Genomic DNA, 144,179 nt, shown 5'->3' with positions numbered 1-144,179 from the left:
CACCTGCGGAAGTGAAGAAACAGATTGATAGAGCCAGAAGAGTTCCCAGAAGTCACCTACTACAGGACAGGCCTAACAAAGAAAATAACAGAACGCCACTAGCCATCACCTTCAGCCCCCAACTAAAACCCCTCTAACGCATTATCAAGGATCTACAACCTATCCTGAAGGATGACCCAACACTCTCACAAATCTTGGGAGACAGGCCAGTCCTTACCTACAGACAGTCCCCCAACCTGAAACAAATACTCACCAGCAACCACATACCACACAACAGAACCACTAACCCAGGAACCTATCCTTGCAACAAAGCCTGTTGCCAACTGTGCCCACATATGTATTCAGTGGACACCATCACAGGGCCTAATCACATCAGCCACACTATCAGAGGCTCGTTCACCTACACATCTACCAATGTGATATATGCCATCATGTGCCAGCAATGCCCCTCTGCCATGTACATTGGTCAAACTGCACAGTCTCTACGTAAAAGAATAAATGGACACAAATCAGATGTCAAGAATGATAACATTCATAAACCAGTCAGAGAACACTTCAATCTCTCTGCTCACTCGATTTCTGATCTCAAAGTGACTATCCTTCAACAAAAAAACTTCGAAAACAGACTCCAACGAGAGACTGCTGAATTGGAATTAATTTGCAAATTGGATACAATTAATTTAGGCTTGAATAGAGACTGGGAATAGTTGATTCATTATAAAAAGTAACCTATTTCCCCTTGTTTATTCCTCTCCCCCCACCCCCCGTTCCTCAGATGTTCTTGTTAAGCCCTGGATTTGTGCTGGAAATGGCCCACCTTGATTATCATACACATTGTAAGGAGAGTGATCACTGTAGATAAGCTATTACCAGCAGGCGAGTGGGGTGGGGGGGAGAGAAAACCTTTTGTAGTGATAAACACCCATTTTTTCATGGTCTGTGTGTATAAAAACATCTTCTGTATTTTCCACAGTATGCATCCGATGAAGTGAGCTGTAGCTCACGAAAGCTTATGCTCAAATAAATTGGTTAGTCTCTACGGTGTCACAAGTACTCCTTTTCTTTTTGTGAACCTACCTTTAATGGCTCTGTATTGATGTCATGCAGTAATCACAATGGACATTTTAGTGTTCGCAGTCCCAGAGTAAATTAAACTGACTTTTACAGAACATTTTCCTCTCACATCACCACAGCACAAAGGAAAGTTTGTTTAGGTACTTTAATCATGCATTTTCTTACTTCAATATGTTTGCATCTGAGTGCCTTCGGCTGCCACTAGGTGCACTTGCCCTTGTCTTCTCTAGCCCCTCTCCTTGTCCACACAGTGCCTGAGGTACAGGCATATACCTAGGATCTGGGGCCTTAAGTAGTTAAACGATCTTCCAATTGTCATGCACTGCTGCCTATACCCAAAGGTAGCAGGCTGGTGCCAGCCCTAGGAGTCACATTCCAGCACTATTGGGGAAGGGTATTAAGGGGGGCACACAGGGGAGAAAAAAAAGTAAGAAGGCATTTTCAGCAGAAAGGGGAATAAGTAGGGGCCTTCAGCTTGTAGCAGGAACAGTGAGAGTTCAAGCTTCTGGAATGTGTTGGAGATACAGAGCATTGCAGGACAGAGGGGAAGAAAGAAAGAGTACTCCTAAGAAAGAAAAGGGAAGTGAGCCAAAGACTAAAATGGAGGAGAGAGGAAAACCGGCAGAGGACTCAAGAGTAGTGAGTCTAGGAACAGAAAGGAGAAGACCAGACAGCAAGCAAACAGGCAACTTGATGGGAGAAAATATAAAAATACATTGGGGGAGGGGAGGGAAGATGTCACTGTTCTCTCACCTTTCCCCTTCCCTGTGTCTGTTTCTTCCCCCTTTCCTCCAATGAATGTGAGTGTGATAGAGAAGGAAGTGCTAGTGACTCAAAACTCTCCCATGCACACCTCCCAGTCAACCCACAACCCTTAAAGGTCATTTTATTTAAGAGTTCTATCAGTCAAAAGTTTGGAACTGCCAGATTAAGGTTGCATGGGCAATATTAATTTGCAACCCCTTTTGTGTACGCATTAAGATGCTTTCTTTAATTACATGACCACATATTCTCAAGAGGATCCTTGCCTCATTCAGTAGTACAGGTTGAATTTTGAAGGGGGAGAGGGGAAATTATGTGGCCCTGGAAACCTTAACTCTGGTACATTTTAAACTTTGTAACCTAAGCAAAAAAAGCTTTCAATTTTTTGTAAATACTATTTATAGGAATCCTCTGAAAGTGCTGTTGCCTACTGAACACTTGCACTGCAAGCACCTGTTGCCTATTGAACACTTTAGGCCAGGAAGCAAACAATGCTGTCTGTATTGCCTACCTGCAAATTTGTTGGCTCAGTTGATTTTGGCCAGAATAATGGAGATAACACTCCTACTCTTGGGAAAAAAACTAGTTTTAGTAACCACAAGGGTTCAGGATCTCTATTTTATCTCTCAACTTGTCTTTAGCATTATATGAAGAGTACCACCTGAATTTCCACCCCTTCACTCAGCATCTAAACAGTCATGGTCAACAGTTAAGATAAATAAGCTTCATTAAGTATTTAGTTTATTGAATTACACTATAGCATGCCCACCACTGAAGTGTATTACACATTTTACAGTTGACTGAAGAAACAAGTTTAAGCTGTCAAGTCTCCTTGAAGATGATCTGCAAAATAAGAAAAACACGAGTTAATATATTTGGACAATATAGCTCTCAGAAGTAAAAGCATTAGGATGTATGAATTCAAACAGAGAGGAAAAGTGTTTATGCCAGTAGTTTAGTCTAGAGGAATTTCCCACTACTATTTCCTCATGGCTTATTAAGACACTGCATGTGGTAAATAAAACTGAAACATGGAACAAATCAAGAGCTATATAATAAGATCTGGAACAGCCTTCAAGATTCATTATGTACACAGCATTGATAAATGCACAAGTGTATGATGGAAAAAAGAAGACATCTTACTAAGTACTGTAGCAAGAAGCCTAAAAAAGAAAGGAATGCAACAGAGGAAACAAATGAATGCAGGTGGATTACCTGGAAAGGAAGAAATCCAAGTTTGTTAAATTACTTCTCTGTATTAAACTGAACACCCTCAATCTCAATCCTTCACAGCTGTGCTCCATGACAAGAGTCATGCAAGACCGTAGCACCAGAACATCTGTATTGTATGTCCCCATTACCACAGTATCTGAGCACCTCACAGTCTTTGTGTGTTTATCCTCAACACGCCTGTGAGGAAGGACTATTATCCCCGTTTTACAGATGGAGAACTGAAGTGCTATGGGCTAGATCCACAAAACAACTTGGTGGTGCCTAAATGTTGGACTGAGGCATTTAAATTCCTCAATATCCCCGCTCAGTTACCACCTAACTCTGTAGGTCCCCTAGGCACCTAAAAATCTGCCAGTGAGCATTCACACAGCTGCCTAGGTCTAGATGCCTAGCATATGCCTAAACCCCAGCAGAATCCTCAAACTAGCTCTCTTACATGCAGGGCCCTATCCAACAGGCACTCAGACTAAACCCACCCAAAATAGCTGGAGGAGCCACCGTTCCCCCTTATAACTTTTAGTCTTTCGATTAGGGCACTCACACAAGCTGTAGGACACCCAGGCTCATTTGCCACCCTAGCCCCAGGGGGGAAAGGGATTTGAACTCTGGTATCCCCAGGAGAGTGCCCTAAGCACGGGGTTGGGGTATTCAGCAGCAGGTCTCAATCTCTCTTCTAGAAGCTGTTCCACTGTGTATAAATACTTAAATATGAGCTGAGCAAAGGCAGAGATTCAGAGACCTGCCCCAGAATACCCCACGGCACGGTGGTTAGGGCACTCTCCAGAGATGACAAAGACCAGAATTCAAACCTCCCTTCTCCAAATCAGGCAGACAGGGGAATTGAACCCAGATCTGCAACAGCCTGGGTAAGAGTGGCTCCACTGCTGACACTATTTTTGGGGGGAGGAGGGGGCATGGGGGGAAAGGAGGACACACAGGAGGAGGCAAGAAAGAGATTACACACCTAACTTCCAGGGAGGGTTCATTCATGGCTGTGAATGCAAATGGAGAGAAGAGCCTCTCTCCAAACCAGACCTAGTCACCTGTCTTTGAGGAATGGGGTTTAGGTCTCCTCAGCATTTTCTTTTGGGTACCTTCGGCAGCTCCCCACACAGCATGCTGGTTTTTCTAGGTCTCATTCTTAGGCATCTAACTCTTTTCATGCATTATAAAACATCCTGGGTGCCTACCCTGGGGCTGTGGATTCCACCTGGTAGCAACACACCCAAAAGTCAAGCATTGCAAGACTCAGCACTGCAGTGCCGAAAGCTCTTTGAAGTGCTAGTCCTACCTCTTTGCCCTATGTCACGCATAAGTTTATAGCGGAGCAGGGATTTGAACCTCAGTCTCTCAAGTCCCATGCTAATATGCTAATCACTGATCTACTTCCTCTTCGGTAACTGCAAGAAACATTCCAAAAACAGCAGGTTAAAAGAAGTAGTATTAGCCCTAAAATTGGGGAGAAGGGATGGGGGGAAAGAAGAGGATTTTCAGAGTCTATTTTTAAGTTAGTCAGTCCAAACCACTGGATTTGCTGCAGTATTAGATATAGTCTAACACATCTTCAGCGTGGATCAGGAAAGCCTATGACAAATTTTCTATTTACTTATCCAGACCTTCAACAGGTTGGTATTAGTACAGTTCCTACAAGACAGGTGTCCATAGCAAAAATAGCATCAAAACTGAACCTCCATCCAGTTTCATATATATATTTGGAGGGGCCGGGAGATCTCCCCATTCACTATATAGGCAGAAAGTGCAGGTGCAATCTTCCACAGATGTCGGAAGCAGCAATGTTAAATTATATCTCCTCTTTCCCCCTCCTTCTGATTTACCTAGATCAGTGGTTCTCAAACTTTTGTATTGGTGACCCCCCTTATAAATTAAAAATACTTTATATATTTAACACTATTATAAATGCTGGAGGCCAAAGCAGGGTTTGTGGTGGAGGCTCACAGCTTGTGACCCTCCCCCCGCCCCCATGTAATAACCTTGTGACCCCTGAGCGGTCCCAACCACCAGTTTGAGAACCCCTGACCTAGCTAGTCATATGCACCCTACAATCACTGTAGGTCCCAACCAGCTTCTCTCCTACTGCAGAAGTTGAGGATATTTTTGCATTACACCTCCACATCTGTTGATAATTCTTCTAATGCTCTACCTAAGCAGAGTTACAGATTAAGATTATACTATTTGTGCCACTTTCTCTCAACTAATGCCACTGCGTAAATGATGAAGAAAGGATAATCCCAAAATCCCTTTAAAGCCTTGAGCTAGTTAATGTTTCACAGTTCTAACAAACAGGTGCACTCAACCTGGTCAGAGAAAGACTTTTGTACATTGGTTGCAAACTGGAATGCATATAGCGTCTTGGTGTAATCAAGTGTTTCTTTTAGCTCTGTTTGCACAGCAAAGCTCTGTTCTTAGTTTCAATTAAAGAGTTTTAAACTTGTAAGTTTGTTGGCAGTAGTGTTTCAGTTGATTTTCCTCCCATACTTAGATCTGACATTCTTGCCAGATAGCCTTTCAAAACACCCTGAAGAAGGCCACCTGACCAAAGCATTGGTGATGTAATTGCCTGAAAAAGTTAGTTTACATAAACATACATTAGCAGTATTCTTTATTATGATCTTAAACTGGAGGTAGGAGTACAAAGGTAAAGTGATCCCTATGTTATTTACCTCTTACATGTTCCTAAAAACATGTAGAATTTCCATTGGGAGGAAAAAAAGGATGGTCAATAATCCCATTATTAGTTTACACTACTCTGTTTTGCATTTTTACTTTACAACTATATGAAAAGCATCCATCATCCATAGTTTGTTATACCAGAACCAGCTGCTATCTGATGTTATGTTTGTGTGTGGAAGCAAGACAAACATTAACACCATTAAGTCCAGTACTTGACCTGTTCACTTAACAAGTAACAAACTGAATGAGACTAAAAGTCAAACCATAGTTGGCCAGGATAATTTAGAAAGACAAATCATCATGTGATGATCACAGTGAACATTCCTGAGCACCGGAAGAATGGAGAAGCCATTGCCCTTGGTCAGTCTTTGAAGAAGTAGTTTTAAGAGAAATGGAAGAAAGTTGTCAATGAAGAAATCAATCTCAGTTTCATATCCCATATCCCAATTCTTCATATGAGTGTCTTCCTTTTTGAGATAGGGTAATCATAACTGCACACTATTGCAAGTTAGGGTGAACCACTGATTTATATAATATTTTCTACTCCCTATGCATCTTAACACTTTGCTTTTTTGACAACTGCACATCATGCAGAGATGAGAATGTTGCCAAGTCCGTTCCTTAAGTTAATACTGTTAATTTATTACCCCTAAAGGGTGTATAAGTAGTTCAATTTTTCCCCTCAATATGCAATACTTTGCATTTATCATCACTGGCTCTAATGATATAGTAACAAAAGGAACGTTATCTGTAGTTCCCACCGAGACCCTTTTTCCCTTTCTAAACTTCAGGAACTCTCACCTCCATTTAACTGGAAGTCAATTTAAGGGCAGAACTTGATCAAAAACATCAAAATGGGAAGTTTCCAGTGTATCAATATAAACAGAAGTTAGTGAGATCAGTTTGATGTAAGGCATTTTGCTATTACCTACATATGCTGCTTATGAGTTTTTGGGTTGTACACTTTCAAACACACCAGCTTCCCTCATGGCCTCAAAGTCCTTCATGGAATCATAGTTTTTATAGAAGTCTGCGTATGCTTGTTTTCTGGGTTCAGACACGCCGTACTGAAATGCAAAAAGGTAGAGAATTAAGTTTTAAGGAGTAGAAAAATTTGTGTAACAGATGCAGAAAGCTTGTAATTCACTTGGTGGTGCCGTATCACCTGATACAAGACTACTGCAATCTCAAAAAAGCTGTCTTTAGTTCAACACAGAACAGTTAGATATTAGCAGGTTACAGCAATACTTTTACTCAGATTTAGATTCTGAACTATTTAACGGATGGGAAAACAAATGTTTAGTGTTGTTTCATCTAAAAATTGGAACCAGATTTACAAACAGCATTACTAAATTTTCAGGACACCAGTAAGTTTATTCTTCCTTGTCAGATAACGTGCAGAAGTCCAAGTGATCATCTTCTCCCAAAAAACTGTCACCAACTGGTCATGGTTCTATTCTTCAAGGATTTAGAAATAAACTGTTAATATGCCCATGGACAATCACACAGTTAAGTGAATTAGGGATGCCCTTTTATCTATCGTTCCTACTAAAACTGAGTTACAGTTAGAACAATTCTGTAAGGTTATAAAAGGCGGAAAGGGGGCTGCCAAAGCACATAGCCAAAGTGATGCACCCACTTTGGCCACATCTACACTAAGAAAAAGGTGGGTTCACACTCATTAATTAACACACGATTAAATCCTAGGGAAGACAAGGCAGTTTAATATTAACATGGTACTTAACTTCACACATGTGAACGCTACAAATTGCTTTGTCTTCACTAAGATTTTACCTTGTGCTAGTTACCATGTGTTCACATATAAGGTAAGAACATCCTCCACCTTTTTCCTAGTATGAACACACCCTTGTGCTCCATGCTGTGGTTCATTTGTTTTGACAGAATCTTTTAGTCAACTGAATGGCCATATAAATCTGGGAGCTCCTTGAGGAATCATCTGATTGGGCACAGCAGTGGCAATGGGCAAGATACCATGCATGAATTTCTTTACCCATCCCCACCTTCCTCAAATTCTATACCAGCTGTGAGCATAGCTGGCTAGGAAAGAAGAGAAGACAATTGACAATATTCACAGACCAGGGGCATATTCTGCACGTATTTTAAACTGATGTAAATCTAGATGAATGCCAGAGGTCAGTGGAGTTATACACCTGTACAGTTGCAGGATTTGGCCATGTGTGCGCATAATTAAGGGACCAGTGGATGAAGACTAGTCCTCCCACACATATCCCTTCAACACCCCAGTTCAACAGAGGGTGCCCAAGCAAGGAACAAGAGTGTAGGAAACTAACTGCTCTTACGTGAGGAGCTTGGCTCTTCAAACAGAAGCCCCAGGTGGAAAAAGCACAAAACTGAGATTTATACCCTACCTGCATTCCCAGTTTTTGTGGTGTGCTCTTTGTACATAAAAAAAAATACAGGGTCAGATTTTTGGGTAAAGAGTTGCCCCACCACATATGTTCCAGGTTTGTTTAAAAAAAAGAGAAGCATTGCAGTGATTAATGATACATCAAGTGTCAGTTTAGCTATGTCCTGGTAAGTTGCTACTTTACTTTAATGGACTCTTTTTCAGCTCTCCAAGGGGAGCTGAAGCCTTTGACTGTGCTGGTAACAGAGCTAGGCTTTACTGATGAATAATAGTAATTAAACCTTAATATTTACAGCTGTCTTCAGCTAGGGCTTTCTGAAAATTTAAATGTTGCAAGTGACAAGAATGAAGTTTAGTAAGGGACTGGAGGGTCAGTTATTCTATGTACTTAGAAATGAGTTGCTGAATGCGTGTGTTTAGACTGCCTAGGTAATCAGTTTTGAGTGAAACTTTTTTTTGCAAGATATCACACCTCAGAAATCTAGCAAACATTTAGTAATAAAGGCAATCAAGCCATCCTAAGACATAAAAAGTGATAGTTGTGCATTCAGTGTATTAAACACTTTAAATACCTTTAACTACCGCTATTCTGTCTGCACGACTCTTTAGGGTCCCAGAAAGCAAAGCTTCACTCATGTGGCATTGCCCCTAATCCTTAAAGAAAAAGGTCTTCAACCTCACACTTAAGCCAGAGTTCTATTTTTTCACCATGTTGTCCTTATCCCTCCAGAGATATCTTGTATCCACCTTGCCCACTGTACCTTTTCAGACAGATTGTCAACAATAATGATAGATGCTCCACTGAGCACACAGGTAGTCTTCTGATCAAAGCATGATATCAAGGCTATTAACAATTCTCTGGCTTTCAATGGTGGCTAAAGATAGTGGAAAAAGGTGGCTCTCAACCTTTATGAGCATCCAGCAGATAGTATTTTTATTGTATTAATTATTACTTCTACTGCAGCGGCATCCGAAGTCCCTTAAGCACTTTGCAAACACAGAGGAAGACCTCATCTTAAAAGAGATCAGTCTAGATGTTTATTTTACACTCTACAACAACTTTACAAAATACTCAGATGCCAGTGCATATGCCAAGAAGGGTTAACTCACTCTAAGAAAGCAGAAATGGCTGAGAGATGTTTGACTCTCCTAAATGAGGGGGATGAGGGATAGCTCAGCAGTTTGAGCATTGGCCTGCTAAACCCAGGGTTGTGAGTTCAATCCTTGAGGGGGCCATTTAGGAAACTGGGGCAAAAACTGGGGATTGGTCCTGCTTTGAGCAGGGGGTTGGACTAGATGACCTCCTGAGGTCCCTTCCAACCCTGATATTCTATGAAATCAAATTAAGTTACACAAGGCAGAGAGTTTGCCCATCTTGCTTAGCTAAGAGTTTCAAAGACCATCATTCTGTGGATAACTTCATAAGTGGGACCCTCCTCAGGGAGCGTATCTCTCCCCTCTTCCCCCTCAATAAATATCCTACATTGAACAGAGGCAAGTCCATGAACCAGTTTGAGCACCACCAATTTTAAATTTTTTAGGTCGAACCAGCATGAGTTGCACAAAGCACTAGGGCTATGTCTGAACTGCACAAGTAACCTGGGTGATTGGCATCCATGTTAGCCTACCCTGGGTGTGGGCATCCCAACAGCAAACCCCTACCAGTATTTGTGTCCTCATTCACCCATGTGTGTATGCAGACATATCTCATTGTTCTCAGTTGTGAGATGCCCTAGGATTCTTTCCCGCTCAACTGCAGGAAAACTTGACTGTCCTTCAGGAAAAATTGTGGGAAGGCATTGGAGGACTATCTCCTCACTGAAAAGCAGTCTGGATTAAAGTGGAGCCTGTATTCTAACCCCCACCTCCACCAGATAAAATAACCCAGGCTTAAAGCACTTCCAAATCTGGGTCAGATTTTTTTTTTCTTGTATGAACCAAGTGGGCTAAAAGCCAGGTAAGAGTTCATGTTAACTGGGCAGTGTAGACATGAATTGTGCAATGCTTGGCTCCTAGGGTTAGTCCAAGGTTTGCCAACAACTGCGTGGCCTCGGTCAAGTCACTCAGAAACTATCGGAGGTTATCTGTAAAATAGGAACAACTCCTCTCAAAGAAGCACCAAAAAGGTTTTTTCATAGCACTCTGGAGACATGCTCATGAGAAATCCACCACAGCAGTTTTCTCATAAACAGATAAATCAAGTCAAAGTCCTGAACCAGAAGGCTATATAGATTGGTCGAGATGAACTGGGTTCACAGATGTTATCAGACCTCACCTTGTACAAAACTGCACTTCCCAGGGATACAATCACTGCCCCTACAATATGGAATCTCAGCCGTTTGGCCAGGAGGCCCCTCATCTGTGGTTTGGGCAACAGAGTAGATGACATGGTGATGATTTCTCCTAGGAAAGTAATACATTGGAAATTTATTAAGAGATGTACACAGGAAGGTTCTGTCCTAATTGATGCATTTTGTTTTCTATGTATATAACAGACTTGTGAAATGTTTAGTCTAACAAGAGGATACTAGAGTAGCTTCACAACATACCCAAATCATCCCCTCCATTAAAATACCTCTTTACAACATCTGAAATGCCTTTTGAGGACAATCTATTTGTGAGAGGAAACTATCAAAACACAATAGACCTTAAATACTTTACATATAATAGACTAGTTGATAAGAGTTTTTCTTTCTACTGTTTATTGTGTCTTATCCACACAATACCCTTCTGTCTCCTATGAAGTCTACTGTCATTTTATATTCCTGAGACAAGTCATACTCAAATTTTTTAGGCCAGGAACCGTATTTTATTAATCTAGATGGCATCATGTATGACTAATGCACTAGATTAAAAAAATAAAGGTGACAGACAACCCTACTGTAAAGTAATACATCTCTTCAACAGGGATTTATTGTGCCATGTACACAGTAGTGCAGCAGACTGTGCACACAGTCGTATGAGACATAGGACTGAATGTAAGGAATCGTCTATACAAGAGTTTTGCCAGTTCAGCTATGCCAGCAAAGCCCTCCAAATGCAGATGCAGTCATGCTCAGATAAAAGTGCTGTTGCTGAAAAAGCCCCGTTTGCACCTCACGGTCTGCCATGTCCTGGCAGGGAACGCAAGGCAGTGGTAGTCTATAGATCAGACCCCTCTGGTAACAGAGACCCTACACCCCTGTCCAACTTTATACACATCCCCGGGGATCATACGCAGAGAACTAGGCCAGGGCCCGCCCCTGGCCTGCGGCAGGTGCCTAGGCCACAAACACCAACCGAGTGACAAAATGGGGACAAGATTCACACGGCCCAGGCACGCCCGGGTCAGCACCGGACCCAGAAGTGACCGAGCCTCCGGGCAACTCTTTCGCACGCGCCCCCCTCGCAGCCTCGCCCTGCTTCCCAGGTCCTTCGCTCGGCCCCTCACTCGCACGATGCGCGGAGGCTGGTAACGGCCGCGCGGCGCCGCAGGCCTCAGGGACACGGAGGTCAGAGGCGGCCGCGGGGCTCCCGGAGCGCCGGGGCGGGGAAAGGGAGGGGGGAGAGAAAGGCGGGGGCGCCTGGCTAGCGGACCAGCTCCGGGGGAGCGGGGCGATCGCCACTCACCTCAGCAAAGTACCAAGGTCCTTCCGCACTGACAAGAGCCGGACACCGACTACGGAACTGCAGCCGCGCATGCGCAACACACTGACTAGGCTACGGCAGCCGCCCGGCTCAAACCGCGAGCCACTAAACTCAGATTCGTATGGGGGTGGGGCTAAGCAACACAGCAGGGGACCACCATGGAGGGGGAGGAAGGAGGGAGTGAGGGAGGGCAAAGGAAAAGCTGTGGGGAAGGAGAGGACAAGCTCTCTTGCTGTGGCTCTGGCTACCCCACCATCTCTCCAGGCAAGGGCATGACAGGAGCCCCACCCCCACCCCGTACTGCTCCTTCTGCAGGAGCCTTCAGTGTGACAGTATCATCCTTGCATGCACACTGCAGTGTGCAACAGTGTCCTGTCCCACTCTGACCAATGATAGCCCCGCCCCGACTGACCAAGGGCACCCCCCCAACCTGCTCAGACCCACCATCAGCGGCGTCACCCTGACCAGCTCCGACTGACCGCCCTACTCCAACTAACCGACAACAGCCCTGCCCCAGCTTGCTCCAATCAACCGACAACAGCCCTGCCATGACCAACCAAGGCCAGCCCTTCCCCGGCCCGCTCCAACTGAAAGACGACAGCCCCGCCCCTTCCAACTGATGACAGCCCCACCCTGACTGATGACAGCCCCTTTCAGACCAACAACAGTCTCATCCCAGCTGGTCCATGATAGCCTCACCCCACCCTGACCAACAATAGCCCCTCTCCGACCCACGACACCCCATCCCAACTGACTGACAGCCCCACCCCGAGTGACCGATGATACCTCACTCCAACCAATGACAGCCCTACCCTACCCAAACCAACAACAGCCCCACCCTGACTGACCGACTACAGCCCCATCATGACCGATGACAGGCCCATCCCAATCGATGACAGCCCTGTCCCAACCGACCGACCGATGACAGCCCTGCCCCAACTGACTGATGACAGCCCATGTTGCTACCAACCGATGATGGCCCTGCCCTGTCCCGACCAATGACAGCCCTGTCCCATCTGACTGACAACAGCCCTGGCCTCCCCACTTAGGCTGAGGGAGGGGCCTTCAGATGTGGGTGAGCTTGGACCTATCCGCCTCCCGGACTTCGATAGATGCCCTCACCATCGATAGCCCCACCCTACTCCACCCCAACAGACAGCAGCCCTGCCTTGACCAACCGACAACAGCCCCTCCCTGACCAGTGACAGCCCTGCTCCAATTGATGACCTCCCTATCCTGCCTTAACTGATGACGGCCCCGCCCTGACTGCCCTGACCAATGACAGACCTGCTGCAACCTATGACAGCCCCACCTTGCCCCAACTGATGATAGCTCTGCCCCACCCCAGCTGACAACAGCCCCATTCCGCCTTGGCCGATGGCAGCCCCGCCATGCCCGAACTGATCAACAATCTCCCCAACCGATCAACGACAGCCCCATCTCTGCCTGCTCCGATTAACCAATGACAACTTCATCCTGACCAATGACAGCCCCATCACAATGAACTGATGACAGCTAGCCTGCCCCAACCAACAACAGCTCTGCCTCACCTCAATTGATGACAACCCCGCTGAGACCAACTGATTACAGCCCTGCCCCAGCCTATGACAGCTCCATCCCACCCCAATCAACCAACAACAGCCCTGTCCTGCCCTGAATAACAGTGGCCCCACCCTGCCCCAACCAATGACATCCCCACTACATTCAATGACAGCCCCAACCAACAACAGCCCCATTCCACCCCAACCAACCAATGACAGCCCAGCCCTGCCCCAAACAACGGAAGCCCCATCTTGCCCCAATTGACGACAGCCCCCCCACACTTGACAATAGCCCCGTCCCACCTCAACTGACCGACAACAGTCCCTGCCTGTCCAACTGACAACAGCCCCATCTTGACTGACCAACAACAGCCCCTGCTTGTCTGACTGACCACAGACCCGTACCACCCCTCCCAACTGACGACAGCCCGCCCACCCCGCATGACTGACAGATCCATCCCGACCTCCAGACCAACAACAGCCCCCTTCATAAGTAAAAGGCCATCATGTCCAACCCAAAAAAGGCATAGAATCACACCTAGGAGGCAAGCAACATTGTTGTGACACTGCAACAAAGTCCAAATTAGACCCCTGTGCCACCTGGTTGAGGCCTGCACTTCAGGATTGCTGGCGTTTTTCTTCCACTTTGAGCAGTGATCTTAGTAGGCCTGTGTACATATGCAGTTGCACAGGGCCCCTTCCATTTAGTCATCCTTGTCAGAAATAAATACTTTCCTCACTGTTTAGCCAACAAACCGATGCCCCCTGCTCCACTTCCTATCCTACACCAAATGGTGATTCTCACACATCTTCAGAATTGGTGCAAGAGCAGATGGTAGATAAAATGACATGATTTAGTTCACTGATAAGCATGATTGGTGCAGTCTGTAAATAAAACAAGCACTTTGTTGACGGTTAGCAACTAATAGGAAGATTTTTAAAATAAAGTGATGATTTGCCCATGTTTCCCTTCTAACTACTACCTTAGTTTTCTTTTATGGTCACCCTAAGTAAAGGGGATTTCTTGTCATTACAGGTTTGTGTATTTTTTACCTAAAATCTTCCAGCACAACATGTTACCTTGGTCCTGTCAGCAATAACATCACTTTTAAGCAAATCAGCGATTCTATTTAAAAGGAGAATTAGTTAAATGACACTCATGTTGGCCTAAATGTTACCTCATCTAAATTCATGCACTATCCATAATTGTAAATTAAAGTGTAACTAACAAAGCTCTTAATCTTAACCATTTAGCAATTCTTTATATTTCAATATCACAATTCAGTTTGTGTGTATTATCATACCCCCTTAATCCATTTGGGGGCAGAGGATTAAAGAGCACTTTGACTCCAAAATATTGTCAATAGTTTCTTTATCTTCTTTTAGTATGGCTGTTCAGGAACTCTTTTTCACACGAAGTCCAGCCTTATGGTTGCATATCATTACAAAAAGCTTCGTTAGTAATTTTCCCTGTGTTGCATTTTGAGGGGAGCCTATATTTTAGGGCCTTAATAATTGTTTGTGCTGCCCTTCACCTAGCGTTGGTGGCAGCTGCTGCTGCAGTCTAACATATCAGGTGTTAGGCATACTCAGATCATGCATAAGGACTGGGCCGCTCTGGCAAGATACTTGTTCCCCTACTTAGTTTAAAAATCCCACTTCAGGGCCTTGGCTTGAGCTAAAGCTCTAAGCAGCTTGTTATCTGTGGGGCAGCATCAGAGCTAAGGGTTTTGACAATGCTGACTGGTGAAAACTTAGGTGCCCAGGGGACTTAGGCACCTAGGAGGGTTAGGTACTGCCTGAACTGTGGCTGTGAAAATGGCAGTGGCACTTCCTGATGGTCTTAGGTGCCTATCTGCCTGTTTAGGGTCTAAATCCCTTTAAAAATCTGGCCCTAAATATCTAGTTTGTTTGCTTGAGTTTTTTATTTGTTTTGTAAAGAAAAGTTGCCAGATTTACAACCCTGGAGACAAGTCCTCTGTTTATCCCCAGGATGGCATAGCAGTGGCAGGAACTGAAGCACCCTAGTACCTTTTGGCATAAAAAGATCACTTCCAGAGGCAGGAAGGAGGTAGTTAAAGCTCATTTATTGCCTGCTCCTGCTCCTACAGAAGTCAATGGGTACAGGATAGGGCCCTGAATCCTTGGCTTTGCTACTGAGACTTCCCGAAAAGGTACCCATTATCATAGGGGTTTTTGTGACATGGACAATGATCCACTAGGAACAACGCTGTAATAATCAATTATTTTCACACAGGCCACGAAACAGTCATTTGATGGCAATGATTGTCAGCCAACCTGGATCAAATTAGAACGAATACTCTCGTGGAACAAGGCTGTGTGTCACAATAGCAATCCTCCGAGCTGCCACATTCCTAATTTGTTTGTTATAAAGTCTAGTACTCTATCACCAGGAAAGGCTTTTCTTTTTTTTTTTAATAAAAACAACACTAGCTGCTAGCTTTGTGCCACAAACAAAAACATTTGTGCTCCTCATGCTGTTTCTGAGCCAGAAATTAACTAATTAAAGACTTCTTTTCTCAGAAATGTGTTGGCATCAATCAGAGGTGCTGGGGCACAAACATAGATGCTATGGTATGATAAGGCATTTTATAAAATTGAAGTGGCAGTTAAACAAAACAGCTGTATTAATCTCAGCTGTATTCAGAGCATCAGGGACGAGGCAAATCAATGATTCCCAAATGGAAAGAATACAAAATTGGTAGGGGAAAATAATCATTTTCAAACTTCTAAAAGGGTATCCCGAACAATGGAGGAAAAAAAAGCAAACATTAAAATCCAAATAAACTCAGTGGATGGGGATTTCATGAGCCTTTTGTTGATTTCATAAACTGTTTATATCATTTTAAAATCTCATTTTACAATTTTTTAAACTTTGTTGAACTTTTTAAAGGGCCAGATTCTGATGCCTGTGCTCATGTGGTACAGTACCTTATTCCATGAATGACACCCATTGATTGTCCAGTACATGGTGCCATGATTTATCATATTATCAAACAGGAGACTCAACTATGTCTCAGAATAGACAAATGTCATAGCTACAGGGCTAACTGCACCTGTGGCCCCTTTCTGGTACCTCTGAGGGCATGCCTTCAGGTGTTAGGCCTCATGCTTTTATTTGTCTGAGGCTGGAATTTCACAATTCTCCCACTCCTAGACTGAGACCTGTATATTAGCCATTCTCACCCTTGTAGTCCAACTGAGTTCAGGCACCTCCGGTTCTTCCCTTCAAGAGTCTGTGACCATGGAATACAGTGACTAGACTGCCTTCTTAAAACAAAAGTATTGTTTACTTTAGCAGTAAGAACAAAGCTTTTAGATAAATAGGATTTTAAATCAACATCATACATACGTCTATCTTACCTAAAGGTTTACCATCCCCTGATGCTAACTTAGGCAGGGCTAGCTTCTTCAGACACCCCCAGTGGGGTCCTGTTTCTCAGTCTATCTCTCCTGAATGATCACTGCCTCTCTTGAGAAAACACAACGAGGAGTCTTTGTGGCACCTTAGAGACTAACAAATTTATTTGGGCATAAGCTTTTGTGGGCTAGAACCCACTTCATCAGATGCAGGGAGTGGAAAATACAGGAACAGGTATAAATACAGGAAAGAATTGAGTTGCCTTACCAAGTGTGAGGTCTAACGAGACAATTCAATTGACAGCAGGATACCAAGGGAGGAAAAATAACTTTTGAAGTGGTAATGAGAGTGGCCCATTTCAGACAGCTGACAAGAAGGTGTGAGTAACAGTAGGGGGAAATTAGTATTGGAGAAATTAGGTTTAGGTTTTGTAATGACCCAACCACTCCCAGTCTTTGTTGAGGCCTAATCTGATGGTGTCCAGTTTGCAAATTAATTCCAATTCTGCAGTTTCATGTTGGAGTCTGTTTTTGAAGTTTTTTTGTTGAAGAATTGCCACTTTTAGGTCTGTTATTGTGACCAGGGAGATTGAAGTGTTTTCCTACTGGTTTTTGAATGTTATGATTCCTGATGTCAGATTTGTGTCCATTTATTCTTTTGCGTAGAGACTGTCCAGTTTGGCCAATGTACATGGCAGAGGGGCATTGCTGGCACATGATGGCATGTATCACATTGGTAGATGTGCATGTGAACGAGCCCCTGATGGTGTGGCTGATGTGATTAGGTCCTATGATGGTGTCCCTTCGATAGATATGTGGACAGAGTTGGCACCAGGGTTTGTTGCAGGGTTTGATTCCTGGGTTGGTGTTTTTGTTGTGTGGTGTGTAGATGCTGGTGAATATTTGCTTCAGGTTGGGGGGCTGTCTGTAAGAGAGGACTGGTCTGTCCCCCAAGGTCTGTGAGAGTGATGGATCATCCTTCAGGATAGGTTGTAGATTCTTGATGATACACTGGAGAGGTTTTAGTTGGGGGCTGTAGGTGACAGTCTTTTTAACCCTGTCAAAGTTCTTTTGTCCTTCTGTGTTCGGGTGCCTTTTCCTGTTCGGGTCCAAACCAGTTTCGTAGGTTTACTGGAGAATAGGCAAAATCATCAAAGCTAATAGTTCTGGCCTTGTTCCTTATCAACTCATAAATGTTTGCCAAGAGCTCGCTTATCTAGAACCATTTTTTCCTTGTTATCTGTTTTTCTAGTCAGACTCCTGCTGAGTTAAATCAATATAGTCATACAGGAAAAACCCCAATAACTAGGCCAACATATAGTATTCATAAATCCTGATTTCACCTGAAAATCAGGAAGTTTCTAACTGCCAACATTTCTTCAATTAATTAATTCTGCCTGCAAAATTGCATCTGCAATTAATTGTAGGCACAAAATTCTGAGTGCAAATTTGGAAGCTGGCTTTAAATATCAGCTTCCTGGTGTCAGGTAATACCTATTTTCCACACAGGAAAGCCTCACTTTCCCCTTCTGTGGCATATATTTGAGATGGACATTAAGACGGTTGCTGGTTCACAGTATGTTCTTGAGGCTCCCCTGCACTTCTTTTTAATAAAGAAGTCTTAGTATGCAAAGCTTGTTCACGTATAAAAACTTTGCATAAATCTAAGCTGCCAGGCATCAAAATTATTCTGAAGTTACTTGCAAAGGCAGCCTTTTACACAAAACTTTCTTAGCCCTCCTGTTTTAGCCGATTTGAATTCCTATTGAGATGCTGATATGACAAGTCTTATAAGATCATTGCAAGTAACTTCAGAATAATTTTGATGCCTGGCAGCTTAGACATGCGCAAAGTGCATTTTTAAGGGAGAAGGTGCATTTTTGATGGAGTTAAATGTCCCACATTACTTTATTGTAGTGACATGTCAGATTAATGATGTCCACCATTTGTGAAATGAGAGTTCATGAACAGTCATGACTACTGCTTTCCAGTACAATGTAGAACGAGACCCATAATGGATATAACACACTATGTCTCCAGGAGCAAATTGACAGGCAGCAGGTGAGTCATTTTCTTTTTTGATGGCTATCCAGCAACAGCCATCTTTGGAAGAGGAGGTGAACAGGACCATCGCAGACTTGAGAAACAAGTCCACTGGAACAAATTCTCCCTCAGCTAGCACAATGTTTGAGCCAGAACCATTCCTCCCTGATTTTGAGCCACTGTCAAAATCTCTACCATCCTCTGTAATTTTTTTGGATGGGTTATGACAGGCACTTACCATCTAACAAATCATAATGTATCCACCTCTACAATCTCAGTTCTGACACTGACTCCCTCATGGCTATGGGAAAGATGCTTAATCTCTCTGTGTCAGTTTCTCTACCAACAAAATGGGGATAATAACAACCTAACTACCTTATAGCTCTGTGGTGAGGCTTAATTAGCTAATGTCAATAAAGCTGTTTGAAGATGAAAAATTATAGGTGTTTATTATGATCTATGTATGTATTAGGCAGACCAGACAGATTATATGAAAGGGACACAATTAGGAAAACATTTTGCCATTCAGCAAACAAATTACCTGCATTCTAAACTAATCATCCTCTCACAATCAGACAGCACCGTGGATACCCCCATATTTTTAAGCAGTCTGATTTTGCTGTTAGTATCGTCTCATGGATCTGAAAGAACACTGGGGAAACTTTGTAGTTTAAGGCTTTGTTTTTTCTCCTGCAGCAGGCATGGTTTCTCATCAAACCAAAAAAATAATAATAATAATTTAAAAACCTTAGGCAGAAACAAAACACTACAGATTACTAACTGTAAAAATAATATCAAATAATACTTAGCATTTCCATAACCATTTCCCAGTGAGGATCTCAAAGGGAAGGATAAGTATTATCCCAATTTTAAAGGTGGGGAAACTGAGGCACCAGGACTGGCATTGATTTATCCAAAGTCACACACACACAGCAAGATTGTGAACCCTCTTTGTCAATAGATACGTCTTTGCTGCAGAGTTAATGCAGATGATCGGCATCCAGGTCTGAGCACCCAGGTTAACCTAGGTATGAGCAGCCACACTGCAAAGCCACACTCGAGTTACTCTGTCCTCACTGGTGCTGCTCTCACCCGTGCGTATGTGTCGTTAGGATTTCTGGAGGTCTATTCCATAGTTCTTTGTGAAGCATTAAGCTGAGCTGATTCTTTCCCAGGAAATTGTGGGCAAACTTGTCTCTCCTTCTGGGCACACAGGGAGAAGTGTGGGAAGGCACTGGAGGGCGATCAGCATGCAGGTAGTTCAGCCTGCAGCTTTACTACAAAGTGGGCAGGTTACCAGCCTAAGTGAAAGCTTTACTCAGGCTTTAGCCTCTAGTCCCAGACAAGCTAGCTAGCCTGAGGCCAAAGCACCAATGAACTCTGGTCAGAGGTTTTTCTGTGTGGGCAGGAGGGGGCGTAGGGGAAACACCCAAGTAAAAGCCTGGGTTAACTAAGCAGTGCTGACATACCCAGTGGGACTACTCCTGGGAGAAGCTGCTCACAACGGGAACAAGGAGGTCACAATCTGGTCCATATACAGCCAGTGGCAATCTGAAACAGAATCCAACTTTCCTGTCTCACAGCCTCTGCGCTCTCCACTAGAGTACACCACACAGCACATATCAGACTAATTAAAATATTCTGTCTGGGATATTGTTTGTAGTATAAGCATGACAGCACAGTTAAAGTATTATTATCTCATTTGAACCACTTTGCATTTCTTCATGGGTCTGTAATCCTTGCTGCCTGCAAGGCAACACTTTTCTAACAAAAGCATTCTTCCGTGGTCCTGGTCTCAAACTGAGCTGGAAGGCCATTTCTCTCTCCCCAAGACCTGCTTTTTCCAGGATACCTACAAAAAGGTATAGGTTGAGGAACAGATGGGTATAGCTGAAGTGTTTGTGTTCATTATTTAAAAAATATTAAAGTACATAATTTGCATATAAATGTTGCATAATTTGATTGTATCCCTCTCCCTTACACTGTGTACACTGCTTGTCATCTTAGAATGTCAGTTCTTTGAGACAGGGACCATTTCTGCCTCTTCCTGGTACAGCACCTAGCACAATCAGGTACCCAATGGAGGGACCTCTGGCACTACTGCAATACACATCATAACAAAAAGAAGGACTCTGGATGATATGGATTCATTTATAACGTATGAGGGACCATCAACTTAAAAGAGTGCCATGCTCGACTGCTAAGCTGTATGCCTCTGCCTGTGATGTCATTTGATGTTCAGGATTTTATAAATAAAACTGATTTTATTTATGATCATGACGTTAACAAGGTTTGTCATCCTACCAGTTAGTGATTCAAGTTTCTTGCTCCCATCATTCTGCACACAAGATTCCTAATTAAGCTAAAATCAATGTCAGGATATGGTCCCAAGTTTGAAAGATAAGACAAGATAATAAGACGGGACTTTCAGAAAATCACAGAATTATCTATTTTTATTTTTTAGCTAATCTACTGATGGCATTCAACCGTTTTTAAAGAAATCATAAAATGGCCTGGTTTTACTTTATTGTTGTGTTTGAAAAGAATCGAATGAGGAAATTGTAGATCTCATGTTTCGACCGCATTGAAACGTCTGAGCTTTGTGATTAACAGAGCTGGCAATAGATAACAGTGTAATCCTGGCTAAATGTATTTTGATTAAATGAGTTTAGAGTACATTTTCTTAAGACACATTTGGCCATGTTCAGTCTGGGGCTAGATGTATGTGAGTGGAAAAATTGCAGCATTTTTCCAGGCAGGAGGCATGAGATTGCTACAAGCCATAGCCTCCACCATGGTATTAATTAGCGTGTCTCACCAACCAGAGCTGTAATATTTGTAAATGAAATTCTAGAAAGGCATCAGCAGAAAACAGCGTGATGAAGCCAAATGGAAAACATAAACCAGTAAAAGGCTTAGCTAGCTAGAAGTGCAAGCTCAGCCTTTGAAGTCAGTTCAAGTATTGCATGCTTTAATTTTGGTGTAATCTGTGATGAAGGGTACAAACGAACTCAGAACCAGCTTTTGTAACTTTTGGCCCACTTGTAGATGAATCAGTTTGTTGATGGTTACCAGTGATTGCACAGCCAACAAAGCTGTGGTCTTCATTAAGTTAGGTTTGAATAATTGGCTTCAGTGGAAGTTTTGGGCGCAGAGGGAGTGCAGTGTCATGCCCCAAATCATACTTTAATAGAGGGTGAGCATTTGAATTCAGAGGAAGCTGTATATCTCAGTGACTTGGAAACGTGGATACTTCTTTATATCTCTGTACTGGCGGTTTTCCTTTGCTTTTTTTCTGTTGGCCTCAGCTGTAGAGCTGAGGTGGCACAGGATCTAGTGCTGTCCTGCCATTTCAATACCTGGATGGTGGATAAACAATGGAAGGACCAGCTGGATTACATTGCTCTGGCCCTATGGATAGCTTTCTTCGGACCTACTGCTGCCAGATGCTGACCATCAACTAAGATATCAATGAAGTCAGTGGGAACTGAGATTGCTCTGCACTTGCCAGATCAGGCAGCCAGGCATTAAGAGGGCCCAGGAATGGCCTAAACACAAATACTATTACTGGGAGATATACACACACACACACACACACTTATTTTTTATGTCAAACATTAGTTATTATTTCTCCAGCTTGAAAACAGTAACACACTAGTCTGAGGCCAGCAGTTAGCCATCTGCTGTTAATTGCTACTCAGTAAAACCTATGTACCTATTTTGGGAGGAAAGAATAAAGTAGAGAGTTACTCTTCTCTTGTAGCTGTTTCACAAGGCAAACACACTTAAAGCAGGGGTGCATTTTCTTTCCCCAGATGGTGATACATGAGTACAGAGCAGTAAAAGAGGAATAACTCTGGACCAAGGCAGTATTATATCTGATCCTCTGAGATGCAAATGGGTAAAGAACCAAACACTTGAACCCAGTGGTCCCCAAACTTTTCACGGTCATGTCCCCCTTACCCCTGTCCATGCCCACCCCCCTGGAAGCTGGGGCCAGGAGTGGGGCCACGGCTGGGAGGGAAGCATGGACAGGAGTAAGAGGACCAAGACTGAGGCCACAGTATGGGGCGGATCTGGGGCCGGGTTGGGGAACAGAGCAGCAGCCAGAGGCCGAGGCTGGGGGCGGGAGTGGAGCTGCAGCTGGGGGCCAAGGCTGAGGGTGGGGCTGAGGTTTAAAGGGGAGAGCAAGGTTGGGAGCCATGTCCGTGGCTGGGGCCAGGGCCAGAACAGGGCTGGGTAGCACTCCCTCCCTGCCCCCTATAGGGCCTGGCCCAGATCCCACCATGCCCCCCTCAACGTTCCTCTGTGCCCCCCAAGAGGGGCTCATCCCACAGTTTGGGGAGCTCTGCATTAACCAGATACTATAGTTTAAACAATGATTTGGAAGAAAATGGCTGGAAAATTATTAGGGAAGGTGATGTATACTGAACTTAAACCCCTATTGATTGCAACATTGAAATAGTTCACAGAACAAGACAATTTAATGTTTCATAGGTTTTAAATTGGAATATATTTCCCAAGCGGCAAAGTTCTAAATTCTCATAGAAATGTGCCAGGTTTGTTTCACAATCTACTTGGTTCATGCATGAATGGTATTCAAGCCCACCAGTATCTTTTGTTTCCAAGACGGATGCCTTAATACTTGACCACCATATCGGGGGGGGGGGGGGGGGGGAATGCATATGGGTAAAGAGTACTAATGAAGACTGAACAATGGTTAGAAAGCGAATTGTTTAATAGATGCACTTACTTAGCTTTGTGTATTTCAGACTAGAGTTGTTTATATATCTACAATTAAATCTCTTTATTTGTTTGCCTTGAAAGCTACTGTGTCACGTATAAGCCCTTGTGTGTTGCTGCATTCCTGAATTCTGACAAAGGTGAGGTTTTTTATTTGTTTGTGCTATTGTTTCTTTCATTGAACTTCCTTGCTGAGGACAAGAGCACTTTTCTTTGTTCAAGAATCCTCTTCTGAGAAGTGATAATTCCTTTAAAAAAAAATCTTGTTAACAAAAGACCTTCAAACACATACTGCACAAAGGGATCTGGTTCAAAATAGTTTTAAGAGAGTAAAGAAAAATCCCAAATTAAAAAAGTAACACTGTTAGTGCATTTCTGTTTTCTTTTGACGTTTCAGAAATGCAAAGTTAAAATGAGTACACATAGTTCATCAGAATACTAAATAACTACATGTTCTAAACAAATATTTTATTAACATATGGAACAAGCAACCGCTTCAACATTTTTAGTTTCTTTAAAAAAATAAACATTTAAAATTCAATAGAAGAAAAATAGTAGCAAATCCAACATAAAAGAGTGTGCATTAGAGAGGTTACAAACCTTGGCTAACTGATTATTTAAACTAGAAACAAGACCTCATATTTATACCTAGAATATCCATATCATGTTCCGGCAAGCCCAATAGACCTCTGCATATCCCTATCCTTTTCTAGTATTTGGGCAGTGTGGAAAATTATTATTTGGCACTAAAGCAATGCAGTGTATTGTGTATTTGTTTTCTAGCTACATTATTATATTGCCAGTGCAAATTGCAAAGTATGAGTACATTTGTTTGGAGGTGGAAAATTGTATATTTTTAATGTTTCATATCAGTCCAATTCAGTGATGGAATTTTGTTGCAAGATTTGTCTTCATATTAAAGGAAAAATCAATTCTGTCTGGTTTCTAGTTTGGGGACTACAAACTTAAAATATTAGATATGGGTCTGTTCCAATACTGCACATTCAAACAGCCTGGTACATAGGGGTTCAAAATACAGATCTGAATAGTGAATTTCCCTGATCCTGGGAGTGTTCTGAATCAGGTCATTAGAGATAGGTGTGAATGGTGAGCTTAGATCCAAACCCAGACATAGATCTGGAATTTTGGTGCAGCCCCATCTCTAAATATATTTACAGAACCAGCAATAGTCTGCAGACACTTTGATCACAAAGTTTAAAAGCTCTAACTAACCATTCTTAGCTATATTCTGAAATGATTTACAATTGTTAACTGAGAGCACTGTAATCAAAAAGTGAAACCAATATTGACCAACCAGCTATATAGCACTTTTAAACCCCTCGGTCAAGTTCATCTTGGTGTAACTCCACTGGCTTCTATATATTTACAGCAGGGCTGAATTATGTCACATTATTTAAAATTGGATACAAACATTATTTCAGGAAAAAAGAAAAGGAGTACTTGTGGCACCTTAGAGACTAACCAATTTACAAAGCTCATGCTCAAATAAATTGGTTAGTCTCTAAGGTGCCACAAGTACTCCTTTTCTTTTTGCGAATACAGACTAACACGGCTGTTACTCTGAAACCTGTCATTATTTCAGGAGTTTTATTAATTATGGGGTGAAATCTTGAAGCACTTACCCTGGTTTCAATCAATTTTTACCCAAGCAAAACATCCATTGCAATCAATAGTTTGAATAAAAACAAAGGGCTAGATTGTGTCTGTCCTTCTAAAGTTTCCAATGGGGAGGGCACCAAGAGCCTTTCTCTTGCCTTGCACCCCTGTGTGCACTAGCTGTTATGGCTGTAGAACGATGAGGGTTTGTGGCTGACAGCCTCCATTTTGGCAGGCAGGGTTCTGGACTGCAGGAAGCTGAGGGCTGCAGTTAACACTAGCTTCTGGTTTCAAAATTTGATAGTTAAATACAAGTTTTCCATGACTTAATAAGAACAACACAACTCTCAGCACAGGGACAAGACTACTCCCAGCTAGTAGCCTCTCAAGCATGCTCGCCAGAGGTGATGCGAGGCAGGGGGCATGTGGGGTCCCATGCCCCCCCAGACTGGTTGGTCATTGGTGCAGCTGAGCCCCCTCCCTGCTCCGAGCAGGGAGAGGAACAGCTGGGAGCAGCTTAGAGTGCAGCTGCTTTAACTGTGCTGGGAGAGGCAGAGGAACAGGGGGCGCTGCAGAAAGGGGTGGCTGCTTTCCGGGGGGGCTGCTTTCTGGAAGGGAGAGGACTGCTGAGAGGGTGGGGTGTGTAACTCTAGTTCAGAGGTTGGCAAACTTTTTGGCCCGAGGGCCACAACTGGGTATGGAAATTGTATGGTGGGCCATGAATGCTCACAAAATTGGGGGTTGGGGTGTGGGAGGGGATGAGGGCTATGGCTGGGGGTGTGGGCTCTGGGGTGGGGCCAGAAATGAGGATTTCAGGGTGTGGGAGAGGGATCTGGGCTGGGGCAGGGGGTTGGGGAGGGGAGAGGGCTCTGGGGGTGGGGCTGGGGGTGAGTGATTAGGGGTGCAGTAGGTTGCTCCGTGCTGGAACAGAGGAGTTTGGAGGGTGGGACGGGGATCAGGGCTGGGGAAGGGGGTCGGGGTACCGGAGGGGGTCGGGGTGCATGCTCCAGACGGCGTTTACCTCAAGCATCTCCCAGAAGCAGCGGCATGTCCCCGCTCCAGCTCCTACGCGGAGGGGCAGTTCCCGGCCAATGGGAGCTGTGGGGGCAGTGTTTGGGGCGGAGGTAGTGTGTGGAGCCCCCTGGCTGTCCCTAAATGTACAATCCAGAGGGGGATATGCTGCTGCTTCCGTGAGCTGCACGGAGTGGGGCAAGCCCCCGACCCCACTCCCCGGCTGGAGTGCCAGAGTGGGGTAAGCCCTGGATTGTGCTGCCCGGCGGGAGCTCGAGAGCCAGATTAAAATGTCTGGAGGGCCGGATGCGGCTCCAGGGCCAAAGTTTGCCCACCCCTGCTCTAGTTGTCCAGGGGTTGTGCCCCCCACTTGTCAGCAGGCATGTATCGTCTATGAATGACAGCCACCCTCAAAGGGATCAGGATGTAGAAAAGGCAATGGCCAGCAGCACTGGCTGGATACACTAGGAAGATCATTCTGCTCCCTTTTAAAGGGTGGTGCAGCAGCCAAGCCTGCCTGCATTTCAGGGAGCTAATATGGATCTATGCCTTAATGTCACAATCGAGGCCTATGTATTTCAGCTGTAGCAACTTGCATGGAACTTGTGAGGAGCATGGGTTGCTGGAGGCAAAAGTTTAGATAAATAATAGATAAAGTTTAGGTAAATAATCTTTTTAATAAAGAGTCAGTTTAGCTTTAGAAACAGAGTCCTCTCCTGTTATTAATCAGTATATGGCATATGAAACATTGGCCATTCATCACACAGTTTGATGGCTTGTGTCATACATTGGCAGGTTTGCAGGCTTGAGAGATATGTATAGGGCCTGATCCTGAAGCAGGGGCGATGGATTCGTCCTAAAAGTGTGAGGGGGGTGAGGCCCCCCCCCCGTGGCCTGCCCCCACCTCCTCTTCCCTCCGAGACCCCTCCCGGCCAAGCTGGAAGCCGGAGCCAGGTCCGGGATCCCAGGGGCCAAAGAGACACAGCCAAACCATGTTAAGAGCCGCCCAGGCAGCTGTGGGGAGCTGTGGGCCCTCTATCTGCCCTGGATTGGAGGCCCAGGAGACGGGGATGTGGGCCGGGGCTGCTCTTGGGCTCACCCCACCCCGGACAGGTGGAGGGTCCACAGCTCCCCACAGCAGCCCAGGCTCCCCGGTCCAGGCTTCAGCTTCTGGCCCGGCCAGGGAGCTGGAGGGTCTCAAAGGGAAGAGGAGGGGCAGGGGCCAGGCCCATGGCAAAGAGTGGACAGGACAGACCCATCCACTTTCAAAAGCGGGAGGGCCTTGCCCCCACTCCATTCCAGTGCCGCTGTTCTGAAGTCCTTATTCAGTCAAAACTTCTTTTGAAATCAAGGGGAGTTTTGACTGAATAACTTCATGGCTGGGCTTTTAAAAATAAACTGTCCACTCTAGGCAAAGAATACAAATGATTTTCATAAAAAATGCCAGATTTGATGGGAGAAATGTGAAGTAATATGGTAAAGATACTTAGTATAAATACCTATATAGTCAAAACATCAGTTAAGAAAATTCCAAACAGTTTCAATATATTTGGGCTTGGAAGGATTAATTTTTTATTGGTAAATGTCAGTGAACATCGATACATATTTCCATCAATAATAATTGAAATTTACAGAGAGACACAGAAAAGTGCTGCTTGAGAGCTTATTAGAGTTTGATTTAAGGATATTTACTTTGAATATTTTGACCTGTGATGTTTACAATTTGTGTTTTAACAGCTCTGAAGCTTGAAGTTTTTGAATCTGTGTCTACTGCCATTAAATAATAATTGCCTGACCCACCCACCCCAAAATTTGCCACAGCTGTGAAAATTTCAGTTGATAAACATTGGAAAAAAGGCTTAATGATATTATCCTTCAAAATGATAAAAAAATAAAAAACAAATTCTGCTAAGCCTAAATATATTGTATCCCATGGCACTAAACGAGAAAAGTATATGTTCAAATAAGTGTAATTAGACTCTGTGTTTTCACCACCGCTAGAGCAGATAAATCACCAATCAGATTGGAATGGTTTCTGATATTGCATATTGCCAAATAACAGGAGTTTTTCCCTCAAGCTGTAGCAACAAACTCCATACAAAACTGTTGTTCTGCTAGAACCCTACAGTTTTCTAAAAGGCACATTTGATAAAAGCCAAGGTACCCATTGAAGCTAATGGAAATGAAGTGTGGTTTGACAAAAGGGAGAGATCTTAGACATACACAATGTAACTTTTTTACTTCTTAAAAAAAATATTTACTGCATTGAGTGCTGAAGAAAAGTGCTGGATCAACAGCCCTAGCGCTGATTTATCCATAGAACAGGGAAAGCCAAAGGCGGTGCTGACATTCCCGTTTGTAGTGATCTAGAGTAATCCCATTTCTTGGGTCAGAAAATAATTTAATCTCCATACCTATTTAATCCTCAGCCTCTCTGCTGAGACTGGTAATTGCCATTACCTGACACTAGGTGATCGACTAAAGCTATCAGTGCTTTTCAGATACATCACCAAACAGCCATTAGGTGGTAAATTTCAGTCACTATTGGATAAGATTAGAGCCAGTAACCTGGAGCTGAAAGGAGCTCTATCACTTAGCTCTGTCCACTCAGACACTCATTCCCCCAAATTTACACCCAACCCAGCCACCTTCTGTCTAAAACAGATGTATAAAAATGATGATATATTCCTTATATTTGGTGGTTTTAATAACACATGACCCTCATCAGATGCATACTCAACGGGAAACTGGCCACATGTGATTTTTTTATATAACATAGAAATTCAAATGTGAAATGGACTAAAGAACATCAGAGAGACAAGGTGGGCGAGGTAATATCTTTTATAGGACCAACTTCTGTTGGTGAGAGAGACACACTTTTGAGCCACACAAAGCTCTTCTTCAGGTCTGGGAAAGGTACTCCAAGTGTCCCAGCTAAATGCAAAGTGGAACAGATTATTTAGCATAAATAGTTACTGCATATTGTAAGCGACCATTAAAGGTAGAGTGACCCATTAACTCCTCTGAGTCATAGGACAAAAAGAGCGGGTTAGTGGTTACAGATTGTTGTAATAAGCCATAAATCCAGTGTCTCTGTTCCGGCCATGATTTTAGTGTCTAGCAGAATTATGAATTTAAACTCCCAGGCTCATCATTTGAAAGTGTCATGCAAGTTTCTTTTGAGGATGACTGATAGGTTAGATATAGAGTGATTGCTGTGTGATGCTCTCTGGGGGACCTTTGGGTTCATAAAGCAATGAATGGATTGTACCAGCCTTGCAAAATTCTAATCCCTGACTGAGAGAAGTATTTTTTTTAAATAGGCAAGTAAGGTAATTTTTTCATCATCATTGTCATGGTAATGGGTGGGAGAGTAGTTTTTGTGCGTGGGCTGGTAAATGTTCGTGACAATATTGCAAGGCTGAAATACATTCATGTGGAGTGTTATCATCTGTGACATATATCTGGATAATAGGCTTCATTTAATAAGTAATCCAAGTATGACTCAAGTAAAAAGCTACTAATGAAAGATAAACATTGTCTTCATGCTATTTAACTGTTTCAAAATACCATGCAGGCGAGAATACAACAAATCAGAAACAGACCATCAGTCTGCAGCATTTCATACCATGCCACACACTTCCCAGAATACAGGTAGAGTCACTCACTGACTTTTAGACTAAGACATGCCACTGCCTTGGTGGCATGGCACAACTCTCTTTTGCCTTTCCCTTTAATGAGAGGCCGGCCACATGCCACTGCATATGCTCTGCTAGCTGCAAACTATTGCAATGTGTGCTGTTCAGGCATACAGTGCAGAAATAATAGAACCAAAAGTCTATCTGAACTTTAGGAAGTTCTGTGTATATGTGACGGGTGGGCCTGAACCCACGAAAGTGAGGTTGTTCCATCTTTGCCCTCAACTCCGCAGAAACCCTTCCATAAGAGCTCCATATGGTTCCAGCTCCCTGAGCTTACGAAAAAGGGGCTGGCTGGACTCTTCCAAATTCCCCCCGCAGCCCACATGCTGCATTAATTTCCCACAGCCTACCACTCTGTGGAATGAATCCTTTATGGGGAGGGGCTCTAGGAACAGCAGAGGGCAAGGATGTTCTTGGTAGGGGGCTACAGTGGAGTTACAGTGGATAGCCTGCTCTCTGGCAGGTCCCTCAGATTCACATGTATCCTTGCCTTCTTCTACTGGGTGTGGAGAGAGAAAAACCCCACCCTATAATTGGTATAATTCCTAGGAACCGCCACAAACTGAAACTCAGTGAATTTCTGTTCCCATACCTGGGTTATGCCCATTTACAGCAGAAGCCACTAACCTTGTGGCTTGGAATCATATTGACTGAACAACAGGGCTAGGGTTTGGTTTTGACAGCTCTACAATCTCATGAATCATTGTCAGTAATGGAAGTTGCATGCGAGTATGTAAAGGCAGAATCAGGGTCATAGTGCACGAAGCCACCCTGCTTGACAATTATAGAATCAAAGGCAAAGGGATCCTTTAGCAAATGCATTGTGCTGTATTTAAGATGGTGTAGCACTTATTCACTAGCTCAGGCACTGAAGAAGCTGAATCCAGTTGTAAGATCTTTGGGGCAGGAACCACATCTACCTGTGTGTTTATATGTGTGATTGGACCTAATCCTGATTGCAGCTTCTAGGCACCACCCAGCGTAAATAAGAACAATATATTGCCACGGAGTATGTTGGAGGGCTTTCCTTTGTTATATTGATTCTAGCGTCTGTTGGCTCTTATAGTATCCAAACTGATTATCTGTGCTCTGAAAAGATGAGTGCAAACCAAACCACACATTATTTATTTTGACTGCTAGCTCGTCCCAAGGCCGCCATAATTCATTATTTCTGCATTCTGTTCTTCACTTAGGTTTTAAATCCTCCTGCAAAGGGTAACAGAATACCATTAGCAAGGCGGCAGCCATGGGGAAGGGATGGAACTTGTAATCACCAAGATATCAAGAGGCTTTAGTTCATATCTAGGCAGTAATGAGATGTGCTGCTCTTTGGTAATACAAGAAGGAGAGGAGCAGTGCTAAGAGTGAGCTGCATTCCTGTGTCACAGGCACAGTCACAAGAGCAGACAATCACATCACAGTCAGAGTCTCAGGGCCATCCTAAGGCAGCCAAAACCCTGGGTTGTTTGTGGGGAAAAGGAAGGGACAAGAAAAGAGATGGAGTACTAAGGAAGTTAGTGGGGCAACGGAAGGTAGCAAGGAAATGGGATGAGAGGAAGAGAGAAAAGGGAACTGATAATGAGGAACCAAAGGTGTGGGAGTGATTTAGAGAGCATAAAGGAGGACAGAGTCATGAGGGGAGGAGTTGAACAGGCTGAAAAACCATGGGAAAGAAAGAAAGAATTTGAAACAGTGATGAAGAAAACCTAGCCTGTTGCATATTGCTCCTTCTGCTGGTCACAGACAAAAGGTGTTACCTCAAGAAGGGCCCATCCAGGCACTGCGAAGTGCACTAGCAATAGGGAAGGGTCGAGTCCACCTTGCCTAAAGCAGGAAAATTGAAAGAAAGCAATAAAAGATGAAGGGGAAACTGAGGGCTTGTTTACACTTACCAGGATATTGACGTGCAGCGATCAATGCACAGGCGGTCAATTTAGCGGGTCTAGTGAAGACCCGCTAAATCGACCGCAGATCGCTCTCCCATCAACTCCTGTACTTCACCTGAACGAGGTGGGAGAAGTGTCTGCTGTTGACATAGCGTAGGGTGGACCCCGTGGTAAGTAGATCTAAGTATGTCGACTTCAGCTACGTTATTCACATAGCTGAAGTTGTGTAACTTAGATCGATCTCCCCCCATAGTGTAGACAAGGCCTGAGAGGGAATGGAGGCATGTTTCCATAGACATTACAGTAATTCTAGACTGCATCAATTTAAAAAAAAATTCAAGAGAGGCACCATAGGTTCAGCCTAGCCTGAAGGAACCCAGGAGACTCTTAACCTGGGGATTCAAATTGTAGCAAAATCTGTTTTTTCCTTTGACATCTCTTTCATTTTCTCTCCTCTACCCTTTTTTATTCTGTTTCAGCTGCAGTGGCAGAGTTAGTCTCTAGCTAGCTCTGAGTCATAATCTGAGAATTTCAGAATCCAAGGATGTAATTCAACAATTAATAACAAACAGAAGCAAATTATTAACTATTTGGGACTCACTTCCCACGTCTTTGGGAAGATTGGATTGTTTCTCCCAAATCAGACTAGTGTTTGATGAAGTGATGGATTTCTCTGGATTTGCAGTGAAGTCAGGCTTCAAATAGGTCATGGATGAGATACCTGTATAAAGAAAGCAATTTGAAATTGAGGGAAACTGTGCTTTTGCTTAGGAGAAGTGCCTATTTTATATACAATCATACACAATCTCCAAAAAATTAATGGAACACCACAGTTGACTGTATAGTTTTGGGGCATGGACTATGAGGACATTAAATTCAATGCAGATATGAGCTGCTGCAACTCCCAATACCTTCAGGGAGAGAACACTGACAGTGTAATAGAATGTTTAAACTTATTTTGTCCACATAAAGTTCAAGTGGCTGTAGTGCAAGGAACTGGGGAGGTAAAATGCAGCCTAGAGCACAGAGCTGAAATGCACGGCTGCAGAGTCAGTGCACGGGCTGAAATAGAGTGCATTCTCCTCTGTGCTACATGTGCATTGCAGTGGTAACATTGGATCCCATGGCCCTTCCCCTGGCTGCTCTGAACACCACCCTTATCACTGAGCTATATGGGGCTGGTGTGAAGAGCCAATCCACAGCAGACAGGGTAGTTTGCTAGTGGAGGCGAGGACCACCCACACAGCTCTAAAGCAGAGCAAATGAGGAGGGCCTCATGCTGTGTGACTTTCACCATATAATGTTTAGTAGTCAGAACACTGTCCTCCTAAACCACAGAACATGATTAATAACCTGTAGAAAATAATGATGTCCTTTTCTCCAGATCTTCTTGTATTTTAAGGAGTACTCTTTCCTGCTCGAGGGCTTCTATGTACTTGGAATAAGACCAGGAAACCTGAAAGAACCATTTTCAAACATCAGCCTCTGTACCATGTGACTGGTAGTTGATGGTCTATTTCAGCAGCAGGAGGGCTTGTTTATGTTAATACAATACCAGCTTTCTCGCAGCTGAAGAAGTTATTGAAAGGGGAGTTATGCCATTAAATACTGAAATTATGAAACAATTCACTAGCAAGAAGTGAATCACAAAGCATTGGGAGGTGCAATTCAAAAAAGTCTGACAGATTGGATGCTTATCCTAATTTATTTTGGTCTCCATTTTCTTTTACTCTTCCCTTCTCCATGTCACATTTTTCTTCCTTTCCTCTTCCTAAAACATTACAGAATCTTACCCCTGCCAAAATTTCATTCTTTCTGTTCCTTTGAGCACTCAAAAGTGCCCACTCCCCTGTCACCCCCCCCCCACACCGCCGTGAGCCTCTCTATGTTCTAGCTACCCCTCCCAGATCCCAGCAGGTGATATGAAATCTCCCGATTCTTTCTGTCCACACTTGGCAGCACCTTTCTACCTACTGAGATGGTTGGTCTACGACATGGTACCTTCTCTCCTGCAGTAAGGAAAAAATGCTGCTCTTTAAATTTTAATGTACCCAGTCAGGTTCAAAGTAAGCTTTAGGGCACTCACCCAAACGTTATGAGACTGTACCTCTGTTTGGTTTAAGGCAGGAATGTTCTGTATCAGCCTTTTTTTCCCCAAAACATTGAAAGTCTGAGGCTAATTTTAGATTTGGTGGCTCAGTTGGAGGAACTTTAATTCCACTTCCTACATTAGCACAGGATTTGAAGACAGAAGCTGGTTCAGCAGAGGTTACCAGACTCCTAGAAATTCTGAAGCCTCTCCACCCTGGCCTGTCCATGTAGGATAGCATCCTAGCTTCAGAATCAGCCAATCAAGCCTTTTCCAGAGATGGAGGTCAGCAAAGGTAAAAGGCCTGTTTGAGGGAGAGGACTGTGTGGGGGACAGTGTGCTTATCCAAACTTCACTGAACCCAAAAACATGGATTTTGGTTGGTTTGAGATTTTGGATGACATTCAAGCTGGTCTATATTCCAAACTATATTCCATCCATCCATTTTACACTATAAACCATCACTTGGTGTTCAGAAGCTCTGTGCTCATTCCTTTTGTTATTTGAAAGAAAAAAAATTACTATTCCCCTGGCATTATAGATCCCCAGTCTTTGGGAAAGTTCCGATATGAATCTGAAACTCCATTGCCTTGGTCTTATCTCAAGTGTAAATCAGTGCTACCCTCACTTATAAACTCAAAAGGCCTCAAGTTGTTAGAAATACTCCCCAGCATCTAAAAGTGAAAGAACATTAGAAGAGGCAGGGAAGGCTTTTAACCTGAAAAGTTAATGTACCAGAAATGACCAGTTCTTTAAGAACCCTGCAACAGCAGCATTAGTAGCCAATCCTCCACCTTCCCTTTACATCAGCACCCTGCCTTACTTCTCTTAATTGATGCAGGTGGGGGGTGTGGATATCTGTAGCAAATTATTTTATTACTCACCTGTCGTCCATATCCAGTTACAGATGAAGGTCTTCTTCTACCCACACTGGTCTGATCTGCAGAAATACTGTCTGATAAGCTGACAACTTTTTTCACTTGCTGTTACCAATAGAAACAATTCTTTGATTAGTTGCAAATAATTGCAGCTGAGCTGGGGTGAAGAATTAAAGTCAGAGAAGATGGTATTGTTGCATTTCAGCTGACACATGCAATATCACATAGCACTCCAAGCATATTTTGTACATCTTTTGTATTTCTCATGCCCAGTTTTGTAGTTTATCATTCTTGCATGCTAATAAGATTTTGGTTTTTATAGGCGTTGGGATGTGAATCTACCTGCTGTGGACTAACTGTCTGTGTGGACCCCGCTAATGCACATTAACAACTTGTTAATGCACTTTGATCTAGTCCTCTTTGAAATAGGAGTAGATCAAAGCTCATTAACAAATGGTTAATGTATGTCAGCAGAGTTCAGTGGACAGTTAGTTCACAGCAGGCTAAAGCAGAGTAGATTTGCATCCCAATTTGCCGCAAACTAAATGTTTGTGTAGACAAACTCACATAATCTAGATTTTTAAAGCCAGAAGGGACTGTTGTGATTATCTAGTCTGACCACCTGCATAAACAGGTCACAGGACTTCCCTGAATAATTCCTGCTTTAAGTCCAATAGGTCTGGGTGAACTAGAGCAGATTATTTAGAAAATCATCCAATCTCAATTTAAACATTTTCAGTGATGGAGAATCTACCACAACCCTTGTTAAATTCTTCTAGTGGTTAATTGCCCTCACTGTGAATGTTTTTCTGATGTCATAATAATGCTTTGCATTTGAACCTTCCATCTGAGGAACTCAAAGTCCTTTACAAACATTGATTAATTAACTCTCACGATAACCCTGTGAGGCAAGCGTTACCCCTATTTTGCAGATGGCACAACTGAGCAAGAGGGGTTAAATGGCTTGCCCACGGTCGAGCAGCAGAGATGACAGAGCCGGCAAAAGGACCAATATCTTCCAATTACCTGCCACAGAAGAGCATCTTTCCTCTATACTTCCCTCATTCTCCTCACCATCCAACTGACCAGAGCTCCTGAAACACTGCCCAACAGGGTCCTGAACTGCCCCTCCAGCAGGAATTTTATCTTCCATCCCAAAGCAGGACCTCTGACCCTCAAACTCTCCGTTGATTGGACAGAGACACAATATAATCTTGAGTACAAATTTTATACTTCCTATTCTTTAAACTGGGAATGGGGGATTTGTGAGAGTTTTTGGATGATGACAGGTTTCAGAGTAACAGCCGTGTTAGTCTATATTCGCAAAAAGAAAAGGAGTACTTGTGGCACCTTAGAGACTAACCAATTTATTTGAGCATAAGCTTTCGTGAGCTACAGCTCACTTCATCGGATGCATACTGTGGAAAGTACAGAAGATCTTTTTATACACACAAAGCATGAAAAAATGGGTGTTTATCACTACAAAAGGTTTTCTCTCCCCTCACCCCACTCTCCTGCTGGTAATAGCTTATCTAAAGTGATCACTCTCCTTACAATGTGTATGATAATCAAGGTGGGCCATTTCCAGCACAAATCCAGGGTTTAACAAGAACGTCGGGGGGGGGGGTAGGAAAAAACAAGGGGAAATAGGTTACCTTGCATAATGACTTAGCCACTCCCAGTCTCTATTCAAGCCTAAGTTAATTGTATCCAATTTGCAAATGAGACTGGGAGTGGCTAAGTCATTATGCAAGGTAATCTATTTCCCCATGTTTTTTCCTACCCCCCCCCCAAACGTTCTTCTTAAACCCTGGATTTGTGCTGGAAATGGCCCACCTTGATTATCATACACATTGTAAGGAGAGTGATCACTTTAGATAAGCTATTACCAGCAGGAGAATAGGGTGGGGCGAGAGAAAACCTTTTGTAGTGGCAAACACCCATTTTTTCATGCTTTGTGTGTATAAAAAGATCTTCTATACTTTCCACAGTATGCATCCGATGAAGTGAGCTGTAGCTCACGAAAGCTTATGCTCAAATAAATTGGTTAGTCTCTAAGGTGCCACAAGTACTCCTTTTCTTATTGTAAGGAGAGTGATCACTTTAGATAAGCTATTACCAGCAGGAGAGTGGGGTGGGGGGAGAGAAAACCTTTTGTAGTGGTAAACACCCATTTTTTCATGCTTTGTGTGTATAAAAAGATCTTCTGTACTTTCCACAGTATGCATCCGATGAAGTGAGCTTGTAGCTCACGAAAGCTTATGCTCAAATAAATTGGTTAGTCTCTAAGGTGCCACAAGTACTCCTTTTCTTTTTGCGAATATAGACTAACACGGCTGTTACTCTGAAACCTGTCATGCTAATCTAACACACTAATGACCGTATGTTGCACTGGCACAAAGTAGTACCACTTGGTCAACAAGTCAACCCACTGTAGGATTTTAAAGCAGAAATCGGTTAAACATCAGCAATCCATTCATGTAATAGATCTTCTCTGCCTCTAACCTTGGATTTTCTGTTTCCTACATTTCTTGGAATTTTCATAACATTTTATTTATCTTCCTCCCCTAATTGTCCTAACATACCATAAAATCCTGGAAATTAAAGTTAAGTAATTTTCCTATCCACCAAAGAACTGAAAGGTTTTATAAAATAGTGACTGACTAACTTATCTCTTCCAAGAAACTGCTTTAAAAAAATAGTTAAAGCTTTATGGTCTAAAATTTAAAGATCCTGTTTCTGCTAGACACTGAGCACCCTCAACTTCCTTGGATAAGAGAAGCTTAGCACTTAGCAGGATCTGTTTAGTAACCTACATTTGTGCCAAGCGGCTAAAGAGAAGAAGGAAAAGTCAAACCCAGGCACGGGGGATTGTCCTCTCTTGGTGGAGGGCAAGGGAAGGATGAGCACAGATTTAAACTAAAACTAATTGCAACTTTTCAGTCAGGCTTTGGGTGCTTTTCCGGTTAAGACTGCAAAAACTCTTTCTGTAAGTGAAGTGCAACTGCTTATGCAGAAATATTGTCATAAGAGCAATTTATAGAGTGACTAATGCAAATAGGAATAAGGAATGGAGCATGTATAGCCTAATGCCTTACCCACGAGCAAATCCATAGCTCAAAGCCCAGGATGAATTGCTGGGTTTGGCCATGGGTAGATGTGCAGAAAGGGAGGGGGAAAGCAGCCTCCCTCAAGCTTGCGACCTTCACAACAGCTACTTCAGCCCAATAGCTGAAATATTGGCATGTGAGTGAATCCTCTGGCCCTGCTATGGGCTACCTTCACCTCACGCCCACACAACCCAGCACATTGCCACCCAGGGACTGTGCATAGAGCTGGACTCTGCACTGGACAGAGATGATGCAACCCGTGCATAGCTCCCCTGTGCCCCTCTACATTGGATTCACTGCCACAGGGCCATCAACAGCCACAGATGAAGGAGCTGGATTTTCCCCTAACGCTGAGTGGCACATACACAGAATATTAAAATATTCAAATAATGTAAAGAAAAGATTTTGCACAGGCATCAACTTTTCCTTGCTCCATAACAATCTCCTCTTCTACACGGGACTTTCTTTGTGCTATATAAGGGCTAGGGAGTTTCAGCTTTGTTGCTCCAAACTCCATTCAAACAATAGTCTTCAAAAAAAAGAAAGAAACTAGAAAGAAGGAAAAGTCTGTTTTTACCGAGGTGAAGACACAAACATGCACTACCCATAAATGTTGCACTCTTTATCCATGCCCATGCAGGCATTTCAGTAGGGAGGCGATGTGCTCTGGAGCAATGAGCACGAGCTGGGGGTTTCGGTCTTGGCTTGACACTGACAGCTGTGTGGCCTTGGGAAAGCCACAGCATTTCTGTGTCTCTGTTTCCCTTTCTAAAAGGGGATAATAATAGTTACATGATCTCCCAGGCTGTTGTGAGGATTTATGAGTTAATGTCTCTACCTATCTAGCTACTCATATAGTTCACATCACTACAGTATCTGAGCACCTGTTTGTACGGTATTTTGAATATGTACAGTGCTATATAAGTGCTAATTAGAAGGCTTGCAGGTGTAATAATTTATTTGCTCTTAAAGGGACACACACGTATCACAGTTGGCCCAACATTTAGATTTTGTAAACGCAACCTTTCATCACACAAAATATCAACAGAATTTTTTCCATATTTTAAAAACAAAATTTCAAGATAAACAGCTTCACAAACATTCCCCTGTAGTAGCTGCATCCCAAACACAGCCTACTTCTACTAGTGCATGAGAAACTACCAACTCAGACAAATTAGAAACTGCCCACTAACAAAAGTGAAAGTGAGTAGACTGATAATGTCATTGTCAGCGCTGAGGGAAATGCAAAAAATAAACAAAGAGGATAAAGAGTGAATCCTGTATTGGCATTTCAAAATATTTGTTTGAATATCTAAAAGTGCTTTTTATTACATATGCAAAGAAACATGTTGATTTTAAATATAATTTGTGGCCTGATAGTAAACAGCTAAGCATGGTCTACTGACAATGACAGCGTGTTCTAATACAATTCCATGTGCAACTGTCAGTTTTACGTATGCAGCATATGCAGGTCTGTTTGAAAATTTAGCCTTTCATGTTTTTACTTTTTCCTTCACCACAAGAGATGAACAGAAATATATTTCCACCCTATTTAAAATGAGAGGGAGAACAAATGCCCCAATCCTGCAAACACTTACCCATAGACTTATCTTTCAGCATACAATTTAAGCATATGCGTGAGTGTTTGCAGGACTGGAGCCTAATTCTCCAAGGACTGAATTGTATCTGAAGCCTGTATTCTAACAAAAGACATTTAGGGCCTGATCCAAAGCCAATTGAAGTCATGGCCCATAGGGGGAATATTTGAATGTTTTACTCTTGTTTGCTGAAAAATGTGTTTATGGTATTTCAGCTTCTCACCTTTACGAGTGCGATTCTTTCCTCTGTTGTTTTTCTTTTCACTTTTTGTCTCTTCTTTTCCTTTTTTCGCTCCAAAGTAGGCAAAATTTTCTCATCTGCCAAATTGCTTCTAAATTCACAAAATTTTGGCCAAAATTTAAACAGAAGAGCAAAAATAGTCATCTGAGCAGAAAGAAAAGGAAGCATAACATGACTATGTTAAGAAAACAGAGTGTACTGTAAAAAGTAAATGTAGTTTACCATAACAATGCAATAACTATTTCCTTTTTAGTACACAGCACGTTTCCTCCCACGTATTGTCTCTTGACATTTCAGTCCAGCTTTGCTCTGCACATGCTTCTCATCAGTATGTTTGTTACTGGTGAGAAATATTCCTAAAACACAGTTAAAAGGCACTCTTTTTTATATTTCCGTAAACAATTGTTTACATTAATGAAAACATCCATCATTTTTTACAAGTATTCTTTATAAAATATTCACCACTTGGATTGCTTTTTACACCATTCTTCTGCTTAAGTATTCCAAATATTCTGTTCATCAGGGAGACAGCTTTGTTTTTTTGCCCTCCTTAAGAGAAAGGAATTTTTTTTTTTTTTTTTTTTTTGCCTCTGGAAAAGCTCTTAAACCACATTAGAGATCTATGAGCAAATCTTGGATAATTTTTAAATGATATAATCTCTCATGGGGTCTTTTTTGAACTGGAATAAGAAAAACAATAAAAAAAAGCAATCAGAGAGCAATACATTCTACTAACACATTGTACTAAGGCATGATATTGCTGAAAGTCCTGTATTGTCACTTGACTTCAGTGGGAGTTGAGGGCGCTCACCACTTTACAAAATTGAGGCCAATGTGCTTAATAGTGATATTTGATAAGAATGTCAGTCATATCGTTGTGCCAAATTCTTCCATTAGTCCCACGCTGTATTTCTGGACTTTGCTGCATTCTATACAAGTTGGGCCCTTAAATCAGCATCTTCCCTTATCTTATGATCTGTATGAATCCTCCTGTCTTCCAAATCATTCACCTCATGACCTGAATGTTTTGTGGATTTGCATTAATAGGTCTTTTAAAAAGGGGTAGGAATTTGGTGGGAAAAGGCACAGCTACATGGCTTTGAGGAATAGAAGTATAAAAGGTAATGACCATAGAAGGTAAAAAGTGTGGGTTTACAAATGACCTTATTTGGTCTGTGCAGCAGAATGAGCAGAGAGAGAAAAAACCTGTTCACAGCCTGTTCCTATTACACAGACCTTCTGAAGAAAAGGAAAAAGAAAAGGCAGCATTTTCAGTAAGTTATAAGCTGCCTTTGTGTTTTGCTAATGTCCGTAACATTTTTTATATCTACTTAAGTGGTTCCTCAAACCACAAAATTTGGTCCCTACAGTTTAACTGTTCACATCAAGCAATTCAGTAAAATGGAGTAGTAGGTCTAAAGCAAGAACTCCTAATGCAGGGCTGATCACCCCTTCCCATGGTAAAACCAGCTGAAAAAGATTATACAGTGTATTGGTGATTAACAATATTCAGAGGTCTTTCCCACATCTTGACCCCTTATTTTTCAGGATAATAATTCATATAATGAGAGCAACTTTGTGCCCACAATGATTTCTGGGCCCAAAATTGTGCCCATAATAACAGAGACCATCTCTAAAGATCAGGCACAACATCTCTAACCAAATCTGATACTTTTCTCCCCACCCATCCCCATCTTCTTACCTGTGCCTCTCTAAATACATATGGCCCTAGTTCTCTCCTGTGCTCTATAATCTTCTGAGCTTGCTCCGGTGGGATGTCAATTTGCAGAGCTGGTGGGATGGTGGAATTAATAAAGCAGTTGATGATAGCTGTGATCTTATTCTGGATAGTGGCATCATCACAGTGAGAATGGCACAAATCCTGAACAGTGGAAAATGCAGCATACAGTGAATGTATTATTCATCAGTAACTAGCCATTCAGTCCTTTACAAAAGCTAAATGATCTGAATAAGATCAGTTATATGCAAATAATTATGACACACAGTGGTGCAAGTAGATTTTAACTCTTACCGGTATGGCGACTCATGGGAAGGACACAAAGTGGGACACCAGCTAAAGGGGGGCACGCGACCTCCTCACGTGACCCCCACACACGACCTCCCATGTGACCTCCTCCCTGCCCTGTTCCCAGCCTGGGGCCACTGCACTCTCCCCATCCCCCATTACCTGGGAGGAGGGCTCTGTCCTCCCGCTGCACCAACTCCTCCTGTCATTCGGCTGCTCTTCCTGGCAGCTAGGCCCCAGAGCCACTCCCGGATGCTGCCCGGTGCAGCGCAGCAGCTGCCTGGAAGAGTGCCTGGCTCTCCCAGGCAGCTGCTGCGCTGCACTGGGCAGTGTCCCAGGCAGCATGGCTGGAAGAGGAGAGGCGCTGGCCTTCTAGCCCCTTCCTCTCCCCACCACAGGCCTAGGGAGGGTCACTTGACCCTTTGTGCCCCTCCCACCAGTCACCCGTGCCTCACAAAAAATGTTCTATGACTAGAGCCCTGCATGAATACAAATTTATACTTGTGGATGCGGATATCCATGGACAGAAATCGGTATCCACTGAACTGCAAGGCTTTCCCGGGAACCACAGTGGCAAAAGGAGCAGAATGTGGGGCTGCCAGGTGGCGCCACGCCCGCAGCTCCTACAGCGCAGCTGTACCGCCCCCATCCCCGCCCGCAGCCCTGTTCTCTGGCAGGGCTATACAGACCCCAGAAAGGAGATGCAGCTGTGTGGAAGAGCTGGGGGGCGGGACTGGGGAGGGGTACAGCCGTGCCAGTGGAGCTGCTGGCCTGGGGCCACCCAGCAGCACCACGTTCTGCTCCTTTCACCGCTGTGGTTCCTGAGAGAGCCCTGGGTGTTCAGCGGATACCGAATGTGTCTTTCTGGTATGGTTTACCAGCAATAAATATCTTAATGGTACAGTGTACCTGACCGTACCGGCTTACTTGCACCACTGATCACACACACACACACACCCTTAACTAAGATGCAACAGAATTCTTGCATTGACTTTCTTAACAACAAATGACACCATAAAAGGCCAATGACATCCTGGGTTGTATTCATAGTCATTGAGCAGACGTGATAGTCCCTGTATGTGCTTCTGGTGAAGCTGTGCACTTGATATTCTAGATTCAATGTCAGCATGTTATTGACAAAAGTAAGGTAGTTCCAAACACGAAGGCGTGAGAAGGACTGATTTCCAAAAAAGTCTATGGATAGCATGGTGACTCATAACTAAAGGGGACAAGGAGACTCCCTACAAACAGTGAGATAAGAATGATTTAGGATGGTATAAGAAGCTCTAACCAGGAGAAATGGCATGAAATTAAGAAAGGGAACAATTTAGGCTACCAGTGAAACCTTCCTGACACTGAGATCTTCAGGATTGTTTTATAGTTTCCCAAAGTCCCATGGCTTGGGATTATTAAAAGTAGAGTGGACACAGCACTAAAACATGGAGAACAGGAATTCACTTGCAAGGGTCTCATTCCTATGATCTTATAATTCTGATAAAACCTGTGACTGAAACCAAGTGCTGTGTAGTCAAGCTCTGACGAAGTGCAGTGGCAGCATTAACCTATGAGAAAATGTTATGAAGAACTGCCTTCAAATCCTTTGATATGCATTTTCCTTCTATGCAGAAATCCTAACTTTCCATAGTATTATGAGTTTATCACAGTTCCTTAAATATCTCTATTAAGATGCAGTGAGCTCTCTAGAGAACCTGTGGGAGCAGATCTGATTGAGCTCAAGAATTTGGGTTAACTTTTGATAGAAGAATTTGTTTTGCAACTTGATCTTTAATCTGAAAGGAAATTAAACCCCATTGTTTTTAAAAGATATTTCATAATTCAGAGAACTGTTTTGTTTTTATTATTAATACTTTTTAATGGTGTGAAGGGAAATAGACAATAGAAAACCATATTCAGCATATGCTACAATAATATTATGCCTTTTCTTATTAATTTAGGATGTAAAAAATATCAAATAAATCATAGAGGAAAGAGAAACAAGCCATAGGATATAAAAGGAAAGATAAGAGGCAGAACATAGTGTAGCAGACAGAAAAAAAATCCTACTATCTAATATTTATTTTAAAAGTCATTTCTTCTTATTTATTATCTTTTAGTTGCCCAAAAATATCCTACCAATCTGCCAGGTGGTAAGGAGCACTGCAGATGTCAACTCCCACAGGGAGTTCTGTTTGAAAACCAATGGCACAATATAATCCAGGCACTGCAGGCAGGCACTATGCAAAGTTCTGCACACAGCTTTTTGGCAATGGTCCTATGGTACATCCTGACCTGCAACGCGCCTGCTCGTCTAGTCCTTGGCATCTATGAAGAGCAGCAGCTGCCAACTCTGCCAAATTGTGTGCATGTATAATTATGGTCAGATTGTACTTTTCTTTGTTAGATAGGAAAACAAATAAAATTAACATAAATGGAGGGTAAAACAATGGCTTTCTTCATAGAATATGTCCACAAAGAAAACACTTCAAATTGGAGCCCACTTTTCTCCATAATGTAGCTCGGGAGAACCACAAACCAACATAAACCTCAGTCATTTGTGTGTGGGTTTTGGCCTCTCAGCTACTCCCAGTTCTGGAGTAACAAGTGAATCACCATCTCATAGCCTTAGCTAGAGTCTCAGTTCTGCTGTGCCTTCTGAACCAGTGGCCTTGGGAAGCACTTAGGGTTCAGTAATTTCAAAGCCTGATGAGCCAGCTCTGCTTTTCTGTGGTGGCAGCATTATTCATGTGTTAACTTGTATTTATGATGGCTAAGCAGGTGGCCAGCAGTGATTACTGGTATCATTAGTATCTCATTTATTTATAGCTATTATTTATTTTTTAAATAAACCTTGAAACATGCAAATTAAGCTCATAGCTTGCCCAAGCAACCACATATTCTTACACTATTATCCTCATCCTCCCTCCTGCCAGCCCTTCCATTTGTTTGTTACTCCTACTTGGGACTGTCTTTAGTGTTTGTGTTCATACAGTGCCTGGAACCACTGGGCCCCAATCCTGACTGAGGTCTCCATCTCTTACTGCAATATGGGATGAATGATAAATAATAATAATCATTGATCATATTAACTTATCACAGCAGCCTTCCCCACTCTCTGCAGCCTGTGTGTAGGGGCCAGGCATTGTCGTAGTCATAAGAACAGCCATACTGGGTCAGACCAAAGGTCCATCTAGCCCAGTATCCTGTCTTCTGACCAGTGGCTAATGCCAGGTGCCCCAGAGGGAATGAACAAAACAGGTACTTACCAAGTGATCCATCCCCTGTCGCCCATTCCCAGCTTCTGGTAAACAGGGGCTAGGGATACCATCCCTGCTCATCCTGGCTAACAGCCATTGATGGACCTATCCTCCATGAACTTATCTAGTTCTTTTTTGAACCCTGTTATAGTCTTGGCCTTCACAACATCCTCTAGCAAAGAGTTCCATAGGTTGACTGTGCTTTGTGTGAAGAAATACTTCCTTTTGTTTGTTTTAAACCCGCTACCTATTAATTTTATTTGATGACCCCTAGTTCTTGTGTTATGAGGAGTAAATAACACTTCCCTATTTTCTCTCGCCACACCATTCATGATTTTACAGACCTCTATCATATCCCCCTTTAGTCATCTCTTTTCCAAGTTGAAAAATCCCAGTCTTATTAATCTCTCCTCATACAGAAGCTGTTGTATACCCCTAATAATTTTTGTTGCCCTTTTCTGAACCTTTTCCAATTCCAAAATAACCTTTTTGAGATGGGGTGACCACATCTGCATGCAAGATGTGGGCGAATCATGGATTTATATAGCGGCAATATGATATTTTCTGTCTTATCATCTATCCCTGTCTTAATGATTCCCAACATTCTGTTTTCTTGTTTGACTGCCGCTGCACATTTAGTGGATGTTTGCAGAGAACTATCCACAATGACTCCAAGGTCTCTTTCTTGAATGGGAACAGCTAATTTAGCCCCCATCATTTTATATGTATAGTTGGGATGATGTTTTCCAATGTGCATTACTTTGCATTTATCAACACTGAATTTCATCTGCCATTTTGTTGCCCAGTCACCCAGTTTTGTGAGATCATAGAATATCAGGATTGGAAGGGACCTCAGGAGGTCATCTAGTCCAACCCCCTGCTCAAAGCAGGACCAAACCCCAATTTTTGCCCCAGATCCCTAAATGGGCCCCTCAAGGATTGAACTCACAACCCTGGGTTTAGCAGGCCAATGCTCAAACCACTGAGTTATCCCACCCCCCTGTAGCTCTCCACAGTCTGCTTTGGACTTCACTATCTTGAGTAGTTTTGTATCATCTGCAAATTTTGCTGCCTCACTGTTCAACCCTTTTTCCAGATCACTTATGAATATGTTGAATAGCACTGGTCCCAGTACAGACCTCTGGGGGACACCACTATTTACCTCTCTCTATTCTGAAAACTGTCCATTTATTCCTGCCCTTTGTTTCCTATCTTTTAACCAGTTAGTGATCCATGAGAGGACCTTCCCTCTTATCCCATGACAGCTCACTTTACCTAAGAGCCTTTGGCGAGGGTCAAAGGCTTACCAAAGGCCTTCTGAAAATCTAAGTACATTATATCCATTGGATCCCCCTTGTCCACATGCTTGTTGACCCCCTCAAAGAATTCTAGTATATTGGTGAGGCATGATTTCCCTTACAAAAACCATGTTGACTCTTCCCGAACAAACTAGTCCTTGTGCTCTCCTGAACACAGGCATGACTTACTTCCTGCTAATGCTCTGGTGCAGCTCCATTAAAGTCAATAGAGCTACGCTGATCTACTACAGCGGAGGATCTGGGCCAAAGGAGACATGACTAGTTTGGGAGAACGAGAGGATAATGACAACTCAGACTGCATCTTTCCTGAACACTTACCCTTTGTAAAATTGTGTACATATTGTGTATAAAATTAGTATTCCCTTTACTTACAATGGATAATACTAGTGGAATTTATCTATAACCTGAATAAACATTTTAAGAATGCCCACTGTGTTTTGTACAGCACAGAGCACATCAATGCTCAACATATAAATAATAATAAAATTTTGGGCATGAGTTAATTGACAATATCCCTGTAAAGGTCAATAAGATTCTATAGTGTATATAAGCACAAAGGAATATGGGTATGAAATTCTCAATTAATTTAAAATGAACCAGGTGGCATTGATGTTGACAGTAAATTGCATCAAGGCACTATAGTTAAAAGTCTCCTGAAGTATGTTAATGGATATATACTTTTAAATCTGCATGATATTCCCCTGCTCACATTATAGCACCATACCTTATATTTCTGAACCTCTTGCCAGAAGAGCACTCCATTCTCCAGTAAATCTCCTTTCAAAGACACAAAGCGCTGAAACTGTAATGCTGTTACTGGATTCAGCAGCGCTTTACGGAACATGATTATTTCTCTAGATGAAGAAACCCACTTATTGTCCACATGCTGTCAAAAGGAAAAAAATGCACTGAATAAACTGTTTCAAAAAGCAATAACAAAAGCATTAGTTAGGGTAAACTGTCTGATTCTTATCTTTGCACTGACCCTAACTTTCAGTAGTTTATGACAAGGATACAATAGAACTTGGCAATCTTTCTTTTCTTTTCTTTCTTTCTTTGTGTGGTTGGTTGGTTGGGACAAAATTTTTTGGAAAGGAGGGACAAGAGAGGAAATGGAAACAGCCATTGCTATTAATTATGGCAACAAGCTATGTTTCAGGGAACAGTTTGAGTTTTCTACAAACAAACAACAGCAACTAAGAGAAAAGAACAGACAAACCAGATTGCTAAAAACTCCAAAATGCTTTTGACATGGACCTCACTAACAAAACCAGTTTTGAAAACTGTTGCCATGATCACCAACAGAAGCTGGAGAGTTTGCTGTTTCTGGAATGAATTCCACAAATAGTAAAATGTGATTTAAAGTCATCAAGACATTTTGGGAATCTTCATGCTTCAAAATAGACAGTGAAACAGAACGCATGAAAGGGTGAGCGAAAAGAAAAGCCAGAGGGGATAGAGAAAGAAAGACAATTTATGCAGAAGTTCATTTGACATGAAGTTTAGAATGGAAATCAACCCTCAGTCCTTCTTTACTGAGCTCACAATTCTCATGCTTTACTATTATTCTTGTACAATAAGCCAAGCAATTCCTCGCTGTTATCAGATGGATGACTGAAAACTACCCTATAATATCAGTATACAATCCATGAGGATCTAAAGGGAGGGAGTAATGTCCCATGGCTAGCAAGCAAGGGGTAGAGGAATATTTTTTGTTGCAAATAGCCTTGGAAATGTAACATGAAAGCTGGAGCTGAAAGTCTGTCAATGGTTTCTCCTAACAGTAAAATAAAATCACAGGTTATACACAGTCCCCTGCTACAGTCACCCAGCCTAACTTTTGGGCACTGTGGGAACTATAACAAGTCCCTTAATGTTTCGGAAAGCCACAGACAGAATCAGGGCTGGAAATGCTGCCGAGGCTGCTACTGGTGATGCTAGTGCCCTTACAAGCTCCCTCCTGGCTGCCAGCCATCTGGGTGCCATCGAGTGGGTTCCCCTGCTGAGCAGCCAGCGTGGCTTCGGGCCACCAAGGGGGCAGTTCAATAGAATCAAAGGCAGCACAGCTTAGTGAACTAAGGACAGGACTGAGAGCACTCTTGCTTGCTAATACTGTCCCTGATACAGACTCTGACTGTCTTTGGTCAAGTCCCTTAGCCTTTCTGCCTAAGTTTCCCCATCTGTAGACTGTTGATGTTACTATTCTGGGCTGTGCTTGATTCTCTAGTTAAATAACTGTATAAAAACCCCAGAGCAAACAGGAGAAAATAACCCCAACTCGTCAAGATGATGAGTAGCTTCAACTCTTTTGACACCTCTGCTCATGAGCTTTTGTTAGCTCAACTGCAGCCATAACAAGGATGGTTGGGGATGCTCCGGGGACTGGCTTTATTGTAACACTGATGAGCACTCTTAGAGTTGGTGGGGCAACTGCTCCTCGATCCTGAAGTTCTGCAAGATTCCAGCTTGTCACCCCTCTTGTTTAACCTGTGTATGAGCTTCTAGGAGGGTTAGTAAGGAAGCAAGGACTGTGGTGCCTTAAGTGCACTGATGATACCCCGTTGTATTTCTCCATGCCTTCTGACTGTCCAAAACTGCTACATGCATTACTTAGGGTTTGTCTACACTACCAGGGTTGTCTACCTATGTTACTCTACTCTAGCTACGTGAATAATGTCGCTGGAGTCGACATAGCTTAGGTCAACTTACCGCTGTGTCTTCACTACGCTGCATTGACAGGAGACACTCTCCGGTCGACTTATCTTACTCTTCTCGGGGAGCTGGAGTACCGGAGTCAACTGGAGAGCACTGTGCCATCGATTTATTGGGTTTTCACTAGACCTGCTAAATCAACACCCACTGCATTGACTGCAGCAGCATTGATCTTCCCCGTAGTGAAGACAAGCCCTTAGTGTTTGGCTGAGGGCAAGCTGGGCGAGTCATAATCCAGATAAGACTGAGGGGATTCATAGATTTTAAGGCCAAAGACGACTATTATGATCATTTAGCCTGATCTCCTGCATAACACAGACCAAATGATATTGGTTGGGGGAAGGAACTGGAAGATATGGCAGGAGTAATATCAGCCCCTAAGACTGAGATGATGTGCTCATCACTGCCTGACTGGATTCACAGTCTGGACTTCTGGTTTGCCCCTCAACTGCTACTAGAATATTCAGGACAGCAGCAGCTAGACTGGCTTTTTCTCATCCTCAGCTCGGAAGGAGGTTGCAACCATCTCTTCTGAATGCCGACTTTGTGACCACCATGCATTCTGTTGTCACCTAAGGGCTGAGATACCATATTGCTTTCATCATGCAGTAGCTATATACAATCTGCAGCACAAGCAGCTGGGCTGTACTTCTCTTCCAGTGGAGATGGGTAGTGGCGACCCAAAAATCAGCTTGGTTTAAGAGAAAATTAGTTAAATTTGACTCAAAAGAATCATTTTACTATAGTCCTCCCTCAAATGCTAAAGCTGCTTCCATTCAGAGTGGTGTGATCACTGTGATCAGGAATTGGTTAAGTGCCAGGAGATGGGAGTGAAAAAATAATCAAATGCATCCTGCTTATATGATGAGATGTGAGAAAAGCACAGCCCTAAGTGAGATGCTGCAAATAACTATTTCCCTAAACACAGGTACCAGGTGAAAACCCAGTTAACAGAACCCACCTGCACTTTGGATTTCTTTCTGTCTAGTGGTTTGCAGCGGTAATGGTGACCTGGTCTCTAGTTTGAATTCAACAGACAATAAAATGTAGACTGAATAAATGTATACAACTTGCACGTTGGCAACCACAAAGAGTTCACTGCTCTTCAAGGGGAAAAAAACTGGCAAAAGTCTCCTGAAATGTCAGATGACTGAGGTTTAAGATGTTTAAAATCGATATTATCTTAGCGCTGTAAGGTTAAAATACAATTCTAAATGAAACAGATACTGTGTGATATGATTAAACTTGCCCATTCTGCTGCATACTTCACATTCTCTTTTGTGTCTGCATGTAATCCACTCTCAATAATAAATAAACTACCAGATGCTGGAATGAACAGCTTGTCCCAATAAGTCCACTGCATGGAAAATACAGATGAACGTGCATTAAAAATCCAGTACCAATTATGAGTCTCAGGGGAGTTCAGACTGCTGCCCAATCCCTGGGGAGAGACTTGAATTGCTCCAGAGCGACCCCTCTGGCCAGTACAAGTATTGCTGGAAGTCCCATCCAGTTGGCGGCCAAATTAATCACTAATGTCAGCAAGTACAACTCCACTGAAGTCAATGTAATTACACCCACAAATGTCAGCAGTGAACTTGGGCCTAGATATGTAAAGCAGGGAAACAATGAAGAAGTCTCCAGGCTTCAACAGGGAAACAAAGGAATACCAGGGAAAAGAGACATAACATACTTTACTTGCCTTCCAAGACCCAATCTTCTTCTCATTTCTCTGGATTAGGAGATCTTCAGCTATGTCCCTTATCTGTGGCTGAACACAAGATTATCAGTATGTTCATATGCCAAGTATTAAATTCTTCTTGTTTAATGTGCAGGCTATAATGGGTTTGGATATAAAATGCTCCCAGTTTTTAAGTCATCTGCTTCAGAAAAGGTAGATTTGATCAGGCAGCCCCCTTGCAGCCAAAACACCCACCTAAATCAAGGGAAGATTCTCTGAATAAGAGCTGCATGGTCAAACGCAGCATGTTTGGTCACCCTGAATTATGAAGATGGATGGAGAATGTCATCTGGTTTCAATTCCACTAAATAAACACTAAAGCAGCTGTTCTCAACCAAATTCTAAAGCCCCGAGCCCAGCATCTCCTATGGGGCTGAAGCTGGGCACCCCAAGCCCCGGTGCCCCCTATGGGGCTGAAACTGGGAGTGGAGCCCGGGGCTAAAGCCATAAGCCCTGGCGCCCTCCGCAGGCCTGGAGTCAGGATCAGAGTTGCGGGACTGAAGGCAAGCCCTGGCACCTCCATGGGGCTGAAGCCAGGAGCAGAGCCACGGGGCTGAAGCCCCGAGCCTCAGCACCCCCTGAGGGGCTGAAACAGGATGCAGAGCTGTGGGGCAAAAGCCACAAGCCGTTCCTCCCTCCCACAGCTGAAACCCCAGCCCCCCCAACCCAGGGGCTGAAATCCAGAGCCCAGAGTCCCCGCCCATGACTGAACCCCTGAGCCTCTCAGGGCTAAAGCTCTGAGGCCTCCCACCTCCCCACACCCAGTGGCTGAAACCAGGAGACCTGAAACCCCCACCCACCGCTGGGCCCTGGAGTTTTTATAGTATGTTGACGGGTGGGGGGGCTAGGAAAGAAAAAGGTTGAGAATCCCAGCTTTAAAGGACCTTTTTATCCTTTCACTTTGTGATAAGATAGGGAACATAGTAAGGAAACATAAATGGAGGTAGAAAAAGACCAAAGCTACTATGATTGTTACAAATCATAGTCTTGCAAATAAAATAATTTGGCTTACTTAAAAACCTACAAAATACAGATTCGTGAAAAGTGTCCAGTGCTCTAAATCAACAAATAGAGAGATGGACAATCCAATCTGCCCAAATTTTTGTAAGCCCTTTGAAACCTCTTTATGTTAAAAAAGAATTAAAACTAAGTTACATGTCTGATTTGAATGAATTCAGTGCCTGGTTGGAAACGGCAGGTTTTGCCTCAATCAGTACAACACAAACTCTCCATTCAGTTTGTGTGTGTCTGCTAAAAACAGGATTTTTTGCTATTCTCAGCAGCAGTGTAATTCCCCCTACCACTCATAGATTCCATCCTAGCTACACTGCCATAAAAGTCAGTGAGGTGGAAGCTATGCGATAGCAAAAAAGCTAGAGGACGATGTGCCAGCAGGAGAAAAGCTCTCCCTACTCTGAACACTCATGTGTAATTTAATTGATCATTCTTTAATGTAACCAGTCAGAAGCCAGGCCTGTAGCCAGCCAGTCTTCCCACTTGGCAGCTCTGCAGGAGGCCTGGAGTAACTCCTGTAGGCGATACAGCTTCAGGTGGGAGGACATGGGCAGCGTGAGAAACAGGAGTAGCAAAGTGTGGGAAACCAGCTCACTTGCTTGTGCTCTTGTCTCCCTGAGCATCTCTCCAACTCTTTTCTGTGGAGCTGGATTTCTTCTGGGTGTGACTATGTGTGGTGGGGGGGTAGAGAGGGTGAACTCTGATGCAAAGAAACAACTTTTCCCTACATTGGCTGGCTGTGAAGGCAGCATCAACTGCCTTCTTCAGCTTCAGTGGCTAACGAGGCCATCAGCAGGATTGGGCTATTAGAGGGGAAAAAACCTCATTCGCAGGCATCAACTTAACACTGCAAGCTATATGCACAAGTCACTTCCCTTCAGTTTAATTCAATATGAGCTATGATTGACTGTCATTTTTCTGCACCATCTTACCCTAGCAATAAGCTACATCTCAGCATGAAAACAGTACTGGGATGGGCCATATCTGAAACATTACCTTTGTTTTTCTACGTGCCCCAGATTGTTCTTTTGCCAGGAACAATGGCAGCCACTTTTTTTCTAGCCTCATCTGGACATATTTTTGAATTTCTAGCAGAACTGCTGCGGAAAGTCGATCATGAAGTATGCGTCCCCAGCCTCCACCTGACTGCATTAGCTAAACAATCCAAATACAATAACAGGTTAGAGAAGCTCTTTTGCGTATGGGCAAATGTTACTTATCCCTTGTGATAGATGCAATGCTATGGAAACATGGAACATTCAAAGACTATTGTGTTAGCTTCATAAATATTAAGTGTATCTATATGGGCTGGCTAGTGACTGCATTCCTGGCTAAATGGGTCAGATAAGGAATGGCTCCTGCAGGAACTAAAGTCAATGGGAGAAATTAACAAAAATTCCCAATAATGAAACAATGCAGGTAGCAAGTCTTTTTCAAGTTTCGACCCCTGAGGAATAGCCTGACCTAGTTCAAAGGCCTTGGGGCACAAACGATTTGAAACTGTATAAAATACCTTCCCTGAGTTGAGGAGGGTCTCACACACATCACCCAAAAACCCGGGAGGAGGTGGTCAGGGGACAGGGAGCAGGGGGGGTTGGACAGGGGGTGGTGTCCCAGGAGGTCCCAGGAGGGGGGCAGGGGAGGTTGGATAGGGAGTGGGGTCCTGGGGGGGACAGTTAGGGATGGGGGTCCCAGGAGGGGGCAGTCAGGGGACAAGGAGCAGGGGGGTTGGATGAGTGGGGGATTCTGAGGGGAGCAGTCAGGGGGCAGAAAATGAGAGGGGGTGGAGGCCAGGCTGTTTGTGGAGGCACAGCCTTCCCTACCTGGCCCTCCATACTGTTTTGCAAAGCTGATGTGGCCCTTGGGCCAAAAAGTTTGCCCACCCCTGTGCTAGGAATACCAAAAATACAAAAATAAATCGCAATTAAATAATCTGTTAGAAAAATAAACTGGGTATGCATCAAGTGGCGGCTAATTAAAATGGACGCCTCTCAGTCAACACAAAGTTCTGCTGGAGTAAAGACGTATTTGTATAATTGTTATTGTGATGATTTCAGGAATCTGCAGACAGCTGATGAATTCTATTTGAAGCTGGAGTCTCTCTATGTGAATCTGGGTCAGACTGCAAACTCTATTTCTAATGTGGGGCTTATTGGTCTTATCTTCTGTCTTTTGCCTCATATTGAGTTAACACCCACAGGAGGTAACAAGAGACATTCTTGCACCTGGCACTGGGCTAACAATAGACGGTTGTTGAACTCTGGTGATCATCCATTTAAATGGTGTACGCATGGACAAAGATGGCTACTGCTCCTGGTGGGGGGAGGGAGTAAACAGTCAACAGCTCACCTGGTGAGGGACTTTGATTACCTGACAAAGGGAACTGGAAACTATAAGATAAAAGGTCTTTCAACAGCCACTGTAGAGAGCAAAAAGGCATTGTCTGAAGGGGTCAGAGAGAGACTCAGTGATTCAGAGGAGAAGCCATATGCAGAAGAAGAATCCTGGACACCCAAGATGACTATGACCTAAGCCCAAAGAACAGTCAAGATTGGCGAGTAAACTGAGGCAGGGAAATGTGTAAAGGCATTTTATTGATTTGTCTAAAAATGTATAATTCTTTAGCTATCTACAGGAAAGAGTGATTACTTTTGGAACCTTTCAAGGTCTGTGTGTCTGTCTGCTTCCACCATCATGAGTCCCAAAGGAGGTGAACTGTAAGTTTGAGTGCCCACAAAGTGGATCTCTGGGAAAGGGTGTGTTTAAGCAACTGGGGTGTCTATGTGGGCTCAGCACTGGTCCTGGGGGACTCGGGCAGCTGGACCCTGAAGTCCCATTTATGCAAAGGGGTAACAGACAGAGATCTTGCCCAGAAAATGTGCCAGAGATGCACAAAGAGATGGTGGAGGAGCCTATTCTGACTCAGGAAGCTTAAAGCCTTTATGGCCAGTATGTGGGACCCAACCACAGCAGCCTGGAGCGTGTCCATCAGCGGGAGATCTGCCAGAACTGTGACAGCTGTGTATAAATATTGTTTTATATACTGATACCTGGTCTTGTTGTTCTTTTGTAGCTGGACTATTGGGTCCAAAGAAGTATTTTTTATTTAGGTACTTGTTCTTAATATCTTTAGATTTTTCCTCTCTTTTTTCTTTTTCCTTATGGAGCATCCTTCTGAATTGTTCAATATCTATCCAGCACATGAGATCCATGCTACAAAGAAATCAATGAGAATATTCTTCATTATTCCATGTTGATATCATTTTCATTAGAATTCTAACAAGTTATTATTTTAATTACAATTAACAGAAGTGGAATCAAGTGTCCAGATCTTGCATGCTCTATCAGGGATAGACTTTTTGCCTCGGTTGTTCCCTACTAGATGAGAAATAAGCTAACATGAGAACGACTATGCCACTTGTTCAACAATCAGATGTAGAAAGGGAATGCCTTGAAGTCTCAGTCTACAGTGGACCAGACCATATAATTTCTTTGATGAATTTGCCTCTTGTGCTCTTTTTGAATCATCTATTAATAAATTCCTATTTCCTCAACTATTTTATTATCCATATTAAAAGATGAATAATTTCTACATAAAATTCCTGGTCTGTAAATTGCTCATAATCAGTTCAATATGAGTATTTGATATTAAAAATTCCAGCTTTTTAATGGGATAATCTTGATTGGACACACAGGTTACATGATACTGGTTTTGTTCCTTCATTGGAGAAGAGAAATATTTACAATACTCACACTTCCAAGTTCACTTTCTATGATTATTCTCTTTTAAAATTTGGTGTTTCTGTGAACGTTCCTGACAGTAAACTTGTTTGCTAGAATATTTCTGCAGAAAGTGAAACATGCAGAGGGAGATCCAGCCAAACCATTTAAATTTCTTGTTCTAATAAATATTTGCTGACTTTTGTTTCATTTTTTGAGGTATTAGCTCATGGGTAAAATTTACAAAAGTATTTAATTGACTTAAAAACTGAAGTCTCATTGTCAAAAGTCTCTTGGGTACTTTGGAGTTTAAGTCCTATTAGGACTTAGTCTCCTTAGTAGAGCTGGTTGGAAAAATTCTAACAACAACGTTTCACTGGAATTTGCCGATTTGTCCAAATTGGAATGTATAACGGAGACAGTTCAGTTTCAAAAAACGTTCAGCTGGAACACTGCCTCGTTTCCTAGCAGTTCACCCACCCAGTTCCTTGGCAGCCCACTATGCAGACTGCCTCAGAGTTGGGGACCACAGGGCTTCCCGGGTCTGCAGCTATGGGGCAGCTTGCTAGGTAGACTTCCTCAGAGCCAGGGGCCCTAAAGCTTCCAAATCAGAACAAAACCATAGTTTAAAATCTCAAAATCCTCCATGAAACAGAATGCCTTTTCTCCACAAAGCTCTGCACCTGTCACTCAGGCATTTTTGACTCTTTTGCTCTATGCTAGTCTATAATTATATTACCGTTTACCCTGGACGAGTAGACAACACCCTCAGCATTAGTTTAGGGGAACCTAATTTAAAGAAACGGATGGGTGTAAAAAGGGATTGGAAGGTTGAAAAAGGAAATATTTTAACTATTTTCAGCAGTTACTTAAGAACTGAGTACTTTTGCAATTTTCTGGAATGTTAAAAATATGGGGACTAATGTGGGAAGATATAGGGAAGTTAGGCGCAAACCCCGCATTTACTTCTGTTGAAATCTTTATTTTACATATGTAGGCTCAAATTTTGAAAATTGTGTGTGCATGCATAAATTACACATGCAGTTACTATGATGGTGTACTTAACTGTGTTAACTACATGAACCAAAACTGCAGTTGCTTACACACTTGTGATAGCTGTGTGCCCAAATTCTGTGTGTATATATTTGTCATTCTGAGCCTTCAATTTGAAAAAAAAAAATAGATTCAAAAAAAGAAGGTTTAATTCATTATAGATCGAAGTCTGTGTTGGGCGCATGCCTTTAAATGGCCCTGGGACACATGCAGGCAGCATTTGACCACAAATGATTTCATCACAGGAGATTTATTCCTAGCAAACAGCTGAGACTGCCATTCTGATGTCTGAACAAAATTCTCATTTTAATGCATACATATAATTCTCAAAAAAATGGATAGATTGCAATCCTGTAACCCTTACATAGCCAAAAATCCCATAAAAGACAATGGGCATTTTGAGTGCAGAAATTATTGAAAAACAACAAACATACACTGCAGAATGCTCTTCAAGAAAGAGTCGGAACTGTTCTAACTCCAGTCCGTTGCGGATCAGGTCGTGAAGGCTACAACCTCTGTATTCCTCAGGGACTTCACTTAAGAGCTGTGCTTCTCGGAGAACATCAGCCTGAGGTAGGGGACTGACTTCAGGAGCAACACTCTAACGGAAGAAACAATTTCAATTATATAAAGAAGTCTTCTACCTCTATAACCTGGACAATCTAATAATCCTCCATTAATCCCTCTGTATTGTTTTCAATTCCTTCTCTTCTGTTGTTGCTAATTGCTGCCATGCAGTCACTTTTTCTCCTGTCACGGGAAACACTGCTCTGTCATAACCAAGCAGACAAGGAATGATGCTGCTACACAGAGATTATTACCACTACTGAAGAGAGAAGAATCTGTCTTGATATAAAAACTTCCCGATTCCTAAGGAAATAAGTTGCATATATCACTAAGGTTTGTCATCGGCTTTATTTTAAACATATTGGGCCAGATTCTATCCTTAAATAAACCAGTCACTCAACTGAAATCAAAGGATTTCCTCAATATTTAGGGCCCAATCCACCTCCCACTGAAGTCAGTAGAAGTCAGACCATTGACTTCAATGGAGGTGGGATCAGGCCCAAATACTGATGTAACTGAGAGCAGAATTGGAACCATAATTAAAACAATGATGGCTGTCAAGCATTCATTTGAAAATTAATACTAGTGAACAGCACTGTTGGTCCATCAAACCTGCTCACAGTCTCCTTTCATTGCTGATACATAAAGTGTTAAGCCTCTGAGATAGAAATCAAGTTTGTTTTTGTTAGTAGGTGCTTGTCTTACCTCATCCTTCTTGGAAACACTCTCTTGATGCAAAGACTGTAGCTTTCTAAAGTACGCTGAGTCCAGCTGTCGACTTTCTTCCACCAGCTCCACCTAATAAAAATAATATCTTATGTCATTCCCAAAGTACATATTATAGAAAGATGGAGAGCTGGGCAGGCAACTTGCCAATGACAGTGGGTAGAAAAGAAACACCCTTGCCAATAACAAGACAGATGTTTAAAAGAAAAAAAAATCACTGCAAGTTGCATCTCTCTGAGAGCCACTGAGAAGCAGCAATCCAGTTCTTAGAACTTTAGCACTCACTAGGAAATGATGCTCACCACCAATTTTGAAACATGAGCACCTCAATAGAGAATCCAACCAATAAATATTAAAGCTATAAGACAACTATTCTGTGCTTTTCCTGTTTTGTTCCATATTGTGTCAGTTGGTGCCTTTAGACTGTAAATTGTTCAGGGCAAAGACTTGAGTGGTATTTTTTAATCTATGTAGCCCCATGCACATATATGGTGCTTAACAACAACAACAACAGTAATCTTGCATTTGTATGCTCAGATCAGCAATTAGGTGCATAAGTAACTGTTTTGTGCATCTATGTGTTGGTTGGAATGTTCAAATGTGTCAACTAGACATTTACCAAACTTGGACCTACAGGTTGTAGTGGTGCAGTAATCCATCACAGACAGACTTCCCCCACCATGGTCTTAATTATGAAAGAGCTTATATGAAAGAGAAAAGACGATATTTCCAAATAAACATCTATCTAGACACTAATACCATACTCAGCATCGTATATCTGAACGTCCACGGGCCACAATCTAACTCTGTTGCACTGCTGGAAAACCCTTTTCCGTTTCTTCGTTGTTGGGTTGTTGTTTTTTGAGAAATAATATGTAGTTTTAAAACAAGTAGGAAAATAATTTCAGACCATTTTGTACAAAGATTAAAGAGAGAATTGATAGAAGTGGGATGAGACACCATAATGAAAAAGGTTTGATTTGGTGTTTGGGTTTTTATAAAAGATATTTTGACCATGCCTCAAATGTATGATTTAAGCCTCTCTTTTATTGCTGGTTGAAATATCTTGTTTTCTATGGACTAAATGAACCTGTTCTGTGTTGCCAAGCAAGCTGGGAAAGAGGACACAGGGAGTCTCCTCTCCCTAAAGAAGCAGCAAAGCTGGATCTTTCCTAGAAGGAGAACTAAGTTACTGAAGAGTGGATTGGATCAAGAGGGCATAGTCTGAGAGGAGCAGCACAGAGCTTTCCAGAGCATGTGCTATTCTGTCCACCCTAAGGAATATGTCTTCTCCTTTTTGCTGGACCCAACAGTATCAGGCCCTATATTTTTTTACGCATCTGCCCAACTCTCTTCTGTTATTAGAGTATTGACATTTGAAAAGTTTATGCACAACCATACAACAGCAAAGCAAAGCACCACCTGTGCAGAAAGGGTGATAAAAGTTTCTCATTATATCACTAACAGAGACATTGTAGGCTGCATGCATGAAATTAACATAAAGCAATCATAGAAGGTTTTAGATTAAAACAATATGTTAAAAGAATGTTCAGAAAATGTCATCCCTCTTTTAATAAAAAATATTAAGAATTATGCTTTACAATGAAACCACTTGGTCAGAGGAGCTACTATTCTCAGTATATATTAAGTGTTAATAATGTTTGCAAAAGGTGTAATGCTTAGTATAACATTAGTCTGGCAAAGTCTAAATGGAATTTCATACTAATGAATGGGTTGGCCAATTACACCGTTGTTTTTGTGGATACAGACTAACACGGCTACCCCTCTGATACTTGATAGCATATTCTGTAGATCACTAAGAATGTAGTTGAAATATGTGACAAAGCTTGGAAAGAGAAGAGATTATGGCATAAAATGTACAGCATGGCAAAATTCTGTTCTCAGGCCTGTCAGTCTTCAACCTTGATATCCTGGTCTCCCCATATGTGTGGCATGCTCATAGCTGTTCATGCATGTAGAGAGAATATAATAATAATAATAATACTTTTCACTGCTATAGTGATTTCCAATAAAAGATCTCAAAGTGCTTTACTAATATTAACAAATATACCCTCATCTATGGAGGTGTTATTATGTAATGCTCTTTTCTTTACATATAATAAAAGAAGGCCACTTAACCCAAGGTTATAGTGAAACTACGAGGATCAGAACCCAGGTTTCCAGATTCCCATTCCCATTAAACAGATCTCTGTCCCTCCTCACCTAATCCACAGATACACTTTATGAATCTGAGAGCAAAACTTGGTCCTAATTTTTGTAACCGCTCGTGAGCAGTTGCATTTCCCAACATACTCTTAAACAAAGTCCACATACAGAATACAGTCAGAACACACAGCCTTGCCTAATTACTTCTTGTTCTGATTTTTTTGTAAGAAGCAAAATTGGAATTTCCAACTTTCTCTTCTGGCTTTGCTGTTTTTATAGTTTCTCCCTCAGGATCGCTCAGCCCTTACTTTAGATCCTCTGTCTAGAGAGCCACTCCCATCTCATATCTGGATTGGACACTGGGCAGGCTGCCTCAATAAGCCTGCAGAATACACTTAATTCTTTCACAGGAGGCTCACCACGTGCTTACATGGTAGAGTGTTTCAGGCAAACACTCCTCGTCTGTTGTACAATATTTCCTCTTACTCTAAGCATTAGCCACAACTTAATTCTAAGCACTAAGACATGTTTGAGGCAGCTAGTCTTGACTTAGGGTCATTATAATGACACTCTGACAACACTGCTTATTATCTCTTCATGGTAAAAAAAATGACTCCTTGACCACTCATGCTAAGTAAAATCAAAGGTGACCTTTAGTCAATGGTGTGATTATGAGACAGCACAGAGCACACCATACCACAGGGAAAGCCTGTGCCTCAGGAAGTTACATTCCCTCCCAGAACAGACTGGTCCAGTTTATTAGAGAACAGTGCAGGTTGCATCTACAGAACGGTGTAGCCTGCTCTCCACAATGTGTCCTACTCACTCCAGGGGTCAGTGCAGAGGGGAACTGCAGCAATGGCCCCATTCTTTCCCTTATGAGGAACACTGAGGGAGCAGTACCTGCACTCACTCAAGCCCAGTAACTGGAATGGGGATGATCAAGGGACAGAATAAAGGGCACTCACTAGCTGGCCCTATATAAGTTACCTTTCCATAAATGCATTTGTCTACTTCCACCATTTTCATCCATGGTACCAGCAGAAGGGTGAGGATATATTCTTCTGCTGGGTCAAAAAGATCCTCATAAGGTGGCTCAATTTTCTGATAAATCTCATTTTTCTTATCCTGTTGCAGTCCAATATCCATGCTGGCAGAAGGAGCAATGTAAGTGGCATAAAGGAACTACAATAAAAGAGAAGACAACAGTTTTTTAACCACCATCCATTCTAATGGCCACAGTAAATAAGTTAGTTAAAGACGAGTGTGGTAGCAAACTGTTTTTTATTATCCTAGTTACTCTCTCGAACACATCATCTTTCCCCCGCTTCCTCTATTCCCTCGATGCTACTAAGTTTTCCAAAATACAGTTTATGCCACAGCTCCCTGACTTCCTTACTCCTACATTTTCTGCTTATTAAAAGCTTCTTTGATGCCAAAATCATGCATAACGGTGATGGTAATGCTTACACAGAGACATTTTGCTGATCCTTAGTTACATTCAAGCAATCACAATAACAACAACAAATGCGGATCTTCATCTTTGAGTTACACACTGTTATTACTCTACACATTTAACTGTAACAGGATGCACTGTTCTGTAGCACAATAAACCATTTTGTGAAAGATGGTTACTTCTTGCTTTTTAGAAACCAAGCCAAGCAAGATTTTGGAATTTTAACCTAAAATTGAAAATTTGAAATACCAATAAGACTGCAGTCCTGCTTCGGGATCCACTAGCATGGACTTCTGTGCTTATGCAGACCCCCACTGATTTCACTGGGACTCGGCCACAGCACAGGAGCCCACTTCAGTGTATCCCAATGGAGTGCTGGGGCCTAAAGCCTCACCAAAGCAAACATCTATGAGTCTATGATAAAATTCATATAGTTTTAAACATTCTAGACTTTTGTTGTTATCAGCACCTTATATCACTAAAGTTGTAAGAATATTCAAAGATATAATGCAGGGGTCTGAAAATCGCGGCCTGCAGGCCATCTGCGACCTGAGAACCTCCCCACTGAGGCCCAGGGAGGAGAGATGCATGCAAACAGGCTGCCAGCAATCTCAATTACAGGCACCGTCCCCCGCAGCTCCAAATGGCTGGGGGAGAGGGACAGAGATACCACCACTAGTTGCCGGGCAGAGTCAGTCATGGAGGTAGCATCATTGGTTGCCGGGCAGAGGCAGCCATAGAGGCAGCATCACTTTTTCCCCCACAATGAATATAAACAAGTCAAAATACGGAACACAACTATCTGATGCACACCTTGCTGCAATCCTGCAGGTTTCAACTGCTCAGTCACTGACGCCGAACATCAACAAACTGACAGAACTGAAGCGTTGCCAGGTGGCTGGCCAACACTAAAAACTCTCTGGGAGGTGAAGAATTGTATAAAGTTGTATGACAGTTTTATTATTTCTAAGAAATTCAAAATAAAAAATACAATATAAACGTTTTCTTTTCTGAACACCATCTTCAGTCACATTATTGGCCCGCTGGGAGGATTTGAGGACTGGCACTGGCCCTAAGGTAAATTGAGTTTGAGACCCCTGATATAATGCAACTTTTGGGACAGATTCTGAGCTGGGGTAAATCCCATGGCTCACTGACTTGAATGTGGCTACACTAATATACACCAGCTGAGAAAATAGCCTTCCCTGTTTTGTCTCACTCAGCTTAGACAGTGAAGTAAGGCTGGTCAGTTTTACTTTCTGGTTCTCACGCACTAATAAAATACTATTGTGTTTCAGTGTCAAACACAGCAGAGGAACGTTTGAATAGTTAAAAAATAACTTCTCTTTTCTTTATTTAGCATATCAAGTTATGTCAAACTTCAACCATAAAAAAACCAAACCCAAAATCGTTACTAACCTTTCTATAACTGTTGTTCTTCGAGATGTGTTGCACATGCCCATTCCAATGTATATGTGTGTGCACCCCGAGCACAGTTGCATGAATTTTTTCCCCTAGTGGTATCCATTGGGTCAGCTCCAGTGACCTTGGATGCCTGCCAGCCCCGTGCCCCTTCAGTTTATTTTTACTGAGTGACTCCAATAAGAGATGGAGGGTGCGTTTTTGAATGGACATGTGCAAGAGATCTTGAAGAACAACAGTTACAGAAAGATTAGTACCCATTTTTTCTTCTTCGAGTGCTTGCACACGTCCATTCCAATGTAGGTGACTCACAAGCAGTTGTGCAGGAGGTGGGCTCAGAGTTCAAGGACAGGCTGACTGCAAGACTGCACGGCTGAAGTTGGCATCGTCTCAAGTCTGCTGGGTGTTGGAATAGTGTGTTGAGAACGTGTGCACTGACAACCAGGTTGTTGCTCTCCAGATGTCCTGAATAGGGACTTGTGCTAGGAAGGCAGCTGAGGAGGTGTGGAATGAGCAGTCAGATTAGCTGGAGGTAAAATGCCCATGAGTTCGTAGCATGTCCAGATGCATGAAGTAATCCAGGATGAAATTATCTGGGCAGAGATGAGGAGGCTCTTTCTTGTGTCTGCTATTGTGATGAACAACTGAGTTGATCTGCGGAACTGTTTGGTCCTTTGTACGTGGAGAGCCAGAGCCTGTCTAAGATCTGAAGGGTGCAAGTGCTGCTCCTCTCTGTTCACACAGGGTTTAGGGCAGAATACCAGCAGGAAGATTGCTTGACTGGAGTGGAATTGTGGCACCACCTTTGGGAGGAACGACAGGTGTGGATGCAGCTGAACCTTATCTTTGAAGAAGATCGTATATGGGGGCTCTGATGTAAGGGCAAGGATCTCTGATACCCTTCTGGCTGAAGTGATGGCCACTAAAGAGGCCACTTTCCAGGAGAGGTGTAACAATGAGCACATTGCTAGCCTCTCAAATGGTGGCCCCATGAGCTTTGACAAGACAAGGTTTAGATCCCAGGGAGGAATGGGTTCTCTAACCTGGTGGGTATATCCTCTTCAAGTCTTGGAGAAAATGGATCACGATCTCGTGTGAAAAGACGGATTGGTTGTCGACCTTGGGATGGAAGGCTGAGATGGACACTAGGTGGATCTTGACTGAAGAGAAGGCCAGACCTTGTTGTTTCAGCAGCAGAAGGTACTCCAAAATGAGCTGCAGAGTGGACTGCATAGGTGGAATTCATAGAGAATCATAGAGTATCAGGGTTGGAAGGGACCTCAGGAGGTCATCTAATCCAACCCCCTGCTCAAAGCAGGACCAATCCCCAATTTTTGCCCCAGATCCCTAAACAGCCCCCTCAAGGATTGAACCCACAACCCTGGGTTTAGCAGGCCAATGCTCAAACCATTGAGCTATCCCTCCCCCCATTGGGAGGACCAGATGGAGAACCGCTTCCATTTTGCAAGGTAGGTGGCCTTCTATTGCCCAGTAGGACACTCTACGGACCTGCTCTGAGCAAGCCTGCTCCTCAGGGGTCAGCCATGGAGCTTCCAGGCTGTCAGATTAAGGGAACTGAGTTGCGTGGTCTCGAGAGATCTGTGGTCTTGAGGTGTAGCAGAAGCAGTAATGGAGTTTCCACTGAAAGTCCTAAGAGGGTGATGAACCAACGTTGCCTGGGCCACACTGGGACCATGAGAATGACCCACGCTCGGTCCTGCTTCATCTTTGTCAGAACCTTGTGACTCAGTGGGGTAGGTGGAAATGCAAAATACAGATGTTTTGTCCATGACAACAGGAATGTGTCTATGAGAGACCCTGGGCTCTGGCCTCACAGGGTATAGAACTGATGGCATTTCCTGTTGTTGCAGGTAGCAGACAGGTCTATAAGAGGAGTCCCCCATCACTGGAAGATGTCCCTCGTGATGTCCAGTCAGAGGGATCCTTCATGGTTAGAGGAGAAAGACCTGCTGAGGTGATCTGCCAGCTGGTTTCTGTGTTCCCAGAAGATAGGACGATTCTAGACTGATTGAGTGAGCAATGCAGAGCTCCTACAGCTGGATTATTTCCTGACACAGGGGGGAAGATTGTGCCCCTCCCTGTCTGTTTATGTAGAACATGGCCATCGGGTTGTCTGTGAGAACCAAAACAGTCTCATTTGTAATGTGGAGTAGGAACACCTGGCAGGCTAGGTGCCCCCGGAGCTTCCTGACATTGATATAAAGGGAAAGCTCTTCTTGACGGGGTTGTCAGGCATCCAGTTTTCGACCAGAATGCCCGGTCGAAAAGGGACCCTGGCAGCTCCAGTCAGCACTGCTGACTGGGCCATTAAAAGTCTGATCAGTGGCACAGCAGGAGCCCGGGGCTAAGGCAGGCTCCCTACCTACCCTGGCTCCGGGTGGCTCCCAGAAGCAGCCGCCAGGTCCCTGTGGCCCCTAGGCACATGGATAGTCAGGGAGGCTCCACGAAATGACCCCGCCCCAAGTGGTGGCTCCACAGCTTTCATTGGCCAGGAACCGTGACCAATGGGAGCTGAAGGGGGCGGTGCCTATGGGCATGAAGGCAGCACACACCACCAGAGCCACCTGGCCACCCAGGAACCTACATGCCACAGGGACCTGGTGGCTGCTTCCTTGGAGCCGTGGTAAGCACCGCCTGGACTCCGCATACCCCGCTGCACCCCACCCACTGGCCAAGCCCAGAGCCCCCTCCCACACCCCAAACGCCTCATCCCTGGCCCCACCCCAGAGCCCACACCCCCAGCCGGAGCCCTCGCCCCTCTTCCCTCCCCCCCACATCCCAACCCTCTGCCCCCAGCCAGTCATCGAGGTATGGGAATACATGAACTCCCTTTTTTCTGAGTAAGGCTGCCACCACTGCCATGCATTTGGTGAAGCTCTATGGAGCAGCCAACAGGAAGGACCGCAAACTAACAATGAACTTGTTCATAACAAATCTTAGGAATCTTCTATGGCTTCGGAAAAATCAATATGTGGAAGTGTGCGTCCTTTAGCTTGAGAGCAGCATACCAATGCCCTGGATCCAGTGAGGTAATGATGGAAGCCAATGAGACCATGCAGAACTTTACGTTCCTGAGATAGCGATTGAGACGATGCAGGTCTAAGATTGATCTGAGACCACATTTAGCTTTTGGGATTAAGAAGTAACAGAATAGAACCCTTTCCTCTTAGGTGGAACGGAACCTCTTCCACAGCTCCCACCCGACAGAGGAACTGGACTTCTTCTAACAGTTGCTCATGAGAAGGGTCCCTGAAGAGGGACGGGGGGCTGGAAAGTTGGGGTAGACAAAAATTGGATGGTGTAATACACTTCTACCATGCTTAGAACCCAGCAATCTGAGGTAATGTGGACCCAGGCACTGAGGAAGTAGAGGAGCTGGTTGGAAAACAAAGGGATAGCTGGATCCATTGTTGAGGGGATTGTAATGTTGACCTCGAGCATCTCATCAAAACGAGTGCTTTGAGATCCCTGAGTGCCTGGGCCCAGTCTGCACAGGGCCTGCTAAGGAGGATTGCAAAGGGGGCTTATATCTAAACCCCCTGCTCTTCCTCCTCTGTTGATCTTGCCTGACTGGTTGGGCAAAGTAGTGGCCAGTCTGTTGGGACCTATAGTGCCCTCTGGATACTGCCAGGATATATAGACCCAGAGATTTCAAGGTCACTTTGGAGTCCTTGAGGCCATGTAGTCTAGTGTCCATTTGCTCCAAAAAGAGCGATGGCCCTTTAAAGGGGAGGTCTTGGAGAGTTTGGTGAACCTCATGTGGAAACCGCAAGGACTGCAATCACAAGCTCCTGCGCATGGTTACAGCTGTGGCCATTGATCTGGCCACGGAATCAGCAGCATCCAGAGCCACTTAAAGGGAGGCCCATGCCACTGTCTTCCCCTCCTCGAGTAAGGATGAGATCTCTTGTCTAGAGTCCTGGGGGAGCAATTCCCTAAATTTTAGCATGGATTCCCACATATTCAAATCATAGCAGCCTAGCAAGGCTTACTGGTTCACTATACGGAGCGGTAGGCCCCCCCCCATGGAGTAGATCTTCCAGCCAAACAGGTCCAATTTCTTTGAATCTTTCCCCTTGCATATGGATCCCACTTCACCTCGATGATCCCTTTCATTGGCAGCCGCCACAACCAGGGACCCCTGGGGGAGAGTGCGAGAAGAGGAACTCATATCTTTAGCTGATACAAAGTATTTGCATTCTGTGCGCTTCGCTGTTGGAGGGAGGGAGGCAGGGGTTTGCCACCGTGCCTTGACTGGATCTATAATCGCCTCATTGAGTGGTAGAGCCATTCTAGAAGGACTCGCTGCTGACAAAATGTCTAAGAGATTATGTGTTGTCTCCTTAACCACCTCTCCTGTATTCTCAAGTTCAAGGCTACCCTCTTTAGGTCCTGGTCTACCTTGTGGTCATCTTGCGGCGAAGACACCCCTGCTGCCATCACTGCCTTGTCTGGAGAGAAGGATGAGGAGGTTATAAGCAGCTGAGGAGCTTCCATCACTTCTTCAATCTCCACAGAGGCCTGCAGGACTTCCTCCTGAGGCTCGGTGTCAGGTTCAGTACCAGAGTCTGGGTGAGAGGTCTCTCGGCACAGTACTGGGGGTGTCATGCTCTCCAAGGCTACTAAGTATGATTGCCTTGAGAAGCTGTCCTGAGGAGGGAAGATACCCCATGGGTTCCTAAACAGTGATTTCATAGGCGCCGGTCCCCATGGACCTGGCAGCTAAGTGTTCGGTGGCACCCCTCTACTTGGGGCAACAGTAAAAAAGGAATGGCCCGGGGAGCAGCACGGGTGGCTGTGTCAGTGGGGGAGTTAGGACCCCACTTCTGTCTCTGATGACAATGCCGTTTCCTTCAGTGCCACTTATCAGTGTCACAGCGAAGATCACGTGAAGGCTGCCAAAGGGAGTTTTCCCGTAGAGGGCAGACACAGAACTGGTTGAAGTCCGAGCAACAGGTCTCTGCTGTTCAGTGGCACCGGTGGTGCCGAGACTTGAACCTCCAGGGACACTGGTACTGATAGGGAAAGTAGGTCCCCTGGCCGCTGCAAATGGAGGCGACAATACTGCAAACTGGCTGGTACGCTGCCTTCCCAGAGGAGTGGCTCCTGTGCTGGCGTCAGTGGAGCCTGCAGTGGTACCGGAGCTGAGGGCACCTAAGTTGAGGTACCAGGGAGGAAAAGTGGCCTGAAGGGGGTCTTGCTCTGTCTCGGTCCCCCTGCCTGCTTGTCTTCAGCACTGGAGATTGGCTGTTCTCCTGGTGATTTCAATGTTACTTCTGAGGCACTGGAGAAAAAGATCGGTGCCGCAACTCCCAGCCGGTGGGAGAAATGCTCCACACCGAGGCTGAGGTGCTCAGGTGCTGAGTCTGAACATGGCTCCGAGGCGAGTCTTCAGGCTGTCTCCATGAGAAGGACCTTTAGTCTCGCTTCATGGTCCTTTCTGGTGCAGAGTTTGAAGTCGACTTCATTTGCGGCGGCCAGGGGACCTACTTTCCCTATCAGTACCGGCTTCCCTGGAGGTTCAAGTCTTGGCACCACCGGTGCCACTGAGCAAATCTGGCAGCGGTCTTCCCTGTGAGATTCCCCTAAGCACTTGAGACTACTCAAGTGTGGGTCACTCAATGGCACCGACTTGCCACAGGAAGCGGAGGTCTTGAAGCTAGACAACCGAGGCATGCCCCGGCACCGGGATGCAGACGACCCGGCTAACTAAGTGCAGAGGCGTTCAAACTTATCTATTAAAAAAATTAACTACCAACTACAATAACTACTTACACTAAAAAGTAGGAAAAATCATTAGGAGAAAATTGCCTGAGCAATGAGGAGTTCCAGCAACCATTATGGGCAGTAAGCAGGAACTGTAGGTGTGTGGGGTTGGCAGGGCCCTTTATACTGGTACTATGCGTGTGCGGCACCAGAGGGCACTGGAGCTGACTTAATGGATACCACTAGGGCAGTGGTTCTCAAACTTTTGTACCGGTGAGCTCTTTCACACAGCAAGCCTCCTTATAAATTAAAAACTTTTTTAATATTTAAAACTATTATAAATGCTGGAGGTGACGCAGGGTTTGGGGTGGAGACTGACAGCTTGTGATCCCCCCATGTAATAACCTCGCGACCCAGATAAAGGTTCCCATGTGTAGGGGTGAGACTAAGAAACTAACAAATCCATAGGTAAAGCTAAGCTGAGGAACTCAACCAAATGTATCAGATCAATGCACACCCCTGGCTAATTATAAAATAAACTGAAATTTTGCAGATACAGCACTAATTAGACTCATAGTGATGTCAAACCTTGGAAGTTACTTAAAACTAATAAAGTTACAGTTACATCATATTTTAATCTGATCCAACACATTTCACATGTAAAAAAGCCAAGTTAGAAAAAGAACAGTCCAGTCATATAAAGATGTGATATCTATAAAAATAACCATCTCATAAAGGGGTTAGCCATTTTATTCAAGTCAAATTAGACAGCAATAGGATTAAGTTGGTCCACTCATAAAACCACACATGGGAGCTCTGAATTAGTGAAGACCGAAGACCGCAGTGTATTACATTTAACCTGGTCATTTAAATAGCTAACCCTCTTGTAATGTGGCTTTTTAAAAAGCAAAATACATCTTTCTTTGATGGAACTGTTCTCTCTCTCTAAATAGAATTTTTTATATACAAAATGTTTTCATTCAAATGGCTTTCTGTTTGTTTTGGTTTAGAAATTGGAAAAGTGGGGAAAACTAATTTATAATTGTCTTGATAGACAATGTCATAAATTATTAACAGGCTTTGAACTCACTACCTTTGCAACATCAGGGCCTGATGCAGCAGCTGCTCCACTTGTGGAAGTGCTAGTGACACCACTTCCATTTCACATGTGGAGATGCTACAGAATGAGCTCCTACATAAAGCAGATGTTGTATCCATTAGGCTACATATAGTTATTACTTATTAGACATGGGAATTTACAGGTGTTAAATGAGATTTAGGAGGGCTCTAATTTTCCCTAACTAAGGGTATGTCTACATGGTACATGAAGGCCAGGCTCTGACTCAGGCTACAGCCCAAGCCCTACATCCATCCACCCACAGATCAGTCTGAGTCAGGTCAGCAAGCACACGGGACCTGGGTCCTGGGACCCCACTACGGGGTGGGTCAGAGCCTGAATACCACCGTGACTTGGGTCCGAGCCCTGTCATTTTGCAATGTGGATGCACTCGCAGAACTGAGTCAGAAGGTCTGTGTAGTGCAGTATGGATGTTAGCATGGCTGTGAGACCAGGGTCCAGCAATTGTAAACCCAGATTTACAATTCGGTGTGGACACTCAGGTTTACAGTGCAGCGTAGACATATACCCTAAGGACCAGCTCCTCAGTTGCTCTAAACTGATGTAATTCTGTTGACTTCAAGGGAGATATACAGATTTATGACATCTGAGAAGCTGGCACAACCTACCTTTCTATCAAGATTTTTATACTATGCCCATCATTGTAATATCTGAGCCCCCAAGTAGAAATATAGGGCCAGAGTGTGACTAAGTGCTTGTGCTGATGCATGATGGGAGAGGTGACAAGGAACCTTCCACCACCTTGTGTTCCCAAGGGGTGGGTCAGGGGTCAGTCACAACTGCACACCTTGCCCTGGCCTGAATGTAAGGAGTGAATGGGATATTACTGCAAATTGTGCTGGTCATCACAAACAAGTGGAGGAGAAGTGGTGCCCATGGCTTTCTCCTTCTGCACTGTCAAATGGAGCCAGTCAGTTTCAGAGGGAAGAACACATTACATGCTCTTAATGGGTGTATCCAGGAGCACCCCCAGGGTGGAAAACATTTTCGGTGCTCATCTCCACTCTTTGAGCGGCCGAGACCAAAAAAAGCGAGCTGCTCAGCAGTTTGGCTCCTCCTGGAAGCTGGTGTCCAGGGTGACTGCCCTGCTCAACTACTGTGGTGTATCAGAGGCCCTGTTTCCGCTCCATGCAAGGGAACTATAAGAATTACTGTTCTTCCAGATTTTCACTGGGGCTGTGAAACTCCTGAATGGCCCCTATGCGAGCCTGTGCACTAAGGAATTCATAGAGCATTATATTGTGTATTACAAGAGACTTGCTTTAAATTAAATGAACATAAGGCTGTAAAATTCAAATAAAGATCTTTGCATATGTAAAATCTCAGGCCCATCAGACTTAATTTATTCAATGTTTTGCAACTTCAGTAAAACACACAAAGAATTTTCCTACCTTCCAGCTATATATTTTTCTGTAAAAGTATTAAAGTTAGTGATGGGTCCAAACCAAAACCGGAATCTGGAGTCTGATCAGAATTTGCATCTTGAAGTTATTTATAATGGACCAAATGTAAATATACCAAACTTCTGGGAAAGTCAGATTATGATTCAGGTCTGGATTATGAACTCCCAAATTTGGGAGTGTTCAGATCTGGGGTTTTGGTTAAACTCATCCCTAAATGTAAAGATTTTCAGTGTGTAATCTCAGAATGCTTAGGTTTATGCAAAAACACAAAGGATGCTAAGTATTGTTCCCCAACAAGTCCATGATAATAATAACTCTACATCTAAATTGGCTCTAGTATTAAAATACTATATTTCCAATAATGGTATTAAATTTGTCTAACCCTAAATACTATTTTTCATTGCAGATTGCAACTTTTGTTTCTTTATTATTTTTCTTTTTCCAATTCATTTTACACTCCAGCATGTGTGTTTATAGTGAAATAACCCATATATTCCTGGATTATTACTGTCACTCATCTTTTTTCTAGTGCATCACATTTCATCCTCACTTGAGTTTCTTTTATTATACACACTTATATATTAAGGAAACACATGCCAGGGCATATCATAAAGCTTAGATAAAACACTGACCAGGAAAATACAGTGATCAAAGTTTCTTCTTTCTTCTAACTGTGTTATGTACAGAAAATTGTATGAAACACTTGATCTCTCTGAGTAGTAAATAGTAAAATATATGACAATGTGCTGTTAGAAATCTGATTGACATTAGGAGTAGCTGGAATAACTATCTCATTGTTTCAAAGGTGAGTGCAGAATTCGGGAAGGCATCTTTTCCAGAAGCAGGCCCTTTTGATTGGATACAGCTTGACTCTCATCTGTGTTCCAATGAAAACAAGAATAATTTGTGTGCAGCCTTAAAAGGCAAACTTGAGAATGATACCAAATGTTTCAGCACATGTGTTGATTTGTTATATTTCATTTCAGCTGTGATGCTAATGGAACAGTTTCACATATTTCGTTGTGATGTATTTACTTTAATGGTCATGTGTATGTAGCTTTCTGTGATTGCCTAGTAACGCTGATTGTATGATGTTTTGCTGTCACCACCAGGCCAGGGCTGGAAATAAGATAAGACAAGACTAAAGGCTTGCTTTTCAGTCATGTAGCCTTTTACTCCAGGGCAAAGTAAGTATAAAACATGACCAAATCAGAATGGCAGTATTTCATATCCACTTTGCATTGGTGCTAATGACTGCACAAGGTGCAACGCAATGGAGACTCGGGCCCAAAGGCTAAAAATTTCAAAAGTAAATTTGGCTCCTAAATCCATATTAAGACACCTAAATAAAAATTGCCTGATTTTTCAAAGATCCTATGTACCTGCAGCTCCCTTTAATATATAGGTGTTCTGCAGGCACTCAAGGCAGGCCATTCACATATTTAAGTGCCTAAATATGAATTTAGACATCAAACTTTAGGCAACTAGGTTTGACATTTTTGTCTTAAGACAGAGACTGACACATAAAATTTATAATGTGTCCTCCTGAATTTTAGGAAAAAGAGAAAAACTCAACATTGTGACTGCTTTGAGTGTTTGTTATCCCTGAGTTATTGTGGTGTTTCCCTTATTGCCCATGAGTAAGAACGCTTAGATCAGGACAGACAGAAGAATGAAGATGCAGAACTGAGGTGGAATTAAAGAAGCAGGCTGCAACTTTATTAACTCTGAACATGCTGCCCACACTCCGCTCTCACCCCTTCAGACTACCAGGCTCTAGTATGAGATTAACCAGCCTTAAGCATTAACATCCCAATGAGTGAAGATTGACTCCTTTAGTCTAGCCCTCCCTAACTGAAGACAGGATTCAGTTCTGCTACTCTCCCACTCTGAAGGAGAGTGAGGGTACAGACAAAGGGTGTTTTATTCTTCATGCACCTTAAAACATTCCTATGCCCACAGGCTATTCAGGCCCAGGACAAAGTCCCTCAGGCTTCTGTGGACATTGAGGGAGTGACTCAGCCAGTTGTAGCTTCCGCATCCTCCTCCGCAGACAAAGTAGTGGGGCCAGCAGGGGTGACTCCACCACAGGAACTCCTGGGTCCCAGGCTTTGGTTTAGCCCAGAAGCTAGCCTCTAAAGCCTCTCATGTGTACTGGACATTGGACACAAGTATTGACAATAATTACTCTGTTTTATTACCCCTTACTAATGACATTACCACCGAAGTCTAATGTCTATTGTTTGTTTTAATTGTGATCTCTTTTCCTTAATTTCCTACATTACCAGGCCTTTAGGATGCTGCAAATACAGGAAAAAATCCTCCGTAGCCCCGCCAAAGCAAGCCCAGAAACCCAGCTGTGACAATTGCAACTAAAGGGTAGGGGTAGCCAACACAGCACCTGTGGGTCTAAGATGGCTCTAAGAGGGCCATAAGTGATGCGGGAGGAGAGGGTCCCTGTCTCCAGTGAACCTGCCAATGGGAGACTGAAGTAGGTTGAGACTCCCCAGCTCCCCATGGACACACATGGACTCCACGTGTTTCTGGGCAGGTATGAGAGCATGGAGTAGGAGGTGCCTCCTCCTTCCCCTGACAAGGATCCCAAGGAGTAGCCATCCCTCTGCCAGTTCAATCAATGCCCACAGTCAGCCACTGATACATGCACACTCAGTGCTATGGAAAAGCCATGGAGGGACAGTTACAACTGCTCAGTACAGCAATAACTTAAAATGCAAATTACATTGTAATTTAAATTACCCTGGTTGTTTAAATTGCCATTCCTCTCTCTACAGACATATGCTTTATGGTCATGGGAAGTGGTGCTCCCTAAGCAATACTTGGGTCTGCTGTCTTTGGGGCAACGGACATATATTTAAAGGTTTAGATACAATTTGCCCAGTCACAGGATAATTTAGAAGGGAAAAGGAGATCCAAGTTTCTCAAAATGACAGTAAAATGTATATGGCATATTTAAAATGGCTGTATCTTTCTCCCACATCAGTATCCAACAGTCTTATAGGGCCAGGGTCTGAGTTATCGACATTGCTGGTCAGTGGGAGAATAATTAACTTTTTCATTGCACCTGAACTTACAGTGTAAAGCCAGTGAAGAACTCTCACAGGTAAGCAATCTCATTAGCACTCTAAAAATCTATGCAGCAGCTTAACACCAAGGAGGGAGAGTAACTGTATAATCAGGAGTAATAATGGGCTGCAATTAAGAAAAGGAAAAGCTATAAGACTGACAACTGGAAGATCCACTTCTATGACTAAAGTCAATATCCTAAGCTTAGGCTTCAGGATTTGAAATTCTAACCCTCATGGGAGAGGGTAGCAACTGATTTACACATAAACATACGAAAAGAATGATCAGCATTAACAGTAGCTATTTTCAAATAAGAGGTAACATGGGCAGTGAGTAGCAAAGGGGAGACTACGCAAACTGAATATTAATAGAAAAAACTGGGAATGGAATTGATCCTATGAAACAAACTATGCATGGCTAACATTTAAGTCAAGCAATTCCATGGTAACAATTTAAAGCTGGATTTATTGTCCACAACCTCAGATTTCCTTTGCTTGGGGTTGGGGAGACTTGGAAACCCTTTCAGTTCTTCTGTCTTTTTTAAACAGTCTTACATTGAACAAAGATATTACTGAAGGGAAAACACATTTATAACTTACTTGAGCTTGCTTGCATAGTTTAAAAGGCTGAAGGGTTTCTTGGTAGAAAAGTTGATGATAAGCCTGTAGGTCAAACCAAAAGTACGCACTGTTCTTCCACAGCTACAGATGGAAAAAGAATATAAGTTATTACTACCCAATTATCAGGGCTTTATAAAAGCTTGGGTTTCCAATCCAAGTAATTGTTTAGCTCCTTGGGGTCATCATAAATCAAGCTCAATTTAAGATGGTTTTAATCTTCTGTTGCATACTGGCAACAGGACAACATGTTTAATGGCATTGTCACTGCGATATTATATCTTTTATTGTATCCTTTGCATATAATTGGCCATTAAAATTGTTAACGTTACAGTTAACATTTGAAAAGTAACCACATTTTGATGGCGTGAAGCCAGCACTTAAGAAATGTTGATAATGTACGTGCAGAACTTGTGCCATGGTGGGATTGCATTTTGCAGCAATAATCCAGACAATTAAATGTTTTATACTGGGCATATGTTATTGTGACTATATTGTTATTGACTATATTGTTATTATATTTGTTTCTAAGGTATCATATCTTGGCCCCCATTTCATTGAGTCAAACAAAAATATCAAACATCTTTCAGAAGAAGGAGCTAGCTCTTCCCCTCCTCCCCTGACCTCTCTGTTCTAGCCCTTCACTTATGAGGGTTGGGTCACATTTCTCGGGCTAGCTGCTTCATGAGACTGACAGTTAAAGGAATACCTGCTGAAGAGAGGAGTTTTGCTCCATAACCTGTTTGTTACAGACTTGTTTCAGTCAGAGGTCAGGCTGAACACAAGTTCCACAGCTGAAGACACTTGATATAAATGGCTTGATTTTTGGAAGGGAGTGATCACCACAGATCCCATTTACTTCTGTGGGATTTATGGATGCTCATCCTCTTTGAAAAGTCAAGCCAGTTTTATGTAGGTGGCTAAATGTAAATTTAGGATTCTAATTTAAGGCACCCAGGTTTGAAAAATTGTGGCTATTTGTCTCCTGGAGAGCCAAAGGCAGAAGAAAGCATTTCTGGCCACTTCTGCTGCATTCTAGACATCTGTGAGAAATCTATAAGAAACCTGCCAATGGATGGAATGACCACTGCCTACATCCTCATCTTTTTCAAATCCTTCCTAAAGATTCACTGCTTCTGCAAAGCCCACATGCTGACTAGTTCCAACATATTCTCCCTCTACATCCTGCAGCAAGTAGTGGCTTTGCAGACTGCAGAGAAGAAATATAATGATGTTTCCTAGAAGTTCATGGAGCTTCAGTTAACGCTAAAGAACTTTATGCAAATGCTGGATACTTCTGGACATTACTGACACCACAAGGAAGGGGGCGAAAGACTAGCATGTGAAAGAGATTATATTCTAGTAGATATTCTTCTTTCCCCCCCCTTTTTTAAATCTTTCTGCAGGCCAGGATCTCATATGGTTTTTCTGCCAGATGGAAAAGGCAGTTATTCACAATGAATAGTCCCTTTCATCCCTGATGGAACACTCAGACTTCAAATAGGTTTGGGATAGTCAGGTTGAGGCCCATCTTTAGTTCCAAAATATGCATGACCACCCCCCCTTTCTTTCTCCAATTATTTTTTCAGCCTGGCTGCCCTCTGTAGCTTGGTGTTCAGTCAATTATGGAATAAATTATCACAAGGTAAGAAAATACCTCATACCTCATTCCCTGACTTCTCACAGAAGCGTGTGAAGAAGTAGCCTGCTCTGTTCTCCACATAAAGAGACTGCAGCATGCATTCCATTTTAGAACCCCCTAGGACAACACTCTCTGTAGGACTTTTACCCTAGGTTAACAGAACAGCAAGAAATAAAGGTGATTAATTTTTCTTAGATGTCATTATGTTGAAATGGGGTGTTACGCAGACTGTTCAGCTGACATCTTCACTCCAGTCAACCAGATTTTACGTTATATTACACATACAATTGGTGCGCGGAGGTCACCTAGTCCATCCCCCTGTGTTGAGGCAGGACCCACAATACCTAGGCCATCACTGATTGGTGTTTGTTTAACAAGTTCTTAAAAACCTCCAGTGAAGCGGTTTCCACAATCTTCCTTGGTACTTAAATATTCTTAAAGTTAGAACATTTTTCCTAATATCTGAACTAATTCTCCCTTGCTGCAGATTAAGCTGATTACTTCTTGTTCTTCCTTCAAGGATGTGGCAAACAATTTATCATGCTCTTTATAACAGCCCTTAATAGATTTGAAATCTTATCGGATCCCCCTCCATGTTCTTTTCTCAAGACTAAACATGCCCAGTTTTTAAAAATTTTCCTCAGAGGTCAGCTTTTCTAAACCTTTTATCATCTTTATTGCTCTCCTCTAAACTCTCTCCCCAATTTGTCTCATCTTTCTTAAAGCATGATGCCCAAAACTGGACACAATACTCCAGCTGAGGCCTCAGTGCCAAGTAGAGTGGGACAATTACCTCCTGTGTCTTACATACAACGCTCCTGTTAATACATCCCAGAATGATATCAGCCTTTTTTTTGCAACTGCATCACAGTTTTGACTCATTCAGTTTGTGAACTACTACAACCCCCAGCTCCTTTTTCGGCAGTTCTACCATCTAGCTAGTTATTCCCCATTTTGTAGGTGTGCATTTGAGTTTTCTTTCCTAAATGTAGCACTGTGCACTTGTCTTTATTGAATTTCATCGTGTTGATTTCAGACCAATTCATCAAGGTTGTTTTGAATTCTAACCCTGTCCTCCAAACTGCTTGGAACCCCTCCCAATTTAGTGCATCGACAAATTTTATAAGCATGTTCTCCACTCCATTATCCAAGTAATTAATGAAAATGTTGAAGCATACCAGACTGAGGACACACACCCCGCCTCCATGGGTCCCATTTGATATCAAACCATTGATAACAACTCTCAGTACAGTCTTTCAACAAATTGTGCACCCACCTTATAGTAATTTCATCTAGACAGCATTTCCCTTGTTTGTTTATGAAAATATCATGTGGAATTGTGTCAAAAATCTTACTAAAAATTAAAGGAAATCAAATCTGTTGCTTTCCCCCATCCACTAGGCCAGTAACACTGTCAAAGAAGGAAATTAGGTTGGTTTGGCATGCCAGGTGCTTACAAATCGATTGTTTATTAACTTGTTCCAGTAACTTTCCAGGTATCAAAGTATCCAGGAGTATTGTGTAGGACAGGAGAGATTTAAGGGAGAGAGAGTCTATTTTGACATCTCCCTCCTATCCTCCTGCAAAGAATCCCAAGGAAAATGCAGGCCAGTGAGCTGACCCCTGAAGAGCTGAGGAGATATGTGGCAGACTGGTCTCATCCTGTGAGGACACTGGGAGTGGATGAAGGATTGGGGATGGGAGGTTTCTCTCTAAAGATTGCTCAAGAGCAGGTAGGAAAGAAAGAGCAGGGCCTTTTGAGAGAGGGTCTCGTGAGAAAGGGGTCACACAATGGGAAGCCTGATACTCAGCATATGCTCAGTGTGCCCAGCCATTTGATAGCATCATCATCAGCTGGGTGGCAGCAGCAGTGATCCCTTGAGGTCAAGGATGATCTCTTCCACAGATTTTACTCTTTATGGGTCCTTTGGTGACTGAATCCTTGAGACACAAACCCGTTGGCAGACATTGCAGGTGATGTTGGAAGGCAGGGTTGGGCCATGATTGCTGTATGACAGTTGTCTGTCCTTTCTTTTCTGGCATTTTTCTGCAACCAGGGCAAGGCAATTTTTCTTAAAAGTGATCATTCCTTCTCTGACAAGTCTTCACCAGTTAGCCCTGTCCTGAGCTACTGTCTACCAGTGCATGGTATCGATGCCACATCTCTTAATCGTTGTCTTGAGGGTGTCTTTGAAGTGTTTCTTTTGGCCTCCCCATTTCCTTTCTCTTTTGGTGAGTTGGGCGTACAGCAGTTGTTTTGGTAGGCATGCATCAGGCATGCGCGCACATTACCCTCTCTACCTCACCTGGTGCTGGATAATCATGGCCTCAGTACTGAAGGTGTTGGCCTCCATGAGGACAATGACATTAATGTGGCGATCCTTCCACTTTCTTTTGAGGATCTTCTGGAGAAAGTGATAGTGCTGGCTTTCCAGGTGTTTTCTGTAGGTCACCCAAGTCTCACAGGAATAGAGGAGAGTTGGGATTACCACTGAAGTCTAGTGTGTGTTTTGATGTCATGGTTGTTGAACACCCATCAAGACAGTCTGCCAAAGACAAGGCTGGCACAGCGGATTCTGTGCTGAATGTTAACATCTATGGCTGCCCTCTGTGAAAGATGGTGGCCAAGGTAGGCAAGGTTCTTCTCTGGTTTCAGAGTTTCAGTTCTTCTCTGTCAATGTAGAACTTCCTTGCTGGGTCTGATGATTGACCAGGAGCTGGCTGGTGGAGAACTTTTGTTTTTCCAATGTTCAGGGTTAGTCCTACACTTTTTTAAGTTTCAGAGAAGCAGTTAAGGGCTCTTTATAGATCCTTCTTTGAGTGTGCAACTACAGCACAATCATCTTCATACTGGAGTTCACCCACCATCAAAGTAAGTCATTGGGCACTCGTCAAGGATATGCAATGTAGGCTGAAGTTGACTATATCTACCTCATGGGTCATTAGAGAAACCCCATTTGAAGAGTGACTGGCTGCACAATTGCCCTGTGTTGTTCGAAACTGGTTCAGGGATGGCCACAGGTGCCTTGGCAGGTCAAAACCTGGTGGGCAGATGGTTGGGTCAGTGATGAGAGAGTGATTAACGACTGTCATCGCTGGCCACTCATTACACCAAGCAGATTCCACCGTCATGTCCTGTGGTGGCATAAATGACCATAAGGGTCCTTGATAGCCTCCATGAATAACCAAGTGGAGAATAAATGGCTGGGCCTCTCTTCCCCTCAGCCAGAGATAGACTCCTCCAGACAAAAGACAGGGATATACAAATAGAGATATTCAGTTGTGTGAATATTTCCTGAATGTTTGGTTCCCCAATATAAATTTCACTTGACCACAAATATCAGCCTGTTCCACCACCCCTTCTGTTAACTAAACGAGAATACCTTCAGCAAAGGAATAAACAAGAGTACTATCCTAATAAAAGAAAACAGTCCATTAACAGATTAAGGAACTCAATGCACATATGAAAGGTTCAACCATTAGAGTTTATTTCCTGAGCAGTGCCAACATCTCTATGAAAGAACAGGACACCTCTGGAATGTTCAATGGACATGAAGAGTTTGGGATTTATAGTTGTATGTGTGGCATTATTTCTTAATTCTTGGACTTCAAGAAGCAGGAAGCCCTCAAAGCCTCCATCAGTTCAGCAAAAATTAAGAAAACATTCTTCTGTGCACTGGATTCAGGGAGTTGCTTTTGGAGGCAATAATTTTACAAGCCATACAATAAAGTGTAGGAGTGATGAAAAAAAATGTTCCTGATGTATATTTTACTGTTACTGCATATTTTAGGGCCATATTCAAGCTCTCACTTCCACTGATCACTAAAATACTGCCCAAAACTGTACTAAGGTGTGGGAATGTCTCTATTGAAGCATTTATCCATTAACTCACACATAATAATCCTTTTTACTATCACACAAAGAACATTATTATGATTAAAACATAATCATTTATTAGTAGTTACCATACCACAGTATGACACTTACCACCATTATTTCCTAGTCTAAGAATAAAAAAATAGAATAGACCAATGGATACCATAGAGTGGTAACTATGGGTGAGTTCTGGCTTTCTAATAGGGCTGTCAAGCAATTAAAAAAATTAATCGTGATTAATCGTGCGATTAATCGCACTGTTAAACAATAGAATACCATTTATTTAAATATTTTTGGATGTTTTCTACATTTTCAAATATATTGATTTCAATTACAACACAGAATACAGAGTATACAGTGCTCACTTTATGTTTATTTTTATTACAAGTGTTTGCACTGTAAAGACAAAATAAATAGTATTTTTCAATTAACCTAATACAATCTCTTTATCATGAAAGTTGAACCTGCAAATATAGAATTATGTACAAAAAATTGCATTCAAAAATAGAACAATGTAAAATTTTAGAGCTTGCAAGTCCACTCAGTCCTACTTCTTGTTCAGCCAATCACTCAGACAAACAAGTTTGGTTACATTTGCAGGAGATAATTCTGCCTGCTTCCTGTTTACAGTGTCACCTGAAAGTGAGAACAGGTGTTCTCATGGAACTGTTGTAGCCAGCATCGCAAGATATTTATGTGCCAGATGCGCTAAAGATTCATATGTCCCTTCATGCTTCAACCACCATTCCAGAGGAGATGCGTTCATGCTGATGATGGCTTCTGCTCAATAATGATCCGAAGCAGTGCAGACCAACGCATGTTCATTTTCATCATCTGAGTCAGATGCCACCAGCAGAAGGCTGATTTTCTTTTTTGGTGCTTCGGGTTCTGTCGTTTCCGCATCAGAGTGTTTCTCTTTTAAGCCTTCTTAAAGCATGCTCCTCCACACCTCCTCCCTCTCACATTTTGGAAGGCACTTCAGATTCTTAAACCTTGGGTCGAGTGCTGTAGCTATCTTTACAAATCTCACATTGGTACCTGCTTTGCGTTTTGTTAAATCTGCAGTGAAAGTGTTCTTAAAATGAACAACAACATGTGCTGGGTCATCATCCGAGACTGCCATAACATGAAATATATGGCAGAATGTGGGTAAAACAGAGCAGGGGACATACAATTCTCCCGAAAAGAGATCAGTCACAAATGTAATTCACACATTATTTTTTTAACAAGCATCATCAGCATGTAAGCATGTCCTCTGGAATGGTGGCTAAAGCATGAAGGGGCATATGAATGTTTAGCATATCTGGCACGTAAATATCTTGCAACGCCGCTACAAAAGTGCCATGCAAATGCTTGTTCTCATTTTCTGGTGACATTGTAAATAAGAGGACAGCATTATCTTCTGTAAATGTAAACAAACTTGTTTGTCTTAGCGATTGGCTGAACAAGAAGTAGGACTGAGTGGACTTGTAGGCTCTGAAGTTTTACATGGTTTTGTTTTTGAGTGCAGTTATGTAACAAACAAAATCTACATTTGTAAGTTGCACTTTCAGTACAAAGAGATTGCACTACAGTACTTGTAAGAGGTGAATTGAAAAATACTATTTCTTCTGTTTATCATTTTTACAGTACAAATATTTGTAATCAAAATATACCCTTTGATTTCAATTACAACACAGAATACAAGATATATATGAAAATGTAGAAAAACATCCAAAGTATTTCATAAATTTCAATTGGTATTGTCTTGTTTAACAGTGCGATTAAAACTGCGATTAATGGCGATTAATTTTTTTAATCATGATTAATTTTTTCGAGTTAATCGTGTCAGTTAACTGCCATTAATCGACAGCCCTACTTTCTAATTAAAACATTGCACAAGGTAAAGATATTATCTGTATAATCAGACACATTTTCCAAAATCAGTGGGCGTACCCCCTTTGATTGGTTATACTGTAGAATGAAGTGTCTTCAACCATAGATTCTGGGAAGCCAGGTTCTTCCAGGGCTACTTACTGGGAGCAACTCAGCATAGGTGTATTTTCTATCTGTCTGGGACTTCAGGCGTTTTGTATCCTCAGTAACAGCTGAGAGACGAGTCATGTTGCTTCCCACTGATTTTGGCCTGGATCCACAAAGAAACAAAAATGTTTGATAATTGCTTAAGAAAAGATTAGGAATGTTTAGTTTAGAGAGGAAACAAATAAGAGGGGACATGATGTAGGCGTAACAAAATAATAAATGGTATAGAGAAGATAAATTGAGCATTACTATTTAGCCTGTCTTCTTATAGAAGGAACAAATAAAAATTAAATGAAATTGAAAGGCAACAGATTTAAAACTAAGTTAGAGAAAATATTTTTTTACATAACACATAATTAACCTGTGGAACTCCTCCCCACAAGTTATCATGGAGGCCAAGTGCTTAGAAGGATTTAAAAAAGATATGTATGTGCCCAGTCAGAACACTGACAGTTACATCAGAAAGGATAATAAGTGTTGCTCATCTAAATAAACCTGTTCATCTAGGCTTCCATCAGCCCCTGCATACTTCCCTGGACAAAGCCCTCATGCTCCTGGGCACAGGCAAACCACTAACAGCTAGAGGTTAGGAAGAAATTTCCACTACAGGCAGATTAAATCATAACTGTGCTCTTGTGAGTGGATTATTGTATTAAATTAGTGGGCAATGGAAAAGTTGCATTCCGTGAAAACAATGAGTATCTTATGACTTTTGTAAAACCATGTTAAATAGGTGAGAAGTATGGGATTTATAGATAATACACAAGAGATTTTTGCACCTACCTGTTTCTACTAACATCAGGTTTACTGGTTACACTGTAGAAATCATCCCGTATGATGGTTTCACTTCGTGGCAGGGTAGCTGACAATAATCTGGTAGCTCTCTTAGAAGATAAATTCATCACATTTGTTTTTAATAAGGTTGTGGGTGAGCTGGTTTCATTTCTCTAAAGGAATAGAAAAATAGAACAACTCAGTAATAAATTTTCCCATCTTTGTTCTTTCTGATGCCCTCCAATTAAAGGTTTCTATTGACATCAGGGACTTTCTTTCCAATCACAATATTGAAAGTACGTTCAAGCTTTTTCCATCATCCTTTAATAACTACAAAGCATTAAAAGTTGCTAGCAGAGGGCAATATTTCACCTCCATCTTTACATAAAATTCCAATTGACGTCAGTGGGATTTCTGCAAATGGAATGAAGGTACAGGAGAATATGGCATATCTTGTTTAACATGACCCATATTAAACAAATCACCTAAACAATCAAGATCCTTCAATTTTAATGTAACCTTTTTTGTCTTTGTAGCTCCTGATTCCAGATTTGATCCAGAAGACATGGAAACTACAAAACACAGCAGATAGACATTGCACAGGGAAGCAGACAACTTGTGTAGGGGGAAGCTGTACATCATTATACTATTCACCATAAGGGGTAAATGTGGGCACATACGGGGGCACACACAGTGCAGATGCAATCTACTAGTCCTTTCTTTACCCAGTGGTGGCACCTGCTCATCTAGACTTCCACCACCCCCTGCATACTTTCCTGGACAAAGCCCTTTTGCTCAAACCTTGCTCACAGGACCAGGATTTTGTTCCTTTTGAACTCTAAGGATGCTGATGAAAATGAATGGCAGCAGATGAATGTCCTCTAGTTTACAAATCAGTTGAGATGTTCAAAGAATAACTTAGAATTATGAACGTTTTGCACAGCTCTGACAAAACCTGAGACCACACAAAGCTCACCTAGTTTCAGGCTTTCCTATAAATTCAGTTATCTGAAGCTAGGTTCCCAGAAAGTTTTGCTAAAATGCAAAACTCTTCCAAGCAAATCTGGACCAGTTTAGGGCTATGCAATGAAACTGCACTATGTATGAGTTTGAAATGAAAACAGGTGAAAATTTGTTTGTTTCCATTAAGACTGTGAGTTCATTCAAAATCCAGACTCAGCGGGTATCTCAAAGGATCCAAGCCCACGTCATTAAAAACAACAACCAGAAAAATGTTTGTATAAATCCCTATAAAGTGAAATCAAGAAGTTTCATGAAATTTTAATTAAACAGCTGAAGCCATTTGCAGTAACATCAGGCCACGAAGATTAATTTAGACCATAATGAACCATCTATCGTCATTAATTACTTTTTTAATATACATAGATATTAAAATTGCATTCCAAAAATTATTCCAATAAAAATATTAGAGATGGGTTTGAACTCACCCCTAAATCAGAGCATCCTTTATCCTTGGGAGTATTTGAAATCTGAACTGTGATCTGGATTCACAATTTGTAAATAGCTCCTATCTTGAGACCTGATCCTGAGTGTTGCTGAGTACATGCAAATTCCATTGAAGTGACCTCTCATATTCAGGCCCTTTGTGATGAGCTGAGTCAAGAACCCTGATCTCGCAATGTACAAATTCTAGTATATTAAAAATCCATATCTAGATCTGAGTTTTGTAGCTTGATACCATCTCTAGAAAAAATATCACAGATGGCTGTTCTGACTAAACAACTATGATCTGAGAGACAGTGGGCCAGATTCTGCTCTCCGTTACGCTAGTAAGTATGTATCCAAAGTAACTTAATTGAAACCAGTGGAATTACTCCAGATTTACACCAGGATACTAGAGAGCAGAATCTTGCCTTCTAGCTCTTATGTAACTCAATGAAATTTGAAATTTTCAGCTAAAATCTGCTCTCAGGTATATCCTTGTGGCCCACTGACATCAATGGAGTTGTCAGGGTGTAACTGTGAACAGAAATTGACCTGCAGTTTGAATGGGAGCTACTGTACACAACACAGTAGCATTCTACTGCATTTTACACATAGATTTTGGATGAGACAAGCTTAGATTAACTAGATCTGACTCTAAATTGACTCAAGGAATGAGGACGAAATCCATGTCCCTTTTAATTCAATAGAACTTTTGCTGTTAACTTCTGAGGGTCCTTATCATGCCTACCTGAGGATGGGAAGGTGCTAACCTTGGAATACAAGATTTAGCTCGCAGTGGCAACAATGTCACCATTTGTGGGTAAGGATCAATATCTGTCCTTGGTCTCTCGTGAGAGGTGTGCCACTGCTTCAACTTTGCACTGGCAGTTTGTATTGCAGCTGTATGAGTGACACAAAATCTGGGACCCCTGCAGGGGGGGAAATACATACAAGTAGAATTTATTCAAAACACAAACTATTGGACTAATGTGACATTTACTACATCAATGTATGGTGCTATTAATAACCAGAGTTAAAGATCAGACAACATAAAAGATAAATTTACCTCTTACACTACTCTAAATATAAAAGTGACCTATTGCCTAAATTATGTTAGGGTTCTAAATGGCAAAGTATAATACAGCTGCTTTTGTTTACGAGACTGCAATTTACATTCAATCTAACAATCTATGTCTAGTCTATAAAAGAGAATGGAGCCATGAGACACCCAAACTACAACTCCCATGAGGCACTGTGGTAGCATGAAGTAATTTGGTAGCCTTAGTTCATGAATGCAGATTTTCACTTTGGGGGTGGGGGTGGGGGGTGAGGAGGAAATGAAAAAGAATATGGCTGATTATGCTTTGCAAACTAGGTTAGAATCTGCATAATCTACTACAGCAGAAGGAGAACAATTAATATGAAGACAAATGATTTACTGTGAAGTCCTTGAGAGAACAGCCTTTGTAAATCAAAGCTAAATAAATAATAGTATTCAGCTCTGTATAACACTTTTAATGCTCAGATCTCAAAGTGCTTTACAATACAAGCAAATATAATTATCCACATTTAAACTTTTAGCAGCAGTGCAGTAAGCAGGCTTTCAAAGTTACAGCAAGACAGCTATTAATATTCTGTATAACAGAGGTCCAACAGTAAATTGTCAGGGCCAAACTCTGCATAGATTTATATCATGTGCAACACCAGCGACTTTAGATGGGCTGTACAGGATGTAGTTTAATATAGAGTTTGACCTTGAGTCTCAGATCTCTCAAACAAAAATTCACAGGGCCAGGATCTGCTATCTCTTATGCTAACACTAGCTCCATGGGGTTGTACTAGAGTAAATGAGGTCAGAATTTCCCTCACAACTTTAGCAGATTGGGGTCAAAGTAAAAGGAAGTAAACTCTACAAAAACAATGGCTTCACCAAAGAGTTCATCTTCGGTTATCCCTACCAGTAAAGAAGTAAAGGTTTCACTACTTCAGGCTGAATCCATTTTAGGTGTCTTGTATTCCACTGGTCTCCAAGTAGCAGGTCCAGTTTGAATAAGACTTCTGAGTTGAGAAAATAATCTCCACTGCTCACGAGATAGAGTTTTTTCATTTTATCAAGCTGTCTTGAGTCAAAGAAAATATATACATATATTAGACCCTGCACATAAATTAATAGATTCCAAGGGCAGAAGGGACCAGTGTGATAATCTAGTCTGATCTCCTGTATAGCACAGGCCATAAGCTTCGCCAAAATGATTTAAAAATTGTCAATATTGGAGAATCTACCACAACCCTTGTTAAATTTTTCCAATGGTTAATTACCATCACTGTTAAAAATTTAAACCTTATTTCCAATCTGAATTTGTCTAGCTTCAACTTCCACCCATTGGACCACATTATCCCTTTCTCTGCTAGATTGAAGAGCCCATTATCAAATATTTGTTTCCCCACGTAGGTACGTATAAGGTACATCTATGTAGCATGTAAGTACAGACACTGCACACCCAGATAGCATGGGTACATAGGTGCTGGAACAATTTTTATAGTGGGGTACTGAGAGCCATTGAACCAAACTGTAAACCCTATATATGACGGAAACCACTTCAAGCCAGGAGGTGCTACTGCACCCCCAGCACCCCTAGTTCCAGCACCTCTGCATGGGTATAAATAGCAGTGTAGACAGTGAGCCACAGCTTAGGCAAGCAGAGTAGAGAAGAGTGCCCTACATGTCTGAACCCCCAGGGTATATACCCTACACGTCTCTCTACATGCTCAAGCAGCAGGGCCGGCTCCAGGCACCAGCAAAACAAGCAGGTGCTTGGGGCAGCACATTTCTAGGGGCGGTGTTCCAGCGCCGGCCATGCCGCCCCAGCTCGCCCCCGCTCCGCCTTCCGCTCCGCCTCCGCCTGCTCTCCTGAGCTCGCCGCCACCGCTCCGCTTCTCCCCCCTCCTGCGCAGCAAGCCTGGGAGGGAGGGAAGAGAAGCCGAGCGGCAGTGCACTCGGGGGAGGCAGTGCTGGTGGAGCTGAGGTAAGCTGGGGCATGGAGCGGTTCCTCTACCCTCCCCCCGTTACTTCCGGCGCTCCCCCCAAACCTCGCTCACCTCTGCTCCGCCTGCTCCCCTGAACGCGCTGCCTCTCCCTCGCCTGAGAGGGAGGGGGGAGAAGCGGAGCGGCAGCGTGTTCAGGGGAGCAGGCAGAGCGGAGGTGAGATAGGGCAGGGGGTTGCGGGGGTGGGGGAGCCGCAGAAAGCAATGGGGGGGAGGAGGCGGGGCCAGAGATTTGGGGAAAGGGTTGGGGTGGGGCGGAGTTGGGGCAGAACCGGGGGTGGGACACGAAAAAAAAGCCGGGGCGGCCAAAAAATTTTTTGCTTGGAGCGGCAAAAATCCTAGAGCCGGCCCTGCCAAGCAGAGCCTCCTGTGTCTATAGTGCTATTTTTACCAGTGGAGTGTCCTGCTGTCTACTCACTGCTGGAGCCTTTCCCCAGCACCGGCGAAAGGTTCTGGCAGCTCCCTGATGCCAGAGCCTTTCTCCAGGATGCGTAGCTACACACCACAGTGACAAGTATGGATGCAGCTTGCCTTTCACTGTGGCACGTGGCCACACTTGTAGTCCCTGTGTTCTGCATGCTGCCATAATCATGTCACCCCTTAACCTTCTCTTTGTTAAACTAAATAAATTGAACTCCTCAAGTGTAACAATAAAAGGCATGTTTTCTAATCCTTTAATCATTTTCCTGGCTCTCCTCTGAATCCTTTCCAATTTATCAACATCCTTCTTGAATTATTGACAGCAGAACTGGACACTATTCCAGGGGTGGTGACACCAGGGCCAAATACAGAGGTAACATAACCTCTTTGTTTTGTGACAGTCTATACTATTATAGTCACCACTTTTACAAGACTGTGATAAATTTTGTACAAGTATGCCTTGTGGGGTATAATTTGAAAACTCATAACCTGCTGAATATAATTGACCTGGTAAAATATAACTTTACATTCAATGTCGATATACATAAGTTTCGACTATATAACATTGCTGTAACATACTCCAAGTTTAGGAAAAGTAGGCCCAAACCAGTACCACAGGAATAAAGGACAGACCAACACCCCAGCCAGGTTCTAAAGAGCTATCACCTGCTTACACAGCCATTCTCCGGTAGGGGGAAGGTATGAATAAGAAATTTATATTTCATCACAGGGCCGGTTCAAACCTCAAGTCCACAAAAGACTGTTTTTCACCTTCACCCCAGCTGGGGGTAATCCTCAAAGAGGGGAGAGTAGTATAAGAATGAGAGACAGTGGCTTCCACGTCACCCCTTTCTCTTCCCATCTCTACTCCCAGCAGCTACAATGCTTGAAAGACAAAAAGGAAACATCTTTAAACTGGGAGAGGGGCCTCGGCTGGAAGGCTTTTCAATACAGACTGTTGTATATGGTGAGACAAAACCCCTTTGTTTTTAAATTCACATAGCTTGTTAAATTAGGTATTAGCTTGCGTTTTATTCTTTTATTTTCTTTTTATAACCAATCCTGATTTAATGCATCAGCACTTGTAATCCCTTAAAATCCATCTTCTTGTAGTTAATAAATCTATCTTATTGTTTTATCTGAACCAGTGTTTTTGGATTAAAGTGTGTGGGAAACTCCATTTGCGATAACAAGGTTGATGCATGATCATTTTCCTTTGATGAAATGGCAGACTTTCTAGGCTCCGGGCCCTGACTTTTGTTTTTGCTGGTAAGTGCCCGCTCCTCTCCACCTCCTTCCCCTGATGTGAGTGGTGGGCGGGACCTCACAAATAGAGTTCAGGGACAGGTTTGCTGAGTTGGAAAAATGAAGCAGGGCATGGCTGGCAGTAACTGAAGGGGGGAGGGAAAGGAAGAACAGAAGTATGGATAGTCTTATAAGAAGAGGGGAAGAGTCAATGGAGATACCCAGAGTTCAGAGCCCCAGGAGGATACAGGATGACTTGCAGAAGATTGCAAGGGAGAATAAAAGACAAAAAGACTTGCAGCCAGAAAGAACAGGCAGACGGCTGAGAACAGGCAGACGGCGATGGCTGAGACACACCATCACCAGGAAAAGGCAGGTTTACATGACTGGTGACTCCTACTAAGAAGAACAGACAGGTCTGTCCCCAGAGCGGATTCGGAGAACAGAAGGGTGTGCTGTCTGCCGGGAGCTAAGATATGGGATGTGGACCTGAAGCTGAAGAGGATCCTAATGTGAGCAGGAAAGAATCTGCTGATTATCCTTCATGTGGGAACAAATGACACAGCTAGATTCTTGCTGGAACATACCCATGGAGACTATGCCAGGCTGGGGAATACACTTAAGGAAATGGAGGCTCAGATGATCTTCAGTGGGATTTTGCCTGTCCCTAGAGGAGGAGAATGAAGGTAAGACTAGATTATGATGATCAATAGATGGCTCAGACAGTGATGCTAGAAGGAGGGCTTTGGGATGTTTGACCACTGGGAGGCATTCATGGACAGAGGACAGTTCTCATGGGATGGACTCATCCTGAGTAGGGAGGGAAACAGACTTCACGGATGGAAGATGACACAACTCATTACAAGAACTTTAAACTAGAAACTCAGGGGAGACCATTGGGAGATGCTCATGTAATTTCCATGACTGATTTTAAGTTTGAGCGGGAGGAAAATCAAGTAAGAAAGGATATAGCAATGGAGAAAGGAACAGCAGTGGGTAGGAGAATGGGCATTAAGAGGAAGGATAGTGCTGATACCAGTCAGGTAGGTGATATTGGCAGTAAAATGACTGTACCCAATTGGGCAAGGAATGTGGGCGAAGCCAAGCTGCAATAGTTAAGATGTCTGTACACCAATGCAAGGAGTCTGGGTAACAAAATGGAGGAAGTAGAACTATTGGTGCAGGAAGTGAAACCAGATATTATAGGGATAACAGAAACATGGTGGAATAGTAATAATAGTAATTCTGGAATAGTAATTCTGACTGGAGTACAGGTATTGAAGGGTCTGTGCTGTTCAGGAAATACAGAAATAAAGGCAAAGGTGTTGGAGTAGCATTGTATATTAATGATGAGGTAGACTGTAAAGAAATTAGAAGTGATGGAATGGATAAGACAGTCATTTTGGGCCAAAATCACTTTGAGGAAGAAAGCTATTAGAGGTTCCCCTAATATATGCTTGTGGTCTGCTACAGACCACTAGGATCCAATTTGGATATGGACCTCTTTTTTTTTTTTAATGAAATAAACACTACTGGGAATTGTCTGATTATGGGAGAATTTAACTTCCCACATGTAGATTGGAGGACAAGTGCTACTAATAACAGTAGGGCCCAGATTTTCCTGGGTGTGATAGCTGACAGATTTCTTCACCAAATAATTGCTGAAACAACAGGAGGTGATGCCATTTTAGATTTGGCATTGGTGAGTAGTGAGGACCTCCTAGAAGAACTGGTTATAGAGGACAACCTTGATTTGAATGATCATGAGTTAATTCAGTTTAAACTAAATGGAACAATAAACAAAAATAGATCTGCAACAAAGGTCCTTAATTTCAAAAGAGCTAACTTTAATAAATTAACGGAGTTAGTTCAGGAAGTGGACTGGCCTGAAGAACTCAAGGATCTGAATGTGGAGGAGGCTTGGAATTATTTTAAGTCAAAGTTGCAGAAAGTATCTGAAGCCTGCATCCCAAGCAAGGGGGAAAAATAATAGGAAAGGGGAGGGCTTTGAGTTACTACAGAGAATTCTTTCCCAAGTATCTGCCTGGTGGGTCTTGCCCACATGCTCAGCATCTAACTGATCACCATCTTTGGGGTGGGAAGGAATTTTCCCACAGGTCAGACTGGCTGAGGCCCTGGGGATTTTTTGCCTTCCTCTGCAGCATAGGGCATGGGTCACTTGCAGGTTTAAACTAGCATAAATGGTGAATTCTCTGTAATTTGAAGTCTTTAAACCATGATTTGAGGACTTAAGTAACGCAGCCAGAGGTTAGGGGTCTGTTTCTGGAGTGGGTGAGGTTCTGTGGCCTTCAGTGTGCAGGAGGTGAGACTAGATCAGGGGAGGGCAAACTATGGCCTGCGGGCCGGATCCGTCCTATCAGGGCTTTTAACTGGCCCACAGGACTGCCAGCCCCGTGGCACGGCGTGGCGGGGCTAAGGCAGACTCCCTGTCTGCCCTGGCCCCATGCCGCTCCCAGAAGCTGCTGGCACCATGTCCCTGCACCCCAACCCCCTGCCCTGAGCTCCCAACCCCCTGCCCTGAGCCCCCTGCCATGCCCTGCACCCCAAGCCCCTGCCCTGAGCCCCCTCCTACACCCCAACCCCCTGCCCTGAGCCCCGTAGCCCCCTGCATTGAGCCCCCTGCCACACCCCTCCTGCACCCCAACCCCCTGCCCTGAGCCCCCTCCCACACCCCGCACCCCCTCCTGTATTCCAACTCCCTGCCCTGAGCCCCCTGCTGCACCCCACTCTCCTCCTGAAGCCCTGCTCTGAGCCCCCTCCTGCTCCCCTCCTGCACTCCAACCCCCTACCCTGAGGCCCTTTCTGCACACCTCACCCCCTCCCACACCCCGCATTCCCTCCCAGACCCCTGCCCTAGCCCTACATTCATGGCCCTGCATACAATTTCCCCACCCAGATGTGGCCCTCGGGCCAAAAAGTTTGCCCACCCCTGGACTAGATGATCACGATGGTCCCTTCTGACCTTAAACTTTATGAGCTGATCGTCCAGTTCCCTAGTAAGATTTGGTGATCTTTAGTAAATACCAACTAATACCACATCTTGTGCTTTATCAGTTAGGACACTAATCTATAAGCATTCAAGATAATGTTTTTTTAAGTTATCAGTGACTTGGAAATATGCACAACCAGTTTTTTTACATAAAATGCCACTCCCCTTTCCCTTTTGCCCACTTAGTCTTTCCTAAATAAGCTATAACCATTGATATTAACATTCAATCATAATAGGCATGATTCATCCCATTGAGCAAACAGCTGTCATTTTGGAAATACATTTTCAAACATTTCTAAATAGCAGAATCCAAAACATTTCTATTACCAAATAAAGCCAAGTTTTGTACAGAATAAATGTCCCTACTGGCTTAGGACAGGTGACCTAAATCTAATAAAGCATATTGATAGGGAAAAAGAAAAGGAGGACTTGTGGCACCTTAGAGACTAACAAATTTATTTGAGCATAAGCTTTCGTGAGCTACAGCTCACTTCATTGGATGAAAGCTTATGCTCAAATAAATTTGTTAGTCTCCAAGGTGCCACAAGTCCTCCTTTTCTTTTTGCGGATACAGACTAACACGGCTGCTACTCTGAAACTTATTGTTAGGGAAGTGTGTCATACTGTATGCCCTGCTTGTGACCTTAAAATCTTACATTTATAGAATATCTTTCATTCTGTTTTCATTAAGACATTTATTCATATTCAGTTTTATAAAAAACCCTTTTGTATAAAGCCTTAATTTTCACCCTGATTCTGACCTCACACTAGTTTTGCAAACATATAACTCAGCCAACTTCAGTGGTTATTCATGAATTACCCTTGTATTAGTGAAATAATCAGAATTAGAAACATTGTGTTTGGATTGTTCACTCATATCCATTATGCATGGGTCATTCTAAATGCTCATAGACAACATTTATCTAGCCTTCTTTATAAGCATTAAAATGGCAAATACCTTTGCTGCCTTCTAGTGTCCTTAAGGACCTTTAATCTTTCAATGTCCATCCAGAGCCACCAGTACCTTTCACCCAAAGTTCCTTTTATGAACTTCTTGAATCTTTCAAATTCATTTCTGTTGCCAATATCATAAGCTCTGTGACTGGTACACCAGGCAGCCCGACTGTCTGTGACATCACTTTCAGACCTTGAACTTGAACTCACTTCTTCAGTCTCCTGTTTTATGCAATGTCCTTTGGAGTCTAACTTGTTGGATGGAGAGACACTTTGGGAAGTAAGTGGCTCTGCAGCAGTAGCAGAAAGTTGATTATTTGATAACTCATGTATAAATACATTGGACAGTTTACTGAAGTTCATATCAGTCTTGCTCTTAGCAGCCGGTTGTCCCGTCAGTTTTGAGATTGATTCACTCACTATATACTGAATATAAGCTGATGTAAACTCTTCTAATGTTTGAAAAGCTGGCATTTCCGGTCTACCATCGAATTCCAGATTTTCTTTCTCCTCAGCACCATTCTCCCATTTCTGGTCTAGATATACTCTTAACATAGTATGGGAAGGAGTGTCAGCAATGGATACAGAAGTGTAAAGCTCTGTACTTTTGGATCTCCCACTAACATTGCTAGTTTTTGAAGTTCCTGTCCTCTGTAGGAGGGGGAGACTCCTTTGACTGTATTCCATAGCCAGGGAATCCACTCCTGCATTATATCAAAAGAGATCATTGAAAACCCTGTCAGATTCAGAACTGTTCTCCTGGCTGACAGAAACAAGTTTTCAAGTTACAAAAATTGGAACATATTTGCATTTTATTGTTGACAGCAATGGAAAGTGCCATACTGCCACAGTTGGGATCAGCAGATGAGCTTGAGCTGCAGCTACCTTGCTATAAACAGGAGGGGTCTTCTGCCATAATGTTCTCTGTGAGAGCCCCTTGAGTCTATGAAACTCACTCCCCACCTTGTTCCACTAGATCCATGCATTCTCAACCATCCGACCCCAGCACACCCCAAGGCAACCAACCTTGCCAGCAGGCAGCACCCCACCAACTGGCATCCCAACCCGTAGGCACCTCTACCCCCAGAACACCTATTAAATGTCTGGTCATACTGCCAGGCCCATCTTTTCTCCCATGCATGTGGCCAGGTGGTGGTTTGAGGTGGGAGGCGTTTTTTATTTAGGAGCAACAGGGAATAATAAATGGTAGCTGTTTATCTACCTATGAAGGAATGGAAAGTGTATTACTTGTCATATTGGAAAATGGCATGAGCTTATTCATTTTAATTGTTGTCAGGGTGCTCAGAGCATTGGACAGGCATCTGTCAATGGAATAACATCTTTTTATATATGGAAAGAGTAAATATACAAATGAACATGTCTGGGACCTTGAATCCTAGGACTCTGTGATCATAAGATTGGCCATACTGGCTCAGACCAAAGGTCCATCCAGCCAGTATCCTGTCCTCTGACAGTGGCCAATGTCATGTGCCCCAGAGGGAATGAACAGAACGGGTAATCATCAAGTGATCTGTCCCCTGTCGCCCATTCCCAGCTTCTGGCAAACAGAGGCTAGGGACACCATCCCTTCCCATCCTGGCTAATAGCCATCGATGAACCTATCCTCCATGAATTTATCTAATTCTTTTTTAACCCTGTTATAGTCTTGGCCTTCACAACATCTTCTGGCAAAGAGTTCCACAGGTTGACTGTGCTTTGTGAGAATAAATACTTCCTTTTGTTTGTTTTAAATCTGCAGCCTATTAATTTCATTTGGTGACCCCAGTTCTTGCGTTATGAGAAGGAATAAATAACATTTCCTTATTTACTTTCTCCATCCCCGTCATGATTTTATAGACCTCTATCATATCTCCTCTTAGTCATCTCTTTTCCAAGTTGAAAAGTTCCAGTCTTATTAATCTTTCCTCATATGGAAGCTGATCCATACCCTTAATAATTTTTGTTGCCCTTTTCTGAACCTTTTCCAATTCCAATATATCTTTTTTGAGATGGGATGACCCCATCTGCATGCAGTATTCAAGATGTGGGCAAACCATGGATTTATATAGCGGCAATATGATATTTTCAGTCTTATTATTTTTCCCTTCTTAATGATTCCCAACATTCTGTTTGCTTTTTTGACTGCCGCTGCACATTGAGTAGATGTTTTCAGAGAACTATCCACAATGACTCCAAGATCTCTTTCTTGAGTGGGAACAGCTAATATATGTACAGTTGGGATTATGTTTTCCAATGTGCATTAGTTTGCATTAATCAACATTGAATTTCATCTGCCATTTTGTTGCCCAGTCACGCAGTTTTGTGAGATCTCTTTGTAGCTCTTTACAGTCTGCTTTGAACTTCATTATCTTAAGTAGTTTTGTATCATCTGCAAATTTTGCTACCTCACTGTTTACCCCTTTTTCCAGATCATCTATGAATATGTTGAATAGGACTGGTCCCAGTACAGACCCCTGGGGACACCACTATTTACCTCTCTCCATTCTGAAAACTGACCATTTATTTCTGCTCTTTGTTTCCTATCTTTTAACCAGTTACTGATCCATGAGAGGACCTTCCCTCTTATCCCATGACAGCTCACTTTGCCTAAGAGCCTTTGGTAAGGGACCTTGTCAAAGGCTTTCTGAAAAATCTAAGTACTCTATATCCACTGGATCCCCCTTGTCCACATGCTTATTGACCCTCCTCAAAGAATTATAGTAGATTGGTGAGGCATGATTTTCCTTTACAGAAACCATATCGACTCTTCCCCAATAAATTATATTCATTGATATGTGTGACAATTCTGTTCTTTACTATAGTTTCAACAAGTTTGCCCGGTACTGAAGTCAGGCTTATCAGCCTGTAATTGCCAGGATCACCTCTGGAGCCCTTTTTAAAAATTGGTGTCATATTAACTATCCTCCATTCATCTGGTACAGAAGCTTATTTAAATGATAGGTTACAAACCACAGTTAGTAGTTCTGCAATTTCACATTTGAGTTCCTACAGATGAAATCTTTAACCCAAAAAGGAATCAGTTCCGTTTACAAATGTTTCATTAATAATGTGTTTAGATAAATAACCAGCTCCCCCCTCTCTCCCCGTACCATTGAGGCAACTCATTTCTTTTTGCTCCACTTCCACTCATTCCCTTTTGCCATCCTCCCTTTGCTTGGCAGCTCAGTGCAGATGTGTCTCATGTTATTAAACTGGCCTCCAGCCTCCCCTGTTGTTCTTATCTGCTGAGCAGGAAACCTGACACTTTTACTTGCCCAGATTCCTTCTGCATATCCCAGGCTTCTGGGCAATAGGACTTTTCCAGTCCAGGTGGTAGCTTGCACAAGTGACCATTTATCTATAAATATTGCTTACCTAGATTACTGCTGCTACTGTTGTATAAATCAGCTGTGTAAGACTGAGCAGAAAAATTACATGTGCCTTGAAAAGGAATGGAATTTAAATGAAAAGCAAGAAGAAACAGTCATAATTCTACCATTGCTATACAGCATCTTGGTTTCAATTTGTTTTTTTAAATTTGAGGGTTAACCGAATCCCATCCGTATTCCTGTAACCATTCAGCACAACAAGAGATATAAATGTCCATGTTTCAGTGCATAAGACATCCATTACTAATCAGAGTTTAGGATGGGCAAGTTATTCCATAATTGTCCATTATAGTATTTCTTGTAACTTCCTGTGAATTATATAGTGGTGGGCAATGTCACGGGCAGAATACTGAACGGAATGGATCACTGGTCAGAACTGGTATAGAAATTCCTATGTTCCATACTCACACTATTCCACTTTTTAAAAATATTTTTAAATTTTAAAAATCCACTAATTTTCATAATACTGAATCTAACCTAATTTACTCTAATTCTTAATCTACATTGATGAAGGAATAATTTAAATATTATTTTATCACATAACAAATTAAAAATATCACAAGTGGCAAAAAACATCAAGCTAACCCATGGCCCTGATCCCCCAATGGCATAAATTCCAAGTAGAGGTGTGTGTCAGGAATCCCGGCCTCCAGGAGAGCTAGTCTCTAGGCAGCCTCATCAGTACAGTTAGTCTGCAGCAGGCTGTCTGATTAGCCAAGCAACTGATTGCCCGCAGATACCAGCAAATTGGCTCTTAAGCCAGCAGCAGCTCACTTGCTTTTCAATGCTCATGCTCATCGCTGTGCCTGCTCCTGCTTTGAACCCGTCCTTGTCTGCCATCCTGCTTGCAGTTCCTGCCCTCTAGTTTGACCCTCAGCTCTGGCTCCTGACTATGGACTCCAGCTTGACCCTTGGCTCTGGTACCAAGTTTTTGCCTTCCAGTTTTACCCTCGGCTTTGGCTCCCAATGACTGACTACAGCTCTGACTCTGGCCACTAGGCTAGACTGCCCTCATCCTTGTTGGCTGACACTGCTATCTGACCATGTCCTGCACCGCATATTCCAAGGATGTTCCCATGAGATAACTATGCTGCAACCAAACCTCACCTGTGCCAATTCTCTGACCCTGCCCCCAGTCTGTGGAGGTTAAGGAAGGGAAGTACTGTGAGTGCAGAATGCCTTTTAGATTGAAGGAGCAGCAGATTTTGCATGACAAAGTAATAGCCAGATACAGATGAAAAACAGAGCTCCACACTAGAAGACAAAGCTCTCAGGCAGGAGAGCTAATAGATCCATAGGGTGAAAACTCACTGATTACTAGGCAACTGAGGAGAGGGGCAAGGAGAAAGACTGTCCACATGGCTACTAGCAACCCACACTAAGGAGGAAGTGAATGTGGTGGAATACGGGGGTGCACTGCTAAGGGACTCACTGAAGTGTTGTGGTTAAAAGTTCTTTCAAATTTAGATTATGCTAAAACACTTTGTGGCTCACCCAACATTTGAAGCCACTATACTCTGAGCAGAAAAACATAACAGCAAAGTGGACCTCCTGCTGGTTCCCATTCCTATCCCAGTCCCAGCCCAATGCAATACAGATCCTGCAAGTACTGTACAGTCTTGACCTGACTGCTTGCAGCTCTGCATAAACTAATGATTAAGTCATGACTTACATATTAGTGCAACCTGCATACATTAATGACTAATGAATGAGTCAGCATATTTTACAAAGGTAGGTTTCCAGAGCAATAATGTCCTGAGGAGTTACCATACCACCCCATCCACGCTTTGGATCCACATGGCCCTGATGAGGCAATTCTCAAATGCAGCAGTTTCTGTGTTCTCACAGGACTGGGGAGAAACATAGTTCCAACACTTCCCCATGTGTTTGGACTTTTCTGATCCATTTTGCTTCCCTCTGATCTGCATAGCAGATGAGAGATTATGGGCCATTTATAGTAAGCAGCATTTAATGTTGTGGAGTGAAGAAGAAATACACCTATTCTCTTCCCCATCCAAGTTCCTAGGTATTGTGTTGTAGGCCACAGAACAATGACAAGCAGATATAGCAGCATTACGCTAACTCCAGAATAGCTTTGATTTCAATCTTGTCGTATTTGTTATCTAAGTAGCATAGCTGCACTATTACTACTTACCTGGACTGACACTGTGGTTGTATGCAACAGTTCTCTGAGGGCCTGTAGACCAATACCGTGTGCCTTGAATTTGAGTGGAAACTAAAGGATAAGTAACTGTATCTGTAGTTGTTGTTTGCTGACTTTTTTTGGCTAGTGTAAACCAATCCTTTGTCTGAGTAACTGTAGCCTATGAAAAGCAACATTAAACAAGTTCAACATAGCTTATACAATAATTCTATTTGATCTATTTGTTGCAGGGCTTCTCAGAACAGAGATCGTACTGTCTGTAGTTATTCTGTGCTCTCTCACCACGTAGGTTTTGTTATCATGGTGGTTTACAATGGATGTAGAAATATGGAGGGAAACCTGCCAGGATTAAAGCATGGCCCCTGAACTAAGGGGAGGAGTTTGAAACCAGGGCCAGGAGGAGACATGGGGAGAGGTCTCTCCAGAGAGGCCACAGTGGTGTGAATCTGGAAGCTGGGAAGCCAGCCAGGAGTGAAACACAGCTGTATGGAAGGAGGGCTGCTTGTGGATATTCTATCCCAAGGGAGAATATGTTGGAGCCCAGAATTCAGGGCTAGGCAGAAATCTGAAGGAAGAGACTCTCCAGAGAGGCCAGGGGCTGGAGTGGGAACAGCAGAGCTCCCCCTGCACTTAGAGGAAACTGAAAGAGTTGTGATAAATGGGCCTACAAATTTACCCTGACTGTGAACTTAACTGAAAAGTGAGTGAAAGTTTGTAAAATGTCATAATAACATATAACACCAAATGTTTGTGGTAAAAGATGCCAGAGGGAGACAGACAGACTAAATTAGTACAAAGGGTCTTAGCCCAGTGTGCTCCATCCAGCACAAAATTGCTGCCGTTGCCTATACGTTGTGCAGATTTTACCTGGCCAAGTGAAACATAGAACTTTCTCATAATTAATTCCTCTTCACCCTCCTCAGGCAAAGGAGGTGTCAGCTCTCTTTTCATAATCCAGGGATAATATGTTGTATCTATAATGAAGTTAATACCAGTTCGGCTCCATTCTACCTGCGAAAGCAGTTTAGCTAACCTACAGTTAAATATATTAGGAGACAAATGAGTAGTTCAGTTAAAACATTCATCAAGACATTCATTTGATCTCTCTTTACAACTGACAGTAAGAAACATTAGCATTCTCAAAATAAATTCTAAAGGGGAACTGCCTGTGCTACTTATCTTCTATTTTACCCCCGGACCATATTTACATATGTGAAGAATGACAGCCATTCTACGGTTCATAGAGCCAGAGAAGAATTCCTCTAAAAGCTAGGCATGGTATACATTAGGCTTGAGCCTGGAGTTTATATCTGAATCTAGCTCCAAATCCAAACGTCATCATAGATGTGGGGGCGGGGAGGAAATGGAGTGTTCAGATCTGGTGTTCTGGGTCAGATTCGGTCTCTTTTTTCCTCCCATCTGTGCTCACTTTGGCCCTGATTCAGGAAGGTCCTTAAGCATGTGTTTAGTTTTAAATACTAACTTCAGTGGGAATTAAGCGAATGATTAGAGTTCATTTTATATAATTTTTATTTGGTTTAATGAAGAAAATGGTTTGACACAACAGAAAAGGCTTAGGCATGTCCATTTATTGCCTAAAGGGAAAATACAGCATTTCTCTAGGATTTGTTATCCTTTGTACAATTTTCCCTCCAATGTAAGCACAGTCTTCAGTATATTGAATATTGCTACATTTACAGCAAACATTTTAAAATATTTTTATGCAGTACTCAGTGCCCAAAGAACTGGTCAATTTCTACAATAAAAAAGGGACTTGGTAAACCAGGCTACCAAGCAGCCACTCTTTCAGGGACTCACCAGCAAAGCTGTGATCATCCTGCATGCTACAACCAACAGAACCCAGACATGAACTTTAGGGATCTGGAGGAAGGGCCTTCCCACAGCAGGTAAAAGGCTCTGGGAAATCCTCTCAAAGGAGGTCAGGAAAAGTACAAGTAATCCGGTCATGCTGCAAGACTCACCATTTTGCCATAGCATTCCTCAAAGAACCTGGGCAGAGGAAAATCTAGCTACATTCACAAAGGTAGAAACCAGTGATTAAAACAAAAAGGATAACAGAGAATTGGCTGTCCCTTCCACACAGATTCCACTACTTTTTATAATTCATTTACAGTACCTAGATATGGCTAGATAGATTCAGAGATTTGAAGGCCAGAACCAACCATTGTGATTATCTAGTCTGACCTCATGCATAACACAAGCAGGCATAGCAGCATTACCCTAATTCTAGAATAGCTTTTATTTCAGTCTTGTCATTTCATGGGCGAGGGAAATTAGAGTCAAGAGGAAGTGGAGAAAAGGCATCAGCCTCATTTTAATTTATCCAAATCACTGAAATTATGTGGGTTACATGGGGCAAAAGATCTGAGAAAATGTTGTAAGAGTTATGTCAAGACAAACTAAATAGAGGAGATAAATTAACAAATGTAATACTTGATATGACATTAGAGGGGACGATACCTGTATTCAAAGTAACAATCACTTTTTAGAAAGGCTGGGAGTCTTTCTTGCTTAATCCACTGAATTCCCTGTTCTCGCTCAAGACACTATTAAAACAAAAAAAAACATAAAATATCTGTTAATGCTTCACTTCATCAGGTTTTATTTGCCACATAGTTAATTGATAAAAAGAAAAGGAGGACTTGTGGCACCTTAGAGACTAACAAATTTATTTGACCATAAGCTTTCGTGAGCTACAGCTACAGTTCACTTCATTGTATTTTCCACTGAATGCATCCGATGAAGTGAGCTGTAGCTCACGAAAGCTTATGCTCAAATAAATTGGTTAGTCTCTAAGGTGCCACAAGTACTCCTTTTCTTTTTGCGAATACAGACTAACACAGCTCCTACTCTGAAACCAGTTAATTGATAGGTTACCTTGTAGTAATTCTAGCAAAGTAAACAACTTTCCCCCTCAAACATAGTCTAACCAGACAAGTGAATTAATTTACATTCCTATAACAACTGGGGGTCTGATTCTGATCTTTCTTAAAACTGCATACATGGAAATGTAAGCCATTGGAAGTTCCCTGTTCAAAACTAGTGCAAGTGACAGAGGAATGCAAATCAGAGTACCAGCTGCCCACAAATCACCTGCAATGTGAAACAGGTAACTTTGGGGACGATACTTGTTTTAAAAATAACCACAGTTAGTGTTTTCATCAATATTTTGAGGGCTGAGGAAACTTTCAAGTGGTCTTAACAAGAGCGCTAAAGCAGGAGGACTGTGGATATTTAAAAAAAAACAACAGTTTTCACCTACACCCATATGGTGTATTGAGGACAGTGTTAGAATTGCAAGGTATCACTTTAAGTGTGTGTGAGGGGTAGGGGCTGGTTCCTGGTCCTGTTTGCAGGCTAGGGAGCTCTGTAACAAAGTATGCAATCCACATCAGTCTGAAAAGAGCCATCTTAAAGCAAAGTGGGATGAATTGTGCCTCTCTGCCTTAGGGAGCAGCCTGTAGGTTCTTGGGTGTTATAGTTTTGAATTCTAAGAAATAAAGTACTGTTACATTGCAACCTTCCAGCAAGAGTATCTATGTTTTTATCTAATTTTTCTGTGTGTATGCCATGAACATAATAAGCAGTTATATACTGACATCAATAAAAAGAAAAGGAGTACTTGTGGCACCTTAGAGACTAACAAATTTATTTGAGCATAAGCTTTCGTGAGGTACAGCTCACTTGCTACTCTGAAACTGACATCAGTGGAATTATTGCTGATTTACACCAGCATACGTGAGACGAGAAGCAGTCCCATAGTATCTCTCTATTGGCTCATAAGAAATAAGCCTAAAATCTGGCACCTTTGACAACTTTATAAATCCTGAAGAGTTTAGCTTTTTCACTTCTCTCAAGTGTATTTCTCTGTTCCTAGATTTTATTTTAGTGACTTGATTGCTAGTGAAATTGATGGCCTGGAAGAATGAAATCCTCAGCTTGTCCATAGGTATAATATAGGCAGTGTGGTAAACCCAGGATAAACAGCTACAAAAGGGGGGTAGTAATTAGTCCCAGGGGATTAAAAGGCCCCTCCCTATCCACTGAGGAGAGAGAACCAAGGGGCAATAAGGTTCAGCTGGAAGAGGGGTTGCTAGGGAACCAATTAGGTTCAGCTGACTCCAACTACTTGGGACCTTTTTAAACCCTCCCCTGGGTGGTAGGAGGGGGAGAGCGAGGGAGTGAGAGGAGCAGGGAAGCTGCCAGTAGGCTGTTTGCGGCAAGAAACCAGACCTTCCCAGTAGGGAGGCTGCACTCACTCCCCAGAAAGGAAGTAAAACATGCACAAGGGACTGACTGAGGAGAGGAGTAGCAGGACCCCGTGCCACCTATAAGGATTCGCCTTGCCCCAAACCTGAGTCTCCAAGGCTAAAAAGGACTGAGCCTACTGAGGCGAACAAGGTATTTTGCCACACTTGGTGTGAAAAGTGGGATGTGGTGACTGAGTAAGGCTCTGTGGCAAGCCATCTCAGGGCAGGGTAAATCACACACACACACACACACACACAAAAAGAGGAGGATGTAGTGAAGGCGTTGGTACAGGCCACTGCTGTCCAACAAGAGGCTACCAGGGTGCAGATGGCTGCCCAGCAAGAGTCAGTACACGTCCAACAGGAGACGAACCAATTACTGATGAACCAGGCGGCCCAAGATCGAGCCACCCTGAATGAAGTAGTGAACCAGTTAAAAGCCCTGACCATGCTGATGCACGCACCCCAGGGGATCCGGCCACTGCAGGTAAGCAACTATTTACAGAAGATGACTACGGATGATGATATAGAGGCATATCTCCTCGCCTTTGAGAGGACAGCACTGCGGGAGGCCTGGCCCCAAGACCAGTGGGCATTTCTGGCTCCATTTCTGTGTGGGGAGCCCCAGAAGGCCTATTTCGACATGACCACAGAGACAGCTATAGATTACCCCCAGCTGAAGGCGGAAATCCTGGCAAGGTCAGGTGTGACATCAGCCATATGGGCCCAGCGCTTCCATGAGTGGAAATACTGGGACAGCAAACCGCTGAGGTCCCAGCTATTTGATTTACTCCACCTCGGCCAGAAGTGGCTCTGCCCCGAGACCCATGGGCCAGAGAAGATAGTGGAAATCCTCATGTTGGACAGGTACATGAGGGGGTTGCCGCCGGACATAAGGGGGTGGGTCCACCAAAACGATCCCTCCTATGATGAACTAGTTGCCCTTGTAGAGAGATAACTAGCAGCCCAAGAACTTTCGCGGACCACCGGGGAAGGAAGGCGCCAGAATCGGAGGCAAGTCTCTGCGCCAAGGCCCTGGTTAGCCCTAGCACCAGGCCAGACTATGGATGGGAGGAAGGAGGCCGAAGAGCAGCCAGAGGTCCCAGAGAGACTTGAGGACTGGGGAAGAAAGGCTCAGGGGATAAAGCCCAGTAGCCTGAAAAATCGGGGGCTGCCCCAAGCAGGGTACCGATGTTATGCATGTGGCGAATTGGGGCATATCGCTGGCCAATGCCCAAATCTAGAAGAGCCCATGCAATGCGAACTGGGAGATATAGGGGGACCATGTGATCTAATAAGTCTAGTAAGGGTTGCAATGGTCCCTCATAGATACACTAGATCCGTTAAGATGAATGGTATAGAGACCACCGCGTTAGTAGACTCGGGAAGTGCAATCACGCTGGTCTCAGGAAAGCTGGTCGGGCAGGACCAACTATCCCAGGCCAAACGCTCAGGAATATCCTGTGTGCGTGGGGATGTCAGTTACTACCCGACCATGCCCGTAAAAATAGAAGTTCTCGGAAACCCCACTAAGGTGATGGTGGGAGTAGTTCCAAAACTCCCCTACGCAGTCCTTATCGGATGAGACTTCCCAGGATTTGATAGCCTACTCCCTGGGGAGAAGGTGGAAGAAAATAATGAACCCGGGACCCAGGGGGTGGCCCAGATAGGTAACACACCCCCAGCCTTCCACGAATTTGGCCAGGATTTGTTCTCCCCGCCAGGAAAGCCCCGGACGACTCAGAGGGAACGGAGGGCAGATAAAAGGAGGGGAATGAGGATCTTGACCCAGTACCAGAAATCTACACTTGTAGGGGAAAGAGGTGGCTCAACGGACAGCAGGGCGGGGCAGGAAATCAGCGAAACAATAGCCGGACCTTGTTCCCTGGGGGTTTTCCCCGAGGGGGAGACAGAGGTAGATCCCGCTGAGTTTGGACAAATGGGGACCTCACTTGGGAATTTTGGTCAGGATCAGGCCAATGATCCAATATACAGCAATATTCATAAAGAAGTAGTTGAGGTAAATGGGGTCCCTGTGGAGGGGAGAGTTAAGGGCCCAGGGCCATATTATGTGATTAAGGGTGATCTGCTATACAGAGTAGTCCAGGTCCAAGAGCAAGTCGTAGAACAACTCTTGGTCCCACAGAAGTATCAGAGGCGCGTGATGGATCTGGCCCACAGCCATCTGTTTGGGGGGCCATGTAGGGGTAGATAAGACCCTTGATCGGATTCTGCAGAGGTTTTTTTGGCCCGGCATTTATGCGGCTGTCCGACGATATTGTACCTCCTGTCCAGAATGTCAGTTACATGGGCCCCGACCACACCTAAGGGCCCCTTTGGTACCTTTACCAATTATTGAAATCCCATTCGAGCGAATAGCTATGGATCTAGTAGGGCCACTGGAGAAGTCAGCCCAGGGTCATCAGCACATTCTGGTAGTACTAGATTATGCCACCCGATATCCCGAGGCCGTACCCCTATGGAACACCATGTCCAAGACCATAGCCAAAGAATTAGTCAAGATTTTTTCCAGAGTAGGGCTACCTAATGAGATCCTGACGGACCAAGGGACCCCCTTTGTGTCTAAGTTAATGAAGGACCTATGTACAATGCTCCACATACTGACCCTCAGGACATCAGTCTATCGTCCCCAGACTGATGGTCTTGTCAAACGCTTCAATAGAACATTGAAGAACATGCTATGGAAAGTGGTTAGTCGCGACGGGAAAGACTGGGACCCCCTGCTGCCTTACGTGCTGTTTGCTGTATGGGAGGTTCCCCAAGCTTCCACTGGATTCTCCCCATTCGAGCTGTTATATGGTCGCCACCCCAGGGGCATATTGGACATGGCCAAAGAGGGCTGGGAAGAACAGCCGAACACCAGGAGAAACATCGTTGAACATGTATTGCAAATGAAAGACAGGATAACCCAAGTCGCCCCCATTGTGCGCGAACACCTGGAGAAGGCCCAAGGGGCCCAATGGGCATACTACAATCGCCAAACAACGACCTGGAAGTTCCAGGTGGGAGACTGGGTAATGGTGCTCATACCCACAGCAGAGAACAAGCTCCTGGCCAGGTGGCAGGGGCCATATGAGATAATAGAAGCCATAGGAGAAGTCAACTATAAGGTCCAACAGCCGGGTCGCCGGAAGCTGGAGCAGATCTACCATATAAACCTGCTGAAACCATGGCAGGATAGAGAAGCACATGTGGTGCTAGGGGCACCATCCCCTAAAAGCAACCAGCCCGACCAAGTGGGAATATCCCCGGAGTTGACTCCGGAGCAACGATCTGAAGTGATCAGCCTGATTAAACGCAACCAGGATGTTTTCTCAGAAAAGCCAGGCAGGACAACTGAGGTTCACCATCACATCCTCACAGAGCCTGGAGTGAAGATGAACGTCAAGCCATACCGGATCTCAGAGGCCAAAAGAGAGGAGATCAGGACAGAGGTCAGGAAAATGCTGGCCTTAGGAGTCATTGAAGAATCTCATAGCCAACGGTCAAGTCCAGTGGTTTTAGTGCCGAAGCCGGATGGCAGTGTGAGGTTCTGCAGCAACTTCTGAAAGCTGAATGAGGTGTCCCAGTTTGATGCGTACCCTATACCCCGGATAGATGAGCTAATTGACAGATTGGGAAAAGCACGGTTTATGTCTACCCTTGACCTGACCAAGGGCTATTGGCAGATCCCCCTGGCCCAGGCCGACAAAGAGAAGATGGCCTTTGCAACTCCAGAGGGACTATATCAGTACACCGTCCTCCCCTTTGGGTTGCATGGGGCGCCCGCTACTTTCCAAAGGCTCGTGGACAAACTGTTGCGACCACATGGCAAGTACGCAGCAGCCTATCTCGACGACGTTATCATATATAGCCCTGACTGGGAGACACACTAGGAGAAGGTGGAGGCAGTGCTGGCTACCCTGGGGAAGGCGGGGCTGACGGCAAACCCCTCCAAGTGCTCGCTCAGGCTAGCTGAAGCCAAATACCTCTGGTATATAGTGGGGAGGGGCATTGGGAGGCCCCAACTCAACAAGTTAGAAGCTATACAGAAGTGGCCCCGACCATGCCGAAAGAAAGAGGTCAGGGCATTCCTGGGACTAGTGGGGTACTATAGACATTCCTGGGACTAGTGGGCATTCTTGGGACTAGTGGGGTGCTCATTCCCCACTTTGCCACCAGGGCACACCCATTAACGGACCTAACGAAAGCTCGGGGCCCAGACATAGTAAGATGGACCACCCGGCTGAAGACACTTTTTCAGATCTACGGATGGCCCTCTGCACTGACCCCATACTCGTGGCCCCAGACTGGGGGAAAGTTTATCCTACAAACCGATGGCTCTGATATAGGGTTGGGGGCGGTACTTTCACAAATGGTCGGGGACGACGAACACTCCGTCCTCTTCCTCAGTAGGAAGCTCCTGCCTAGGGAACGGAAATACGCCGTTGTCGAAAAAGAATGCCTGGCTGTAAAATGGGCCGTAGAAAGCCTCCGCTACTATCTACTGGGACGGAGGTTTACCCTTGTCACGGACCATGCCCCTCTGCAGTGGATGCACCAAAATAAAGACAAAAATCCCAGAGTGACAAGATGGTTCCTGTCGCTTCAACCCTTCCACTTCAGAATACAACATAGGTCTGGAATCCAACATGGCATGCGGATGGCCTGTCGAGAGTGCGCTGTTTGCCGACCCAAGTAGCCCAACCCCGTAGTGTTGAGCGGGGGGGGGGGGGAGGGTTATGTGGTAAACCCAGGACAAACAGCTACAAAAGGAGGATAGTAATTAGTCCCAGGGGATTAAAAGGCCCCTCCCTATCCACTGAGGAGAGAGAACCACTGGGCATAAGGTTCAGCTGGAAAAGGGGTTGCTAGGGAACCAATTAGGTGCAGCTGACTCCAACTACTTGGGACCTTTTTAAACCCTCCCCTGGGTGGTAGGAGGGGGAGAGTGAGGGAGTGAGAGGAGCAGGGAAGCTGCCAGTAGGCTGTTTGCAGCAAGACACCAGACCTTCCCAGTAGGGAGGCTGCACTCACTCCCCAGAAGGGAAGTAAAACATGCACAAGGGACTGACTGAGGAGAGGAGTAGCAGGACCCTGTGCTGCCTATAAGGATTCGCCTTGCCCCAACCTGAGTCTCCAAGGCTAAAAAGGACTGAGCCTACTGAGGCGAACAAGGTATTTTGCCACAGCAGGGACAAAATTATGGATATTTAGCACTTTGCTACATCAATTAATCAGTACTGGCTAGGTCCTGAATTATCTTTCTGTGATCTAATACTTCATAAGGGACAAGGGTTATTTCTTCTCCATAAATATCCCCAGGGGATTTAAAATATCTAAACTACTTTGAAATGTAGGTGGTTTCTTTTAAATAAAAGAAAATATATCAAAACGTGGAAGGCTTATGTTGGCTGTGGGTCATATCCTTTGTGGAGATGAAGAATAATTATTCTCATCCCTACAGTGTATGCCTCTTTTTGGTAACTGATAAGGTTTTTGGAAATACAGAAGGTTGTCTCTTTATTTTGGCCAATCTCTCTGGATGTAAGAAAAATATCTGTAACATTTAGGGTACCAGTTGAATCAAATCCTGGTGTTTTATTTGAGTTATTTGTAACATGTTTAATTCTCCTGTGTGTGGATAATATGCAAAATTATATTTATCGTCTGAAGGAAAGCGTTCTAAGAAAAAGAGTTCTAAATTTAATACAGTAGATTTTGTAACTAGGGCCAGCTTTAGGCATTGCGGGACCCAATCCAGTATAGTTTTGAAGCATGTGTTTAATTTTAGGCATGTGGATGGTCTCATAGACTGCTCAGGTCTTATTTAAGTGCTTTGCTATGTGAAGTAAGATATGGAGAACCTCTACCAGTTTCCTTCTCTATTTGTTAATAGTTCTTCCCATTACTGCATATGCCTTTCCTTCATACATTTCACCCCCAATTGATTCTTGACTGACCTCAGATCAATTCATACATACCCCACATCTGTAATAAACTAACACATGTACCCTTTTCCTGTTTAAAAGTCCAAACAGGCTGAGAGAGAGACAAGGACTGAGAAAGAGAACACAAGATGTATTATCGCTGTTGGCAGGATACAACAGCTGTGGCTGATTTCTTCCACTTTGTGTAGCTACTGTACTGATTTTTCGCATGCTGGTATGCCCCAGCAGCTTCTGAATTCATACCTGTCAGTCAAAGGTACCACACGAAAGCTGAGCGGGCATACAAATCACCCACCCAGGATGCCAGAAGGCAGAACAGAAGTGCAACATGACAAAAAAAAAAGTGTCAGGAATGCCCTGAAGAATATTTTTTCTTTATAAAGGTCACAATATTTCCCTTATGTGAAAAATCCCATGGAGGGTCAATTATTCTTAGAAACGATGCACCACTGTCCCCCTGCCCCAACCTATGTGAGAGGCATTAGTGGTGGTGAAGAAGAGGCAGGATATTCAGAGAAACACAGCAAAACCCTGCTGATCTTAGGAAGGAACATATACCCTCTAAGCAACACCACTGAAATCAACGTACTTGATTATTTCAAGGCTGAATTTGACCTAGAACAGTGGTTCATAACCATTTTTGGTACCTTATCTGGACCTTGGATGTTGAATCTGCTTATACTGTGGTGACTATTACTTAGTGACTCAGATACCGTCACTTCTTGAATTTGCTCCTGTGGGTTACTTAACACTAAGTCAAGAACAGCTTCACTTCTCGTGTGCTCTACAACTTGCTGTTCCAAGAAGCAGTCACTTACAATGACAAGAAATTGTTTCTCAAACTTTGTCCCATTGGACTTGTGTATACGTGAGCAGTTGAAGGCCATCAGTACTATACTTTTGTTAGATTTTGCTGCCTCTTTGACCTCTCTCAACATTGTGCATTAATTTTGTTTTCTTATCTGGAGGCTGATATAGTGCTACTGCCCCATCTCTTCAGCCTAGTCTCTTTCCTGTTTAGTTTGCCACCAAATGTTGCAGTACTGCATAGATTTTTCTCATTCTGTTGTGAGCCAGAATCTCTGCTTCACCAAGTTTATGCTCAGCAAAACAGAGAGGCAGCCAGTTAGAGCTCTCTGATTCTGTAACTGGCCTCCAGCCCTGGCATAAGATAGAGCAGCCTCATTCCTAATTTTGACAAGTCATTAGAAGTAGGGCTGTCAAGCGATTAAAAAAATTAATAGCGCAATTTAAAAAATTGATGGCGATTAATCGCACTGTTAACAATAATGGAATACCATTTATTTAAATAGTTTTGGATCTTTTCTACATTTTCAAATATATTGATTTCAGTTACAACACAGAATGCAAAGTGTGCAGTGCTCACTTTATATTTATTTTTGATTACAAATATTTGCACTGTAAAAAACAAAAGAAATAGCATATTTCAATTCACCTAATACAAGTACTGTAGTGCAATCTCTTTATAATGAAAGTTGAACTTACAAGTGTAGAATTATGTACAAAAAATAACTGCATTTGAAAATAAAACAATGAAGAACTTTAGAACCTACAAGTCCACTCAGTTCTACTTCAGCCAATCGCTCAGAGAAACAAGTTTAGTTACAATTTGCTGGACAAAATGCTGCCCATGTCTTTTTTGCAATGTAATCTGAAAGTGAAAACAGGCATTTGCATGGCACTGTTGTAGCCGGTGTCACAAGATATTTATGTGCCAGATGCACTAAAGATTCATATGTTCCTTCATGCTTCAACCACCATTCCACAAGACATGTGTCCATGTTCATGATGGGTTCTGCTTGATAATGATCCAAAGCAAAGTGGACCGACGCATGTTCATTTTAATCATCTGAGTCAGATGCCACCAGCAGAAGGTTGATTTTCTTTTTTGGTGTTTCGGGTTCTGTAGTTTCCGCATCAGAGTGTTGCTCTATTAAGACATCTGAAAGCATGCTCCACACCTCGTCCCTCTAAGATTTTGGAAGGCACTTCAGATTGTTAAACGTTGGGTCGAGTGCTGTAGCTATCCTTAGAAATCTCACATCGGTACCTACTTTGCATTTTGTCAAATGTGCTGTGAAAGTGTTCTTAAAATAGACATGTGCTAGGTCATCATCCGAGACTGCTATAACATGAAATATATGGCAGAATGCGGGTAAAACAGAACCGGAGACATACAGGTCTCCCCCAAGCAGTTCAATCACAAATTTAATTAACACATTATTTTTTTAACGAGCCTCATCAGCATGGAAGCATGTCCTTTGGAATGGTGGCCAAAGCATGAAGAGGCATATGAATGTTTAGCATATCTGACACGTAAATACCTTGCAAGGCCGGATACAAAAGTGCCATGCGAACGCCTGTTCTCACTTTCAGGTGACACTGTAAATAAGAAGCAGTCAGTGGTGTCTCCCGTAAATGTAAACAAACTTGTTTGTCTTATCAATTGGCTGAACAAGAAGTAGGACTGAATGGATTTGTAGGCTCTAAAGTTTTACATTGTATTTTTTTTGAGTGCAGTTATGTAACAAAAAAAATCTACATTTCTAAGTTGCACTTTCACGATAAAGAGATTGCACTATAGTACTTGTATGAGGTGAATTGAAAAATACTATTTCTTTTATCATTTTTACAGTGCAAATATTTGTAATAAAAAATAAGTGAGCACTGTACACTTTGTATTCTGTGTTGTATTAGAAATCAATATATTTGAAAATGTAGAAAAACATCCACAAATATTTAATACATTTCAATTGGTATTCTGTTGTTTAACAGTGTGATTAATCACAATTAATTTTTTTAATTGCAGTTAATTTTTTTGCGTTAATCACTTGAGTTAACTGCGATTAATCGACAGCCCTAATTAGAATAGCCTTGAATGAAAGAAACTAGAGTCACATAATTTACTCCAGTACAATATAAGCAACAATGGGAATAAACCAAGTTTCCCAGTATACTGAATGTTATTTTCTTTCTATCCTAGTATAGACATGGTCTAACTTTTGTCTTAATATTAGTGAACTTTCAGACCACCAAAACAAATTCTACTTTACAGGATGCACATGTGTAGTTCAATTCACTTGAACGGAAGACCTATATGCATCGCAAGACATAATTTGGCCCATCATACTGTTTTCCTAACACACAAACTAACATTTTTCCCAAGATAACAAGCCAAACACAACAGTAACTGCTGTCAGTATCAATATAATTGGATTTAAATATAAAGTCACTGGACGTAACAAGCTTACCATAATACTGTAATTTGGGTCAACACTGAAGACTGGAAAAATGCTGCTCTTTTTGGAAAGCTGCCCATCGTTCTTTGCCTTCCTTGTAACATCATAAATGGGACTGGGAGGTTTCTGATCATGAAGAATTTTTTTCAGCTGGTTTTCCAGACATTGTGGGGTATCATTAACTACTTCAAAAACGTCAAAATCAGGGTTAAACTTAACTGGCTCTGCAAAGGTCTGCAAAAGAAGTTGTAATAAGAGAAAACTTTCATATAAAAATTCCTGTTTCTGCAGTAGGGAAGCATGCAAGAATGCAAGATAGCATCATTAGACATTTTCCTTCTTCGTTCCATGGCTTTTGCTAGGGACTGCAATAGTAAATCTGCATGCTTGCCACTTTTCCTACTCATTATAGGGTTTTCCAATAAATTATTACCACAGCTCTCAACTATATCTAATTACAAACGATGTCACTCATTTCAGACACTAATTCACCTTCTTCCCATGCAAATATAGGCCTCCAATACAGGAAGTGCTTGCTCACACACATAACTCCCATTGTCTTCAATGACAGTTCTGCAAGCAGCTCAGATACAGGATCAGGTCCCTACTTCCCTGTTTATATCATAAATTATTGAATCCCATATCCAATGAAGCTTCTTGCTCTACTATTTTGGTGGGTGGATAATTCTTAGTGTTTGGCATATATAGTAAAGGCTTATGCCTCGTATTTAGATATAGTAGGTCAACAGCCTACCAAAAGTCAAATCCAAGAAATTTACCATATACTGCCAATTCAATCAGGTACTGTGTAGTATATAGGATGGGCCAAATCCCACTTTTAGATATGCATGTGAACTTTTGTCAGCTCCAATGGGGGCTGTCTGAGCAATACCCAAAAGCAGAGTATGGTCATCATTAGTTTGTTGAGTGTTGTGGATACCAGATTTTCCACTCCCATTTTTCCTATAAACCCAAACTAATCCTACCTTTCAATTTTTTCATTCAGCAGAAATGATGGGGAAAATTACAGATAGATCTGGTCAAAAATCTTGGAGAATGCCCAAAAAAATTGTGAAATTGAGGTTCTTTAAGAACAGAACATACAAATAGCCCACTATCAAACTGGAGGACAACAAACATTTTAAATTAAGAAGAATTTCATAAAAATTAAAAGGTGAAATCCTGGTCATATTCCATTCATTGGCAAAACTCCCTTCGGCTTCATACAATAGGGTCAGGATTTCACTCAGAGTTTGTAAAATTGGTGTTTACCTATATTGGAAAATACAATTATTTTCTTTCATTTGGCATATTTTTCATTTCATTGAGCTTCTTGCTTTTTTATGAGAATACATACTGTAGGCCAGATTCTGTTCTTTGTTACACCGGTTTAAATCCAAAGTAACCATGTTGAAGTCCTTCCAAATTGTCAATGTCTTTCTGGTAACGAGGTGCCCAGATCTGAACACAATATCTTAGGATACAGCAGAACCGTAGAAATGGTCCGTTATATTCCTTTCACATCATGTAATGCTTCTACGTATAGGCCCTGATACAGCAAAGCACTTAAATACATGCCTAACTTCAAGCATGTGAGTAGTCTCCATGATGTCAGTAGAACCATTCACATGCTTAAAGTTAAGCATGTGCTTATAGACTTTATTGGGTCAGGACCATACTGTCCAGAATTGCATTGGCATATTTCACAGCCATATCACTCTACAAAGGCACATGTAATGTTCTGTTCACCCCTGAATCTCTTTTGACATTGTTATTTTGAAGGTTTCTTTGTGGTTTCAATTCTTTTTCTCCAGATTTATAAGCCTGCATTTTAAAGTGGTTCTGTTGTTCTTGTTGTTTTGTATTGTCTCTCTCTGTGTCCAGAACTCCCCCCAACTTAATATCTGCAAATTTCTTATATATTTCACCTTAACTTTGGCATTTTCTGATTTTTGAGTGATTGTGTAAGCTAATACTGACTGAACATATTTTTTATTATTTTATTTCCTATTATTTTTAAAAAGAGGGCGACGGGGAGAAAAAAAAATCAAAATTTCCCAAGCTTTGATGTGTTCTCCCTTGCAGAAAAATGCAAACGAGGCATAGAAATTCCATAATCTGGAACTATTTGAGTAGACATCATCGGATTATTTTAGTTCTATGGTATTTAAATTAAAAACTAACCAAGGACATCATTAATTTATCACTCAAATCTACTTTTACTCCATCTCTAGTATTTGATTCGTAGGCTGGATTTTTCATTGTACATTCTAATTAACTGAACAGAAAACATCTGGCAACATTAATGTAGTGAAACAGATGCCAATGAGAACTTTTTAAATATAAATTGTATTGTCATTTTGGATGTTTGACAACAAATCATTTATAAGACATATACATTAATGAAATGAAAAAAGTAAGACTTCAAATAATGTGTATGAGACCAAAACAGCATCAAAGATGTAGTTTTCTCTCACCAGGCTTAGTATGTGCACACATATACACAAGCTAAAACTCTACCAGATAGAGAATATCATCAGCACCTCAAACAGAAACACCCTTAGAACAGTTAAAACATTGATGGGGAAGGAAGCATTTACATCACTGCTTAAGAAAAATACAATAAACATTTCTTGTTGTTATGATGATGATAATAGTTTTATATCTATGATAAAATATGCAGTAAATCCAGGACCCCCAAAAATATTATGATCAAATCTGAAAGACAAAAATCAACTTGGTTTGGCCTGGTGGCAAAACACCCCCTCCTGCTTCTGAAAGTTATATGTCAGCCGTATCCTAAGCATCCAGTAATTGGGACATCAACTCAGTTTCACAAAAGTCACTAAGCCAAAAAAAACCAAAAACACAAAAAGCTGTTTTCATATTGCTGTTTATGAGAAATTTTAATAAACAAACAATCATACGCAAACAGTCGAAAGCAAATAAACCTCTCAGATATCAGATGCAAACAGACTAGCTGAATATGCTCTTGGCTGAAGAACAAACTGAATGCACAGTTCTGAGTTGTAAAGTCTTATAATTAATTGTACTGATTGTGTTGTACTGTCCTTTATTCCTCCCAAAACAGCATCCATCACCATATGCCCAAAACATCAGATTTATCCATCTCTATGGCCTCAGCTTTTACAGCTGCCAAAAATATTTAACTTAGCTGAGGTTCCTAATGTGTAACTTTGCTCACCAAACCCCACCCACAATCTCATAACCTAAACCCAAGAGAAAATGAGTGACAACAGCTCAGCATCTCTTAGGATCAGAATCTGAACAGGCAGAAAATGAACAGAGTAAGTCCTAATAAATCATACAATATCTTTTTGACTTTGCCAAAACTCCCTTAAGATGTGTACTCTACATAAATGTCAATGAAAGTCCAAACCAGTACAAGCGATTAAGCAGCTTTAGGAATCCAGGGTGAAATCCTAGGTGAAGATAAGTCAATGGCAAAACTCCCACCGACTTCAGTGGGGCCAGGATTTCACTCCCAATGCTGAATAAGGAGCAAATCACAGGCAATTGGTAAAGATCTAATTAATGGAGAAGAAATGAGCTTTTTGTCAATCAGTCAATCTAGTGTCAGTAAGGAGAGAAATAAGGACGACTTCTTTTGATGATCTAGATCAGTGGTTCTTTAGCAAGCCAAGGACCCCCATTTTGATTTAAAAAATTTTCACGGACCCCCAAGCCTCTCCACTCAGTCCCAGGCCCTGTTCCCACTACACCCCTTCCCCCAAGGCCTTACCCCAACTCTTCCTGCCCCCGCTCCACCCCTCCCCCTCCTACATGCCAGAGAACAGCTGTTCCCCTGTGTGCAGCAGATACTGGGAGGGAGGGGGAAGAGTTCAGGGAGGGATGGGGAGGAGTTGATCAGCGGGGCCACCAGCATTGGACATGATTCTGCCCCCTTCCCTTAGCACGCCCTATCCCCGCTCCTCCCTCTCCCTCCCAATGCCTCCTAAATCCGGGGGAACAGTTGTTCCCTGGCATGCAGGAGGCACTGGGAGGGAGGGGGAGGAGTTGAGGGAGGGGAAGGGGCTGATCAGCGGGGGCCACGGACCCCCTGGAATACCTTCGTGGACCCCCTAGGGGTCCATGGAACCCAGTTTGAGAAACACTGGTCTAGATTACTTCTCGAAGGCTTTCATTTAGATTTAGTCCTGGGTTAGGCCAGTTTCTGGCAACATAACCTAGGGTGCAAGGACTCAGTGGTGAAAAAGTCATTGGAGACAGGTTGTAGTAGTGCCAAGTCACATGCAAATTTCCTCAGTGCAGCCTGGAAATTATGGGGATCTACTGACCATGATATGGTGTTTCCGAAGAGGTTTAGAGTTGTCTTAAAGATGGGGAATACTCTTAACTTTTTTCAGCTATCTGACTTGCTCTCTCCCACCCATGCACGGTCTGATTTTGCTCTAGTAACACCAGTTTTAAACCACTGTTCTCCTGATTTAAACTGGTATAAGTAAGAGGGCAATCAGGCCCATAGTGTCTATTTTCTGAAAGTGCAATTAGCCTAAACATTATTTTATTTCTTTTGTTTAATTTATTTTCAGGATAATTTCAATAGGCTAAATCCTAGAGTCCTTCTTTACTCAGGCAAAACTCCCATGGAAGTTTTGCCTGCATAAAGATTCCAGATCCCTAGCTAGACTGTGTGTTTAGGTATTTCTTCTGCAGCCATCACCATCGTACCGGGGTGCCAATAAAACCATTTAACAAAGTAAGAATCTGCAGGACTATATTCAGCTTCCTCTCCATATTACACCATTAATGTGTCTATGTGTGTGTTTGTGTGCACACAAGAGAGAGGAAAATATATCTATTTTTAATACCAGAGAAGTGTTGAAATGTTTTTATCTCCAGAGACGTAACATTGTCCATTCTTTAGGGATTTTATAGTGGAAAGGCTTTTGAAAAGAAGTAGGTCTTAAAATTTGAAATTGATAAAATCCATGATCATCCTGATTTCTGCTGTAAGGGAATTCCACAGCCAAGGGCATGCCACCAAGAATGCCTACTCCCTGTGAGTTTTAAGCTGGGTACTGTCAGCTCCAGCGTCCCTGATTAATGCAGATATAGTGGTAAGTCACAAAAATAAAGGACAGTTCCTTAGATAACCAGAACCCAACTCACTGAATGCTTTGAAAGGGACTTTAAAAGGAATTTGGAATGCAACGGGAAACCAGTGTGGCTTGAAGCGTGCAGGAGAAATGTGTTTCCATTCAGCTGTGTTACTAAGTAGATGGGTCTGTATACACTGAAGCAGATGTATCTATCTTGTGTCCTTAACTGTCATGCTCTGGTAAACTACATTCCTGGAGGTGACGAATGTATAGTTCACGGTGCCCAGGTCCATATCCAACAAAGAAGGTGTAGCTACCTGGCCAACTGGAGATGGAAATATGCTTATTACAATATTTCTGTTTTAAGTATTTTATAAAGGACCATTGTTCTTAAATTAGTCACTCGGATAGATGTAAACTGTGTTTATGTCATGTAATCACTTTATAACTTTCTCAACTCACTGCACCTTAGACCAAAATAAAAGTGTCGTTTGGTTATCCTGTATAATTTTATGTTTCAAAAAAAAAATTCTGACAACTTAATTAAAGTATACATCATTTGGTGTCAGAATGTACTGAATAGTAGTATGATAACCTAATTGTTTAAAGAATGTACTGTAAACTACAACAGAGTATTGCTCTCCTGCTATACAGAGTCACCAGTGCTATATTTTTACCATACACTGATGGTATATTCTAAATCAAAAGAGTCTCTCAAAGTAAATATATGCTGCCTCTGATTTGTTGCATCAAGTCACATGATATTTTTTCAGTTTAACTAGTTGCCTAAATACTAACAGACCTGGATAATTATGTTTCTAGGCAACAGCTATAACAGCATAACAAAGTCAAAAAGACAGAATTTTCAGTGGAGTGCTTTGAACAGGAATGTTGCACTATCTCAGAGTCAATCTTCTGGAAGAGGAGGGAAGTTGGGAATATAAAATATTTAGGCTATTCCAGATATTAAAGGAACTTAATCCTGAATAGAGAACCCCTTCAGCAGAAATCAAAGAGAAAATAAAGGTGATGAGACCACTATTAATAAAAAGGTCAAATAAATATTAGCTTCCATTAAAATACTTCGGATAAATGTAGAAGAGAGAGTATATGGCATTGTTCCCCAAGAAACCCACAAGGGTTACCTGTGTAAAACAATGCTTGCTCATTCAGCATTGCCTTCCGTAGATTTCAGGGACCACTGCAAGTGCTCAGACCATGGAAGCATGACTCAGGGTCTGTGCTGCCATGGAGGCAAGATGGTAGACTAAGCACTGTTGTTAGGATATAGATATTCAGGCCTGCCTGTAAAGGCCTATACTTTAAGAATTTAGGTATATGTTTATCATTTAGCTAGTTATAGAGGTATAAAAGAAAGAATCTGTGTAAGGGCCTTTTCTCACTGCGACAGTCTGAGGCCCTGTTCTTAGGCCAATCCCTTTGGCTAAGCAGCAGAGGCAGCCATAAGCTGGGAAGCGAACGGTCACATCCTCACATTCCAAACTAATCAATATGGGCCTGTTAGGAAGATGATTCGATCTATCACCTCCAGAGAAAGGAAAGAGCCTAAAAGATGTAAAAGGAAATTTAGTTTGATAGTTTTCTGTCTGGTAAGAACTCACTTATCAATAGACACAGCTGAGAAACCCTTGTGTCTTTATAGATGTAGCTGTGAAATCCTCACTTCTGTATTGTTTTGTCCCACTTTGCTATTGTTTATTTGCATGGTCTCTGTCTGGTTCTGTGATTGTTTCTGTCTGCTGTATAATTAATTTTGCTGGGTGTAAACTAATTAAGGTGGTGGGGTATAATTGGTTAGCTAATCATGTTACAATATGTTAGGATTGGTTAGGTAAATTTCAGTAGAATGACTGGTTAAGGTATAGCTAAGAACATTACTATATAAATTAGGGGCAAACAGAAAGTAAGTTGGGATTCAAAAATAAGGAAAAAGGAACTTGGATTTAAGCTTGCTGGAAGTTCACGCCAATAAACATCGAATTGTTCGCACCTTTGGACTTCGGGTATTGTTGCTCTCTGTTCATGCAAGAAGGACCAGGGAAGCAAGAGGGTGAAGGAATAAGCTCTCTAACAACTGTGGAAACATAGGGTCTTCTGACAGACAGCCCAGCCCTAAACTAGGTGTCTTGAGATTTGTGCAGGGTAGGTCCAAGGACATCCGCAGTTTTAGGGAAGAAGACTCCATCCCCAGCATCCTTTTTGATGGAATGATCTGGAGGAAATTCACATGGAAACTCAGTTTCCAAACAAACATGGGATGGAGGGGGTATTCTTGTGATGAGGAAAATCTGACCCATTTAATATTAAAAATTGCTACATCACAGAACAGTCCAGCTTTCTCAATAGATGGCCTATGCTTAAAGAACATCAGGTTTAGGTTTGGATTCATGTATAGTAAAGCAGCTGGAGAGAGAACTCCCATGTTCTTCTTACAGTGCCTTCATTGTTTAGTTGAGAGAGCGGCAAAGAGTCCTGTGGCACGTTATAGACTAACAGACGTATTGGAGCATAAGCTTTCGTGGGTGAATACCCACTTCGTCGGATGCATGTAGTGGAAATTTCCAGAGGCAGGTATAAATATGCAAGCAAGAATCAGGCTTGGGATAACAAGGTTAGTTCAATCAGGGAGGATGAGGCCCTCTTCTAGCAGTTGAGGTGTGAACACCAAGGGAGGAGAAACTGCTTTTGTAGTTGGCTAGCCAGTCACAGTCTTTGTTTAATCCTGAGCTGATGGTGTCAAATTTGCAAATGAACTGAAGCTCAGCAGTTTCTCTTTGAAGTCTGGTCCTGAAGTTTTTTTGCTGCAGGATGGCTACCTTTAAATCTGCTCGTGTGTGTCCAGGGAGGTTGAAGTGCTTTTGTATATTGCCATTCCTAATATCTGATTTGTGTACATTTATCCTTTTATGTAGGGACTGTCCAGTTTGGCCAATGTACATAGCAGAAGGGCATTGCTGGCACATGATGGCTTATATTGGTGGATATGCAGGTGAATGAACCGGTGATGGTGTGGCTGATCTGGTGAGGCCTGTGATGGTGTCGCTGGTGTAGATATGTGGGCAGAGTTGGCATCAAGGTTTGTTGCATGGATTGGTTCCTGAGTTAGAGTTACTTTGGTGCGGTATCTAGCTGCTGGTGAGAATATGCTTCAGGTTGGCGGGTTGTCTGTGGGCGAGGACTGGCCTGCCTCCCAAGGCCTGTGAAAGTGAGGGATGGTTGTCCAGGATGGGTTGTAGATCACTGATGATGCGTTGGAGAGGTTTTAGCTGAGGACTGTATGTGATGGCCATAGAGTCATCTGGAGTTCTGTTGGTTTCTTTCTTGGGCTTGTCTTGCAGCAGGAGGCTTCACGGTACACTTCTGGCTCTGTTGATCTGTTTCCTTATTTCCTCGTGTGGGTATCGTAGTTTTGAGAATGCTTGGTGAAGATCTTGTAGATGTTGGTCTCTGTCTGAGGGGTTGGAGCAAATGCGGTTGGACCTCAGCGCTTGGCTGTAGTCAATGGATCGTGTGGCGTGACCGGGATGGAAGCTGGAGGCATGAAGGTAGGCATAGCGATCGGTGGGTTTTCAGTATAGGGTGGTGTTAATGTGACCATCACAAAAAGAGCGCTCCAACCTGGAGACTCTCATAAATAACCAACTTTCCATATAAATGGACTTTAATAAAATAAGACAGGAGATCTACATTACACACTTCACCTCTCTACAAAGGAAAAAGGATTGTAAGCTGTCTAAAATCCTACCTGCCACCTACCTACATGGGGCCACAACAATGGTAACCCTAACTCACCCAGCAATATCGTCAATCTATCCAGCTACACACTCAGCCCAGCAGAAGAGTCTGTCCTATCTCGGGGACTCTCTTTCTGCCCCACCACCCCCACAAACATGATACAGCTCTGCGGGGAGCTGGAAGCCTACTTTCACCATCTCCGACTCAAAGAATACTTTCAAGATAACACTGAACAGCACACTGATACACCACACCAACAGCACAAGAAGAAGGAGTCCACATGGACTCCTCCTGAGGGTCGAAATGACAGTCTGGACCTATACATAGAATGCTTCCGCCGACATACACAGGCAGAAATTGTGGAAAAACAACATTGCTTACCTCATAACCTAAGTCGTGCAGAACGCAATGCCACCCAAAGCCTCAGAAACAAGCCTGACATTATAATCAAAGAGGCTGATAAAGGAGGTGCTGTTGTCATCATGAACAGGTCTGACTACCAAAAGGAGGCTGCCAGACAACTCTCCAATACCAAATTCTACAGGCCACTTTCCTCAGATCCCACTGAGGAATACACTAAGAAACTGCACCATCTACTCAGGACACTCCCTACACTAACACAGGAACAAATCAACGTACCCTTAGAGCCCCGACCGGGGTTATTCTATCTACTACCCAAGATCCACAAACCCGGAAATCCTGGATGCCCCATCATCTCGGGCTTTTGCACTCTCACTGAAGGACTGTCCAGATATGTTGGCAGCCGGTGTCAAGTGGAGTGCCCCAGGGGTCGGTCCTGGGGCCGGTTTTGTTCAATATCTTCATAAATGATCTGGAGGATGGTGTGGATTGCACTCTCAGCAAATTTGCAGATGATACTAAACTGGGAGGAGTGGTAGATACGCTGGAGGGCAGGGATAGGATACAGAGGGACCTAGACAAATTGGAGGATTAGGCCAAAAGAAACCTGATGCGGTTCAATAAGGATAAGTGCAGGGTCCTGCACTTAGGACGGAAGAACCCAATGCACAGCTACAGACTAGGGACCGAATGGCTAGGCAGCAGTTCTGCGGAAAAGGACCTAGGGGTTACAGTAGACGAGAAGCTGGATATGAGTCAGCAGTGTGCCCTTGTTGCCAAGAAAGCCAATGGCATTTTGGGATGTATAAGTAGGGGCATAGCGAGCAGATCGAGGGACGTGATCATTCCCCTCTATTCAACATTGGTGAGGCCTCATCTGGAGTACTGTGTCCAGTTTTGGGCCCCACACTACAAGAAGGACGTGGATAAATTGGAGAGAGTCCAGCGAAGGGCAACAAAAATGATTAGGGGTCTGGAACACATGACTTATGAGGAGAGGCTGAGGGAACTGGGATTGTTAGTCTGCAGAAGAGAAGAATGAGGGGGGATTTGATAGCTGCTTTCAACTACCTGAGAGGTGGTTCCAGAGAGGATGGTTCTAGACTATTCTCAGTGGTAGAAGAGGACAGGACAAGGAGTAATGGTCTCAAGTTGCAGTGGGGGAGGTTTAGGTTGGATATTAGGAAAAACTTTTTCACTAGGAGGGTGGTGAAACACTGGAATGCGTTACCTAGGGAGGTGGTAGAATCTCCTTCCTTGGAAGTTTTTAAGGTCAGGCTTGACAAAGCCTTGGCTGGGATGATTTGATTGGGGATTGGTCCTCCTTTGAGCAGGAGGTTGGACTAGATGACCTCCTGAGGTCCCTTCCAACCCTGATATTCTATGATTCTACTCAGCCCCTAAGCCACCAGCACTCCCAGCTATCTCTGTGACATCACTGATTTCCTGAGAAAACAACAATGCATTGGTGATCCTCCAGAAAACACCATCCTAGCCACCATGGATGTAGAGGCTCTCTACACAAACATCCCACACACAGATGGAATACAAGCTGTCAGGAACAGTATCCCTGATGATGCCACAGCACGACTGGTTGCTGAGCTCTGTGACTTTATCCTCACGCACAATTATTTCAAATTAGCTAACAATATATAGCTCCAGACCAGTGGCACTGCTATGGGCACCCGCATGGTCCCACAATATGCCAACATTTTTATGGCTGACCTGGAACAACGCTTCCTCAGCTCGCGTCCACTTATGCCCCTTCTCTACCTATGCTACATTGATGACATCCTCATCATCTGGACCCATGGGAAGGAAACCCTGGAAGAATTGTACCACGATTTCAATAGCTTCCACCCCACCGTCAACTTCAACCTGGACCAATCTACCCGGGAGGTCCACTTCCTAGACACCATGGTACAAATAAGTCACGGTCACGTTAACACCACCCTATGCCGAAAACCCACCGACTGCTATGCCTACCTTCATGCCTCCAGCTTCCATCCCGGACACACCACACGATCCATTGTCTACAGCCAAGCGCTGAGGTCCAACCGCATTTGCTCAAACCCCTCAGACAGAGACCAACACCTACAAGATCTTCACCAAGCATTCTCAAAACTACAATACCCACATGAGGAAATAAGGAAACAGATCAACAGAGCCAGAGGTGTACCCAGAAGCCTCCTGCTGCAAGACAAGCCCAAGAAAGAAACCAACAGAACTCCACTGGCTATCACATACAGTCCTCAGCTAAAACCTCTCCAACGCATCATCAGCGATCTACAACCCATCCTGGACAACCATCCCTCACTTTCACAGGCCTTGGGAGGCAGGCCAGTCCTCACCCACAGACAACCCGCCAACCTGAAGCATATTCTCACCAGCAACTACACACCGCACCAAAGTAACTCTAACTCAGGAACCAATCCATGCAACAAAGCTTGATGCCAACTCTGCCCACATATCTACACCAGTGACACCATCACAGGACCTAACCAAATCAGCCACACCATCACCGGTTCATTCAGCTGGACGTCCACCAATATAATATAAGCCATCATGTGCCAGCAATGCCCTTCTGCTATGTACATTGGCCAAACTGGACAGTCCCTACGTAAAAGGATAAATGGACACAAATCAGATATTAGGAATGACAATATACAAAAACCTGTAGGAGAACACTTCAACCTCCCTGGACACACACGAGCAGATTTAAAGGTGTAGCCATCCTGCAACAAAAAAACTTCAGGACCAGACTTCAAAGAGAAACTGCTGAGCTTCAGTTCATTTGCAAATTTGACACCATCAGCTCAGGATTAAACAAAGACTGTGACTGGCTAGCCAACTACAAAAGCAGTTTCTCCTCCCTTGGTGTTCACACCTCAACTGCTAGAAGAGGGCCTCATCCTCCCTGATTGAACTAACCTTGTTATCCCAAGCCTGATTCTTGCTTGCATATTTATACCTGCCTCTGGAAATTTCCATTACATGCATCCGACGAAGTGCATTACATGCACCCACGAAAGCTTATGCTCCAATACGTCTGTTAGTCTATAAGGTTCCACAGGACTCTGCTGCTTTTACAGATCCAGACTAACACAGCTACCCCTCTGATAGTTGAGAGAGTTTCCCAAGAAACTTGCAGTGAGAGGTACTATACAGTATATAGGGAGAGAGCTCCTGTGAGAAGACAGTATCATCACCATGGGCAATTCTTTTACATGCTTACAAATTTTATTTAAAAATCAAAAACTTGATTTTAGAATCCAATTCTACCATCTTCACCCAGGCAAAATTCCCACTGAAATCAGGGAAATATACTTTCAGACAGAATCAATAATGGTATATGGGGGAGAGAGGGTGCACCTCTAAATTAAATCAGTGGAGATGCGCCACTGCTGAATTTGGTCCATAGTCTCAATGGCAGAGAGATGAATTAGGACTAATATTTGCAAACCTGAATGCCTTAAATTAGGCACCTAAATAAAAGTGGCCTGATTTTCAAAGGTATTTTAACATAAGCACTAAATATATCTTCTTCACTTCTAATCTATAATATTTTGATGAACTGGAAGTTACATATATAGATTGACCTGAAGCAAGAGAAATTATATCCCAAGAAGTCCAGATACTATGTTGTATTTTATGGATATTGGCAAAGCTTTACTGATGATAACATCTTAAGACATTTAGATGCTACCAATATAGAAGCCCTTCAAAAGAATTGGAAAGTCAACAGAACACTTTAATTTAAAAAACACACAATATGTGTTTCCAAGTCAGTTTGCCTTAGTACTAATCACAATAAAGTTTTTTCTTGCGTTTAGGAAGAAATTAATATAACATACTTACTGGAAGACTCAAGAATTCATTAAAGTAGTTCACAAGCATATCATCTGTCGCTAAATAATCTTCCTATGGGAACATGAAAACACAAGACAATGTTTACAGTAATCTATGTTGATGTGTATTTGTATATATTATAGTCTGTTATACTATGATTTGCCTTAAAGCAGATCAGAACTTTTGCACAAAAGTAGACTTTTCACTGTATCATTGTATTGTTATTTAATATTCATTGTACACCACTGATGTGCTCAATACCATACAAAGCATACAAAGACAGTCCGTGTGCCAAAGAACTTACAGAGAAAACACATGTAAACCTAAAAGCTAGTAAAAGTGGGAAATTTGCAAATTTACTTCTGAAAAAAATTGATATGCAAGTAACCTACATATTCCTGACTTGTTCCACACCCTCCCACCTATCTGCACCTGGGAAAGAGGAATGTAGCTGCTCTGTGGAGCATTTTTCCATCCCCAAACTGATACCCACAATGGGATAGCCACCAAAGGTGAATAAGAGGGTGCTAAGCAGATCAGAATTTGGCACATCATGTCAAGCAGTAGTATGCCATAGTTAGGGCCTGGCCCCAATTGGAATTTTCCCCATCTTAACTGCTGAAATCAATGGCAAAACTCCCACTCATATCAATGGGAGAAAGAACAAGCCAGCATAGAATGTATTCTCTGTTGGCTTTTTAAAAATCTGTCAGCTTTATGATAGAGAATCCTGTCTAGTTTTTAATGTCAATTATTAATGGGCCAATCAAATACGTCGAGACAACCTGCCACAATACCCCAACTTGTCAACTACACCACATACTAGAACTCATACAGGGTATATTCTTGAAAAACTACAACCCATAGTCAATGGGTACCCCATCCTGAAAGAAATTGTTCCTGAACACCCTCTTCTGGCCTTCAAGCAACCCCTCAACCTCTCCAGGCTCATCATCAAAAGCAAGCTCCCCACAGACCAGGACACCAACTCAAAGCAGCACCAGACCCTGCCAGAACAACAGATGCAAAACCTGCAGACATAACTCCACTGCTATAATGATCAACACGCCTCCAACATACCTCTCAAGATCCCTGGGTCCTACACATGCCTATCACAACATGCAGTGTACATCATCCAGTGCACTAAATGCCCCAATAGCAACTATGTGGATGAAACCAGACAATCACTGTGCTCACAAATGAACTCACACAGGAAAATGAAAAAGACCATATCACCTGTGGGTGAACACATTGGCATTGGCACCCTGACAGCAGGATTGACTGGCTATGTAGACTCCCTCCTCAGGCCCTATGCTACCAGCACTTCCAGCTATCTTCAAGACACCACTGACTTCCTGAGGAAACTACAATCCATCAGTGATCTTCCTGATAACACCATCCTGGCCACTATGGATGTAGAAGCCCTCTACACCAACATTCCACACAAACATGGACTACAAGCCGTCAGGAACACTATCCCCGATAATGTCACGGCAAACCTGGTGGCTGAACTTTGTGACTTTGTCCTCACCCACAACTATTTCACATTTGGGGACAATGTATACCTTCAAATCAGCGGCACTGCTATGGGTACCCGCATGGCCCCACAGTATGCCAACATTTTTATGGCTGACTTAGAACAACGCTTCCTCAGCTCTCGTCCCCTAATGCCCCTACTCTACTTGCGCTACATTGATGACATCTTCATCATCTGGACCCATGGAAAAGAAGCCCTTGAGGAATTCTACCATGATTTCCACAATTTCCATCCCACCATCAACCTCAGCCTGGACCAGTCCACACAAGAGATCCACTTCCTGGACACTATGGTGCTAATAAGTGATGGTCAAAATAAACAACACCCTATACCGGAAACCTACTGACCGCTATGCCTACCTACATGCCTCCAGCTTTCATCCAGACCACACCACACGATCCATTGTCTACAGCCAAGCTCTACAATACAACCGCATTTGCTCCAACCCCTCAGACAGAGACAAACACCTACAAGATCTCTAGCAAGCATTCTTACAACTACAATACCCACCTGCTGAAGCAAAGAAACAGATTGACAGAGCCAGAAGAGTACTCAGAAGTTATCTACTACAGGACAGGCCCAACAAAGAAAATAACAGAACGCCACTAGACATCAACTTCAGCCCCCAACTAAAACCTCTCCAACGCATCATCAAGGATCTACAACCTATCCTGAAGGACGACCCATCACTCTCACAGATCTTGGGAGACAGGCCAGTCCTTGCTTACAGACAGCCTCCCAACCTGAAGCAAATACTCACCAGCAACCACACACCACACAACAGAACCACTAACCCAGGAACCTATCCTTGCAACAAAGCCCGTTGCCAACTGGCCTAATCACATCAGCCACACTATCAGAGGCTCGTTCACCTGCACATCTACCAATGTGATATATGCCATCATGTGCCAGCAATGCCCCTCTGACATGTACATTGGTCAAACTGGACAGTCTCTACGTAAAAGAATGAATGGACACAAATCAGACGTCAAGAATTATAACATTCAAAAACCAGTTGGAGAACACTTCAGTCTCTTTGGTCACTCGATTACAGACCTAAAAGTTACAATTCTTCAACAAAAAAATTTCAAAAACAGACTCCAATGAGAGACTGCTGAATTGGAATTAATTTGCAAACTGGATGCAATTAACTTAGGCTTGAATAGAGACTGGGAGTGGATAGGTCATTACACAAAGCAAAACTATTTCCCCATGTTTATTCCCCCCATCCACTCCCCACTGTTCCTCAGATGTTCTTGTCAACTGCTGGAAATGGCCCACCTTGATTATCACTACAAAAGATCCCCCACACCCCCCCGGCTCTCCTGCTGGTATTAGCTCACCTTAAGTGATCTCTCTCGTTACAGTGTGTATGGTAATACCCATTGTTTCATGTTCTCTATGTATATAAATCTCCCCGCTGTATTTTCCACTGAGTGCATCCAATGAAGTGAGCTGTAGCTCACAAAAGCTTATGCTCAAATACATTTGTTAGTCTCTAAGGTGCCACAATACTTTCAAAAGACAAGCCTGGGAGCTTAAATTCATAACTTTGCTAGACACTAAAAATGATGATCTTAATGAAGACACTAGATTTATGGTTTATTACAACAATCTGTAACTCACTTTTTGTCCTAGGACTGCAGGGTGGTTAATGCACCACTTCACCTTGAATGGTCCCTTAGAATATGTGCTATTTATGTTAAATTATCCATTCAATCTTGTATGCAGCTGTGACACTCTGAGTATTTTTCCCAGACCTGAAGAAGAGCTCTGTGTAGCTCAAAAGCGTGTCTCTCTCACCAAAAGAAGTTAGTCCAATAAAAGATATTACCTCATCCACCTTGTGTCTCTAATATCCTGGGTTTGACACAGCTTTAACAACACTGCATACAGTTTCTCAAACACTTTATTATTTCTGTGCATAAAAACTGTCTGTAGTCTAAATCTATCTATTGGCACTGTTAAAGTTTTTAAGAAGGCAAATCCTGACTCTTCCTCCATGGTGATTAAGTGCAACTACACACATGGGGGACAGTATTTGATGGGGCATGTAGGGCATGAACATTCCTAGCACTACTGTATTAAGCTCAGCTACACAGTGGCTTCCTGTGTACCTGCACTCAGGAACTGGGAGAGGCATGGAAGGGGAAGGGCAAATATATTTGGACTAAGCATTAAACAGGAGAATTTGGATCGAAGGGTCTGATCCAAAGCACACTGAAGTCAGTGGAAAGACTCCCATTGATTTCAATAAGCTTTGAACCAGGGTCTTAGGCCCCAGTTCAGCAAAGCACTGAAGCATGTGCTTAACTTGAAGACAATGAGAAGCACATGCTTTAAATAAACATATGCTTAAGATCTCTCCTGAATCAAGGTATAAGGGCCTGATCTAGTGCCCAATTAAATTAGTGAAAGACTCCCATTTACTTCAATGGACATTGGATTGAGCCCAATTTATATGAAAAGTTTTGTAGGAAACGGGTTGTGCATGTATAAAAAGTATCTATATTTCACATTTGCTGTGCGTAAGTAATACATGATTAGATTTGAAATGGGTAAAGACTAGTTTGATGATGATTAGATACAATAACATGTAGTCTAAATACTTCTCTCATCTACGTGAATTATTTGAAACAAAATATTTATTACGCACTGAATTAGAAGTCCTATGAAAATATACAGGTACACGTGTTTTTTATTTGCCAGGAATATGTTCTTTAAAGTCTTATATAGCAGCAAGAAATATAAACAAAGGGCGTCATTAATCCATAAAACTTTTACTACGCTGTTAACGCAAGCTTTGCTACTTATTGCACCTATCTGCAAGTCTTTTAAAGAATATTAAAAAACAATAAAACTCTCCTATAGGACTTTTATTTCAGCAACCAGTCTTATTCTCATTTCAAAATAATGTTTACACACTCATTTGCCTATTAGAGTCCATATAATTTTATATACAAAAATTTTTTTAGATGTTTGTGGCATTTTCTTTTAATTCTTTCCCTGATGTGCTCTGTGGTGTACAATCCAAGTTATAATTATTAAAAGCATTCTCATTATTCCAATAGGCAGTCTGGATGAACTACAAATGGCTTGAACTTCCAGTGCTTATGCAGGCAAAACTTATTGAAGTAACTGGGAATTTTGCCTGCATACAGTATGCAGGTATTAAGGGTCCTATTACTGTCAGTCTTAAAGCAGTGAGGGATGATCATTTTGTCAGTGGTATCCTGTAAAAATGCTGTTTACATTTTCTAGGGAAACGTATCCCATGACACTGTATCTATTCTATATACTAGCTTTCTCCATATCACTGCCGTGAGTGTTCTAGCACAGATACAGAGTGATGTTATAAGATACCCAAGGAGGATCTGAACACAGATAGACTTGGTAAGACAATAGAACAGTACATCAAATGCAGCTTCTACTGAAATGAAAAGTGCTCACAGACAAAAATCCAGAGCTCACTTTAAATGTCAAAGCCTTAAAGTAATTATAGAAACCCCAATCCTGCGTTGAATTCCGTATATTGGATCCATGCACCTACTTGAGTTCCACTGAAGTCCACTGCCCAAATGGAGCAGATTGTAGAATCAGAGCCTAACCCAATGTAAACTTTTGGTTTAGCTAGGTTATTAATATGTTATGATATATATTTTTGTTTATTCCTAAATGAAATTAACCTGGATTTCAATATATATTGTTTATATTAGAGTAGCACCTAGAGGTCTCCATCAGGGATAGAACTAAATATGTTTAAAAAAACATGCATACTGCATAGGCATTCAAATAGGGAAAGGAGTGTCATTTGGTATGAAGCAATAAGCAGAGAACAGATAAATCAGCTCTCAAAATGGTAAGAAAAATGCATCTGTAGAACATATCAGATTGGACCTTCCAATTAACTATTTTCTTCCTTCCTTCCTCTACCATTGTGCTTTTCTTTGCAAGCTTATTCCCTTTAAATTTCTGTTTCACTTTTTCTAACACTGCAGCATTTTTTTCTTAATCAAATGAAACAATGAGAACCATTCTTTTAAAGAAACACTGTCAGAAGTAGCAGTATTCCTGCTGGGAAAAACATGTCAATGCTCAGCTACTACAATGGAAGAAATAAGAAACCATAGAGCAGTTTTCCATGACCTGCTATTTTCTCTGTAGTCCCAAAACAAAAAAAAAATTATCGGTCCTTTTAAAGTTTACTTACAAATGCATCTTCTGTTATATCTGGAGGCTCTGAAACACAGGTATAAAACACTACTTGTTATTCATCCAACACATTTCCATTTATGTTTGTTGAGGTCAGTTTGACTGCACACATAATTTAGAGATTACTCTGAAAAATTAAATAAGTGATGGGACTCTACTAATTTCCTGGGTTTTCTGAAATAAAATAACCTGATCCGAGTAAATAAAGAAACTCTAAGGAAATGTCAAATGTATTGTCAACCCCAAGCATTTAAAAATCATGAATCAGATCTCAAAAAATCATGAGATTATTTTAAATATGAGATTTTTTTTGAAAAATCATATATTGGGGGTATTTGTTTTCTGTTTTTTGAGCCTTTATGGTGCACTCAGTTCACATTTTCCAGCTGAAATCACATTTTACACTGAAATCATGAAGACAAAAAACTTGCTCTTTTTATAAAGAAAGCTGATTCCCATGTAATTCCATGACTCCAGAAGCTGGGGCTAAACACACTAGATATTGTGCGACTCATGATAAAATCATGAGAACAGGCAACACAGGAAACGTTCCCAGGTGAAACAGATATGCTCCAAGTCTCACCCACTTGAGAAATAGCTTCCCTTCTTTGGGATGCATATAAAGGAAGTGTTCATGGTCTTTCATTCTCAGGACTGAAGAATTTTGCTGTATGAATTTCAAGGATATAATTTAAATTTCCCCCCTTGGAGTCATCATCCCCATAGCCCGAGACACAGCCCTAAGTGGTTACTGCCCCTTTGCCCTGTTGGAAGAGCTTTACATACCAGTTGTGAGCCTCTTCTTCCTCATATTGGAACTTTTTGAGCAGAGACTGATCCCCCGTTGTGTTAATGCCGCATTGTCCCTGGGACAGCCAGGGAATCCGTGCTTGGGGACCTGGAAAGAGACACTGTAGAACCTTGGCTCAGGGCACACAGGCTGCAGCAACCCAGCCTGGCTTTCTTGTGTGCTTCACAGCAAGTCTGGGTTGCTATGGAATTGCAGACAATGCATGGAAAGAACATGAGCCATTAGCAAATACTTTTACTCCTCTCTGAGCGTGACTCATCGAGACAAACTCACCAATTGGACAGGCTGGTGAGATTATCACTGTTCATCTCCAGGGGAGATATTCATTATTCACTGATATGGGGTGGGCATAGGCAGGAAAAAAGATTAGACCAAACAAACTTCTCTAAAGCAAACCTAAAGAGCTCTCTGCCCAAGAAGATTCTGTTTTTCCCTGGAGGTACCTCTCTCTCTCTCTCTCTCTCTCTCTCACTTGTCTTGATTCAAGGGGCTGAGTATTTTATGCACAGCATTTGCCAATCGGTTTTCACCATGTATCAAATAATTCTGTGTCTGTAACTGGATTCTGGGGCCTGATCACACAGAGCCACTGGAAACCCCAGGCACCGTCTGCAATTCCCAACACACACAAACAGAAAGGGGAAGCGGGAAGGGGTTGTGTCACTGAGTTTGAGGTGACATCCAGGGTGTTACTCTAACAAGTACAGCAGACTCCATTGTGATGTGTTAGCTGCTGCCCTTGTGACAGCCTCCCCCTGTGATCCTTGTAGCTGCTGCTGCTGATGATGCTCACAGGGCACTAACTCAGCAGGAACACAAAGATAGCTGCATTTTCCCATATGAAGGGAGGCAGTATAAATAACCTGGATGAGCAGGGAAGAGACCAAGGGAGGCAGAAGAGCGAGTGATACTAGTCTAAGGGTGTTCGTTTTTTCCTTTCCTGAGGAGAGCACCCTGGGAAAAGAAAGGAAAGAGCCTTCCTTTTTAAATAGATACCAGAGATCTTTTCTTATACCTGCAACAAAATAAGTAGCCACTCCCCACAGACTATATCATTAATGTGAATAATTGGTTATCTTTTTCTTATGCCTGAAATTATTGACATGGTGGTGACTTGAAGCCTGGTAGAAAAAGAGAACTGTTGTTATAATCCAACTGATCAAAAAAGCTTTACATGTACAAAACAGCCAACTTAGCCTAAAATGTGTTATTAGTAAAGAAATATCCAGCTAGGTTGAGATTTTCAATGGGGCCTAAAGGAGTTAGGCACTCAGGTCCCAGTGAAATCAGTGGAATTTGGGCCACCCAACTCCCTTTGGCTCCTTTTAAAATCTTAGCCTGGAAATTTTAAATCAAAGAAAACACATTTAAGGCTATTTGGTGTTCTCTCCTCAGTTCAAAGATCCTTTGTGTAGGCACATTTACCTTAGGTGGGATACCAAGTCAGCCTTAGCTTTTGTCTAACATGGTTGTTTTCAAAGACATTATTTCACAAGCTGAACTGGTTTTTTTTTTCCAAATATAAAATATGTTTATTGGATGTTATTACTCTTCAACTGGAAGTTCCTTCCGAGAGTAAGTAATGTTCTGAAGACTAGCCAGAGAAATCCTGCTGGTATGACTGCTGTTGAGTGAGACTGCTGCTGGAATCTGAACTGTGATAATAAAGCATTATAAATGAGATTGGTTTAGTGCTGGAGGAAAATGTTAGATATTCTCCAAATTAAGTGGAAATTACAGCCAGGTAATTAAAATACTAATACATCCAACTGTCTAGATGAGAAACTGTTAGCTGTAACTGGTGTTCATTTAAAGTACTACCCTCTGTTTAAGCAATAAAGCATAGACTGTACAGCAGTGCTGAATAATATAGCTGAGGTGTGCAGTGAAAACAAACGTAAAGCCAAGTGCTTCTGATACACTGGAGAACTGTATTATTTAAAACAAGTGTAACACAAAAGATAAATAATTTCAATCCTCCCAAATTAAGTGGTTTATAGATAATTATAGTATCGGTATAGTCAGTATTCTAGCAACTGATTGAAAAGTGTTTAATTACTTATAAGTGGAGTTCCATGTAGGTAGTTTATAAGCAATGCAGACGAAAGATTAATGCTGAAAAATGTACACCTAAATGCGTTATTCACCACTGCTACACAATTTGGGATTTTTATTGCAATGATAAAATAACTTTTTAAAAAGAAACATTTTAAATATTTAAAGTATATTTTTAAAAATATTCTCCCACACAGTTCTTTGGAAGAAAGAAAATAGCTGCAATATTTTAACATAATATAATTTAAATACAATTCTTTCCAACTGACAGCATTACACTGCATTGAATTAGCATTGTAATGACAACTAATAAAATAATTTTAAATATGTTAACTCAATCATTAAAATGGTGAACCAGTCTCTCTTTCCCACTCTCTAGGTTTCTGATAGCCCCTTATCTACAGCTTGTTGCTTATTTTTAATTTAAAAACACTAATAATAATCAATGGAAACTGGTTAATGTACCTTTTTTGAAAATAAAAAGTGAAAGCTATGAATCAACTCCATTGTGAGGGAAGTACCTTTAAAAATGCAGCCATGTGATTCCATTCTGATCACTCCATTTGGATCCTCTAATAAACTCACTCAACAGGAAATAACATATTTCTCATACATGTTTCTCCTATTCTCAATGGATGAAATTCATTCTGGCGTAGGGCACCTCAAAGCCCTCCAGAACACTGAAGTCCCACAATGGGACTAGGAAGTAGAGTTGCAGAGGACTTTCCATTTTCTGCATACCATGGAAGGGGACTCAATGCCAACTTTGAATAAGCTTGTGTGTATTATTAGGAATAATAATAATGATTGTTATTACTATTTGAGATTTTAGTAATGTTTGCAAGCCCTAATCAAGATCAGGACCTCATTGTATTCATCACTAAAAAAAACACATAAGACGACACAGACCCTGCCCTAAAGATCATCTATTCTGGAACTCAATTTAAGCTGCTTGTCTGGTTTATCATAGAATCATAGAATATCAGGGTTGGAAGGGACCGCAGGAGGTCATCTAGTCCAACCTCCTGCTCAAAGCAGGACCAATCCCAGGGGTGAAAGTGAGCCGGTAGGGGCCGGTCCTGCCTACCAGTAAGAACCCGCACCGGCCCATACCCAGCCCACAGTAAAGCGTTGCCGCGGCAGCGCTTTAATGTCCCTGCCCCTTTTGCCTCCCCTGTCGGCGGCCCTGCTGGTAGGGTCCGTACCGCCAGGGCCACCAACAGAGGCGGGGGAAGGGGCAGCGACGTTAAAGTGCTGCCGCGGCAAAGGACCCTCCTTAAAGCGCTGCCGCGGCAGTGCTTTAACTTCACTGCCCCTTCCCCCCTGTCGGCGGCCCTGCTGGTAGGGTCCGTACCACCAGGGCCACCGACAGGGGAGGCAAAAGGGGCAGGGACATTAAAGTGCTGCTGCGGCAACGCTTTAAGGAGGGTCCTTTGCCACGGCAGCGCTTTAATGTTGCTGCACCCCCCCATCGGCAGGGCCACCGACCGGGTGGGGGGAAGGGGCAGCAACGTTAAAGTGCTGCCGCAGCAAAGGACCCTGCAGCACTTTAATGTTCCTGCCCCTTTTGGCCCCCCCGGCCGCTGATGGGCGGGGGGGGCAAAGGGAGCAGCTGCCCTGGGCAGCAGCGGCGTCCGGAGCCCCAGGCCCTTTAAATCAACACGGGAGCCTGGGCGGCGCGGGCCAGCCGGACTGGAAGGGCTGGCTGGGGGATGCTGACCCCCAGCCCCACCCCTTCCAACTGAGGCCCCACCCCTTCTGGGGGCCGGAGATGCCCTGCCCCGTACCGGTAAGTGGCCTCAGTTACTTTCGCCCCTGACCAATCCCCAACTAAATCATCCCAGCCAGGGCTCTGTCAAGCCTGACCTTAAAAACCTCTAAGGAAGGAGATTCCACCACCTCCCTAGGTAACCCATTCCAGTGCTTTACCACCCTCCTTGTGAAAAAGTTTTTCCTAATGTCCAACCTAAACCTCCCCCACTGCAACTTGAGACCATTACTCCTCATTCTGTCATCTGCTACCACTGAGAACAGTCTAGATCCATCCTCTTTGGAACCCCCTTTCAGGTAGTTGAAAGCAGCTATCAAATGCCCCCTCATTCTTCTCTTCTGCGGACTAAACAATCCCAGTTCCCTCAGTGTCTCCTCATAAGTCATGTATTCCAGTCCCCTAATCGTTTTTGTTGTCCTCCGCTGGACTCTTTCCAATTTCTCCACATCCTTCTTGTAGTGTGGGGTCCAAAACTGGACACAGTACTCCAGATGAGGCCTCACCAATGCCAAATAGAGGGGAATGATCACATCCCTCAATCTGCTGGCAATGCTCCTACTTATACTTGTTCCTTCATGATCTCACCTCACTGCTAAATAGTTCCATTTGCAAAAGCTCAGTCTTGACTATTATCTGCAGCCTAATTTCCAACTGCTCCTCCTATTTCTTAATTTCCCAGGCCTAAATAAGTTGCTTTTTCTTCAGAAAATGGTATAGTATCTCTCAATCACATCCCACAGATGGTCAATTTCTCCACTGGGATTGGAGTCAACTTTCACACACAAAATAAAAATAGCAAGAAAAAAAAACATTTCCTGTGCACCTTCAGTTTAGACTGTCAGTATTTTGAACTCTCTTAGTAATAAGAAAAGGAGGACTTGTGGCACCTTAGAGACTAACAAATTTATTTGAGCATAAGCTTTCATGAGCTACAGCTCACTTCATCGGATGCATCATCTCAGCCAGGGTTTTGTCAAGCCTGACCTTAAAAACCTCTAAGGAAGGAGATTCCACCACTTCCCTAGGTAACCCATTCCAGTGCTTCACCACCCTCCTTGTGAAAAAGTTTTTCCTAATATCCAACCTAAACCTAGCTCACGAAAGCTTATGCTCCAATAAATTTGTTAGTCTCTAAGGTGCCACAAGTACTCCTTTTCTTTTTGCGGATACAGACTAACACTGCTCCTTCTCTTAGAAATGTTTGTGTCCTACCACTCACTATCAGTTTGTCATAGGCTCCTCTGAATTTGTTGCCACCACCATTATCCATAACCTGGGACTACACATCCACACTTATATGAAATACAAAAGCTCACAAAGGACCCCAATTAACTTCATGTTTATAGCATCTCTTTGGTTGATAGAACGTTACGGAGAAGAATTTATGAAGTCACTTATCCTACTGTATACAGTCTTTATTTACAAAACAAAAATGCATGTAGATTAAATATGCCAAAAATCAGAACCAAATCCCAATAAAAAAAACAACTAGCTTAATCAATGAAAACCAAACAAAAAGAATCCTTCCTGTCCAATAGAACTGTAATTCTGATGCCATCAATTCACTGCATTCTGAAGTCATCACATACTACTGTCTTTCCATCACTATAACATCCAATGCTTTCTTTGTTGCTAAGTGCCCTAGACTGTCACCATTATATTTATATCTATTTTGGTGTGGGAAAAAAATATACAATTTTGGTGACTTTTGCCATTTGTGGCTTCTGGATTATTCCATTAAATACAGTGTTTGCTTGATTTCCTTTTTCTACCTTAAATCTGTAAGTAATATACTCCTTTAAAATACTGTCTAGATGCCTATCCTAACACAAACATAATCAATATTCCCTTTCCTCTTCCCTTTTTCTTCCACTTTCTCTCCTTTCCCCTTTGTTCTGTGGTATATTTAGCTATACAAGTAGGGTGACCAGATGTCCCAGTTTTATAGGGACAGTCCCAATTTGGGTTTTTTTTCTTATATAGGCACTTATTACCTCCCACCCCCTGTCCCAATTCTTTACACTTGCTATCTGGTCACCCTATATATAAGCCTTGAGTCTATAAGTATATAAGCCTTTTCCTTGTACTGCACCTTTAAATATTTAAGGATTCTTTTGTCTCATATTTTAGATGCATTGAATACAGGTCATCAGAAGACACACACTGTGCTCTCTCATGGAGAATTTGCTTTTATTTCCTCTTGTTCTCTTAATCTGGGAAGGTACTAAAGCTCATTCTGATAGAATGTATCTTTTTGGTGTTTGTGTATGGAGAAACTTAACACTTCCTTCCTCCCCATCTCCTTTCTCACACCTTCTCCTTTTCTATTGCCAGTGAAAAGACCTTCAGAGGGTGGAACTATTACATAGGAAGTAGCTCCTACTCTTTTTCCCACTTCTTTTCTCCTTCCCTATCCGTCTCCCTCCCCCAGTATTAATTGTCATTTTGAGCATTATGATGATTAAATATTTATATAGAGCTGTAAATCTAAAGAGAGTTTGATAAGCATAGGTTAGATATGGTCTGACACCTGTTAAACAAGATAAACACAATAAGAGATATAGAACAGGAAGGGAAGGTAGTGGAGAGGTTATTGTGGAGAAAGTGATAGGAGGAATAACTGGAGGAAGTAGATCTTAAGAAGGCATTTGAAGGGGGAAAGACAGGATGCCCAGCAGACAAGTGATAGGAGGCTGCTCCAGCCAGAGGGGCAGCATGATGTAAGGCACATATCCAAGAGACAAAGGGCGGAGTAAAGCAGGAGGACTTGGAAGGAACATAGAACTTGAGTCAGGGGGTGTCAAGGTTCCTCCCCCACTCTGAACTCTAGGGTACAGATGTGGGGACCTGCATGAAAACCTCCTAAGCTTACTTTTACCAGCTTAGGTTAAAACTTCCCCAAGGTACAAATTAATTTTATCCTTTGTCCTTGGAATATCCACTGCCACCACCAAACTCTAACTGGGTTTACTGGGAAACGTAGTTTGTACACGTCTTTCCCCCCAAAATCCTCCCAACCCTTGCACCCCACTTCCTGGGAAAGGTTTGGTAAAAATCCTCACCAATTTGCATAGGTGACCACAGACCCAAACCCTTGGATCTGAGAACAATGAAAAAGCATTCAGTTTTCTTACAAGAAGACTTTTAATAGAAATAGAACTAAATAGAAGTAAAGGAATCACCTCTGTAAAATCAGGATGGTAGATACCTTACAGGGTAATTAGATTCAAAACATAGAGAATCCCTCTAGGCAAAACCTTAAGTTACAAAAAAGACACACAGACAGAAATAGTCATTCTATTCAGCACAGTTCTTTTCCCAGCCATTTAAAGAAATCATAATCTAACACATACCTAGCTAGATTACTTACTAAAAGTTCTAAGACTCCATTCCTGTTCTATCCCTGGCAAAAGCAGCATACAGACAGAGACAGACCCTTTGTTTCTCTCCCTCCTCCCAGCTTTTGAAAGTATCTTGTCTCCTCATTGGTCATTTTGGTCAGGTGCCAGCGAGGTTACCTTTAGCTTCTTAACCCTTTACAGGTGAGAGGATTTTTCCTCTGGCCAGGAGGGATTTTAAAGGGGTTTACCCTTCCCTTTATATTTATGACGGGGGAGTAGGAGAATATGTAATAAAAATGTAGGTGGAGGTGTGATTAAACTGCTTCAAAGGTGAGTATCATAGAATCATAGAATATCAGGGTTGGAAGGGACCTCAGGAGGTCATCTAGTCCAACCCCCTGCTCAAAGCAGGACCAATCCCCAATCAAATCATCCCAGCCAAGGCTTTGTCAAGCCTGACCTTAAAAACTTCCAAGGAAGGAGATTCTACCACCTCCCTAGGTAACGCATTCCAGTGTTTCACCACCCTCCTAGTGAAAAAGTTTTTCCTAATATCCAACCTAAACCTCCCCCACTGCAACTTGAGACCATTACTCCTTGTCCTGTCCTCTTCTACCACTGAGAATAGTCTAGAACCATCCTCTCTGGAACCACCTCTCAGGTAGTTGAAAGCAGCTATCAAATCCCCCCTCATTCTTCTCTTCCGCAGACTAAACAATCCCAGTTCCCTCAGCCTCTCCTCATAAGTCATGTGTTCCAGACCCCTAATCATTTTTGTTGCCCTTCGCTGGACTCTCTCCAATTTATCCACATCCTTCTTGTAGTGTGGGGCCCAAAACTGGACACAGTACTCCAGATGAGGCCTCACCAATGTTGAATAGAGGGGAACAATCACGTCCCTCGATCTGCTCGCTATGCCCCTACTTATACATCCCAAAATGCCATTGGCCTTCTTGGCAACAAGGGCACACTGCTGACTCATATCCAGCTTCTCGTCCACTGTAACCCCTAGGTCCTTTTCCGCAGAACTGCTGCCTAGCCATTCGGTCCCTAGTCTGTAGCTGTGCATTGGGTTCTTCCGTCCTAAGTGCAGGACCCTGCACTTATCCTTATTGAACCTCATCAGGTTTCTTTTGGCCCAATCCTCCAATTTGTCTGGGTCCCTCTGTATCCTATCCCTGCCCTCCAGCGTATCTACCACTCCTCCCAGTTTAGTATCATCCGCAAATTTGCTGAGAGTGCAATCCACACCATCCTCCAGATCATATATGAAGATATTGAACAAAACCGGCCCCAGGACCGACCCCTGGGGCACTCCACTTGACACCGGCTGCCAACTAGACATGGAGCCATTGATCACTACCCGTTGAGCCCGACAATCTAGCCAACTTTCTACCCACCTTATAGTGCATTCATCCAGCCCATACTTCTTTAACTTGCTGACAAGAATACTGTGGGAGACCGTGTCAAAAGCTTTGCTAAAGTCAAGAAACAATACATCCACTGCTTTCCCTTCATCCACAGAATCAGTAATCTCATCATAGAAGGCGATTAGATTAGTCAGGCATGACCTTCCCTTGGTGAATCCATGCTGACTGTTCCTGATCACTTTCCTCTCGTGTAAGTACTTCAGGATTGATTCCTTGAGGACCTGCTCCATGATTTTTCCGGGGACTGAGGTGAGGCTGACTGGCCTGTAGTTCCCAGGATCCTCCTTCTTCCCTTTTTTAAAGATTGGCACTACATTAGCCTTTTTCCAGTCATCCGGAACTTCCCCTGTTCGCCACAGGATGAGGATGAGTAGGATGAGGTAACACCTCCTCTCCCCATCATCATCCCTTCTGACATCCCCCTCCATCCTGTTGCCCTGGGAAGGACTATTCTTGAGTGGTGGATTTGGAATAACACCCCCCACACCTCCTTGTCTTTCTTTTCTATCCTTCTTCTCATCTTCTTCTTCCAGAAGTTTAAAAAAATGTCTTCTGGTATCGGGACAGCTAAAGGAAAAGGTGATTCAAAATACCCCACTCTCATCCAGATCAGATTAGAACTGTAAAAGTAGTTCACTGCACATAGAAACAGGTCTACAGAATACACTGACTTGATATGTGAACATGTCTCCCTCTAGTGGCTAGCCTCAGTGAAGATAGGAGCTGGTTCTTGGGTTATTCTGTTAGCTCAAATGAAACCTGGCTGTACTTTTGGTGTTAAAGAAAGTTTGATCCTGCTGGAGATCATGGTGTCCATATATAGGCTGCCAAAATTCACAATACCTGTAGGAAAGGATTTTCAAAAGCACTAAGTGACTGAGGAGCACAAGTCCCATTGAAACAAGTGAATATTTATGGATATGATATTATACAGTTACTTACCTTACAGAAACCGTTGTTCCTTGAGCTGTATTGTCCATATGGATTCCATGTGCCCCATACCTATGAGATCGGATTTTTTTTTGGCCAACAGTGTCCACTGGGGCTATGCCTACACTCTAAATGTCATCAGATCCCCCTCCCATCCCAGAGCATAAAAGGCACAGTGTGCCCAACTGTTCCTCTGTTAAGAACATAAGAACAGTCATACTGGGTCAGATCAAAGGTCCATCTAGTCCAGTATCCTGTCTCCTGACAGTAGCCAATGCTAGGTGCCCCAGAGGGAATGAACAGAACAGGTAATCATCAAGTGATCCATCCCCTGTCACCCATTCCCAGCTTCTGGCAAACAGAGGCTAGGGACACTATCCCTGCCCATCATGGCTAATAGCCATTGGTGGACTTATCCTCCATGAATGTATCTAGTTCTTTTTTTAACCCTTTTATAGTCTTGGCCAGGTGGTTTAGGACTTTGTAGTAGCAGGAAAAGAGGGAGGGCTGTGGAATCCATGAAGACAATACATCTCAAAGAACCACTGTTCCTGTACCTGGTCTTTCTTCTTTGAGTGACTGTCCACATGTATTCCACACTGGAAACTAGCAAGCAGTGACCTCAATCACAAATTCAGAAAATATTTGAGTGTCTCTGAATTTGCATTTTTCACTGAAAAAGAATTTAATTTGAAAAATTTCACCTAGCTCTACTCCCTATGTTCTTGAGGAAGTTTCTCAATAAACTGCAATACCCTGTCCCATTTAAGGTAATCGTACTTTGACAAGAGCACCTGGTAATTTGTGATGTGCATCTGCAGCTTGATAAGTAATTTTTTTTTGCCAAATAAATCTATTTTTTTTTATTCCTGTTCTCTTGGAGTCATTTTTGGGTGTACATGTTGTCTGGACCTTTCATACATTGCCACCACTTCCAGAGACCCAGGAACAGGGTGCAGGCAAAAATATTCAAACCCATTTGAAGGGATTGAAAGCACCTACCTTGCCTTTTTAGAGGTAGGTGCTACTGATGCTGGTGTCTGCCATAACGTTTGTATTGGTTCCAACTGTCCTTCATTAATTGGCTCAGTAAGCTTTCCAGGAACAGAGGAGTGCAGAATGTCCAGTAGCTTGTGCAATTTTTCGTGCACTACCTCCACAGGGATTTCTAATGTGTCTCCCCATGTGACCCAGACATTCCTGAATTGTTTTCAACTCCTTGTTGTATCAACCAGGCAAGGTACTAACAATTCTCAACAGGACTTTATTTTCAAAGTGGAAACCTCTTTACCAAGGTGCTGCTGCACCCTATGGTGCTCTCTCCCCGCCTCTCAACTCCTTCCCCCTCCTTCCTGTTTCCTGTCCTTTCAGACTCCCAACAGCCAGTGCTCCCAATTCTAATAATTACAAGCAACATCTAAACACCACATTCCCTCCTCTCTTAAGAAACTCTCCCAATTAAAATAAACATTATTGTTCTAACCACAGGAACAAATATGAAACAAGACACTATACTGTTGCCAGAAATATTACACTGAAAACACTGTAGGTACGACATAACATAGTCTCTAGTCCAGACAGATGGCCATCTGGGTCTGACAGGCCGTCTCTCAAGCCCTGGTTCCAGTGCAATGTCTTGTTGTGTTGGTACTATGGTGAAGTCATCCAATGTAGATTGGGTGTTGGCATAATCTCCTCCTGGTGCATAGGCAGGTGCAAGATAAGAAGCATTCCATACCCACCCATCAGAAAGTCAATAGGTGTAAAATCCCTTCTTCTCTATGATTTTAAGAGGAGCTGTGAATTTATGGTCCCCTTTGCGTAAAATTCCAGGTTTTCGTATTCTAACGGAGGAACCACACTCAAACTTTGGTACTTTAGCACCCCACCACTTGTCTGTGAAAGCTTTAGACTTTGCTTGGTTTTGTTCAACTGTTTTTCTCACATCATCCTCGTTTGAAGCATCAGGTCATGCCTTTAACAATCCAGCAATGTTCAGTTTAGTATTCATCTGTTTCCCATGCAGTAACTCTGCGGGTGTTCTTTGCATTGTGGCATGTTGTGTAGCCCGGTATGTTTGCAAGAAATCAGTAGTGAAGGGTATCCACAATCACCCTTCCAATTTAGCCATTTGCAAACTCTCTTTCAAACTTCTGTTAAACCATTCGATTTCCCCATTGGCTTGAGGGTAATATAGGGATGACCTTCTGTTAAAATGTTTCTCTGTTCTAAAAAAGGTTTCAAACTCCAGGGAAGTAAATTGACTACCATTATCTGAAACCAGTTCTTTGGGGTTACCTTCCCTGCTAAAAACTGAAGGGAGGAACTTAATTACTGTAGCAGAAGAGATTTGAGATGTAAATGCTACCTCAGGCCATTTAATGAAATAGTCTATTAAAGTGATGGCATAATGGCAGTCAATTGAAGCAGTATCAAAGGGTCCTACAATGTCAATCGCCACTTTTTCCCATGCAGATTCAGGAAGAGGAACAGGCTGTAATGGAGGAGTACACGTCACTGCTGTCTTATCATGCATTTGGCAAGTGACACAGTATTTTATGATTGCTTCAGTTTGAGTCTCCATCCCTGTCCACCAATACAGATCCCGTAGTTGTTGTTTGGTTCGGACAATTCCTTGATGAGTATCGTGTGCCAGGTGTATGAGTTTTGACTGTAATTCTTCTGGCACAAGGAGCCAGTGTGTACCTCGTAGCACACAGCCATCAAACAAAGAAAGTTCATCCTGAACTCTAAAATAAAGCAGCAAAACTGGGTCAAGGTTTTTAGGGTGAGTGGGCCATCTTTTTGTCAGA

The 144,179-nt window shown here is 42.8% G+C and overlaps 2 protein-coding genes across 3 annotated transcripts; both read right to left on the bottom strand.

The window, feature by feature from the left end:
- Positions 1-2,555: 2,555 nt before the first annotated feature.
- LOC102947738 (cytochrome c oxidase subunit 6C-2) lies at positions 2,556-11,914 on the bottom strand. Of its 2 annotated transcripts, none has more exons than XM_027818375.3 (4): positions 11,759-11,914; positions 10,425-10,552; positions 6,689-6,827; positions 2,556-2,679 (listed from the first exon to the last, which is right to left on the bottom strand). In XM_027818375.3, exons 2-3 carry the CDS (start codon positions 10,536-10,538, stop codon positions 6,702-6,704), a joined length of 240 nt encoding a protein of 79 aa, XP_027674176.1. In that variant the 5' UTR covers positions 10,539-10,552; positions 11,759-11,914; the 3' UTR covers positions 2,556-2,679; positions 6,689-6,701. The 2 variants fall into 2 exon arrangements, with proteins under 2 accessions (XP_027674176.1, XP_007056064.1); XM_007056002.4 differs by having other exon boundaries at positions 6,693-6,827.
- A 15,521-nt stretch (positions 11,915-27,435) lies between these two features.
- Positions 27,436-131,978, bottom strand: RGS22 (regulator of G protein signaling 22). Its single transcript, XM_043539287.1, has 28 exons — positions 131,815-131,978; positions 131,027-131,055; positions 125,289-125,351; positions 112,243-112,464; positions 101,230-101,315; positions 99,616-99,781; positions 98,740-98,908; positions 96,571-96,654; positions 93,200-93,899; positions 86,480-86,641; positions 85,270-85,450; positions 83,085-83,248; positions 82,296-82,404; positions 76,425-76,550; positions 74,743-74,844; positions 60,904-61,098; positions 57,727-57,819; positions 56,889-57,055; positions 54,732-54,894; positions 52,678-52,836; positions 50,629-50,697; positions 50,176-50,283; positions 46,939-47,100; positions 41,318-41,497; positions 39,598-39,759; positions 34,673-34,771; positions 33,053-33,155; positions 27,436-32,420 (listed from the first exon to the last, which is right to left on the bottom strand). The coding sequence occupies exons 1-28, from the start codon at positions 131,837-131,839 to the stop codon at positions 32,251-32,253; spliced, it is 4,218 nt and encodes a 1,405-aa protein (XP_043395222.1). The 5' UTR covers positions 131,840-131,978; the 3' UTR covers positions 27,436-32,250.
- Between the last annotated feature and the right edge of the window lie 12,201 nt (positions 131,979-144,179).

This window comes from Chelonia mydas, chromosome 2, assembly GCF_015237465.2.
Source record: "Chelonia mydas isolate rCheMyd1 chromosome 2, rCheMyd1.pri.v2, whole genome shotgun sequence".
NCBI classification, from domain to species: Eukaryota; Metazoa; Chordata; order Testudines; family Cheloniidae; genus Chelonia; species Chelonia mydas.
The sequence above is the reverse complement of the archived record's forward strand: the minus strand, read 5'-3'. Positions and strand labels throughout refer to the sequence as shown.

What these genes read in the sequence shown, in the direction of transcription:
- LOC102947738 (XM_027818375.3), bottom strand. Translation starts at nt 10,538, where the DNA reads ATGTCATCTACTCTGTTGCCCAAACCACAGATGAGGGGCCTCCTGGCC. An exon ending in GAAGTGCAGTTTTGTACAAG is followed by an intron (nt 6,828 to 10,424) that starts GTGAGGTCTGAT and finishes TTTGCATTTCAG; the next exon opens with TACGGCGTGTCTGAACCCAG.
- RGS22 (XM_043539287.1), bottom strand. Translation starts at nt 131,839, where the DNA reads ATGAGGAAGAAGAGGCTCACAACTG. An exon ending in AACTATGCAAGCAAGCTCAA is followed by an intron (nt 61,099 to 74,742) that starts GTAAGTTATAAA and finishes CTTTTATTGTAG; the next exon opens with TTCCTTTATGCCACTTACAT. An exon ending in CTTGAAGAGCATTCTGCAGT is followed by an intron (nt 54,895 to 56,888) that starts GTATGTTTGTTG and finishes ATTTCTTTGTAG; the next exon opens with CATGGATCTCATGTGCTGGA.